This window comes from Oncorhynchus mykiss, chromosome 5 (genome assembly GCF_013265735.2).
Source record: "Oncorhynchus mykiss isolate Arlee chromosome 5, USDA_OmykA_1.1, whole genome shotgun sequence".
Taxonomy (NCBI): Eukaryota; Metazoa; Chordata; class Actinopteri; order Salmoniformes; family Salmonidae; genus Oncorhynchus; species Oncorhynchus mykiss.
In genome coordinates, this window is record NC_048569.1 from 37,510,795 (window position 1) to 37,654,973 (window position 144,179).

Genomic DNA, 144,179 nt, shown 5'->3' on the forward strand with positions numbered 1-144,179 from the left:
AAGGATCGGACCAAGGAGCAGCGAGCTGTGCGTAAATTCTTATTAATTTATAGAATGAAACACTGAACAAACTAACAAAACGAAACGTGAAGCTATACAAACGAGTGCTGACAGGCAACTATACATAGACAAGATCTCACAGCAGAAAGTGGGAAACAGGGCTGCCTAAATATGATCCCCAATCAGAGACAACGATAAACAGCTGTCTCTGATTGAGAACCATATCAGGCCAACATAGAAATACAAAACCCCTAGATTACAACAACCCTAGACATACAAACCCCTAGACATACAACACTAGAGTACCCACCCTAGTCACACCCTGACCTAACCAAAATAAATAGAAAAGAGAGATATCTAAGGTCAGGGCATGACACTCGTCCAGCAATTAAGCAGCCAAATAGAGCTCTAAGTCATAGCTGCCAGGTTAAAATTATTAACTGTTATTTAAAGCTGCAATATGTAACTCTTTGGGCGACCCGACCAAATTCACATAGAAATCTTTATTATAGATCTGTCATTCTCATTGGAAGCAAGTCTAAGATCTGTTCTATTTGCACTATTTTCATGCTTCCCGTTCTTAAGTTTAGTTTTTTCGTCTTTCAATTTTGTGCACCAGCTTCAAAAAGCTGAATATACAATATTTTTGCTTATGGAAAATATATTTCACAGTAGTTTAGATGGTACAATGATTCTCTACACTTGCTCAGTTTATCACATAAACTGAAATTAGACGACCTATTCGAATTTTTGCAACCAGGAAATGGCAGAGCAAGTTCTGCATAGTGCATCTTTAATGCAAGTCTGTCCCTGGAGGCTGATGTAATGTCTCAATCTGAATGACCTTGGCTCTTCTGCACTACAGTGGTGTTCTCTCCCTTACTCTCTCTCTCCCTCTCTCCACATCTCCCTCTCTACCTGAGTTTATGCATAGCAGGAAAAGGATAAAGCTCTGTGATCAGACACAGTGACACAGTCCAGGAAGTGTATCGTCAAGGCACGGCTTATATTTAAACAGAATAAAAACACATGCAGTATTTTTAGGTCATCTCACTGTTGTACTGGAATTGAATGAACATCTATCCAATGCTATGTTGATCTACAGAAATGTAAGCCAATATTGAGAGATTAAACATGTAATGAGAGGTCCGTCTCATTTGTTATGAGAACAGAAAAGCAATATTTGGTTTTTAATACCTCTTACACTGATGGATTTAGGGAGTAATTTCTATTGACATCTTGTAATTGAACAACAGTTGGCTCTGAGAGCAGACTTAAGGTTGAGACATGAATGTCATTTGGCCACTTTTTAGTTGTCCAACTCAATCTTGCAAATCACCTAGATAAAACTGCAACAGCAGTAAGCCTTCACTCCCTCTCTTTCTTTAAGAAAAGAAAATATCAACCATCAACGAATTATTCCAACAATCCAGTATCCAGTTGATCATACTTGACGCAGCATATGGCTGAATAGTGTAAATAATAATAACGTTCTGGGTTAACTACTCAATGAGTATTTGTTTGTTTTCCTTCACACTAATTACATTTACATCTCAGCATGGTTGTGGTGCTGAAATCCACATGTAAATGAGGGGAAATGAAAATGAAGACTATTCCCTGCAGTGAGAGCCACCTCAACAGATGTGTTAATGTCATAGGCAATCTTTACTAAAGGGGTAGAAAAGGTTTATGTATTCCAGGCAAACATTGGGCCCAAGCTCTGATTGAGTTACAGTCACAGTTAATGCAGGGTAATCAGATCAGAGAGAAAGTTGTCCTGGCTGGAGTCCCGTATGGCCCTGGCAATAGCTGTGGAAGAAAATAAGGTCAGTCTCACACCTTCAGTAATATACAGTGCCCACTCACTCACTTGGTGACTCTTGAGAATGCCTCAGTTAGACCCTCATAACTTGTAACGTCCATGTACATCCTTTAACAACAGATAGCAAGCATAACTCAGATCTCCCACAGAGACTCAAGTAAACAGGGTTTGGAAAAGAACACTTTGACTGTTTATTTTCATCCTTTCTTGACATGATTCCCAGCAAACAATATTTGTTATTCAGTGGTATATGTGATCTGGAGTGCCTCTCTAAAGTGAAGGGAACAGCTGCAGAGGATGGATCAACATATTGGCTGCTCTCCACCTTTACCCACCGACAAACTCTCCTCTGAATAAACTGGTTTTAATTGGGCCTTCAAGTGCATAATCTGAAGTCAACATGTACATGAATTCGTTTGATCCATCATCTTCATTTGATTGGAACCGTCCATCAATATGCCTACTGTACCTCATGCTGTCAAAGGGAGAGCAGGGAAGTTGACATACAGTGGGTAGTATAGTTTAGAGAATATAGGCCTATAATGCTGTCAATATTCCACCATAGTCAAGCTAACAATGACAGGCTCATCTGGGGGCTGACTCCCAAGGCTCTGCTGCTGCAGCATTCATCACCACAAACTGTGACACTGCTCTGTCATTATTGCTTATGACACCCATTGCGTTGTGCTTAGGGCTGCAGTTGTGCTGAAGTTGTGTTCAAGAGGAGCATCGTTTGATGAAAGACGAACTGTCTTATATTCAAGCCGAGGGTCTGTTTGAGTGTTTTAATGATTTTATTCCACCAAGAGAAACTTCTTTGAGAAGTGGAAGATTGTCAAGAAAGGGAGTTGGTGTTAAAGCGTCTGTCTCTGATATTGATTCAGCTCCTACAAATCAGCTCTATAACTTGGGAGCCTGATGAGGCATGTCACATCTGTGCTGGAAAGGAAGCACTCTGCCAAACCACCGCAGGCTCATCCTTATACCATTTCTTCTGCTTGGATGTCGAATACTTTGCAGAAAAAGGGAATAGGAAAATAACTTTGGAAAGGAAGTATTTTTATTCAGAGGAGCATCTCTCAACTGGGAAGCAATCTAAAAGAACTACAGAAAAACCTCAAGGCTCTTTCTTACATAATCTTTTTTTTTTTTTACTTGTGTCATGTGGTCCATTTTTTTCCTGACTGTCTGACTGGTGCAGAACTCCACATGAAAAACTTCTCCAAAGAAGACATAAGGAACTTATGTCACTTTCACTTCATGAACATGTTAGCTTATTCTGAGTAATCTTGGTGTCAAAGCAGGGGAACTTTTGTGCAGTTGACTGATGGCCTCTGTGGGATGTACAGCTAATGCGTATGCAAAATATTTCTGGATATTCTCTATACTCATGGCTCAGCATGAGAATTGATACAGTGGTTTAAACTGACTGCCTGTGTGATTTATTGACAGTTTAACAGTAATGGCATAAACAACAACAACAACAACAATGAAAAACATTTCCTTGGTCACTAAAAGCAGAAAGTTGTCCCTATCTCAAAAGTTTTCTGAAGCTGACAGCACCCTCAAGATTTGTTATTTATGAGCACTGTGACAACCTACACAGCGACAACTGGTCCCTCTCCCCATACTCTCCCACACTAAAGAATAAACTGAATGTGCAAGAAAAATACATAAAAACACTCTTGCTGTTGATTCTTTGGTTTTTCAGAATGGACCTGAAAGCTCTGGATTTCATTTTCACTGCATATCTGAGTTGTCAAAGAGGCTCATTGATATGCTGTGTCAATATCATTAGTTATTTTTAGGAAGAAAGGTTTGGTAATAGTACACTTGGAGGTTGGACCAAATACAATGATTTCAAAGTATAAATAAATAAAATCCTAAATATATACAATTATATGCGAAAAATCATTGTGCCTCATTACTCTCAAGCACTCTAGGCAAGTCAAGAGCATACAGAGAATATTAAGTAAGATTTCAGCTTGATACAAACACAGAGTTAGTGACGTCAACAGGATGTTGTCCACAAACTACATTAAGCAGTATTGAGAGGTCTATGTTCCTGGCAAAAAAAGTATTTGTACCTAAAACAGACAACTTGACAATGACTGCGGGTGAAACACCTTGTCACCCCAAAATGTTATTGTTTGGTGACGTTAGGCAGATTTAATGCAGTGTGCCATGGCAGAAGTAACACAACACCCCTGGCATTCTTCCCTGGCAGTATTAGAGCAAGACATCCTGTGGGTTAGGCGCTTAAAGTGGTGATTTAAACTGGTGATGATCACAACATTCACACAGGCAACAACAGAGTTAGAGTTAGAATTCCCTGTGTAAAGCGGGACAATGGTAATGGAAATCATAGCTTTTCATTTACCAAATGTTAATTCTGCTGCTTAATGCTATCATCAATCTAAGGAAAATGAGTTCAAATCATCATCAGGAGGAAATTAATTTGTGTCAACCCCACCGCAATATTACGATTATTGCCCCATAGACATGCGAAAGTGCATTACGATTACATTTTACGACCAGGAATTCATATTGGAAGCATCCATTCAGGGGATCTGCTCTCAGGTTCCTAATACTTTATTCCAGACTGAGGGAGAAATAAAAACCAAAGCAAATAAAATAACAAAATACCAAAGTCTCTTAATGGGGCAATCAGCAGTTACTACATCGATTTTGGTATGTACCCATTGATCTTTGAAGAACATAACTTATAAATGCCTCATGAGCTTAATTTAAAACTAGTTAAATGTAACTAAATGCAATCGAAAATGTAATCTACAGTACCAGTCAAAAGTTTGCACACACCTACTCATTCAGGGTTTTTTCTTTATTTTTACTATTTTCTACATGGTAGAATAATAGTGAAGAGATCCAAACTATAAAATAACACATATGGAATCATGTAGTAACCAAAACAGTGTTAAACAAAATATACTTTATATTTGAGATTATTCAAAGTAGTCACCCTTTGCCTTGATGGTATGCCGTCACTGTAAATAAGAATTTGACTTGCCTAATTAAATAAAGGTAAAACAACAACAAAAAATATGGCTTTTCACACTTTTGGCATTCTCTCAACCAGCTTCATGAGGTAGTAATCCGGAAAACATTTTAATTAACAGGTGTGCCTTGTTAAAAGTTAATGCGTTTGAGCCAGTTGCATTGTGACAAGGTAGGGGTGGTATACAGAAGATAGCCCTATTTAGTAAAATACCAAGTCCATATTATGGCAAGAACAGCTCATATGAGCAAAGAGAAACGACAGTCCATCATTACTTTAAGACATAAAGGTCAGTCAATCCGGAAAATGTAAACTTTGAAAGTTTCTTCAAGTGCATTCGCAAAAACCATCAAGCGCTATGATGTAACTGGCTCTCGACACAGGAAATGAAGACCCAAAGTTACCTCTGCTGCAGAGGATAAGTTCATGAGAGTTACCAGCCTCGGAAATTGATGATTGAATTGCTGCAAAGAAACCAATACCAAAGGACACCAATAAAAAAAAGAGACTTTCTTGGGCCAAGAAACACGCGCAATGGAAATTAGATCGGTGAAAATCTGTCCTTTGGTCTGATGAGTCCAAATTTGAGATTTTTGGTTCCAACCGCCGTGACTTTGTGAGACGCAGAGTAGGTGAACGGATCTCTGCATGTGTGGTTCCCACCGTGAAGCATAGAGGAGGAGGTGTGATGGTGTGGGGTGCTTTGCTGGTGACACTGTCTGTGATTTATTTAAAATTCAAGGCACACTTAACCAACATGGCTACCACAGCATTCTGCAGCGATACACCATCCCATCTGGCTTGCACTTAGTAGGACTATCATTTGTTTTTCAACAGGACAGTGACCTACCACACCTCCAGGCTGTGTAAGGGCTATTCTACCAAGAAGGAGAGTGATGGAGTGCTGCGTCAGATGACCTGGCCTTCACAATCACCCAACCTTAACCCAATTGAGATGGTTTGGTTTGAGTTGGACCTCAGAGTGAAGTAAAAGCAGCCAACAAGTGCTCAGCATATGTGGGAACTCCTTCAAGACTGTTGAAAAAGCATTCCAGGTGAAGCTGGATGAGAGCATGCCAAGAGTGTACAAAGCTGTAATCAAGGCAAAGGATGGCTACTTTGAAGAATCTAAAATCTAAAATACATTTTGATTTGTTTCACATTTTTTTGGTGTGTGGTGTATGATTCCATATTTGTTATTTCATAGTTTTGATGTCTTCACTATCATTCTACAATCTAGAAAATAGTACAAATAAAGAAAAACCATTGAAAGAGTAGGTGTGTCCAAACCTTTGACTGGTGGTGTATGTAATTATTTATCATGAGAGGGCCATAAAAATAAAAGTATAAAAAGTATAAGATTTCACCTTCCTTATAACTGGAAAATACTGTACATATTTGTACTGTATATTTAGTGTTAGAGAAAATGTGCATATTTTCTAATGGTCTCTCTTGATCATACGTCTTCCCCCATCGCTGTTAACGTCTCACAGAGCTCTAGCTTGGCTTCTTGAACTCGTTAGGAACTCGCCTTTCATCTCATTTTAATCAGTACGTGTTTTGTGTTTAGAATCTGTTAATTATTTTAGATGAATGGCTAGAAATCGATCACTGAATGTCCTACAGTGATGAAACCACTGCTTTGTCAATGGCTATGACATAGGATACAGCCAGGAGTTGATGGGCAGTCTGAATATTGAATGAAATGGTAGGAAGGACCTCCCAGCTTCAAGTGATTTAGGATTTCACATCCTACGTCACACAGGCTCAGACAATATACTATTGTATCTGTGGGAACCAGGGCCATCGCTTAATGCCAGCCATTTCGATCTACTATGTCCACAGATCGATTTATAAGAGCAAATGTTGATCGGAAACGGTACCAGAATCACACAAGTCCCCAAAAACAGGGGACTTTACATCTAAGAGTTTTAACTGTTGTATCCTATCAGAACCCCAAAATGTACACTTGTTTTACTCCAATGTCTCTAAACAATGTAAATGTGAACAAACACTGTATAACCTAAATATCACTTTGTTATTGTTTCAACTGCTGATTGGCCCATTAAATCTTCTCAATTAAAACCACTTGGAGATTAGGATTATGTTACAAAATAAATGGGTAGTTTTGCCAGTCAACAAATGACATCAAACACAGCTGTTTTTGGTCATTTATGTTACTTCTATGGCAGTGTTTTTAGAGTACTGTGGTCATTTGTGTTACTTCTATGACAGCGTTGTGAGACTACTGGCAGACCAACTCATGTACTGCCATAGATAAGCCTTGGAAGTTGAGAGTGTGTTACTTGGATAATGGGTAAGATTTCATTCTGATCACATGCATGCTGTCAGAGAAGTGTATACTCTGGAATTGAGGGTCCTCCAGTCAATTACAGAAGCAATCAAAATTCCCAATAGAATCGGCCATGGTAAGCTGTAGCAATGCAGGTCCCATTGATGAGATTTTGGGGGTCTTCTTTCTGCTCTGTTAGTTTTACAGATTGTATTTTTCAAGGAAGGAAAATCTGTTCTAGTTTGTTTGTTTTACAGATCATAATTGTTTGATTTTCTGTTTTCAACAACATCTCATCAACAAGGTATTTTACAGGAATTTCTTCAACCTCCACCGATGGGCTATTTACCAGAACAACAGAGGCTGATTTCCACATGTATTTATTTCTCAAATAGATGTAGACCATTGTTATTCACACCAGAGCATTTGTTGGTAACAACTGACATAAATCTTGTCATCGACAATGTGTGTGTGCTGAACAGTAGAATAACGCACTTACAACCAATACATTCTACCTAAGAATTCTTATAATTTGATTGTGTGTTCTGTATGATCTTATGTAATAAATAAGACATCTTAACGCATGTTCAAACTTTTTTAGTCGAGAACGAGGAATCTTTTCCCCTGTGTTATCTAGCATTTCCAGGAGGAGCTACAGTGCATCTGTAACACTGAGTGCAGACATTTGAGAGGTTGTTAGCTTTAGGCAAAAGACCAACAACATTTCAAGCCATCAAATCCGATCCCTCGTCTCGTGGATCGACTAAGAACCTTTCTACTTATTTTGCCCTGCCGAGGCATAAAGTCTGAAATCTCTTAATGTAGGTTTGCCCCCAGTGGAGAATGATTTATATAACATATGTTCTCTCTGAAACAGCCATAAAACAAACAAATAAGTAGCAAAAAAGGTTTGTTTTAATGGGATTTTGTCTGTCTTTTTAATGTGACTCCAACATCATTTCACTGTGACCTCCATCACACTATTGAAGAAGTTATGACAGTAATGAAATTGATACTGACAAGTTAGGGGATCTTACTTCATTGGTTTACTGTTACAAAGAGGGACAAATCGTTATTTTTCACCTGTGCAGTACAAGCAAAGAAACAAAGGAAAGAAATGTGTTAATATCGACAGACCCTGTCACCCCTGGGTCTATAAAAATGGTCTGAGACCATTAAAGATTTGACAAGAACAAAAGAGGAACCCATGCTGGCTGTTGGCTGAAAGCAGTCTGGACGTCAAACGCTGTATAGATGTCTGACCTTTTAATACCGCTTGTGGACAAAGAATGTGTACACTGTTGAGGAGCACCTTTTGCCCTAAAACCTGCTCTCTCACACGTGCACGTTTACACGCACAGAGACAAAGACACAAACAAACTCATGCAGTGCAGTGCCCACACATTGAAGAAACAACAGGTTATTTTATATGTTATACTAGCAGGGCTAGCAGGACATTAAAAATCTATACATATTTAAAGGTGACGTACTCTTTCACCATATATGCAAGGATGCCTTTGTAAACAAGACACGTACTGTGCAGTGTGGGGGAAAATAGTCTCACTAACTGTGGAATGGTGATCTCAGCAAAGAAATGCTAGCTACCTGTTGTTCAGTATATGAACTGCACACATGTTGATGTTAAGGTCAACAGGTGGGTTCCTATAGACATTTCTAGTAGCCTACTGTTTTGTTCTTCTTCTAAAAAGCTGTGCCTGTCTTTCTTGGTTTGAGAGGATGACTCAGGGTCTGAGCCATCATATATCCATTGTACTGTGAAGGGGTTTGGAATGAGAGGGGCCTGTTATTCAGCTTTCATAAAGCCTGCTGCTGTCAGAGCCCATGCAGTGCCCAGACAGAGGCTCAGGGAGGGGCGCAGGTGCAGCAGAGAGAGACAATCCCCCAGCATCCAGAGGGGAATAGACCTGTCAGCCAAACCAGCACTAAAACAGCCAAAGAAACCGTAGAGAGGCCTCACCACAGGTATCTCATTCAACTATGTAAAGAATCCTATCACATAGCCAACAAACAAGCAGCGCATAAAGATACAGACTTGAGTGATGCATGATTTGTTAAATGATGCTTCATTGAAAACAGATTGAAGAACTTCAAAAGGAAATGGTAGGGTCATTTGGTTTCTTCGATTTCAGACTGACATGCAGCAGAGGCAGTGTGGTAAGTGTGTGAACGTTAGAATGCGCTATCCTTGGTGCTGAAATTGAATTACGGTGCGCGGCTTTGACCTTCCTACCACAGCAGGTGTCCTCCAATAAAATCTAACTGAAGTTCACCTCTTGCAACTCGGGATCAGCCCTTGCACATTTGTGTTATCATATACAAATCTTTAGAAATAAAACTATATTCTTATATAAAACGACATCATGTCTCTATCTCCATGGGTAGGCTATTACACTGTCCATCTATTCATTCGACATACTTGCCGTAATATAAGACACAGTTACCATCATGTTCAAGCATCACTAGTAAAACGAGTCAGTCATCAATGTCAACCTTGAGAGACACTTTTGTGTTCAATTAGATAATTTCGTCTACCTAGAAATGGGAGGTGGAGGAGGTGTCATCACTGGAGGGGAAAGAAAAGCTTGGGGAGCTAGGACTGAGAAAAACAAAATGAGACCGCAGTGTGCAGAGCAGACGGCTCGAGGAGGATCAACCTCAAAGATCCATCTGAAGACGCAGTGGGTCGCCCAGGAAATCCCTTGACAGTTGAATATTTTGACTACTCTAGTTCTTAGTTTTGATGTTATTTCGTTTTTTTTGTCTTGTTTTATTTTAAATGAGAACGTTACAGACGAACATCTCTTCAATAGGCTTCCGGTAGAAGCTTTTGGGGGCTATTAGTTAGGCTACTTACAGTTTTATCGACTGTTCTCCAGAAGTGAAGATAAAGGAAACGGAAAAGGAAAGTGTGAGGAGACGGAAGGCAATACATACCTTGTACAAAACAACGACCTGTAGGATTTAAACAAAAAATATATATGTTCATGTTAATCCTATCAAACAGAAAATAGAAGTCTTCAGTCTAACACATCTGAAATGACATGCATTTCAAAGCCAGCGCAGACTTAAACTGCTCTCGAATTGGATTTGTAGTTGACACGTTTTTTTATATATATCTCGTTGTAGTTTATATTTTTGTATCATTATTTTATTCCCATATATGCGGAACAAAATATCTTGCAATGTGCGGATTAAAATAGTTGGTTTTGATGTAACAAAGATATTTGCTATGTTTATTTGAGACAATAAAATAGATAGAATTACGACCAAAAATAAAGTTTCAGCAATATATCTAGTAGGCCTACTTGTGTCCTTCGGTAATTGTAATGCAAAGTTGATGTGACATATTGGCTACACAAGCACTCTTGATGTATAGGCATTACATGCATTGAAGACAAAAGCAGAGACACCTGCCACTTTGTCCGGGACTTCGCGAGCTTCGATTCCGACACTGTTTTCTCCACAGGCTACACCAAAAAACAATAACGGTCAAGTGACAGAACCTGAACAGAGATCTTTTTTTCCGGTTGCAAAATGTTGTTCTCCAAAGTGGACTATAGCAAAGTTTCGGTCAGCAAACTACAGTGAGCTATATGAAGATCGAGACACAGATTTTCCCTCGCAGAAATGCCAGTGCGAATGCCAGTGCGAACCACAAGGTTCATGTACAAGGGAAATTGCACTATTCCAGATATCCTATCATACCGGACCCCCATTAACCTGCCCGAGGATGAGGTGGAAGGTGAGTCATGATTATTATATCTATTGTTTCATGTCTTGCCTAAATCCATTCTGCATGTGGAGGATCGATACAGCCAGGTCAAGAAAATGACCCTTGCCTTAACGGTGCAATGAGTCACTCGATCTCAACCGTTCAGCACCCTGGAGAGCGCCCTGGAGAGCGCCCCACAGCTACGGGGCTAAATGTTAGCACATCACAATGGTCTCACACAAGAGCAGCAATTACAACTTTAAATGCACGCAGATTGCCCTAGTATGTTCTATCATACTTGTCTTGACTCATTCACTTGTTCAGAGACAACGTACATGTTCCCAGCTGTTAAAATTGCGGCATAAACATATGCTATTTACCAAACGTTTTTATCCAAAGCGACTTACGTGGATACATTTTACTTATGTTGGGGAGACATCAGTTAGCACAACATTTTTGTAATGGTTGTTAATAGTCTGTTTTGATGTAGTTCTACCATCTACAAAGACATTTAAACCAAAGAGAATGTGTGCACAGCGGTCTAAGGCACTGCATCTCAGTGCTACAAACCTTGGTTCGTTTCCAGGCTTTATCACAATTGGCCTTGATTGTGAGTCCCATAGGGCGAGCACAGTTGGCCCAGCGTCGTCCGGGTTTTGCCGTGGTAGTCAGTCATTGTAAATAAGAATTTGTTCTTAACTGGCTTGCCTAGTCAAATAAAGGTTAAATAAAAATTATAAAACAATTTATAAAACAAAAGGTTCTACCTAGAACCTAAAACGGTTATTTGGCTGTCCCCATAGGTCGGAGAAACCGTTTGAAGGTTCCAGGTAGAACCATTTTGGAGATCCCTACATGGAACTCAAAAGAGTTCTACCTGGAAGAAAAAAGGGTTCTTCAATGGGGACACCCGAAGAACCCTTTAGAATACCCCTTTCTAAATATTTTTTTCCTGTAGGCATGCCAATCTGAATGAGTACTATGATGAACTATTATTTATTCCAAGGCTTACAGGCTTGGAAAGTATGCCTTGAATATTGCTAGACAATATTTGTTTGAAATTTGCTTGAATGGTCCTTGTATATCTTTGTAATGAGTGAATTTTAAGGCGTTAACACCAATGACATACAACTTTTAATAGCCTTCTTTGTTTTTATTGCTCTATACAATATATTACATACTTTTGTTCACTTTCTAGCATTCAAAATAATAGATATCTCTAAACCCCCAAAACATGTCACAACTGGAAGAAGCCAATTAGCTTAGCCTAAGTACCTTAAACAATGCATAAACATAATGTTTTGCAATATAAAGAACTTGTATGATGTTTTATCATTGACACACCGTTCAATATAACAAATAAAATAATGTATGATATGTAGGGTTGCACATTTTGGGGAATATTCAGAGGTGGAAACTTTCCTTGGGAATTAACAGGAATATATGGGAATTAATGGAAATATATGCAAATTAATATTAATACCATTTAAATGTAGATGTTTTTTGCATTGGATATATTTAGCATATCATATGGAGACAGAAACATGAACCTTTTACCTTATCATAAGTAGACATAATTGCAAATGATTAAATTCCTCCGATAGAAATGTAAAACATCCCAAAGTCCTTGCTTGGAAGTGTCCTTCACCAGACTGCCAAGAACCTTGCCCTCATCCAGGCCAAGATGGCGAGAAATGGTAGTGATGACACCATAGGCCTTGTTGATCTCTGCACCAGACAGGATGCTCTTGCCAGCATACTTGGTCCAACATGTCTGCTGCGGCGTGTATGGGCTCCAGACAGAAGTCTTCACGCTTTGATGTATTTCAGAACTGCAGTTTCCTCTGCTTGGAGCAACATTGAAGTGGGCAGGGCAGTAGGGATTTATTCTCTTACATCTGCAAGCAGAGTCTTAACATCAGACAGGATGGCATTGTCTCCCTCAAACAGTGCAATGGCTACTGCTATAAGTTTCAGGAGTTTCAGGCTGCTTACCACTCTCTCTCAAAATACATCATCCAGGAGGATGCTCTTGGTGGGGCTGTCCATATCGGCAGACTGTGATATAGCCATTTCTTGGAGAGACTCCTTCCCCTCCAGGAGACTGTCAAACATGATGACAACACCACCCCAACGGGTGTTGCTGGGCAGCTTCAATGTGGTGCACTTATTCTTCTCACTTTGCTTGGTGAGGTAGATTGCTACTATAACTAAATTCCCAATCTGGCCATCAAACCATCACGGTCACCTAATAATCCCCAGTTTACAATTGGCTCATTCATCCCCCTCCTCTCCCCTGTAGCTATTCCCCAGATCGTTGCTGCAAATGAGAACGTGTTCTCAGTCAATTTACCTGGTAAAATAACGGATAAATAAAAAATAAATAAAAAAACTTGATGACCCTTCACATACCTAACCATTTCATTGGCTCTCTTGTAGAGTGTATCCATTGTTTTCAGTGCCATGATGTCCTTAAGGAGCATATTCAATGCATGAGCAGCACAGCCAATGGGTGTGATGTGAAGGTACGACTCCTCCACTTTAGACCAAGCAGCCTTCATGTTCGCAGCATTGTCTGTCACCAGTGCAAATAGCTTCTATGGTCCAAGGTCATTGATGACTGCCTTCAGCTCATGTGCAATGTAGAGACAAGTGTGTCTGTTGTCCCTTGTGTCTGTGCTTTTGTAGAACACTAGTTGAGGGGTGGAGATGATGTAGTTAATTAGCGATGACAGCAATACAGTCTGCTTTCGCTATGATTTGCTTGACCTTCACTTGAACTCTGTTGAACTCTGCATCCAGCAAATTAGTAGATAAAGCATGTTTGGTTGGAGGGGTGTATGCTGAGTGAAGGACATTCAGAAATCTCTTCCAATACGCATTGCATGTGAGCATCAGCGGTGAACCAGTTGCATACACAGTTCGAGCAAGACATTCATCAGCATTTCTCTGACTACGTTACTCCATTGAGTAAAAACAACTTCTGATTCCAGGAGGACCATGAGCTGTTACTATCGATAAGGTGTCTGATTCATCATTTTCACCTCAAATAGAAGTAGAGGGACTTTGTCAGAGGTTGCTTGTTGTGAGCGCTGAGGGAACTTTATGCACTTGGCCAGATGATGCTGCATCTTTGTTGCATTCTTCACATATGATTTGGCACAATATTTGCAAATGTACACAGGTTTTCCTTCTACGTTAGCTGCAGTGAAATGTTCTCAAATGTCTCTTACATGTACACCTGAGAATCAGCTGTACATGTGATGTAAGAGTGCACTGCACATGCTGAGAGTTGCAATTCCATTGAATTGGGGATAGTTTAACCAAAATATATCATAAGACCTAGACGTGTATCCCACAAAAAAGGTGCACTGTTATAAGCTAACTTTTTTGATGAATTTAAGCTAAATTCCCGGGCTAAACTTCACATGGAAAAATTCTTGAAAAATTCCGGAAATTTACCGGAAGGTTCCCAAACCTTTGCAACTCTAAATGATGTGTAACTATTTGTCATTTTAATGTGTTCTTCATGGTTGCAAAGGCAAAGGACCCAAATGCCACCACAATTCAAGAACACCCACATAATGATACTTATAGTGACTCCATACACTCTTGTTTCACAGAAAACTTGTTGGACCCACATCTTCCAAATCTTTGTTATGTCTAGCAGTAAATGGAATAGCTCTCACTCAATATTAATGATTTGATCAATCTTCTGTATCTTGCAAAACATTATTGATTCAGACTGCCTGTGAGTAAGCATGTGTATGTTACAGATATTATATATTTCAACAGCAATCACTCAATTAACTCCATTAATCAGATAAATACATTATTTATTGAAGCCCCTGTCTATTTCCCACTCCAAGTTACAGTATTTCCTTTGGAGGCCACCCAGCATCCACAGAGTGTATCTATCTGCCTACTCTAATAACGTTTCTGAGGTAATTCAATTAAAGTTATGACTTATAATTAATGCATTGGTGCTGCAGGGAAGGGACATATAGAGTAAGACAGATGAGGAGACAGATGATATCACCAAGTGTAACTGTGTAGCAGGATAAAAAACAAATAATTCCACCGGTATTTCCTGAGAGAACGTAAAGTAGCAAAGACGAGCCGACACTCCAGAATATAACCTGTCTTTTCCCGATCTGAATCATAGAGAACAAAGTACTTACAATTCAAATGGAAGAAAAAAAACATTTGGCAATTATTAACTTTTTCACACTTTAAGAAAAGAACAGTCGTTAAAGTACAATCCAGCGTGACGTGACCCTGAAGTAGAGGACATTATGCCTTTCAGTCCGTATGTGTTGCACGGTATGGCATTGGAACTCACAATCTGTGATGACTGCTGATGATGATGTGTGTGACTCACAGCAGCCAATAAGAAGTGAATATATTCATGACATTGGCTGCTTTTCTGAAGGTCATTGATGATTGACAGCAGAATGTGACATGGGGCAGGGAGGAGTGAATGCTACCTGGAAGCACCGGATGATAATGAAAAAAGCTGCATGGTGAATTCTGAAAACAAGTGGCTCATGGTGGATATTTGTGAACTAAATACATAGATATTAAAACAATCAACAGTATAATACAAATCTTTAGTTAGGGATTGATTGACATTGATGCATTATTGTTCTAGTTCTAGTTAGTTTTGTTGACAGAGGTTGCAAACCATAGAGAACCTATGGGTTTGGGTAATATAGAACCTAGTCTTCCACAGTAGATTTGGTCCTGGGTTACGAGATTAATCATATATCACAATTCGGGCCTTTTTTAATTTACTACTCCAGGAAGAATGGGCTGTGTAGTTAAATTAATAGGGGATGTTTTCATTTTAAAAAGACAGATTCTAAAGTTCACATGGTAACAAAATCTCCCTGGCCTTTGATGTCCAGCTGCATCTCAGCAGAGGGATCATTTAAGAGATCCTCTGTCTGGCATTGGGTAAAAAACAAAACTCTGCCTGAATATACAGTGCCTTGCGAAAGTATTTGGCCCCCTTGAACTTTGCGACCTTTTGCCACATTTCAGTGGCAAAAGGTTGCAAAGTTCAAGGGGGCCGAATACTTTCGCAAGGCACTGTAGTAGCATTCTTCCTGTCTGAAAGGGCAGTTTGGTGGTTCTAGCAATGATGAGATACACATACAATACAACACAACACAACTTTATTATTCCCCAAGGGGCAATTCCTTCCGGGCTGACATGGTGCTTCAGACAGGACAAACACACACTGACAGTGTAAAAAATAAATAGAGACACTTATTAAGGCACCAGGTCAGGGTGCATAGTGCAATTTAAGAAACTTAAAGTGAATGGTATTCACAGTTCTTAATTAATTGTAGGGCTAAACTATCTCTAGAATAGTCCATCCGACTTCCTTAATGTTCCTATTAACCATGCGGATGGCCTCGGGCACAAACGAGGCCCTGCATGAAATAGAATGTGTTTTCATACATTTTATGAAAGTTGAGAGTGGAAATTTTGTTGTTGTAACACCCCAATCAAAATCTGTTTAAAGGCTAGTGTTTTTGGAGCAAAGTCAACAAGAAGTAAAATAGAGATGACAGTCAGATCAGATATGGCTGAGTCTTTCACAAAGAATAATGAAATTCCTATTTCTGCTGTTAGTTGGTCGCCCTGGCCCCAGATCTGGCCAAGCTGTCTCGCCCTAAAATTCCATCGTTGCTTTGAGCAACTTATTTGGCATGGAGAATAAACTAGCTGTTGGGGGACTGAGACTCTAATCAAAAGACCAACCATGACGGGGCCCAACTCATAGAATTAGATCGAAACAATAATGCTCAAGATGCCATATGTTGCAGGTGGAGTGCCAGCCAAAGGACAGTGCAGCAGGCAGAGCTCTGCAGCAAATCATTAACTTATTGAGGAAGCCATTTGACTGCTGTTTACTCATTGAGGATCATCCAATGTAACAGGCACAGCGAGCTGTCCAAATTCAGACAGGGGGGTGGAAAAAGGACAGGTTGATTATGAGGGGAAAGGCTTGATAAAATTTGCACAGGAGCCAATTGTCTTTTTTTCCTGAAATAATTGGCTTGTGTTTTTGGCTGGGTGGCTGGCTGGCTGCTGTGACTGATTACACTGTAACACTGCACTGTGCAAGTTCCAATATGAAAACCTGCGTGCTCCTTGAAGATAACACAGCAATGTGTTAATATGATAATTGTGACATTTACATTTTCTCACCAAAGTTACAATTATTATAGTTGTTATATGACAAAAAAACATTTACCAAAATAATGCATTTAAAAATGAAAATACATTTTTAAATATGTAGTGGGGAGGTGCTACTATATTCAACATCAGTGAAAACAAACGGGAATAGGGATTTAAGAGAATGGCACTTTTTTATTATTCTCCCCAATCCCTAGGCCCTACAAACAAGAGTCAACTCCTCAAAATAATCAGGCTGCACAGTTAATTCAAGTGTACCTCGACAACTATTGCATAGTCAGGAAAGTGTTTTTAACTGTCAGTTGTGGCACTTGAACATGTCTGCCGAGCTAGATAAGACTGGTGGTTCGCCCACACAGCACTGACTTCCTTAGAATGAGGACCCAGGTCTCGGTCTCTCCCCACCCCTCTTCCTGTTTGTCAACGCACAACTGACGGAGCCTGCAAACCTTATTCATAGATCACAGCATGTCAGAGAATCCCCCAGACACCAGGCATTGGAGTAGGGCTCAGATCACTTTCCACTTTGTATGCAAAAGCTATCTTCATGCATGGTTACAAATGGGAAGAGGTTGCAGTAAGCACCTCATATAAAGGAGAGGGAGGCTTCCGTCTCTACTATCTGTAAACCTGCAACACGATTAATCTACTATTATATTTGATACAATGTTAACATTTGACAGAGACCCACAAACCTCTAGTCCCCCATCAGCTGATTCCCACACAGTACCAAACACACAGTTGAAACACACTGGACTCTAATAAGGATATAATAGAGTGCATACATACAGGTGTAGGATCTTAATTTGACCAGTATTGTCACAGCAAAATAATCCTGCAGCAACAGGATTTGAATGTTTAGTCCATAATGTTGCTTGATCTGTGGTTAAACTATTAACTGGTCAAAATGAGGCTACATGAAAAGTGTGAAACTGTTAATATAACCATGTGTTAGTGAATTTATGTAAATAACGAAGCTCATCTGCAGGAAAACTCTCAGCAACAAAAGAGTGATCAAATTAAGATCTTCCATCTGTAATAGAAAGAATCATCAGCATTATATTGAGCACGATTTACAAGCTTTTCTAAGTGCTATAGAACAAAATGGCATGGCATTGTTTGAACAAACTATAACACTGTAGTATATAGTGCTGTTCTCATCAAACACTGTTACCCTGATCACTTACTGTATGTAGCTGGGTAATTCCCAGAATGAGGAATCCTATGCCAAATGTTGACATATGGTAAGCAGTAGTGTCCCAATGGACTCACCAGCAGTTTAAATTAGTACCATTGAGGCTTTTCCTCTCATTTGCAGGGTCCCAGAATACTGCGAACTATGAGGTGGTTTCCTCACCTTACCTCACCACCACTGTGAAGAGCTCAGCTCTGCTATATCTCAGCAGACAGCTTGTACTGCAATTCCCATGGCACATCAGAAGAAGCTCAGTCTCTTGTAGTTTCTGTAAACCTGACGAGATAACCCGGGATTAGTCATAACAAAGATGGAATGGAGATTGTGATCATTTGTTGACGCGCTCTAGGCTTACAGTAAGCTATTTGAAGAGGAGGGCTCTTCTCTCTCTCTCTTAGATGCAGCCTCACTGAATGCAGAACCAATGTCACAGTGCGAGTTCAGATGTATTATCATAAAAAGAAAAGCCTGTTGAATGATAGAGAAATCTCATGAAATGGATGAGCAGCCCACTGGGAACACCACGTCATTTCAACATTGATAATTGGGTAATATTTGGTTGAGACGTTATTCAATGAGATTACAACCTATATTCACCCACTCAGAAAGACAGCCAAAAGTTAGTTGAATTACCAATGTGTTGTCACTATCTAAAAGCACAACCAAATTCCAATGGAAAAACAATGTCTGGTTTTTAGGTTAGTTGTAACCCAAATGTCAATCACTGCACTTTCAACAAATTAAAAGCACAGTAAAGTTCAAATGGGAAAACAATGTCAGCTATTTTGTTTGATTATACAACAGATTCTGTTATCACTGTGCTTAATCTAATATCAGAACCAAATGACCTGGATTGCAGTTGAGATTACATGTGATCAATGCCGTTCGAGATTCTGGGATTATTACAGCAATTGTGAAAATCTCTCCAGAGCTGTGATGACCAATGCATGCTGTCTTAAACATGTACACAGCCGTTTTAAGGCCCTTACTCACACACTTTATAAGATTACGTAAGACATTTTAAGTTACAGTAACCTCAAAATGTGGCCATGGATGTGTTACTCATTTTAAGGTTGAATGTTAAATTAGTTTGCAAGATAGCCTTAACTTTATGCTATTTACTGTATTGCAAAAGTAGGATTGAATTGTGTTTGGTTGATAACTCAACCAAATATCAACATTTAAAGGAGATGTATCTACTGCTTGGATAGTTCCATCTGAGTCACTGGCTTAATCCCATTCTTTAACTTTTATTTTAATCTGAAATCAACCAGAGCTTGAAACCCTAGGCCTATTTTTTGTCTATTTTTTTTGTGAATTCTGGGTTGAATTTAGCTGAATAGCTGTGGATGACTGCAATTGCTATATAGGCCTAAACAGCATCATTGATGATATACTGTATGAGTGAGAAAGTATGGTCGGTCACATTTAATTTATTACGTTGAACCTACCCTTTGGAATGACTTTGATAGCAACAGTGAATCTATTTATTTGGGGTGGAGATCGCTCAACAATTATTCTCACAATAGCACATTGGTAATAGACAGTGACAAATAAGCAAGGTTGTTCTTGGATAAAACCCTGGATGGGAGACTAAATGGTAGCTGTAGATATAGTGGCTTGTGAAAGTATTCACCCCCTTGGCATTTTTCCTATTTTTTTGCCTTACAACATGGAATTAAAATAGATTTTTTGGGGAGTTTGTATCATTTGATTTACACAACATGCCTACGACTTTGATGAAGCATTTTTTATTTATTTATTGTGAAACAAACAAGAAATAAGACAAAAAAACAGAAAACTTGAGTGTGCATAACTATTCAGCCCGCAGCAATTACAGCTGCAAGTCTCTTGGGGTGTGTCTCTATATGCTTGGCACATTTAGCCACTGGGATTTTTGCCCATTCTTCAAGGCAAAACTGCTCCAGCTCCTTCAAGTTGGATGGGTTCCGCTGATGTACAGCAATCTTTAAGTCACACCACAGATTCTCAATTGGATTGAAGTCTGGGCTTTGACTAGGCCATTCCAAGACATTTAAATGTTTCCCCTTAAAACACTCAAGTGTTGTTATAGCAATATGCTTAGGGTCATTGTCCTGCTGGAAGGTGAACCTCTGTCCAAGTCTCAAATCTCTTGAAGACTGAAACAGGTTTCCCTCAAGAATTTCCCTGTATTTAGTGCCATCCATCATTCCTTCAATTCTGACTAGTTTCCCAGTCCCTGTCGATAAAAACACCCCCACAGCATGATGCTACCACCACCATGCTTCACCTTGGGGATGGTGTTCTCGGGGTGATGAGAGGTGTTGGGTTTGCACTAGACATAGCATTTTCCTTGATGGCCAAAAAAGCCCTTTTAGTCTCATCTAACCAGAGTACCTTCTTCCATATGTTTGGGGAGACTCCCACATGCCTTTTGGTGAACACCAAACGCGTTTGCTCATTTTTTTCTTTAAGCAATGGCTTTTTTTCTGGCCACTCTTCCGTAAAGCCCAGCTCTGTGGAGTGTACGGCTTAAAGTGGTCCTATGGACAGATACTCCAATCTCAGCTGTGGAGCTTTGCAGCTCCCTCAGTTTTATCTTTGGTCTCTTTGTTGCCTCGCTAATTAATACCCTCCTTGCCTGGTCCGTGAGTTTTGGTGGGTGGCCTTCTCTAGGCAGGTTTGTTGTGGTGACATATTTTTTTAATTTTTTAATAATGGTGCTCCGTGGGATGGTCAAAGTTTCTGATATTTTTAATAACCCAACCCTGAGCTGTAATTCTCTGCAACTTTGTCCCTGACCTGTTTGGAGTGCTCCTTGGTCTTCATGGTGCTGCTTGCTTGGTGGTGCCCCTTGCTTAGTGGTGTTGCAGGCTCTGGGGCCTTTCAGAACAGGTGTATACAGTGGGGCAAAAACGTATTTAGTCAGCCACCAATTGTGCAAGTTCTCCCACTTAAAAAGATGAGAGAGGCCTGTAATTTTCATCATAGGTACACTTCAACTATGACAGAGAACATTTGAAAAAATCCAGAAAATCACATTGTAGGATTTTTCATGAATTTATTTGCAAAGTATGGTGGAAAATAAGTATTTGGTCACCTACAAACATGCAAGATTTCTGGCTCTCACAGACCTGTAACTTCTTCTTTAAGAGGCTCCTCTGTCCTCCACTCGTTACCTGTATTAATGGCACCTGTTTGAACTTGTTATCAGTATAAAATACACCTGTCCACAACCTCAAACAGTCACACTCCAAACTCCACTATGGCCAAGACCAAAGAGCTGTCAAAGGACACCAGAAACAAAATTGTAGACCTGCACCAGGCTGGGAAGACTGAATCTGTAATAGGTAAGCAGCTTGGTTTGAAGAAATCAACTGTGGGAGCAAGTATTAGGAAATGGAAGACATACAAGACCACTGATAATCTCCCTCGATCTGGGGCTCCACGCAAGATCTCACCCCGTGGGGTCAAAATGATCACAAGAACGGTGAGCAAAAATCCCAGAACCACACGGGGGGACCTAGTGAATGACCTGCAGAGAGCTGGGACTAAAGTAACAAAGCCTACCATCAGTAACACAGTACGCCGCCAGGGTCTCAAATCCTGCAGTGCCAGATGTGTCCCCCTGCTTAAGCCAGTGCATGTCCAGGCCCGTCTGAAGTTTGCTAGAGAGCATTTGGATGATCCAGAAGAAGATTGGGAGAATGTCATATGGTCAGATGAAACCAAAATATAACTTTTTGGGAAAAACTCAACTGGAGGGCAAGGAATGCTGAGTTGCATCCAAATAACATCATAGCTACTGTGAAGCATGGGGGTGGAAACATCATGCTTTGGGGCTGTTTTTCTGCAAAGGGACCAGGACGACTGATCTGTGTGAAGGAAAGAATGAATGGGGCCATGTATCTTGAGATTTTGAGTGAAAACCTCCTTTCATCAGTAAGGGCATTGAAGATGAAACGGGGCTGGGTCTTTCAGCATGACAATGATCCCAAACACACCGCCCGGGCAACGAAGGAGTGGCTTCGTAAGAAGCATTTCAAGGTCCTGGAGTGGCCTAGCCATTCTCCAGATCTCAACCCCATAGAAAATCTTTGGAGGGAGTTGAAAGTCCATGTTGCCCAGCAACAGCCCCAAACCATCACTGCTCTAGAGGAGATCTGCATGGAGGAATGGGCCAAAATACCAGCAACAGTGTGTGAAAACCTTGTGAAGACTTACAGAAAACGTTTGACCTCTGTCATTGCCAACAAAGGGTATAAAACAAAGTATTGAGATAAACTTTTGTTATTGACCAAATACTTATTTTCCACCATAATTTGCAAATAAATTCATGAAAAGTCCTACAATGTGATTTTCTGGATTTTTTTTTTTAAGTGTTGAAGTTGAAGTGTACCTATGATGAAAATTACAGGCCTCTCTCATCTTTTTAAGTGGGAGAACTTGCACAATTGGTGGCTGACTAAAGACTTTTTTGCCCCACTGTATGTACTGAGATCATGTGACAGATCATCTCTTTATTTAACTAATTATATGACTTTTGAAGGTAATTGGTTGCACCAGATCTTATTTAGGTAGGTTTCATAGCAAATTGGGTGAATACATATGCACGCACCACTTTTCAATTTAAAAAAAAAATGTTTAAACAAGTTATTTTTTCCATGTCACTTCACCAATTTTGACTATTTTGTGCATGTCCATTACATGAAATCCAAATAAATCTACATTTAAATTACAGGTTGAAATGCAACAAAATAGGAAAAATGCCAAGTGGGGTGAATACTTTTGCAAGGCACTGTAGATCAATTCTCCAGGAGAAGGTGCTGCCCACCCAGCCTATTTTTTTAAATATTTTTTCATAGTGGATTTAAAGTTGAAGATCTGATGTTATTTTAAACGTACAAATAATTCGACATTATCACGTTTCAGGTAAGACCCAAATGCAGACTGTGTTGAAGTAACAATGTTTATTACAGCAACGGGGGCAGGCAAACGACAGGTCAAGGCAGGCAGGAGTCGGTAATCCAGAGTAGTGGGGCAAAGGTACAGGACGTCAGACAGGCTCAGGGTCAGTGCGGGCAGAAAAGGTCAAAACCGGGAAAACCAGGAACAATCAATAAATTAGGAACAGAGGTAAAACGCCTGGTAGTCTTGACGAAACAAAACAAACTGGCAACAGACAAACAGAGAACACAGGTATAAGTACCCAGGGGATAATGGGGAAAATGGGCAACCCCTGAGGGGGTGGAGACAAGCACACGGACAAGTGAAACAAATCAGGGTGTAACAAACATATTCTATATAAAGTATGTTTGTGTTGAAATGTGGTTGCCATGATGAAATGTCACCCTCAAAAACAACAATTGATTACCTTTTACAAATCATATGTATTTTTCACGTAGATTACATGTCACAATACTTGACAAACTATGTTGAAAAATGTTGATTCCACCAGCTTGTGCACAGTGGGAGGTCTCTATAAAAAATATATCTGACACCAGCTTCAGCAAATACAGTGAGATGGCTGTGAATAAAGTAATTTAATCTTTGATAGATGTATGCACAACCAAAGAGGCTTTTAAATATTTGACGACCATATAAAAACCATTATCAGTCAGTTGGCTCCACACAGTCTAGCTATTTTTTTTCCATTTTGGTTTCATTGTCATTAGTCATCGGTTGGGAAAGCATTAGGGACAGTGCAGAATACAGCTATATCGCCCATACAAGAGCTACAAGCCGAGTGAGACAGATGAGCAGAAAAAAACTGTCCTTCTCAGAGAGAGAACCAATGGTCCTGAGGCACTGGGGAAGACTAGAGCTCAGGCTCAGAGGTTATCTTGTTTTTCAAGGGGAACGGCGCAGACAGACCCCTGTCGAGATCCCCTTTCTGGGCTTGCTACACCATAAATGGTTTATTTCTGCTCTATTCAATAAAGAGCAGATTGATCGAGTAGATTTTAATACACATCTAGATTGGAATCTTTTTTTAAGTGACTTCCAGGTGGAAGTAAATGAATTCTACAATAATGGAATGTGGTTTGGTGCGTATTCATAGTGCTGTCACTGCTCAGGAATGTCAGCAATTCCAAAGATCAGACTTGTACTGTGAGCATTAATAATTGTAGACGACATGAGACTTCATGAGACAGTCAATGATCTGCAGCTGTGCAATGACTTTGAAAAAAAATTGACAGGCGCAGGCAGCAAGCTAGACTTTGTCATTTTACGTTCTTGAAGCAACAGACCATGACTTTAACTCAATACCTCTACAGCTTAAGCTAACTTTGGAACTAACTTTGCAAAAAATGACGTTTGAAATTAAATCAGGATATGCCAAGGAACCTAAAAGGCGTTCAAGTGTAACTCTTCTTGGAACAGGACCAATGCGGTGGCCATACCCTTGACATTTAATGAAGAACTAAGACAAATCAAAATTACAAACTCGTTTTCCAAGAAGGTGGTCCTAGTCAAGAATCTATGACCCTCAACCTCTCTCACTCATTAATAACTCATTCCTAATCATATCTGACAAAGAGCCAAGGTCACTCCAAGGTCACTGGCTGGCAAAATCATACCTTTATATTCAGTATTTGTCAATGAACATATCAAGATATGTGTAGATCAGTGGGGCTGTGCTGAAATAGTAAAGAAGTACAAACAAAAATAAGTGATTTATTGCTGCCCACATAACAGTCAGTCACTGGTGACTGTCTCTACAGCCACAACACTCCAAGGGGTGTTGCATTTGTCATTCTGATGGCATCATATCTCAACAGTAAATGACAACAAGAGTTGGCACTATATGAGCTATGAGACAATTGTTCAATCACACCCATTGGTCAGGTGGAAGTAGGACATTGGTTGCTATTATTGTTGTGAGGCAATGAGCAGGGCTGAATGATGTCTGATGGCCAGGGAGATGTGACCCCATCTCTCTGTTAGAGCTCATGGGATGTCAGTCTGACTGATGCAAAGACTTGAAATCCCAAATAGGGTTATGTGAGACTTGTGAGGGAGGAGGAGGAGGGGGGGATCTCTCTTTCAGTGAGATGATGAAGGAAAGACAAAGGTGATAACCTGACAGCAGATCAAACAGAGCCAACAAACAGAGCCACAAAGGAGGGAGATGAAAAATAAACAAACATCAGCCTAGCTGTCTGCTTCCAAGAGAACACACTAAACAATGATTTTATTGTCAAAGGACTGTCAACGCAAGCTATTGAGCCACTCCTTTTATTGTTTTAACCGCCTATCTCTATCATTGTATGTGGTGAAAACCTCATTATTATCACAAACTGTTTATTACAATGAGGCCCTGGTATTTGTATCAACCTTCCTTATACAGCCAAGAGTAGAGAAATCCATAAAACTACTTGGTACACTCGGCTGTCCCCATAGAATAAATCAAATCAAAAATCAAATCAAATTCATTTATATAGCCCTTTGTACATCAGCTGATATCTCAAAGTGCTGTACAGAAACCCAGCCTAAAACCCCAAACAGTAAGCAATGCAGGTGTAGAAGCACGGTGGCTAGGAAAAACTCCCTAGAAAGGCCAAAACCTAGGAAGAAACCTAGAGAGGAACCAGGCTATGTGGGGTGGCCAGTCCTCTTCTGGCTGTGCCAGGTGGAGATTATAATAGAACATGGCCAAAATGTTCAAATGTTCATAAATGACCAGCATGGTCCAATAATAATAAGGCAGAACAGTTGAAACTGGAGCAGCAGCACGGCCAGGTGGACTGGGGACAGCAAGGAGTCATCATGTCAGGTAGTCCTGAGGCATGGTCCTAGGGTTCAGGTCCTCCGAGAGAGAGAAAGAAAGAGAGAAAGAGAGAATTATAGAGAGCATACTTAAATTCACACAGGACACCGAATAGGACAGGAGAAGTACTCCAGATATAACAAACTGACCCTAGCCCCCCGACACATAAACTACTGCAGCACAAATACTGGAGGCTGAGACAGGAGGGGTATAATACGGGTATAATAACCCTTTTTGGTTCCAGGTGGAACTGTTTTTAGTTCCAGGTAGAACTTTTTGGGGTTTCATGTAGAATTCTCTGTGGAAAGGGTTTTACATGGAACCCAAAGGAGTTCTACCTGGAACCAAAAAGGGTTCAGGCTCAGGTGTAACTGTTTTTGGTTCCAGGTAGAACTCTTTAGGGTTTCATGAAGAATTCTCTGTGAAGGGGTTTTACATGGAACCTAAAATACTTCTACCCAGACCCAAAAGGGCTCTACCTGTGTAACAGTTTGCTTCCATCTCTCTCCTCACCACTACCTTGGCTCGAACCAGCAACCCTCTGCATACATCAACAACTGACACCCTCAGCATTGTTACCTATCGCTCCACGAAATCCACGGCCCTTGGAGAGCAAGGGAAAACACTACTTAAAGGCCTCAGAGCGAGTGACGTAACCAATTGAAATGCTATTAGCGCGCACCCCACTAACTAGCTAGCCATTTCACACCGGTTACACCTGGAACCAAAAAGTGTTCTTCAAAGGGTTCTCCTATGGGGACAGTCAAAGAACTGTTTTAGGTTGTAGATAGTACCTTTCTTTCTAAGAGTGTACGGAAAAAGATAACCTTGGCAATGGCATATTACTCTCCATCGTACATAGGATGTGAAAACTGAACAATAGCTATCAAAACAACTTACTCATTGATTTGACTATTATAAAAATCATTAGTCATAGTTTTCCTTTGATGTGCTTTCTGGGAAGCATAACAGTTTGCTATAAAAGCACTCACTGTAATTGTAACGTGTGATTTGTCTTGATCCTGCTGTTGTGTCCCAGAGCAGTAAGGTCAGTCTGACCCTGTCCGCAGAATAGTTGGCGCTCTGCCTATGGTTAGGGAAACACAGACACATTTCTTTTCAGTCCTCAGTACACAAAATAGGTTCTGATATGCCTTTTATCAATTGCAAACATTTAACGGAAGGTTAACACATGAATGCAAGTGCTCAAAGTATTCATCACAACTAAAGTAATGGGAGTCTCGACTAATTTGTTTGCATGCTATTACTATTACTATTACCATTCTCCTGTCAAATGGAACTGAGTTTGTGGTGTCTAATTACTTCATTACATTGTAAATCAGACCCCATGCATGTTTTATAGTGGATGCTGTGGAGGTATTTGATGATTGATCCCACAAGCCAAATCCTTCTGACTTTGTCTCAGCTCACTAAATATAAATGGCCTATGGCCACTCAGTTGCTCATTGTTTCACAGTAAACATACAATTGGGTTACTGTCTAAATAACCTGGATTATGCATTCAGCAGGGGAATATAGAATCCAGTTCCTCGAAACACATGCTCCACTTTGCAGTTAGTCGTTTTCAAACCCGTTGAGTCTTGTTAAATTAAGTAACTGCAATATTTAAAACCTATTTTGCACTAGAAGGCTTATTTGCCAACAAATGTGGATTTAAATTGGCACAAGTTGAGGGAAAACAGCCTATGCACAATTTGCATGGATTGTGTACAGATTTAGTATAGCGTTTTGATTTCATTTGTATACCTCATTTGAGCACAGTATTGTTGAAGTTTGGTGTGCTGAAATCTGATATGAATGTATGCTTCTACACCTTCTACACCATACTTCTATACCTGCATTGCTTGCTGTTTGGGTTTTAGGCTGGGTATCTGTACAGTACTTTGAGATATCAGCTGATGTAAGAAGGGCTTTATAAATACATTTGATTTGATTTGATTTGATGTATTCATAATTGCCTCGCCTGGTTCACCAACTACTTCTCAGATAGAGTTCAGTGTGTCAAATCGGAAGGCATGTTTTCCGGACCTCTGGCAGTCTCTATGGGGGTTAAATTCTCGGGACGATTCGTTTCTCTGTATATATATCAACGATGTCGCTCTTGCTGTTGGAGATTCTCTGATCCACCTCTACACAGACGACACCATTCTGTATACATCTGGCCCTTCTTTGGACACTGTGCCAACAAACCTCCAAACGAGCTTCAATGCCATACAACACTCCTTCCGTGGCCTCCAACTGCTTTGAAATGCTAGTAAAACTAAGTGCATGCTCTTCAACCGAATGCTGCCCGCACCCTCCTGCCCGACGAGCATCACTTCTCTGGACGGTTCTGACCTAGAATATGTGGACAACTACAAATACCTAGGTGTCTGATTAGACTGTAAACTTTTCTTCCAGAGTCACATCAAGCATCTCCAATCCAAAATTAAATCTAGAATCTGCTTCCTATTTCACAACAAAGCCTCCTTCATTCATAATGCCAAACATACCCTCATAAAACGGACTATCCTACCCATACTTGACTTCGGCGATGTCATTTACAAAATAACCTCCAACACTCTACTCAGCAAACTGGATGTACAGTCGTGGCCAAATGTTTTGAGAATGACACAAATATTCATTTTCACAGTCTGCTGTCTCAGTTTGTGTGATGGCATTTACTCCAGAATGTTATGAAGAGTGATCAGATGAATTGCAATTAATTACAAAGTCCTTCTTTGCCATGCAAATGAACTGAATACCAAAAAAAAAAAAATTCCACTGCATTTCAGCCCTGCCACAAAAGGACCAGTTGACATAATGTCAGTGATTCTCTCGTTAACACAGGTGTGAGTGTTGACGAGGACAAGGCTGGAGATCACTCTGTCATGCTGATTGAGTTTGAATAACAGACTGGAAGCTTCAAAGGAGGGTGGTGCTTGGAATCATTGTTCTTCCTCTGTCAATCATGGTTACCTGCAAGGAAACACGCACCATCAGCATTGCTTTGCACAAAAAGGGCTTCACAGGCAGGGATATTGCTGCCAGTAAGATTGCACCTAAACCAACCATTTATTGGATCATCAAGAACTTCAAGGAGAGTTGTGAAGAAGGCTTCAGGGCGCACAAGAAAGTCCAGCGAGCGCCAGGACCGTCTCCTAAAGTTGATTCAGCTGCGGGATCGGGGCACCACCAGTACAGAGCTTGCTCAGGAATGGCAGCAGGCAGGTGTGAGTGCATCTGCATGCACAGTGAGGTGAAGACTTTTGGAGGATGGCCTGGTGTCAAGAAGGGCAGCAAAGAAGCCACTTCTCTCCAGGAAAAACATCAGGGACAGACTGATATTCTGCAAAAGGTACAGGGACTGCTGAGGACTGGGGTAAAGTCATTTTCTCTGATGAATCCCCTTTCCGATTGTTTGGGGCATCCGGAAAAAAGCTCACAAGGTGAGCGCTACCATCAGTCCTGTGTCATACCAACAGTAAAGCATCCTAAGACCATTCAGGTGTGGGGTTGCTTCTCAGCCAAGGGAGTGGGCTCACTCACAATTTTGCCTAAGAACACAGCCATGAATAAAGAATGGTACCAACACATCCTCCGGGAGCAACTACTCCCAACCATCCAGGAACAGTTTGGTGACGAACAATGCCTTTTCCAGCATGATGGAGAACCTTGCCATGAGGCAAAAGTGATAACTAAGTGGCTCTGGGAACAAAACATCGATAGTTTGGGTCCATGGCCAGGAAAGTCCCCAGACCTTAATCCCATTGAGAACTTGTGGTCAATCCTCAAGAGGCTGGTGGACAAACAAAAACCCACAAATTCTGACAAACTCCAAGCATTGACTTTGCAAGAATGGGCTGCCATCAGTCAGGATGTGGCCCAGAAGTTAATTGACAGCATGCCAGGGTGGATTGCAGAGGTCTTGAAAAAGAAGGGTCAACACTGCAAATATTGACTCTTTGCATCAACTTCATGTAATTGTCAATAAAAGCCTTTGACACTTGTGAAAAATATCTAAAGACACTGAAGCAACAAACCTTGTGGAAATTAATATTTGTGTCATTCTCAAAACCTTTCTAACTTTAAGCATCAGCTGTCAGAGCAGCTTAGCGATCACTGTACCTGTACACAGCCAATCTGTAAATAGCACACCCAACTACCTCATCCACATATTATTACTTACCCTCTTGCTCTTTTGCACCCCAGTATATATCTCTACTTGCACAACATCATCTGCACATCTATCACTCCAGTGTTAATGCTAATGTCACAACTTTTGCTGAAGTTGGTTCCTCTCCTTGTTCGGGCGGTGTTCTGTGGTCGACGTCACCGGTCTTCTAGCCATCGCCGATCCATTTTTCATTTTCCATTTGTTTTGTCTTGTTTTCCCACACACCTGATTTTTATTCCCTCATTACGTGTTGTGTATTTAACCCTCTGTTCCCCCCATGTCTTTGTGTGGTATTGTTTGTTGTAAGTGCTTGTGCACATGTTGACTGGTGCGCGTCGGGTTTTGTACCCATGTTGTTATTTTCTTGATGCCGTTGGTTTTGTAATTAAACTGCTCCTGCTATTACCTAGTTCTGCTCTCCTGTGTCTGACTTCCCTGCCACCAGTTACGCACCCCTTACAGCTAAATTGTAATTATTTTGCCTCCACGGTCTATTTATTGCCTACCTCCCTACTCTTCTACATTTGCACACACTGTACATAGATTTTTCTGTTGTGTTATTGACCGTACGTTTGTTTATGTGTAACTCTGTGTTGTTGTTTTTGTCGTACTGCTTTGCTTTATCTTGGCCAGGTTGCAGTTGTAAATGAGAACTTGTTCTCAACTGGCCTACCTGGTTAAATAAAGGTGAAATAAAATAAAATGTAAAATAATTTGCTCACTTTGTACTAGCTGATTCTGGAAGGCCCTCACCTTATTATCTGTTGTGTTTCCCTGTCCTGCTCAGGCTCAGCCTTTATTTGTGGATCTTCTTATGCACACATTTCTCAATAGTGATGTACTGTATCTAGGTAAACTCCAGGTCAAGGATATTTCACACCTGATCTAAACAAACTTATCAAGCCCTTTACCATTTTGATAAGGATTTTGTTTATTTCCTCTAAGATCTGGTATGGAAACTATTCCAAACCCCCTAGCTACTGCTAATAGGCTTGTAGCCTCTCATCATGTGCTAAAGTATTCTGTTTGAAGTGAAAAAGGTACAGTTGGCATCAAATATGCAAAACTTCCTGTCTCTCTGCTGTTTGATGCAAATACACACTCAGAGATTTAAAGCTCTACAAATTCAGCTGAGCAATATAAATATCAGCCAACTAGCTGCAATAAGATATGAACCTAAAGCCACCTTACTCTAAGTCTGAGCCTTATTAACAGTTATCTGTGGGTAGTTTGAAAGGTCAGGACAGCTATGTTGTGTGGTGGGGAAATCTGAACTTCCCATTATCAGTGCATTAGTACATCAGACTAGTCTCAATCCTCCTATCTGAGTTTCGTTCCTTCATTTCTCCACAGAGATCCGTGAAGCCTTCAAGGTGTTTGACCGAGATGGAAACGGATACATCTCAAAGCAGGAGTTGGGGGTGGCTATGCGGTCACTGGGATACATGCCCAATGAGGTGGAGCTGGAGATCATTATCCAAAGGCTGGACATGGATGGTGAATCACAAACACACACAATTTTAAATGCTGTTCACTGAGATCATTCAAGATAAGGCCTTTGCTCCATTACATGTGTAAAAGTGTCTGGCTGACCGACATATTGACTAAATATCCACACTCCTATCCCTGCAGGTGATGGCCAGGTTGACTTCGAGGAATTTGTTGCACTGCTTGGACCTAAACTTATTGCTGCTGGGATGCCTGATAAGTTCCATGGGGCGGACTTTGACTCAGTATTTTGGAAGGTATCTGCTATCACCCCACTCATCTACCTCCTTCTCCTCTTTCTTTATCAGAGCTAATTATGGCTTAATATTTCCTCATTGGAGTGAGATGATTGTCCTGAGGGCTTTCAAAGCTTTTGTGATTATAAACCACAGTCAGTCTAATTAAAATTACCATAAAAAACATGATAGGAGCTAAATAATCATTAAAGAGAGGGCAATTCCACTGTGGTTATGACATCACGTATTATATTCCTAATTGCCGTTGCAAGCTTTCCCCAGAGATTCAAATTTCTATTCAATTTATTAATGAGAGAGAGTCTATTCCAGAGCCATGTTCAAACAATTAAAACAAACACTTTATTAGTTGCTTTATCGTTTAAATTCTTCATCACTGTGATGAATGGATCATTACATTGGATGTCATAATAGTCAGGAGGCTGTTCATGATTTTAAATGTTATAGCAGTACAAACAACACATCTAAAAAAGCTCCAGGCTAATCAAAATGTATGTTTTTCTAAATGAAATGTGTGAAATTTGATATAACATAATCCATTAATGGAAATGTATTCACCACAACTGTGTCGGTGATGGGATGGGATAGAAACCTTTGCACCACCTCCAGTTGTCTTACATAGAAATGCTCCTCTGTGTAACCTTGCTCAAACATTGATATGCAGACAGATACCTGTGCTCAAGTGTTTGTGTCTGGTACTGTGTCCCCCAGTGTGACATGTCGAAGCTGACAGTGGATGAGCTGAAGAGGCTACTGTATGACACCTTCTGTGACCACCTCACCATGAAAGACATTGAGAACATCATCATGACCGAAGAGAGCCACCTGGACAGTCAAGCGTGCCAAGTGGACATTGACAGTAAGAGATTTCAACCACTATCAATAAGTGTGACCGATGTAGGTTGTCCCTTCGTTGTGTTTTGCTCGGCTTACAGTTGACCAAACGATCAGGGTTAGTGTTGATCTTTTAGTCTCTGATAATGACAGGACAAACTTCCATAAAAAAATGCTGTGCTGCTCTTACAGTTGAAGTCAGAAGTTTACATACACCTTAGCCAAATACATTTAAACACAATTTTTTTATATACAAATGCTGACATTTAATCCTAGTAAAAATGCCATGTCTTAGGTCAGTTAGGATCACCACTTTATTTTAAGAATGTGAAATCTCAGAATAATAGTAGAGAGAATGATTCATTTCAATTTTTATTTCTTTCATCACATTCCCAGTGGGTCAGAAGTTTCTACAGACACTCAATTAGTATTTGATAGCATTGCCTTTACATTGTTTAACTTGGGTCAAACATTTCAGGTAGCCTTCCACAAGCTTCCCACAATAAGTTGGGTGAATTTTGGCCCATTCCTCCTGACAGAGCTGGTGTAACTGAGCCAGGTTTGTAGGCCTCCTTGCTCGCACATGCTTTCAGTTCTGCCCACACATTTTCTATAGGATTTAGGTCAGGGCTTTGTGATGGCAACTCCAATACCTTGCCTTTGTTGTCCTTAAGCCATTTTTCCTCAACTCTGGAAGTATGCTTGGGGTCATTGTCCATTTGGAAGATCCATTTGCGACCAAGCTTTAACTTATCTTGAGATGTTGCTTCAATACATCCACATAATATCCTACCTCCTCATGATGCCATCTATTTTGTGAAGGGCACCAGACTCTCTTGCAGCGAAGCACCCCCACAACATGATGCTGCCACGCCCGTGGATGGTGTTCTTCGGCTTGCAAGCCTCCCACGATTTTCTCCAAACATAACGATGGTCATTATGGCCAAACAGTTCTATTTTTGTTTTATCAGACCAGAGGACATTTCTCCAAAAGTTATGATCGTTGTCCCTATGTGCAGTTGCAAACCGTAGTCTGTCTTTTTTATGGCGGTTTTGGAGCAGTGGCTTCTTCGATATAGGACTAGTTTTACTGTGGATATAGATGCTTTGGTACCTGTTTCGTCCAGCATCTTCATAAGGTCCTTTGCTGTTGTTCTGGGATTGATTTGCACTATTCACACCAAAGTATGTTCATCTCTAGGAGACAGAATGCGTCTCCTTCCTGAGCAGTATTACGGCTGCTTGGTCCCATGGTGTTTATACATGCGTACTATTGTTTGTACAGTTGAAAGTGGTACCTTCAGGTGTTTGGAAATTGCTCCCAAGGATGAACCAGACTTGTGGAGGTCTACAATTGTTTTTCTGAGGTCTTGGCTGATTTATTTTGATTTTCCCATGATGTCAAGCAAAGAGGCACGAAGGTATGAAGGTAGTTCTTGAAATAAATTCACAGGTACAATTCCATTTGACTGTTTGGTCATAATGACCATCGTTATGTTTGGAGGAAAATGGGGGAGCCTTGCAAGCCGAAAAACACCATCCCAACCGTGAAGCACGGGGGTGGCAGAATCATGTTGTTGGGGGTGCTTTGCTGCAAAAGGGTCTGGTGCCCTTCACAAAATAGATGGCATCATGATGAGGTAGGAAATTATGTGGATATACTGAAGCAACATCTCAAGACATCAGTTGAAGCTTGGTCGCAAATGGATCTTCCAAATGGACAATGACCCCAAGCATACTTCCAAAGTTGTGGCAAAATGGCTTAAGGTCAACAAAGGCAAGGTATTGGAGTTGCCATCACAAAGCCCTGACCTCCATCCTATAGAAAATGTGGGCAGAACACGTGGGCAGAACGCGTGTGCGAGCAAGGAGGCCTACAAACCTGGCTCAGTTACACCAGCTTTGTGTAAAGGTCGTCGTCGGTGGAAGAAGGTGAGGACCAAGGTGCAGCGTGGTATGTGTCCATATTTATTAAATGAACACGGAAATAGTTCTGGCTGGTGCAGACACACAACAGAAAACAGAAAACAATCACCCACGAAACACAATAGAAAACAGGCTACCTAAATATGGTTCTCAATCAGGGACAACGATTGACAGCTGCCTCTCGGGCTTCCTTGCCAGCCGTGTTCCCTCAAAGCGCTGGCTCCCTTTAGCTACTGCCTCCGCTCTCCTGGCTGCCTCCACCTGTTCCCATGGGAGGCGATCCCTTCCAGCCAGGATCTCCTCCCATGTGTAGCAACCCTTGCCGTCCAGAATGTCCTCCCATGTCCATTCCTCCTTATAGCGCTGCTGCTGCTGCCTGTTACCACGCTGCTTGGTCCTTTGGTGGTGGGTGTTTCTGAAACGGCTGTCGTTGGTGGAAGAAGGTGAGGACCAAGGTGCAGCGTGGTAAGTGTTTATGATTTTTAATAATAATCAAAACTAAACACTGAATAACAATGAAACAACCAAAACAGTTCTGTCTGGTGCAGACACACAAAGACTGAAAACAAACACACACGAAACCCAGGTGGAAATAGGCTACCTAAGTATGATTCTCAATTAGAGACAACTAACGACACCTGCCTCTGATTGAGAACCATACTAGGCCAAATTCAGAAACCAACATAGAAAAACAAACATAGACTGCCCACCCCAACTCACGCCCTGACCATACTAAAACAAAGACAAAACAAAGGAACTAAGGTCAGAATGTGACACTCTGTCAGGAGGAATGGGCCAAAATTCACCCAACTTATTGTGGGAAGCTTGTAGAAGGCTACCCAAATCGTTTGACCCAAGTTAAACAATGTAAAGGCAATGCTACCAAATACTAATTGAGTGTATGTAAACTTCTGACCCACTGATAATGTGATGAAAGAAATAAAAATTGAAATGAATCATTCTCTCTACTATCATTCTGAGATTTCACATTCTTAAAATAAAGTGGTGATCCTAACTGACCTAAGACAGGGCATTTTTACTAGGATTAAATGTCAGCATTTGTATATAAAAAAAGGTGTTTAAATGTATTTGTCTAAGGTGTATGTAAACTTCTGACTTCAACTGTACATATCTGTCTCTGCCGTTTTCTCGCTCTGACGTTCTCTCTATCTATATATCCAGTATATAACTCTCTCTGACCTTCTCTCTATCTTCACAGCCAGCCCAACACAACAGAAGCACACATGTGTGCGGAAGAGCCTGATTTGTGCCTTCGCCTTTGCATTTATCATCAGCGTAATGCTTATTGCAGCTAACCAGATGCTTCGTAGAGGTATGAAGTAGAAAGCCCTGTCTACCAGAAAGAAAGAAAGCTCCACTACCAGAAGGGTTGTTTCCTTTGTTATCCTTTCACACTCAACCCAGTGACTAAGCATAGACAAATTGAACTGATAGATAGGAACCAAAATAACATGTAATTTTTTTCAGATACATATATTTAATGACTATTCTGTCCTGAGATCCATTTAGAGCCAAAACACAGACTGAACACCCTGATACCAAAACTGTCAACTGGACTAATGGATATAGGCCAGGAACCTGAGGGACAAAATGTCTTGTTCACCCTTCACCATTAGTTTCAGATGTTCTGAAGGTTACCACCAAACACACACTGTATCATACACAAAAAGAAAGAACAAATACTAAGAAATTATACAATCTCTTTGATACAACTCACCATAATGTTGCCCTATACCATTCACAAGGTAATTTATTAGCCTTCTATTTCCTATGAGATAAATGAGTAAAGCTGTAGTGTCTGTGCTCTATTGCTAACCATGTTGTCTGAAACATATCGGCATTACTAGTGTATATCATGTGGCATTACAGCCTGCCCTTACAAAGCACGTAGCCAACGGAGTTTGTTTCCCTGCATACATTTGTATTCAACAGCACATAAAGAACATGCACAGTACATACACAACATAACTCTGCAGTACCAACGGCAGTTTCTAAAGAAAGTATCCTACCTGTTGTAGAGAAGGAATTTAGAGTTGTGGAGATATCATTTGGGGAATTTAGAGATGTGGAGATATCATTTGGGGAATTTAGAGATATCCTTTGGGGAATTTCGTAGACACAGATAATAATAGTTATCATCAGCAAACCTGAGATGCATCTGCCAATCTCTATCTCTTGAGTCACTGTTCCGATTGCTGGCTCACCCCAATTCTCCTTCTAAACACACAGCACATGTACATGTAAATAATACCACGTAGTATGATTTGTGTACTTCCTCTGTGGTGTTTACCTTCAAAGTCAGATGTACTTATTGAAATGATTATGCAAATGATAGTTATTATTGCAAAAAAGTACACCGTAGATTAACGTTTTGTGTAAATATTTCTATTCTGTGAATGTGGAGACAGTTTCAAAGGACATTTAAACATGTTTTTTGTTTGGCTTTTGACATGGTCCACCAAAAACAACATGAAGCTATTGTTTAGATTTTTACATGGTTCTATTTTCTTAATGGAAGAAGAGATACTTTATATCAAAGATCAAGATATCAAGAATGCAAACATCTACTTTTTTTTATTTATTAGGGTTCTTATGTATGATTCCCAGGTTTACTGAAACATCATTCTAATACATTTAGTAACCTGCTAATTTCCATGTACTTAAATTTGACATTTTGATCTTTTGTCATATTTCTTTTTTAGAAATCTATGTTTTCTCCTTATCATATATGAAGAATTGAACTCGTTTTAATGAAATGCTATATATATTCTCTTGCTCTTTTTATCACAAGCTGAATCAAGTCTGTATCATACCAGAAAATAGTATATCAAATAATGAAAAAGAACAGGGCTTGCAATAGTCTACCTTGATGAGGGTGACAAAAGGTTGCTCGGTTATCTGTTCATATATGAGAAATAACTATTTGACATTATATGCATTTGCGCAAATGTGAAATAGCCAGTGTAATAGACAATACATACAAAAATAGTAAAGCAATGATATTGTATATGACCGATGTTACATTGCATTAATGAGGAGAATATGTTAATGTACAGTTTGTTGAGAGTGATCTGATGTTTTTTCATATCCCTCAATGTGTTGTCATATGAAGCAGTTGTGTTCTCTATATGTGACTGTGATTTTCATCAAGTCAAACATAGTGCAGCTCTGATACTTTGTGCCAAACGCGGGGGGAAATGCACATATCAATAATTTCAGAATAACATGTTTTAGGGATTGAATATTCTTGATAGAAACATAACTTGCAAACAAATGTATTTCTTATCAGAAACAAATGTCTTGCAAATAAAAACTAACGCAATATACTGTATACTGTATGGACATGGTGTATAGAAATGACCTCTCATGTGAACCTTCAAGTGTCCTCGCACTGTCTGTTGTTGCCTTTGGTTGAACTTTCTAAGGCATTCTTTCAGCATCAGTAATCTCATCCTATGCACTGTAATTGCACATATGTACCTGTCACCACATCAAATATACATTTATAAACATGATGTCTGGATGCATGTTGTCCAATAAACAAACACAAACGTAATAGCCTTGTCAAATGTTGTTTTCATACCTACCGTACGGATACTGTAACTTTTAAGGGAACATACATGAGTATTGTAATGTTTTAAGCTCTAGTGTGTACAAGTCTCCCACGCCGCGCAAGCGTTCACACGCCACATCTATTTCTATGGGCACAAGCACTGTTTATGACACAAACTGTTCACACCCCTCTTGTTGGTGGAGAGAATTTTGCAGGTTCAAAGCTTATTTCCTGAAATTCTACACATTTTGTCATGGGGTGCAAAGAAAACTTTGCCGTTTTTAAAGCAGATTTACTTGCAATTCTATACATTTTGCCATGTCTAATATGTTTTCATGTGTTATTTGAGTGACAAAAAAAATTACAACAATATACATGGGCTAAAAAACAAAATAAAAAAACGTTGTCTGACATGGGCTAGTTGACCTGGACATTTCTGACAAGTTATAAATAGCTCTCTAAGGTATGCCATTGACTAGCATAACAAGAGGAACTGATGATGCACTACCCAATTTTGAAATTGCACCTTGTGCATTCTACTATTACAACTTTCAAGAGTACGTTTAAAGCCGGACTGAGTTCCTGAACAAAAAAAACCCAATATATATATATATATATATATATATATATATATATATATATATATATATATATATATATATTATATTATTGTGATTTTGTGTGGGGGGGGGGGGACCGCGCGCCACCTCTGCCGACCCCTTGCGCCACCCCTTGCGGGTGCGCCCCACAGTTTGGAAACCATGTGTTATGTTGTGAGCCAATAGGTGATATATACATTCATATAAGATGGTCTCAAAATCTACTCAGGGAAGTTACTAGAATGTGACAGAAATTAGGAAATTATACCGAATTGTGTAGCTGCTTTCTAATGAAGTTTGAATATGAATCTTCCAGCTGCTTTCTGTGACAACACCATTAGTGTTGTGGCTGTATCAATAGGGTTTAAACCCAACAGATGGTGGCCCTCCCTTCAGACAGACGTAAGGAGCTCTGGTTCCCTGGGACTCAAATCCCAGCATGTGAAGACAGGACAACTTCTTATACCGAACAGTGGCAGACATCATTAAGAGATAGCGCTGGGTGATATGGACAAAATCCGTATCGCAATAAACTGCCTGAATTGATGCAATAACGATAAATAGTACGATACGTTCATAATAATGTGCACCACCGTAAAAAAAATCCTTTAAACTACTACTACTGGTTTGATGGTTGTATGGGTCCCGTTAACAACCACCCATAGTAGCAAACATATTTCATTTCAAACTTCACATTTCTCTAGTATAGGCTACTTGTTGTAATAAACTACATCAGCAAAATGCCTGCGATAAGTAATCGGTATGGTCGGTGTCGATAGTTTTCAGTTTATCATCCCACTTCTGTTACGAAACATCCCAATGTTCAGTAAACCATACAGTGATGGAAAAGGAGACAGACTGGGTAGGAGACAGACTGGGTAGGAGACAGACTGGGTAGGAGACAGACTTGGTAGGAGACAGACTGGGTAGGAGACAGACTGGGTAGGAGACAGACTGGGTAGGAGACAGACTTGGTAGGAGACAGATTTGGTAGGAGACAGACTTGGTAGGAGACAGACTGGGTAGTAGACAGACTTGGTAGGAGACAGACTGGGTAGGAGACAGACTGGGTAGGAGACAGATTTGGTAGGAGACAGACTGGGTAGGAGACAGACTTGGTAGGAGACAGACTGGGTAGGAGACAGATTTGGTAGGAGACAGACTGGGTAGGAGACAGACTGGGTAGGAGACAGACTGGGTAGGAGACAGACTGGAAATTGGAATGTCAATGTTTTTGGTCCATTTCACTTTCTTTTCAGCCTACCATATTAAATCACATGAGAAGTCATACCAGAGAGGAGAGTGAATAGAAAGTTCTGTTTTAGGTGACTATAATTATGAATCAATTATTCATATGGCAAAATACCAGGAAACCTGTATGAAATTCCTACCCACAGCCTCTAGGGTCTGAACTACAGAAAGGAACTTCTTTCTGCCCTGTTTCCTAACATTATGCAAATTATAAAGACAGTGAATACTCAAGTGTGATTGATAAAGTGACATTATCTGAAGATAAATCAGCAGTAAAACATATGGCTATGCTGTTGTATGAAAATGTATTTTCAAAGGATGGATGGGTGGTATATTAACCTGACAGCCAACCTAGCATTAATATTATATCACCATGAATGTAAAATCAATAGTGTAAAATCAATACACCACAGTAAAGGCAAGGTTCCGTTGGAAACAGATGAAACATAGTTGACAATAATAAGTTACTGTCCCATTGCAAATAAAATCTGTCATTTGATCACGCAGCTCAATTTTCTATGAAACCAAGCAACTAAGCTAAAAATATTCAAATTCCTACACAGTATTCTTCACTTTGTTTATTGTTGTTTCACCAGTTACTGCCCAAAGGGTTCCCAAATCTCTGGTTGTTTACGTGTCAGAATCCTACTTGACGATATTGTGTCTTGACAAGCTGATGACCCGAGAGGCTCTAACATGGAGGCTCTCACTGAATTCTGAGTTTAGTTCCAAACAAGGCATGCCTTCTCTTTACCCCTCTGACAGTGACAGGGCTATGACTCACACACAGGGAAAGCACTCCTTTTCTCCCTCGAGGTCCTCCATCTCACAACACGAGTCTGGCAGACTGTCTATAACATTCCCCTAAGGGGACTTTGGCAGACACTAGTTGCTGGCTTTAACTGGCCAAAGATCTCTCAAAGGACTCTAATGGCGCTAAGGGAGGGCTCCAGAAGTGATGAGACAGAAGGGGATGGATGTGACTGGCAGGACAATTCAGACTTTCAGACAGACTTTGGATCATATTGACGACTGTATGTTTGGTCTCCTGGGAGAAGAACAGAAATGAATTGTTTACTTGATCATTAGGAACTTATTTTTTTGAATGCTGGTAAATAGCCAAGTATACAATAGTATAGTATACCAAGTATACAATAAAGTGAAATTATGTAATGGATCCAAAAAAGGAAATGGTGCCCATACACCACAGTGCTGTTTATAATGGCTTTCTTTCAGCAGTGCAGATATGCAGAAACTAATTCAAATTGAATGATGGTAATCTATGCCTTTATTCCTTTTCCATCTTTTTTATTTTGCATATCTGGTTTCCTGACTCCTTATCACCCTTCCTAGACTGTAACACATACCATCTTAGCAAAGAGAAGAGTCGAAATAAATGATATTCTAGGGGACTACAAAATCTAATAATATCGACATCCCTTTGAAAACATCTAGACAACTTCCCAGGCAATGAAAAAAATAAATCCCTGAGACACATTTTAAGTTTAGCATATTTTTGTGGATAGAGTTAGACTCAACACTTCTGTTTTAAAGATTCATACAACATGTTATTCTCCTGAGATTTGCCAAGCCGTTGAAAGTATTTATACTTGTTCGAAGAGAAACAAAGGTCGGTGCCGTTTCAGATGGGGGAGGATGATTCGTTTTTTTATGAGCACGGGCATATTTATATTACAGCATATTGGATGACTGCCATTCATATTCCATTCACCCAGCTCAATGTAACATCAATAGGTTTAGGCTACTATAAAACACAAAAAAATGTCCTGTACCGATCATGAGTTTGCTACAACCTAGCCTATTATTTAAAGTTTACAATGGAGGTGCACAGGTAAAGAGAATTTTGAGTAATCAAGGTGACAATGACACATTCAATACCACCTTGCACACTCTTGCCTGCATCTATCTGATCTGGGGTGTAACCATTAGTCCAACAGTTGCAAATTTGAGTTTCTATTGGACAAGCATGAAACGTTAAGAAACGTTTTCAACAGAATCGACGGAATGAATACACCCCTAATCACACACAAACAGCTCACTTTCATAGCTGCCACATAAAAACAGCATGATCACTTTACTCATTGTATATATAATTCCTTCTTGCAACTATTTATGTGCTCTCCTCCTCTCTCCTTTTTCCTTCGCTTGTGGACTTCAGTGCACAACGTGTTAGCTGTCTGTGACCAGGCGGAAAAACCTTTCCAGGCGGAAAAACCTAACCGCTACACACAGCCTACATCATTGTCACTTCATAGTCAACTAGAACTATTAGAACTTAGTAAACCCACCACAATCATGCAGTACAGTGTAGAGTCAGAAAACAGTTAAGCAGCTACACCAACGGCCCCAGTTACAATATATTAATAAAACCAAAAGCTTACATTGACTTGGAAGAGTTCCAGTGTTGGATAGCTATAGCTAGCTAGCTAACATAGCATGCCCCTTTGTTTGAGCCGGGTGTTTGAGTAGGCTAAACTAGCTAGCTGCATAAGCAGTTTAGCCGTTAAACCGGTGGGCCCCGGTGGCAATAAATGAATAAAACCAAAAGCTTACCTTGACTTGGAAGTTCCAGTATTGAATAGTCATAGCCAGCTAGCTAACAAATTATCCCTCTCTGTTTGAGGCAGGTGTTTGAGTAGGCTAAACTATTTAGCTGTATTTGCTAGCTAAGTAAATGTGAAAGTAAAAAAACACAACCAAATCTCTCTCTCTCTCTCTGTTGCATTTCCTTAATTTTGGAAATGAATGTTCAAAACTGTTCAACCATTGTCTTTCTCTCTCTTTGAGTCAACTACTCACCACATGTTATGCACTGCAGTGCTAGCTAGCTGTAACTAATGCTTTCAGTACTAGATTCATTCTCTAATCCTTTGATTGGGTGGAGAACATGTCAGTTCATGCTGCAAGAGCTCTGATAGGTTGGAGGACATACTCAGGAAGCTGTCATAACTACTGTGTAAGGCTATGGGGGGTGAGAACCATGAGCCTCCTAGGTTTTGTATTGAAGTCAATGTACCCAGAGGAGGACAGAAGCTTGCTGTCCTCCGGCTAAACATGGTGCTACCCTACAGAGTGCTGCTGAGGCAGAACATTGTGTTTTAATCAATTATTTGGTTAAGTGAATCTGTATTTAGTATAGTTTTATCTAAAAATGTTGTTTCTTTTTGTTTCACTATTTCGATTTTTATGAAATTCATTGAGGAGGATGGTCCTCCCGTTCCTCCTCTAAGGAGCATCCACTGAAGAGAAAGATGAAATGGTTGGACGGTTTTAAAACAGGATCTACGTTTGGAATAGTGCCTGCAGGTACTGAATTACTGAGAGGCAAGAGAACAACTGGGGGTAAAGCCTTGGACTTGTTCCCCAAAAGGTGATGCAGAAGGTTGCTCGTCTCTTAATTAAATGTTTAGACTTTTGGTGCTTGTCTCGGGGAGAGGAGAATGTGCCCAATCTCAATAATGATTCATTCATGCATTTCGGACTACCTACCAATGATGGGTCCAACCAAGCAGCCGCCTACACCACAAATATATGATAAATTATCCCACTTTGTCTTTACCAACTATTATTGCGGCATAATACATTAATCAACCTTTTTTTTCCATTAATTTTCAATCAACCTTTGAATTCCAAACAAGGCAGTGAAATGTTTATTAGATACTTATCAGACAAATATTAATTTCCAATTGTTTTATGTTGTTGTTTTCTTGAACTGCATAATGATCTACATTCTTACCATGATAATTCCATGTGTTGACCCTAATTCCAAGCTATCTACTAGTGGGATATAAGATGAAAAGATTACATTAATGATTAATGACCAATCTGTGAAATGAGGTTTGACCTGGCTGGCATGTGCTGCTCCTCAAACAACTGAATCAACATCAACATCTGTTCCTGGTGCGTATGCTTTCAGCAGACAAGCTGAAGACTTGCTGCTAGGGAACCATTTCTCTTACAACTGTGTGTGTTACAAATCAAAAGTAAAAAAACGGTAGTGTTGATTTGGTGTTTACTCTGCATTTAACCTTAATCCCATACAGTTCTGATTCGATGCTTGAATGACTGGATTGTGAAAAACAAACCGACTCACAGTCACAGCGAATGGACCTCTGCTACTGCCTGGTGCCTAGAGCACAAGTCAATAACGAAACATCTGTAGGGACTTCTGAAGAATAACAAAAACAACACAAGCTGCTTTTAGTAACACCTATGTCAAACGCAATCACTCTCGCCAGAACGTTCAACGTCAACCTGTTGTAAAATAGCCTACTGCGATATTTCCAAGACACAGGCAACTTGTTTAATCATGGATTCAAGGAAGACCGCCTCTATGTGCAACAGAGCTCTATTGGGACTCGGCTTTGTAAGTCTCTCTTGCTGAGTTGAGAGAGAGCTTGTTGATGTGTCACATTTCAGCAGGGAATTGACTCAGTATTCAGTACTGCAACTATTCATTTGTGGAGGTTAAGGTCTTAAAGAGCAGTTATTGTGGTACTGGAGAGCAGTGCAGCTAAAGGGCACAGAGTGTACTGACAATTAAGCAATCAATGCAAGCTGCATATTAATGACATTGAAGTTACTAGTTATAGCTAAACACTGTTGCACTTGGAATTGTGTTTGGGTACAATGACTGTACATGTTGGTGAATAGTTTGAGTACATGCAAAACTACAAGTGTGGATGCAAGTCATCCACAGTAAAATGTAATAACTTTTTGGTAATTACCATCTTGATTATGTGAAGTTATTGTATGCCTGGGAATCTCAGGGCCAGTGACACATATCAAAACTCTCGGTGGCAGTTACGCAGACACAAAGGCTTTGAGACAAGTCATTAAGTGTAGTCCTGCTCCAATATTGGCCTTGCAAGTTTTTATCACAGAGCCCAGAGATGCGAGACAGCCAGCACGGTCATAATAATCATCAGAATATTATTCACACTGCCGGCCAACCAACCAGGGAAGGATCCAGCTGTCCTGTCATCTCCCTCAGGGAGCCTATCTGAAACAAATTGAAAATGTTATTTTAGAGTGTAGCAGTTTCGGTTTCAATCTGTGTCACTGTCACAGGAAAGGCAGACGCTGCCAGCAAAGGGTCCCTGTCACAGGGTGATGGGACATCCTACCAATATCTGGGCTGGACCGCAGCTGCCTGGCACATATGGACAGGCCTCCATTAACACACTGAAGTAATGTCCTGAATACCACTTGTTCTGTTATCCCCTAGTTGTTCTTGCAAGTGAAACAGGGGAAATAACAATATGTCCAGTTAAAACACTATTTTATTACCAGAAGATAGGAAATTTAAAACCATTTTGTTACAAAAGTGGCCAGCCATCCTTGGCGAGGTAATCACTCGTGGACAGACTACGTAAACATAAATGGTATCGTAGATCTGTCATGATACGGGAAGGTTTGATAACGAGCAGCATTAGTTCCCATGCTTTGGACAAATCACAATTTTCTCTTCTTTCGAAAAACATAAGGGGAGGGAACATTTGGCCAATAGACTTGCTTGTAACTCAGAGAGAGGGTGGAGCTCTTTGTTCCGGTTCCGATCCTCGTTCTCTTAATACGGACCCAGAACTTAATCGGAGGTAAAACATTATGCCATCCATTATAAATAAATCATCCCAACATGGACAAACCACTTTCCATTCACATAGAATATGTGGAGGGAAGCAAATTACAAAATACAAAAGTATTTTTTTAAATAAACTCAGCAAAAAAAGAAACATCCCTTCTTCAGAACCCCGTCTTTCAAAGAGAATTTGTAAAAATCCAAATAACTTCACAGATCTTCATTGTAAAGGGTTTAAACACTGTTACCCATGCTTGTTCAATGAACCAATGAACCATAAACAATTAATGAACATGCACTGTAGCATTTCGCTACACTCGCATTAACATCTGCTAACCATGTGTATGTGACAAATAAAATTTGATTTGGAACGGTCTTTAAGACACAGTTATGAAAAATTAGGACACTAAAGAGGCCTTTCTACTGACTCTGAAAAACACCAAAAGAAAGATGTCCAGGGTCTCTGCTCATCTGCGTGAACATGTCTTAGGCATGCTGCGAGGCATGAGGACTGCAGATGTGGCCAGGGCAATAAATTGCAATGCCCATACTGTGAGACGCCTAAGACAGAGCTACAGAGAGACAGGACGTACAGCTGATCGTCCTCGCAGCGGCAGACCACGTGTAACAACACCTGCACAGGATCGGTACATCTGAACATCATACCTGCAGGACAGGTATAGGATTGCAACAACTGCTCGAGTTATACCAGGAACGCACAATCCCTCCACCAGTGCTCAGACTGTCTGCAATAGGCTGAGAGGATGGACTGAGTGCTTGTAGGCATGTTGTAAGGCAGGTCAGACATAACCAGCAACAATGTGGCCTATGGGCACAAACCCACCGTCGCTGTACCAAACAGGACTGACAAAAAGGGCTCTTCACTGACGAGTCGCGGTTTTGTCTCACCAGGGGTGACGGTCGGATTCGCGTTTATCGTCAAAGGAATGAGCGTTACACCGAGGCATGTACACTGGAGCGGGATCGATTTGGAGGTGGTTTGGAGGTGGTCTGGGGCGGTGTGTCACAGCATCACCGGACTGAGCTTGCTGTCATTGCAGGCAATCTCAACTTACAGGGAAGACATCCCCCTCTCTCATGTGGTACCCTTTCTGCAGGCTCATCCTGACATGACCCTAAAGCATGACAATGCCACCAGCCATACTGCTCATTCTGTGTGTGATTTCCTGCAAGACAGGAATGTCAGTGTTCTGCCATGGCCAGCAAAGAGCCCAGATCTCAATGCCATTGAGCATGTCTGGGACCTGTTGAATCGGAGGGTGAGGGCTAGGGTCATTCCCCCCAGAAATGTCCGGGAACTTGCAGGTGCCTTGGTGGAAGAGTGGGGTAACATCCCACAGCAAGAACTGGTAAATCTGGTGCAGTCAATGAGGAGATGCACTGCAGTACTTAATGCAGCTGGTGGCCACACCAGATACTGACTGTTACTTTTGATTTTGACCCCCCTTTGTTCAGGGACACATTATTCCATTTATGTTAGTCACATGTCTGTGGAACTTGTTCTGTTTATGTCTCAGTTGTTGAATCTTGTTATGTTCATACAAATATTTACACGTTAATTTTGCTGAAAATAAAAGCAGTTGACAGTGAGAGGACGTTTCTTTTTTTTGCTGAGTCTATATCACGGTAGCCACTCCTGTTCTGCTGCTTTCCTGAGGCCATCATTTAAAAAGCATTAGAACCTCACATTCTGTACATTTCCAACTCAGAATACATTTTCTTGAATACGAGGACCTACTCAACAAAATCTCTGCATGCACGCAACTGAATTTTAATGTAGTCGTGATGGAGAAAATCAATTAAAATGCGTTACAAATTCACTCCTATCAAGTAAAAGTTTTAGCCCTAATAGCAATTAATGATCCGTTCTTGCATCACCACATCAAACTTTGAGCAAAAAATGATGAACCAGCTAAAGCTCCCATGCAGTCTTAATCATTTTTAAATCACTGTATGTCTAATAAATGACTGTGTGTGTTTATTTCATGAAAATATGTATTTCCCTGAGGCTCCTTTTGCCATTGAAATGCTCAGTCTGATTGTGTGGGCGTGTTGATACAAATGTAAATATATTAACATACACAACCCTGATTGGCGGATAGGATCGTCTTGACTCTGAGCCTACCCTGCTTACCCCTTCAAAGTAGGATGCGTATACAAATAAAAGATGACTGGTCATAGGTCAGAATAATCAGATCAGTTACCAAAAAAATCCACCCCACCTGAACAGGTTGAAATTCCAGTTCTTTTTTTTTTTTTCTTTTTTACAAACAGCTCTTACACGAAAAAGGCATTATCATAATTTTAACAAATTTCAGGTTGTTATTTTGACCTCAGTGTGGAACTGCCATTAACTGCACTGCCCCTTCAACCCCATTCAGTTCTGACTTTGACTTTCCATCCTCCAGGGGGAGGGGGCAGAAGGGAGGGAGGAAGGTCAAGAATGGTGAGGAAATGTGGCGGTATGTCATTCTCTGGTTGATTATCTTCATCCTCCTCATCTTCCTCTTTCAGAACACTGTAGAGAGTAAATAGAGTAAAATTGTTTAAGAAAAGGGGAAAAGTATATTTTCACACTAACTGTATCAAATCTGACTCCATGCAAGCGTAAATAACATTTTAGCATTAACATGCACTGTATGTAAGTACTGACAGCCTTTGACCATTGATTCATACTGTACCTTCCACTGCTTAGGGCGGCTCTCTTCTTCTCTCTTCTGGTGAGCCACTCCTCTATGCTCCGCTCAGGGGACGCTCTGTGCTCCGGGTCCTCTCTGCTCCGTCTTTCATCTAGACATTAGACTACACCTCTTAATATAGATTTCATTAACACAATCACCTTTGGAACTTTGAATTCTGAGTGAAATTAGTGAAGATGATTACTATTAGAGATTTCATTGAACCACCTAAATTAACAGAGTGGCATTGTGTGTTCATAATTGCAATACCAGAGTACTTGCCACCATAATGACAGAAAATTGCACTTCTTAAAAATGTTATCATCGTGCAAGGTGCGACAACAACAGCATTGCCCATAAATTAACACTCTCAATATGAGGACCATGTCCATGGCAGACAGTGCCATCTTGTGGAAACAACTCACCTTCAATCTGCATTCTTAGGTTCTCCATGTCCCTCTCTGACATGTGAGAGAACCTACAGTTGTTGCCAAACACACACTGGCCTGATGCAAAGGACAAAACAAAATAAAGCATTACACACCGATAGTTGTAAGGATCTTTCATTAAAATGTTCATCATATATCTTTGTTGTCTTTACCCGTCTGAAGAAATTTCCTGCAGGGTTTCTTAGTTTGTTCATCATACAGGATGGCTGCTGCATCTGTGATGAAAGAAGAGGTGTCATATTGTCCTCAGCCTGTTACGACAAGTACCTGTCAGATGTCGCCAGAAGATACCAACCCTAACGGAAAACGTACAGTAGCCATAGCAGCCACTTTGGAATGGCAGTGTCAGCCAATTATCTCCTTTGTTGTTCAACGTGATGTGCCATTCAATAATGGCTGCTGTGGCTACTGCTAGCTAGCGTGAAGACGATAAGGGCAGTTTTCCAGGAAAACTGGCTGTAAGTATTTCAATCTTCTCGATGGAGCAGTGTGGATAAAGGTAAAACATTTGGAGTACAGTGGCATATCCCCATCCCTGCATTGAGGTATGTTTTCTGACCACAGTGCAGCTCAGTGTAAACAAGCGTAAGGGTAGGATTGGTATCTTCTGGGAAGTGTCATAACGAAAATGGACTGCAATTTCATTTAGAAAAGGACTCGAACTGAAATGTGTTGGATCACATCATTCTGAATTGAACCCCAACCATCTCTTTATGCTGTTATTTTTGTTTAATCACGTTACATGTCTCCTAATTGGTTACTGTGTCAAACATTTAAGCCCTGATCTGATGATCTGATGTCAAAACAATGTCGGCCCTGCTATTTTTTAAAAATATGTCTACTGAAATGCCAAGTAAATAAAGCCTTCTTAAATCAAGAAGTGCCTGCATTCATTCTTTAAGAGTGCAAGAAAATAATTGTTTCTACATTTAACGTTTACGAAGTGGTGGCCACCATTCTCTTTATTTTTTTCTGCCTGTCTATAGAGTGCCCTTTTTCAAAGAGCACCTTATACCAAGACTCCATTATTAAAAAAAAAAAGTAAATCAGTTTTTAGAGTTACAAATTAATGATATGTACCCACTGGTTCTTAAAAAATACAGCTTATAAATGCCTCATGAGCTTAGTTTAACTGTATTCAGAATACTAAATATATGCTTGTTTTACGCCAATGTTTGTAAACAAAGTAAATGTAAACAAACACTGTATAGTCTAAAAAACATGGTTAAAACAATAATTCTGATATTATCGATGGTCAGGCCCTGTCCTTGCATCCAAAGCTCTGTCTAGGCATTTGGGAGTGATTACATTTCTCCAGCCCCATTCCTCAGTTTTCTACGGAAACAGTGGCTTTGTTAGTCTTTTAACTACTGTTTGGCCCTTTAAGAACACCATGCAGTTTTTTTCTGACCCCCCCAAACCATGTTGGACAAATGGTGCATTCAAGACAACTGGGAACTCCCACCCCAAAAAAAATCTGACTGGGAAAACACTTATTTTTTTACAGTCATCCAACTCAGAAACTCAGGCATCAAAAAATATATATAATAATAATAATAATATTTAACCAGGTAGGCCAGTTGAGAACAAGTTCTCATTTACAACTGCGACCTGGCCAAGATAAAGCAAAGCAGTGCGACAAAAACAGAGTTACACATAAACAAATTACAGTCAATAACACAATAGAAAAATCTATGTTCAGTGTGTGCAAATGTAGACGAGTAGGGAGGTAGGTAATAAATAGGCCATAGAGGCGAAATAATTACAATTTAGCATTAATACTGGAGTGATAGATGTGCAGATAATGATGTGCAAGTAGAGATACTGGGGTGCAAAAGAGCAAGAGGGTAAGTAACAATATGTGGATGAGCTAGTTGGGTGTGCCATTTACAAATTGGTTGTGTACAGGTACAGTGAAGGGTAAGCTGCTCAGACAGTTGATGGTTAAAGTTAGATTGGGAGATATAAGACTCATGCTTCAGAGATTTTTGCAATTTGTTCCAGTCATTGGCAGCAGAGAACTGGAAGGAAAGGCAGCCATCATCCTAGATTTCTGACTTCCCTGACCTGAAAATCACTAACGTAAAGATTTCTCCTAGTCTGAGCTGTTAGTTTTTTTCCTTGTTCTCAGTTGGCTTAAACACATCATGAAACTCTTGGGAAATGAAATGACTTACCCCTGAAATTGTCAAACCAGGCCTTTTTAGATCTGTGGTGTTGAACACCATACAGGTGTTTTTTCCTGTTGTGCATGTTGTCCTGAAAGGACCGGTCACAGTAGTCACAGTAATACCGCTTCCCCATGGTTGAGATGCTGGCCTTCACTTCAGTCAGCTGTAGGTACCCTCACATCTCTGAAACAAAACACACAATGATTTGCAACAATGACCACCACAATATAGGCCTAATCAAAGTGCTAAGACCTTGAGGTGCTTACCATAAATTCCACTTCAACTTACTGAGCTGGTGGGTAGGACAGTTGGTCCTTTAAAACAGAGGGAATTTGAGCCAAAATATCTAAAGCTACTTATTATTAAACAACTTTCCAAACGTGGGTCTGTTTTAGACCCAAGTCCTCTGCTTACCTCATGTCAAAATACAAGTACCGCACAACTTATTCCTTTTTTGTCAACATATGGCGCACCTGCTGGACTTTTATTTTGATATGAGGTAAGTGGAGAAGAAGTGGGTATATAGCAGAACCACGTTTGGAAACTCTTTAATAAATGTTATTTATTTAGACATGTTGACTCAAATTCCCCCGTGTTAATGACCAACCGTCATGACCACCGGCACAGTACGTTTGTGTAAGTAACGCTATATTTAACTTCTGAGGCATATTCATTACGCCGAACCTGTTGCAAAACGTTTCCGAAAGCAAACGGAACGAAACGGGGAGGGACTAACCTTACTTTTTTTTTCAATACAAACGCTCGTGTGGCTCCGTTTGGTTTTTAAACGATAAACGGCTTCCGAAATTAAAACGCCCCAGGCTTCCTACGCTACGGACTGTTTTTGTGCAACTCAATGCCAATACAAAAGGTACCAACGCTGGAGTGTAAACACACCAGCGTTGCTAATAGCAGCTACTACTGGGTATGCAGGCTTTTGCTCCAACCTTACTCTACACAACTGATTATATAGGCTACTAATCCCGCAACCCCCTGCTCATCAGGGATTTGATTAGTTGAAGCAGGGCTGGTGAGAGCTGACTGCAGACCCTCACTCCAGCCAGGAGGGGAGTGGAAGGAACGGAAGCTAACGCAACATTTGTCTTTCAGTGTAAAGAAATAAGCAATACGAACCCTTTTATGTGAGAATTTAAAGACAATCCAAGGGACACTCAGTAAAGGTTTTCAGCCAACGTTACATTTTAGGAAATTGTTTAGCCGTAAAATGTTAAGTTGTTATGATTTCGACGAAATATTATTCGGAGCGAATTAATTTGTCAGCATTTTATCAGCAACACTTAAAATAAGTACATCCGGGTCACGGAATAGCGGACTATTTCAAAATAAAAGTTGTGTTTTAGAACATGCTCCAAGGTAAAATAAATGCCCCCAATGCAAATGCATGACATTCGTTTATAGAGAAAAAAATATTATTTGTGCTGACATAAAAGTGAGATGGGGAGTACTCAAGTAGGCAGGGTCTACAGAATCTAGATATGGTGTCATTTCATGGGGCTCTGAATAATACGGAGTGTTGCTGGACTTTTACTGTGGTCAAACAGCTGAAAATGTGTTGACTGGACACTATATGGTACAAATACAGCACTGTACAGGAAAAAATATTATTTGTGCTGGTGTAAAAGTGGGATGGGGAGTACTCGGTAGTGTCTATAGAATATTTATAGGGTGTCATTTCATGGGGCTTTGAATAATATGGAGTGTTCCTGGCAGTGGCATAGCCAGAAATCCATTGATTGCAGTGCCAGCAAAAATGAAGGTGGGCCAAAATTTGGACACTCATTAAATAATCATAAAAGCATAGCCTACCATATACCGAACTGTAATCGATTGCACACAACAAACCATCTAACATGTGATTTTGCATTACACAACAAATAGTCTTGTAGGCCTATGGAAATCCATGACTCTTGCATTTAACATGTGACTGACACATAATAAACCACAAGCCTATAATTAATAGACTATGAGACTAGAACATAATGCCTTGGTATAACAATAATAATTCTAATGTAACAGAGTTCACCATCTGTCCGAATACAGCCCAGCGGGTGATTTTATTTGGCCTCCCAAGTGTTGTGGTTGTACATAAAATCATGTAAAAACATCAGCTAGTCAACTCCAAGTAATTTACGTTTTGGAAATCTGTTCCAAAGTATTCCCACCCATAATATATACAGTATATGTGATCGTATACAAATGTAAGCAAGGTTTGAAATTATTATGTTTTAGTAAAATAGTATATCTGTTTGGGCTTCTTGTGGTCAATTTTCATTCTACAAATGATTTGTAATTACCATCCGCTCGGCTGAATGTAGTTGATTATCCCTGCTACATAGACTAGAACAGTGGTCACAAACCTCTTTTTAGTCGAGATCCCTTCATGAGTCAAAATGCAAGCCGAGTGCCTTTCCTAAAAATGACAGGCTATTAACATAGATTGGAAATACATTTGTTTCATTCATTTGCCTATTTTCATATATAGTAAGAAAGGTCTGATTTTCTCCATGTCGGCCTATCCCTTATTATAAATAATGTAGTGTCCCTTATATTTCAAAAGTTAAGTCTTAAGCTAGGCTAGATGATAACACTGGTCAGAGGTCAGTTGTAGCCTATTACTTACGAGGCATAAATTGAAATAACTGTTTGTTTGTTTTTTCACTGGACTGATGGTCATGTCTCAGAGGTGGAAGAGAGAATGTGCAAGTCACAAGTGGATAAGTGTTTCATGCTTTTTAAAAGTGCTGAATAAAAACAGCACTGTAGTTCTGGTCATTGTCTCTGAATGTACTGAAACTGTCTTTAAGGACCAGGATTAAATCATGGCAGTCAGTGATTGGTACAGAAGGAGACTGGAGGCCCTTCATGGCGAAATCACTGATACAAAATTACTTGGCAAATTCTACAGACACGGTTTCTTGAAAAAATAGAACATGGAGCTTTGTTTGGCCATTTTACTTGTTTTTCCTAAACAAGTTGGCTAGTGAGTCTTAGCTAGCTAGCTAATATGAATAGCCTACACGTTGTAGCCTAGCTATTGTTTAATGCACATGGATTCAGTGCAAAGTTCACTGGTCACGATGGCAACACCCATCTGTAGCACGCGCTCCAGCAGGTGTATCTCACTGATCATCCCTAAAGCCAATACCTAATTTGGCCGCCTTTCGATCCAGTTCTCTGCTGCCTGTGACTGAAACGAATTACAAAAATCGCTGAAGTTGGAGACTTTTATCTCCCTCACCAACTTCAAACATCTGCTATCTGAGCAGCTAACCGATCGCTGCAGCTGTACATAGTCTATCGGTAAATAGCCCACCCAATTTACCTACCTCATCCCCATACTGTTTATATTTATTTACTTTTCTGCTCTTTTGCACACCAGTATCTCTAGTTAACACCAGTGTTAATCTGCAAAATTGTAATTATTCGCCTACCTCCCCATGCCTTTTGCACACAATGTATATATAGACTCTCTTTTTTCTACTGTGTTATTGACTTGTTAATTGTTTACTCCCTGTGTAACTCTGTGTTGTCTGTTCACAATGCTATGCTTTATCTTGGCCAGGTCGCAGTTGTAAATGAGAACTTGTTCTCAACTAGCCTACCTGGTTAAATAAAGGTGAAATAAAAATAAAAAATAAAAAAAGTGGAAAGTGCAAGATCCCGCACATTATTTTATTATATAATATGTCCTTGAGTGTCCTGAAAGACCTCTGCCAAATAAAATGTATTATTATTGCCAATATACACTGAGTGTACAAAACATAAAGGACATCTGCTCTTTCCATGACATCGACTGACCTGGTGAAAACGATGATCCCTTATTGATGTCTCTTCCTAAATCCATTTCAATCAGTGTAGATGAAGGGGAGGTGACCAGTTAAAGAAGGATTTTTAAGCTTTGAGACAATTGCCTATGCCCCTGGTTCCTGACCTTTTACTGTGGTGAAACAGCTTAAAATGGGGTCCCTGACACTATTTGGTACAAATACAGCACTGCACAGGAAAAACTAGTACTCAGTTGAGTCTGTAGAATCCGTATACAGTGTATTCGGAAAGTACTTGACTTTTTTCACATTTAGTTACATTACAGCCTTATTCTAAAATGTATTAAATTGCTTTTCCCCCCCTTATCAATCTTACACACAATAGCTCAAAATGACAAAGCAAAAACAGGTTTTCAGAAATGTTTGCAAATGTATAAAAATAAATAAAACATTTACATAACTATTCAGTGATTACAGCCTCAAGTTTCTTGGGTATGACACTACAAGCTTGGCACACCTGTGTTTGGGGATTTTCTTCCATTCTTCTCTGCAGATCCTCTCAAGCCCTGTCAGGTTGGATGGGGAGCATTGCTACAACGCTATTTTCAGGTCTCTCCAGAGATGTTAGATCGGGTTCAAGTCGGGGGAAGGGAGGCTGATGGTTGTGCTACAGGAGGACAACAAGTTAAAAACAACCATTATTTTCCATTCAATCCCCTAGTACAGTATAAAACGTGTGAAAACTGTATTTCATCCTCATTTTGTGCTTGTTTAGAACTTTAAAAGAGCCTTCTAATAAGACATTGTCATTTACTGTACCTTGTCAAAGCAGCACCCACCCATGATTTGAAGCTGAATGAAACAAGGTCATAATCTTGTATTTTTCTCACAAATGACAATAGAGCGATATAGGCGATATGATCCATGGATTATGACATTTCCTAGTGAGCACATATTTTATGAGGCAAATAAAATGTTCACACAATTGACAAAACCAGAACACAGGTTCCTCTGACTTTCAGTCCAAAACCCAAGTCAAAGAAGTGAACATTTTGATTGATTGCTATTGTGTAGACCACCAAGGACGGTTTAAGAAAAACGTTAGAAGGCTATGTATAATTGGGGTGATATAAACCTATAGAAACATGATTTTATTATACTGCCTAAAAAATATTTTATTTGTCAGGCCAAGCGATTGACCTGATGCATTTGTTAGCACGTGGCCGGCCATGGGCTGATTTAATGAATGTGTAAAGGCTTGTCCACACCTATTTCATGCAGTGTATTTGGAATGCATTCAGATCACTTCCCCTTTCCACATTTTATTACGTTACAGTCTTACTCTAAAATAGATTTTTTTTAAAAAGTTAAAACTCATCAATCTACACACAATACCCCGCAATGACAAAGCGAAAAAAAGATGCTTGATGAAAACCTGCTCCAGAGCGCTCAGGAACTTAGACTGGGGCGAAGGTTCACCTTCCAACACGACAATGAACCTAAGCACACAGCCAAGACAATGCAGGAGTGGCTTCGGGACAAGTCTCTGAATGTCCTTGAGTGGCCCAGCCAGAGCCCGAATTGCTGGGTGGCATTTCCTGCAGAAACCTCATATCCCCTAAACCAGAGAAACGTGATAATGGATATTTACACACACCTTGGTTGGACTTACCTTGGTTGACTCAGTTTGGGGAATCAACTGTCTTCCAACTTGATCTCGTCAGCGACCATTGGAGAGAGGCCTCGTTGCTTTATCAGGTATGCAACAGGGTCTCAATACAGTGATTTAGTTGTTTATTGGTCAATTTTGTTGTTACTATTACTGTTTGTGTATGTATGCTTATGTGTTGTTAATTGAATAGAACTACATGAGTTAGGTAGGGTCAATTTGAATTGAAGACAGTCAATTCAACGAGTGATTTGATTTACAAAATGGAGAGAAAATCATTGACATATAGCTTTTCCTTATCAGCTTATTTAGAAGTAAATGAAAATACAGTTGAAGTCAGAAGTACATACACTTAGGTTGGAGTCATTAAAACTCATTTTTCAACCACTCCACAAATGTCTTGTTAACAAACTGTAGCCTTGGCAAGTGTTTTAGGACATCTACTGGGTGCCTGACACAAGTCATTTTCCCAAAAATTGTTTATAGACAGATTATTTCACTTATAATTCACTGTATCACAATTCCAGTGGGTCAGAAGTTTACATGCACTAAGTTGACTGTGCCTTTAAACAGCTTGGAAAATTCCAGGAAATTATATCATGGCTTTAGAAGCTTCTGATAGGCTAATTGACATCATTTGAGTCAATTGGAGGTGTACCTGTGGATGTATTACAAGGCCTACCTTCAAACTCAGTACCTCTTGGCTTGACATCATGGCAAAATCAAAAGAAATCAACCAAGATCTCAGAAAAACAATTGTAGACCTCCACAAGTCTGGTTCATCCTTGGGAGCAATTTCCAAACGCCTGAAGGTATCACGTTCATCTGTGCAAACAATAGTACGCAAGTATAAACACCATGAGACCACGTAGCCGTCATACCGCTCAGGAAGGAGACGCATTCTGTCTCCTAAAGATGAATGTACTTTGATGCGAAAAGTGCAACTCAATCCCAGAACAACAGCAAAGGACCTTATGAAGATGCTGGAGGAAACGGGTACAAAATTATCTACATCCATAGTAAAACAAGTCCTATATCGACATAACCTGAAAGGCCACTCCGCAAGGAAGAAGCCACTGCTCCAAAACTGGCATAAAAAAAGCCAGACTACGGTTTGCAACTGCACATGGGGACAAAGATTATACTTTTTAGAGAAATGTCCTCTGGTCTGATGAAACAAAAATAGAACTGTTTGGCCATAATGACCATTGTTATGTTTGGAGGAAAATGGGGGAGGCTTGCAAGCTGAAGAACACCATCCCAACCGTGAAGCACGGGGGTGGCAGCATCATGTTGTGGGGGTGCTTTGCTGCAGGAGGAACTGGTGCACTTCACAAAATAAATGGCATCATGAGGAGGGAAAAATATGTGGATATATTGAAGCAACATCTCAAGACATCAGTCAGGAAGTTAAAGCTTGGTTGCAAATGGGTCTTCTAAATGGACAATGACCCCAAAAATACTTCCAAAAAGGTGGAAATTCAGGAGGGGGGGACTGTCTTCTGTTTGCCTACTAACGAATTGACAAACTCCTCGACCACTTGTTAATTTCCAGGTCTCTTTCCAGTTCCACTATATGGCCTTTTCCCAAACAGGAAAACCTACCTATAGAGAATGATGGAGGCCTCTAGTGGCCAAAAGGCAATATTAGCGTAGGCAGCGCCATTGAGGGCTTCCACCATGCTTCTGCCATTTTAAAATAGTGGGTATTCCTATGGGTTGTAGCCTCAATGGCGCTGCCCATGCTGTCAACCATTCATTTTATAATGGATTTTATAAACACTTAAGGGCTGTGTTTTGTGTAGGCTTACCCTAGTGTGACATTTTGATAACCGTGTAAAACTCTCAAAGGTTACTTATCAATATATTCACCTGTATTTACACGCAAAAAAATGAAATGCTAATTAGCTGCTAATGTGGCTATCATAAAGAACTACAAATACCATGGTGATCGGGACGAATCGAGTCAAAGGTAAGAATCTCTGGATTAACTATCTCATGTTAGCAACTAATAAATTGGCAACATTTCTTTAAATGTACAATTCTGTGACCTGTCTTGTGCAAGTTTTAAATTGACACAATACCTGTTCGCAAAGGTGTCAGCTAGAGAAAGATTTACATGGTTATCAAAACGTCACGCCAGGAAGTTGTGGGAAAAGTACCCAAATCACTCAAGTAAAAGTCACCTAGTAAAATGCTATTTGAGTAAAAGTATTTGGGTTTTAGATATACTTAAGTATCAAAAGTAATTGCTAAAATATACTTGCATATCAAAAGTAAAAGTGTAAATCATTTCACATTCCTTATATTATTAAGCAAACCAGCACTTTTTTTTTCTTTTTTTTTTGTCTACAATTCCCTATTGGGGGAAAAATTAATGGTGGAAAACCGTTTGGAACTATTTCCCTGTTTGACTGCTAGGTTTTATGGGTATCATGACACCTCCACCGTGGCACAAATATAATGGCACAGATATATAGATGAGTCCTCTTTCTTTCTCTCTTGACCTAGGCTACATGTGGAGACGCAGAGACGCCCAACTCAGTGGAAAATGTGCTTCCTTCCAGCAGGCAGCGTTTTTTTTTGCCCACCAAGCAAGTTTCTGTATGGAGGTCAATGAGGGTCGAATTTGGCCAACAACAAAAAATGCATCACTTATTTGCTGCATGAGGTTTATTTGATCTAATAGAAGTTCAGTAATGCTTAAGTTGTTACGAGTGTACTTATATAAGTAACATCCTGGCAACTTGAGAAAAAACACTTAATATCGGAGATGGCTCTGCATATTCATAGTATGAAGCTAGTAGCATAGCGTCTCTCTCGATTGACGTCACCCTCTTGAATATTTAAAATTAGATTACAATAATGAGCTGTATCCACCAATCCAAAGAAAGGATAAGCAACCCGCCGCGCTGCTATGTGGACAACGACTCCCATTGTTAGGCCGGAGATATATTGTATCTTGTCACTATATCCATAATCTTTGCTACAGGTTGGAGTCCTCTCTGTAGCACGTTTGATATCTTTCCATCTTGAGGTACACCGCAGTTTGTTGTACTTATATTTGTTAGACAAGTACGTTTTTTTAAAGACCATGTATTTATCGTCAGTATTTTGTTTTATAATTTCCTTTGGCGCACAAGGATATGACCTAGATGTTTACAATTTAATTTCCCATCATACACTTCGGTTTCCGTTATTCTGACGTTATTTCCCCTTTCTCTAATCACGGTCAGCCAACATGTCGCATGCGAAAGGAGTCTACAGTTTGCTCTTCAGGAGAACATCTACTTTTGCCATTACCATCATGTTCGCAGCAGTGTTTTTTGAAAGAATATTTGACCAAGGAGGAGATGCCATGTTCGAGCAATTGAAGTCTATTGACAGATCTTCTCGTAACCTCATTTAGCCCGACATTGCTTAGGACAACTGCCAATGGTTGGCGTAAAGCCCAAATCAAACAAAGTGTTTTACGCGCTGGAATGATGCCGCGTTCAAAACAACTGGGAACACAGAACTCGAAAATCACCGACTTTAAAAAACAACTGGGAACTCGGAAAAAACGATTTGAATGGTCTTCCAAGTCTGAGTTTTATAACGCGGCCCGAGTTCCCGAGCTGGAATTCCAGTCAGAGTACCCAGTTGTTTTGGACTCTCAGAATTCGGAGGTTCCCAGTTCCGAGTAGTTTTGAACTGGCACTCGAAAGCACTTGTAGTGAAAGAGCGCAGACGGACCGTGGCGTCAAATTAGAAAGTACGTTTCTCGTGTCTGAGCGGATACATTGGGCGAAAATATGTTTTGTACATTTGTTAGTTCTGGAATTGTGACATGTATATTTAGTGTTGATAATACTGTATAACTGTCAGTGCCAATAATATTGTTATAGATTCTCATGACTATTAAGTTGGCATATGCGCAGCAGTGTATGTGAATTGAAGCACTCTAGTATTGTGCGCAAATTTTGATTGCGTATTGCTTATGATTGCTTATTGCTTATGATTGCTTATGTCCTTTTAACTTGTTTGTTCAGCAAAATTCTCTCCATAGTTTGGATACAGCATGAGTCGTTATACGTGTGCTCCAACTTTCAATGTTGTGTTTGGTTCGTAGAAACTCTGGAAACACATCAAATACCAAAACGAGGAGGAATAAAGAAGTGGCCTTATGTTGCGGCAGAAATGAAGCAAACGCCACACTTCAATTTCCATTCCTGAGTCGGTCTTTGTGAACCATCACCTCCATTGACCTGTCACTGCGAAGCTGATTGTTCGCTATCAGAAACTCCATGGCATGGGAGTTTAAAAAAGACTGATCAAAACATGGAAGTGTTTCAACTTGACCTTGTATACTGTGATCTCCTCTCCCTCACCATTTGTAAATGTACAGATACTTTAAAACTGTTAATAAATTCAAAGTAAGCATGCTTTGATTTGTAGAATCAGTTAAGTAGCTAGCTCGCCATCAACTGTACTTGACATTTGTCTCTTGTTAGATATTGCACACTGTTACCCCACCACATCTACTATTTTAGCATTGTAGAAGGCAACAAGATGTCTAGTTAATCACTTTAGTACAGTGCTGTGGAGTTCTGTCGTGGAGATTGTTTTGCATTGCACATCAATAACTTTGGACTGTGGGGCAGTAATATTTGGCCCATTTTTTTTATTTATTAGGATCCCATAACTGGTAATGAGACCTGATTGTGTTGCCATTAGGTATGACTATGGACTTATTGAATAGTGTTATTAATGGATGCTGTGAGAAGTACGCAAACGTCAGAAATAGCACCTATCCACAAGTCAAAGAAAGCGCAAATCCAATACAGGTCAAAGGTCAACAGCACTGGGTTTATCCTTCAGTCAGTCCTAGAAGAAACACAGGCCTATTCCTAATTAGATTTGCTCAACTTCTGTGTCGTCTCTAGCCTCCTTTTGAACAGGTCAAGGTGAGCCTGTGAGAAGACAAAGTGGACACATCCGCTTGTATGAAATTACTCCAATTGCGCATCAGGCAAATGACTTACAGGGTGGAATCCTAAAATAAATGTATCTAGTTGTGCAATACATTTAATAAAGGGTTAAGTAGCATATTGTTCTTAAATGTCTGCATGCTCTTCTCCTTCGGAAAAATAATAGCTTGATTCAAAGGGGGTAGGATACACTTGTCTATTCAGGTAGAATATACCTGTGCTTCCTTGCCAGAAGGAGGCTATTGATTAAGGGAGGACCATAGGAGATTCTCGTATGGGAAAAAGACCATCCTCTTGCCTCAGTCCTCCTCTGTGACCCGGAAATCGATGTGGTCGAGGAATGTGTCAATTCGTTAGAACACTCTGTTTGCCTACTAACTTTTATTTGTTTGGATCACTTTACACATTTTATTTGGGCTTCACCCCTGTAAACATAAGTTGCCTTATGTGGAGGTTCTCCTGTAAATGTAATTTGCCTGATCTCTCCCTCGCCATTTGTAAATGCTGATACTTTAAAACTGTTAATAAATTCAACATAAACATGTTTTGATTTGTAGAATCAGATACGTAGCTAGATAATCATCAACTGTACTTGAGTCTCATTTGGAGGAGCCATTTCATACAAGCGGATGTGTCCACTTTCCGCCGTCTCGCCTTGATTATCTTTTACCTGTTCAAACAGGCAAGAGAGGACACAGGAGTTAGGCAATTCTGTGGAGAAGGACAGTCTCATTTCAAGCAAGTGCATTTCCATCCGCTTTCACTCTCAATTTAACTTTGACCTTTTCAAAAGGAGTTGAGAGGAGGCAGGAGGTGAGCTAATTTAATAAAAGGCCCATCTTCTGAATTGAAACACTCAGCCACTTCTTGGTGAGAGAGGACGGAGGACAGACTTTTGCCAAAATGAGAGAACCCCAAAGGTTATTTACCAGAATATCAGAAGATGGTTGTCGGTAACCGTTCACTCACAAGGCACTGCTGTCTTTGGTTTCCCTCACTGGGAGAATTTATCTATGGTCACAGGTGTGACAGCCAGGTCCTGCTCTGTTGGGTAACACACAGCCTCAGTCCCCAACAACCGGTTGTTCAGTTTTTCAGGGGAAATGGAAAGAGCCTGTGAAGCAACTTTTTGGATGTTAATAAGGTGACACTCAATCTTCTCCACATTTATGGGATTGGTAGAACAGTGCAGAAGAGATCCCCAAACAGTTTTCTTTTCTTCTCGTCAAGACCAGTATGTAATGGGATCTATACTGAAGAAAAATACAAACTAAACTGTTTCAATTATTTTAATAAGTTACAGTTCATATAAGGAAATCAGTCAATGTAAATAAATTAATTTGGGCCTACTCTATGGATTTCACATGACTGGGCAGGGGTGCAGCCATGAAAAAGCCTGGGAGGGCATGGGCCCACCCACTTGCTCTGGTGAACATTCCTGCCGTCAGCATGCCAATTGCAGCTACCACAAAACGTGGCACATCTGTGGCATTGTGTTGTGTGTCACAACTGCATATTTTAGTGACCTTGTATAGTCCCCAGCACAAGGTGCACCTGTGTAATAACCATGCTGTTTAATCAGCTTCTCGATATGCCACACCTGTCATGTGGATGGATTATCGGGGCAGCAGGTAGCCTAGTGGTTAGAGCGTTGGGCCTGTAACCGAAGGTTTGCTGGATTGAATCCCTGAGCTGACATGGCACAATTCTGTCATTCTGCCCCTGAACAAGGATGTTACCCCACTGTTCCCCGGTAAGCTGTCATTGTAAATAAGAATTTGATCTTAACTGACTTGCTTAGTTAAATTGAAAAATCAAGATATCTTGGCAGTGGATGTACATTTTTTATTTATTTTATTTATCCGCTATTTTACCAGGTAAGTTGAGTGAGAACACATTCTCATTTGCAGCAACGACCTGGGGAATAGTTACAGGGGAGAGGAGGGGGATAAATACATTTGTGCTCAAAATTTGAGAAGCCTTTGGTGTGTATGCAAGTTTTTTGGTATATTTTATTTCAGCTCATGAAACATGGGACCAACATTTTACATGTTGCGTTGTATATTAGTTTCAGGCATTTCTTTTACCCAGCTATAGTAGGTAACTCGAGGAAGACAGTGTCCAGCAGATGGAGCAATTCCCTCTTTTTGTAGTCCATTCAGCATCCATCTATTTTTATCCATGTGCTGTTTATGTAAAGCTTTATATCCCACATCTAAGGTCGGTATAACCCAATGATTTATATATGCAATAGTGCCTCCATCTTGGCACTCCCCCTCCATTGTAAAAAATATTTTTGAAGCTATAGAAATATATTTATTAATTTCTACATTTAATTTTAACAAATTATTTAACCAGTCAAGTCAGTTAAGAACAAATGTGTATTTACAGTGATGGCCTTACCGGGGAAGAGTGGGTTAACTGCCTTGTTCAGGGGTAGAACAACATATTTTTACCTTGTCAGCTCAGGGATTTGATCAAGCAACCATTTTGGTTACTGGCTTACCGTGATAACCACTAGGCTACCTGCCGCCCCAGTTACAGACACCTTAATGCATACTTTTAAATTATATTTAGTCAGCTAAACATAAAAATGAAAGTATTATTTATCTTGAGATTACTAATGTTGATGTCGCCACTACAATAAAGAAATACTTGTACATGTAATTTTGTCCTTGAAACATTGCATTGAAATACTGTAGAATTCCATTCATTCCTATGGAGGACTGCTTCTACTGGGGAGTGCCAATATGGCCGACAGGTGGCTTCAAAGCCTCTCAATGGCCAAAGCATAGCATCAGCAATCCATGGTTTATATAAATCATTGGTACAACCCAGATGTTTTGACCCATTTTTCTATAGTATAAACATGTAGTCAGAGCACCTGTATGGACACTAAAATGAATGCTATACAGCCAGATTGCGGATTCTGGTCAAGTATAATCTCTTGGGGTAGAGAGAGATCATGAGCAGTTTTATTGTGGATGTTGTGATTGTGTCCAGAGAATAAATGATGAGTTCAAGAAGACTAGAATGTGGTCCTGACAGACAATGAACTCGACTGTTAGCAGAACAAGTATGTTCGCATGGAAAGATGGAGCCAGTTTTGGTATTGCTTGCAGAGATGAGATAACGTGTGCTTTGGCCTACATGTTGGCGATGATCGCAGCTTTTTCCAGTTTATTGTGGCACATATTGATTGACACCCTTATTTGAGTGGCTCCAAAATGACCATGTGACTGATAGAAAGTTCTTACAAAATATACAAAGGAAATTCCATCTTTGATGAGTCACATCATAACACTTGTCCTGGCTATGATCATGTCTGTTCATTCTGGGTCGCCTGTGCTGGTTTACAATTCTGATATTTCATGATGTCTGTACTTTCCATTCCTGTTTCGGAGAACAGAGAAAATGAAAAGATCATGGTGTAGCGTTGCCTACACAGAAGGTTCCCACCATCCCCTTCATACCACAGTGACTAGACACTCGCAATCATGTAGTCATTCCCATAGAAAAGTCCTGCCATTTGCTTGTGGTGTTATATACAGTACTTTTGGAGCCATGTATTTGACTTGAGACAGTTTTTAGTTGCATAATCAGTCCGTTAGCAATTGCATAATCTGCTTATTAGTAGTAATAATTTGTTATTGGTTAGGATGTTGGAGCCGGGGAGTGTTGTTGCTGGGACAAAGGGAAGTGCAGAAAGTGTCTATGTCCACATATGTTATTGTTGTATATTCATATTTCTAAGAAAGTAGGTAAAGAGCCACAGCTGACTCTCAGTTCCTGGTAAGGTCAGGCAAGATTCTGTGGAACTAGGGCAGTGAGAGACGTGGAGTTTAACATTGAGGTGAGGAGAAATTTGAAGAGAGAAGAAACCTCTGGGAGGGGGGCTAGAGGGGCCCATCCCAACAATACTCCAACTGTAGTCTTATCGCACACACATGTACACATCCCTTCTCATGAAGGTTCTGGAACCCCAATAGGAGGAACATACTTAGTTATTGCCCAGCAACACTGATTGTTTATCCTCGATAGACGAGGAGGTGACTCCTAATCAGAAGGCATAAACAAATGCTTATGTAAAATTGTGTGCTATGCAGCTGCAGCATTCAGTTTGGATGGAATAAATCTAGTCTGAGCTTCCTTTGGTGTCCAACTGGATTTGTACCAGAACTTAGAATCTAACACATGTATGGCCCATATCCAAAGTCATTTTTTTAATACAAAATTTCAGAAAATACAATTCTCAGTGAATGATCCTGTACCATCTTGGCATTCCAAAAATATATTAAGACAACAAATTCAAACCATATTTAGGTAACAACTTATGTTTTTCTGAGACCAAGGTTTCCAATTAGGTCATACTGATGTTTAGGTGTTATCACTCTAGGTTTTCTGCTTTGCTTAGGGCAAAATATTTGCTTTTTTTCCTCAAGTCGTAAATGTTTTTCCATCGATGTAATGGCTACAAGATGTTAATGCTTTCATAGGGTGTCTCTATGCTAACCACTGTCTCCCAAGAGGATTCTGGGACAGGATTGAGTTGGCGGTTGCTTCTCAAGGCCTGGCATTCAGTTACAGACCAAGCTACACGGAGATGTTTAAACAGGCAGTCAAAACGTAATTCTAGTCCCCTTCCCACCACTAGTCCCGATCCCTTTTCCACAGTAAAACTTCTAGAATTAAATACTGATGTATAGACACCTATGCGTGCAGCAATGCACACAGTCATGCCTTGAAAGCCTGTTTGTACACTCAACCATTGGAGCCTCTATAAATGTGTTCATTATGATCTAATGTTCACAACAAGGCAGCTGGTCTGTGAGGACATGTTCCTGCATCATTTCAAGTGATCTGCAAATCTTACTATGTTACTTACTTGCAATGTTACTTATTTACGTTTAATAACTTATTTTCAAGCCCTTGCTGCTCCTAAACGTGTCTTTGCTTTGTCTGTGACTCCTGATAGCAAAGGGAGAGATGTTCCTGTCTAAGCAGGTCACATCATGGATTCAAGACGACCGGTGCCAACAGTCTGGATTCAATTAAACACCATATGATCTTCTGTAGTCTTTACAGCTGCCTCAAAGTCTATCATTCTCCCCCAACAAACTGCACACACACAACTGTAGCACATGTGTCAGACAGCCACAGGGCCCTCTACACAGACCCCAGACTGTTCCACCATCAATACACCACACCTCTTGTTTGTCTGAGGCCCAGTCGTGGCTCCAAAGTTCTGGGCAGTGGGATCGACTTTCCAAATTAAAATATTGATTAGATATGGGAGATGCAAAATCCAGATTTTGGGGTGTTTGGTCTATTCGATATGAACAAATTAGAAAATGAATAAAATAATGAGGGCAAATAATTATTCTGTCTTAGCACTTTTACTAATATATTGATTTGACAATAACGAAAGTGAAGGAATATAAAAAGTTCAAATATAAAGAATACTGCATTGTATAATAACATTTCTCAAGATCAAAAACATCCACCCAAGGGAAAAGATTCCATCGTTAATTTGATTTGGTGCTAAACACAATGAAACATGTGTCCAATCAATTATTTCAAGCATCACAACATGTGCGTCATTGTTTTTCCAGAATTGAGAAACATCCAGACTGGCTGTGCTAATTTGAAGCCTTTGGTGGCATCACTGCAACCTTTGGAGCTGTAGTCTGTATTTTTGAGTCTACATTACCTTCCTTGCTCTTTTTCCGAGGAGGCTTTTTCATTGGGGTCTTATTTTTGGGCTCTCCCTTATCTGAGCTGCTTTCAGAGTTGTTAGAGTCTTGTTTCTCTTGGTATTTGGCTTCTTTAGATGGACTATCTGGCATAGGCTTCTGTGAGCTGTCGGATGTGGGAAGCAAATCCTTTCCAGCTCCAGGCTGGGTGCCCGAGGTCTTTTGGGGCGGGGTGGGCTTCTTTCTCTGGGCCTGGAGGTGAGACAGGCTCTCTTCACAGCTGCCGGCCTCGCTCCTGTTCAGGCTCTGAGTCTTCTCCTTCAGCTGAGCAGTTAAGAGAGAGGCTACCTCAGAGTGTATGTTCGGTTGGTTAACCTCCCTGTTTAGGGATAAGCTGTTCCTCTTCTCTGGGGACTCTTTGGGGATTGCAGCTTTCCGATCAACACGGAAATTGCCCATTCTCCTCAGGACACTCTGCACTGCCCCATTGATGTGCTCTATCTGCAACAGACCTGGTCTGCTTTTATTAGGCTTCTTCTCACCTAGGGAGCTGTCCCCAACTGTACCTGCAGACTCTGGGGCGTTGGGAGCTCGCTGCTTGCTGGCTTTCTTTCTGGTACAAATGTTATCCTCAGCCACAGTCTCTTCCTGACTTATCTGATTCTGATTTGGCCCAGGAGATGCATGGATCCATGAAAGCTTGGGCTTGGTGGAGGGGTCTGGTGGCTGTGGTTTAATCCTCTCAGCAGCTATAGGCTTTCCATTATATTTGACATTGTTTGACCCGCCATTGTTCTCTGGCTCCTTGCTGGACTGCTGTGGTGGCTGAGGGGCAGAGACCCTGAGGCAGAGGGTGCTGGTGGCTGACTCTGTGCCACTGCAGGAGCCCTCACTCTCTGATGACTTCTGGAGTGGCAGCTCACTGGTGTTAACTGAAGCCTGCTCAGTCATATCCCTGTCCTCCGGCAATGTGTCTACCTCAGAGACATCATCATCAGCCAGTACTGTAGTCTCTGTTGTGTTGATTCTGTCCCCTTTCTTTTTGTTCTCTTCTCAGAGGGCGAGAGAAAGGGCGAGAGAGAGGGCGAGAGAAGTTCAAACGTCAATTTTTATTCAATTAAATAAAAGATCATCAGAATCCGTCTCCCCTTCAGCTCTAAAGATGTATAGGAAATAAACACAAATGCTTTGGGAATGTTTTAAGTACTGGATTACCTACTATTAACATTTTCCTGTTCATGCTTACTTTAGAAGCAAGGGCTTTCATTGGATGATACTGCAGCAGATTAGGCAGTGCATTTAGGGCAGATCAGTGAAATGATGATCTATCAAGAACTGTAGTTTACACATCACCCTCTGGATCTTACACCGGATATGACTATGCAGCAGTTGTTTTGACAAAAATCTAGTCATTGCAGAAAATCAGTGAATCATACAAAAACAAAACGTTGTGTGCAGCCAACAACTCATCACTTCATAATGTTCTGTCATTCCAAAATGATCTCTTGTTTTTGGAATGACATTCCCATCATTATCGGAGCTCAATGTGAAAAATGTAACCTTCCTTCACATATTTTGTACAATAATTTGCCTTAACGAATTCCCATCACCTGCAGAAATGAAGGTTCTAGGATAGACAGGTGTCACTGTCACAGAGAGAACAGACAGAGGGGGTTTTAATGCAGCCTTCTTATCATGCAGGAGTGACAGAGAAGATTTAGTCTGGGATACCCACCGTCAGACACAGCACAGACATGTCCGTCCTCTGTGGTCTCTACGGAAGAGAAGGACGCTCTGGATGACCCGGAGGCGGTGGGTTGCTCCACTACAGAGGGGGGCTCAATGAAACTACAGTTGAAAGTATTCTCAGGGTCATGGTGGGACACTGTGGAGAACAGAAACCGAGCAAACACTTAGCCTCTTAACAGTTAGAGCCTACATTCGCTAAAGCTTTGAACTTATTTGTTAACAACAATAATCCTTCACTACATTTTGTCCCTTCAAAGAAATTATGTTACACATGGGACCTTATATTTCCCCCTGACTTCCTGTGTCATACATCAGTCCACCCAGCCCAAACATCCCCCTTCTAGCCCGCTGCCCCTGTTCCAGTAGAGAGAAATTGCAGGTTAAGATCATTTTTGACACTTCCTGTCGGTGGTCTAGAGGGGCCCTCGATGGAATGTAGAGAAATGGGGAGGATGAAGAGGGGGCAAGCAGGACGCTGTTTAAGTATGGTTTTAAATAGACGCTGAGTTCACTGTCACAGCCATTCAGAGAGCAGGCAAAGCAAAAAAACAAGGAGAAGGGATGCTACTTTGATTTAGGAGAGAACTATCTTTGGGTATTGGACTGGTTTATCGTCAATCATGAGAACCCAGTGAAAACGTACGTTAACATTCATTGAGTTTGTGCAGGTAGGACCTACCAACAACGTTGGGTAGCTTCTGCCGTCTCAGTGGGATATGAGGAAGTTTAGAGCTGATTCGTGTGAACCCTCCACATAGTCTTCTTTTGGACCTTTTCTCAGGGCTAAATGCAATCAACAGAGAAACCAAAGAAGATGTGAAGTATACATTTAACTACAGCTAATGTGACAATATATTTATTGTGCCCCAATACAAACAACAATCATTCTTACTCGTTCTGTCTGCAGACGCAGCAGCAACACAGCAAGGAGAGGAGCAGGAGACAGGTGACCAGCACACCTGCTGCCATCACACCCATCCTCTGGTTAGGCTCTGTTCAAAGAGCAGGGGTCATACATCTGTCCAACTTGCCACAGAATAGACTCCTTTTAAAAATAAATACAGTGGGGCAAAAAAGTATTTAGTCAGCCAACAATTGTGCAAGTTCTCCCACTTAAAAAGATGAGAGGCCTGTAATTTTCATCATAGGTACACGTCAACTATGACAGACAAAATGAGAAAAAAAAATACAGAAAATCAGATTGTAGGATTTTTAATGAGTATATTTGCAAATTATGGTGGAAAATAAGTATTTGGTCAATAACAAAAGTTTATCTCAATACTTTGTTATATACCCTTTGTTGGCAATGACAAAGGTCAAACGTTTTCTGTAAGTCTTCACAAGGTTTTCACACACTGTTGCTGGTATTTTGGCCCATTCCTCCATGCAGATCTCCTCTAGAGCAGTGATGTTTTGAGGCTGTTGCTGGGCAACACAGACTTTCAACTCCCTCCAAAGATTTTCTATGGGGTTGAGATCTGGAGACTGGCTAGGCCACTCCAGGACCTTGAAATGCTTCTTACGAAGCCACTCCTTCGTTGCCCGGGCGGTGTGTTTGGGATCATTGTCATGCTGAAAGACCCAGCCACGTTTCATCTTCAATGCCCTTGCTGATGGAAGGAGGTTTTCACTCAAAATCTCACGATACATGGCCCCATTCATTCTTTCCTTTACACGGATCAGTCGTCCTGGTCCCTTTGCAGAAATACAGCCCCAAAGCATGATGTTTCCACCCCCATGCTTCACAGTAGGTATGGTGTTCTTTGGATGCAACTCAGCATTCTTTGTCCTCCAAACACGACAAGTTGAGTTTTGACCAAAAAGTTATATTTTGGTTTTATCTGACCATATGACATTCTCCCAATCTTCTTCTGGATCATCCAAATGCTCTCTAGCAAACTTCAGACGGGCCTGGACATGTACTGGCTTAAGCAGGGGGACACGTCTGGCACTGCAGGATTTGAGTCCCTTGCGGCGTAGTGTGTTACTGATGGTAGGCTTTGTTACTTTGGTCCCAGCTCTCTGCAGGTCATTCACTAGGTCCCCCTGTGTGGTTCTGGGATTTTTGCTCACCGTTCTTGTGATCATTTTGTCCCCACAGGGTGAGATCTTGCGTGGAGCCCCAGATCGAGGGAGATTATCAGTGGTCTTGTCTGTCTTCCATTTCCTAATAATTGCTCCCACAGTTGATTTCTTCAAACCAAGCTGCTTACCTATTGCAGATAGGTAAGCCTGCCTGGTGCAGGTCTACAATTTTGTTTCTGGTGTCCTTTGACAGCTCTTTGGTCTTGGCCATAGTGGAGTTTGGAGTGTGACTGTTTGAGGTTGTGGACATGTGTCTTTTATACTGATAACAAGTTCAAACAGGTGCCATTAATACAGGTAACGAGTGGAGGACAGAGGAGCCTCTTAAAGAAGAAGTTACAGGTCTGTGAGAGCCAGAAATCTTGCTTGTTTGTAGGTGACCAAATACTTATTTTCCACCATAATTTGCAAATAAATTCATGAAAAATCCTACAATGTGATTTTCTGGATTTTTCTTTTCTCATTTTGTCTGTCATAGTTGAAGTGTACCTATGATGAAAATTACAGGCCTCTCTCATATTTTTAAGTGGGAGAACTTGTACAATTGGTGGATGACTAAATACTTTTTTGCCCCACTGTATCTGTCATGTGTGTTTTTATGGCGGATACATATGTTACCAATAAGCTCTCTGGAAAAATAATACATGACACTTTTTTCCCTCGTCACATTACACAAGTGTTTTAGGAAAGGTTCTTACGTAGGTTGCATGCTCCAGTCACTATGTTGCAGTTGTTGTCATGGCAGGAACAGGTCTGGGTACAGTTAAGCCCATACTGACCCGCTGAACAGCTCACATTACAGCTGCATAGGAAAGAGTGTGAAATTTCATTGATGAAATTTTCAAAATTGGTCTTGACACCATCCATATTACTTTCTCTATTTGTTACATTCAATTAGTTTTCTTTTTAAATATTTTCATGTAAAATGCTTTGCACTCACTAGGCACCAGAGAAGCCAGGATTACAGAGACAATTTCCTGTGGCGAAGTGACATATCCCATTGAAGCAGCTGTTGCAGTCATTGACACAGTTCTCTCCATAGGTTCCATTTGGGCACTTGACCTCACATCTGTGAAGACAAATGGTTGAAGATCACGCACAAACTCAGACGGGATGTAATTGCCTTTCTTATCTACATTTGATTAGAGGTGACAAATGTGATCGGAAGCTCATAATCGTATTCCTACCGATCACCCATCCAACCAGGGTTGCAGTGGGGGCATTTTCCGTCGATGCGGTTGCAGAAGTATCCATCTTTACAGGATGAGCAAACGTCCTTGCAGTTTTCACCAAAGAACCCAGGAGCACACATCTGGTCACACCTGGTGCCATTCCAACCGCTTTCACATGCGATGCAATGTCCCTCTGCCACCTTGCAGGGCTGCTGGCCTTTGCAGTGACCACACCTGGAAGAGCAGTAAGACCAAGTCCTGAGTAATATTGTAACAAAAGATGAATAGCATGGACTAACTAAATTCATTACAGTAATATTCATGCTGGAATAGGGTTTCCAAATGGTTGGTTCCCTCTTCCAGAGCCTTTCAGCCAAGGCTAGTTCCGTTGTGGTTAGAAACTGGCTTGTGACTAGAGGTCTTATTGCCAACAGCTTCAGGTGGCCAAACACTTTAGGTGTTTCACAGCTCAAAACAGTTTGCAAACCACATTAGATTTGCCAGCTTCACCACATGGTTACCACAATGGGCACCGTACAGCAGACTGAACGAGGAAAGAGCAAAGCCATGCATGTCTTATCCAGCTAAATAACCTCTGGCTACCAGAGTGGTTTCAAGTAAGTCCGCTTTGTCTAACACAGCTGTCACACACCTGTTTCTGCAATTTTGTCCGTAGAATCCAGCTGGACACGTCTCCCTGCACAACTTCCCTCTGAATCCTGGCTTGCAGGTGCACGATCCATCCGCCGGGTTACAGCGTCCTTGGAGACACTGGCACTTGTGCTCGCAGTGAGTACCCCACAGACGCTCTCGACACTTGCAGCGACCGGTGAGCTGGTCACACGGAGAGGCATTGCAGGCACACTTGGCACCGCAGTTCCTCCCATACCAGCCAGAATGGCAGTGGCACTGGCCAGTTCCCACATCACACATAGAGTTTACTCTGCAGTAACAGTTGTTAGAGCACTGAGGGCCCCAATAGCCTGGGAAGCACATACAAGCGCCTGTCTCCTGGTTGCATTGGCCCTGCTGGCAGTCGCAGGCTCTCTCACAGTTTTGCCCCCAGCGATTAGGGTTACAGGTGCAGGCCCCAGTGACATCATCGCACCTCCCGTTGGGATGGCAATCACACTTACCCTTGCAGTCAGGCCCCCAGAACTTAAACGGACATTCTACAGAGCGGATGTAAGGCAAATATGTATAGACAAAGAGATCATTTGTACACTAAGTTCTCTGGACGTAGACTACTTAGTTCTAAGAAGTAGGCTACCTGGACTGGCTGTATGTGAAAATGACTGCAGTGTTAACAGACTTACACTACCTTTCAAAGGAATTTATGCTTGAAATAAATGGCAAAATTACAATCTGCAATTGCTACTTCCATTTTACCTTATGTATAAATTAATTATATGTACCCATTGATTCTTGAAGAATATAACTTACTAAGGCCTCATGAGCTTAGTTTATTAACTGTCGTACCCCGTCAGAACCCCAAATATACGCTTGTTTTACTCCAATGTTTTTTAAACAAAGTAAATGTTAACAAACATTTTATAGCCTCAAAACATGGTTAAAACTATAATTTTGATATCATGGATGGTCAGTACTTGCATCCATAGCTCTATACATTTGAGCTTTTATTGAAACAGGGACAGGGAGGACACTTTGTTATTGTTTCAACTGCTGATTGCTGCTTTAAGGATTGCTGTGAGGAAGGAACAGGGAACTAACTTACTCATATCACAAGTGGCTCCAAAATAACCATGACGACAGCGGCATTCGTGGGGTCGCACACAAACTTCATTTTCTTTGCAGGTGAAGTTACCCTCACAAATTGCTGAAGAAAAATCATTGGGCAAGTTAGTTCACAACAAATAATTATGCTTTTAGAAATGAAGAGGAAAAATGGTTTGGGAGTCTACTCCCAATGATGAGGTTCAGGTTTGTTGAATGGGATAATGCAGGCTTTCGAGTACTCACGTATTAAGCACTCATCTCCTTGCTGTGCCCAGCCACTACAACATTGGAGCCTGTCAGATCTGGGATGGAGAAAAATAACATTAGTTCATCTGGAAATCATCTGTATTTGATTTATAGAAACAAACATAATTTAACTCCTTTCATCCAAACTAATGTTATGATCACATTTCAGTCATGACAAATAGACGAAGACATTTACATACTGAACATTATCCTAATCACATTCAGATGCAAATCTGTCACAGCATTCAAAATGCAGGGAATTACTGGCACAAAGACTCAATGTAGCATTAGACTAAATGAGCAGAGATCTGAGGAAGATTATCTGTGAATAGAAGGGCTTGGGTATTCAGAAAATCTCAAACTTTTTAACATATCTAAAACAATTGAATGCTTGTTTATCTACCTTTACAGACATGAATCAGGCTACTGTAATAGTTTTGTCCATCAATTTCAAGCATAAAACCTATTTAAAACAGGTACACAATGACTTACTCAGTTTTGCATACATTTCTGCCGCTGGGATTTAGTTCTTGGCTGTAAGTCCAACAACAGAAGACACTTAGAAGCACAATGACTAAGACATATCTTGTTTCCATGTTGTTATGAACAGCATCCCTCCAAGGGCTTTCCAGTGGAAATATGTCAGACTTTTTTCCAAAAAGGAAATCAACTCTTTTCTTGTGTTGTCCAAAAAGTTACCCATCCAGAGGGTGGCGGTATACAGTAGTAAATGAAGTAGCCTACCGGTAGGCTGTTACCCTAAAGTCGGTACTTGAATGACAATTTGCAAATTCGGTATGAAGAGGTTGTAATTCTCCCTGGGACCTCCCCACAGAACCAACCTCACCACAGACTGCAAAAAAACTCCCCACCCCCAGTAAAACAGACTACCCTAAGAAAACATTACCAGTTACAGAGCAGACCTAGCACTTAGCCAATGGCTCCCTCTGTTGTTGACAATAGGAAGCTGTACATCCTCACAGTACACACACACACACTCTCTCTCTACAGATGGACTATCCAAATCAAGGGTTACCGAACAATTTGAGAGAGAGAGAGAACTTGACACAGGGGGCACCCCCCTATCCATATCGAAGGGACAGTAGTGGAGAAGGTGTAAAGTTTTAAGTTCCTCGGCGTACACATCATTGACAACCTGAAATGGTCCACCCACACAGACAGCGTAGTGAAGAATGTGCAACAGCGCCTCTTCAACCTCTGGAGGCTGGAGAAAATTGGCTTGTCACCAAAAACACTCACAAACTTTTACAGATGCACAATCGAGAGCATCCTGTCGGGCTGTATCACCGCCTGGTATGGCAACTGCTCATCCCACAACGGCAAGGCTCTCCAGAGGGTAGTGAGGTCTGCACAACGCATCACAGGGGGCAAACTACCAGCCCTCCAAGACACCTACACCACCCGATGTTACAGGAAGGTCAAAAATATCATCAAGGACAACAACCACCCGAGCCACTGCCTGTTCACCCCGCTATCATCCAGAAGGCGAAGTCAGTACAGGTGCATCAAATCTGGGACCGAGAGACTGAAAAACAGCTTCTATCTCAAGGTCATCAGACTGTTAAACAGCCATCACTAACATTGAGTGGCTGCTGCCAACATACTGACTCAAATCTCTAGCCACTTTAATAATACAAAATTGGATGTAAGAAATGTATCACTAGTCATTTTAAACAATGCCACTTTATATAATGTTTACATACCCTACATTACTCATCTCATATGTATATACTGTACTCTATATCATCTACTGCATCCTGCCTATGCCGTTCGGCCATCACTCAACCATATATTTATATGTACATATTCTTATTAATTACTTTACCCTTGTGTGTGTTTAAGGTAGTTGTTGTGAAATTGTTTGATTACTTGTTAGATATTACTGCATGGTTGGAACTAGAAGCACAAGCATTTCGCTACACTTGTCTTAACATCTGCTAACCATGTGTACAGTGCCTTGCGAAAGTATTCGGCCCCCTTGAATTTTGCAACCTTTTGCCACATTTCAGGCTTCAAACATAAAGATATAAAACTGTATTTTTTTGTGAAGAATGAACAACAAGTGGGACACAATCATGAAGTGGAACAACATTTATTGGATATTTCAAACTTTTTTAACAAATCAAAAACTGAAAAATTGGGCGTGCAAAATTATTCAGCCCCTTTACTTTCAGTGCAGCAAACTCTCTCCAGAAGTTCAGTGAGGATCTCTGAATGATCCAATGTTGACCTAAATGACTAATGATGATAAATACAATCCACCTGTGTGTAATCAAGTCTCCGTATAAATGCACCTGCACTGTGATAGTCTCAGAGGTCCGTTAAAAGCGCAGAGAGCATCATGAAGAACAAGGAACACACCAGGCAGGTCCGAGATACTGTTGTGAAGAAGTTTAAAGCCGGATTTGGATACAAAAAGATTTCCCAAGCTTTAAACATCCCAAGGAGCACTGTGCAAGTGATAATATTGAAATGGAAGGAGTATCAGACCACTGCAAATCTACCAAGATATGGCCGTCCCTCTAAACTTTCAGCTCATACAAGGAGAAGACTGATCAGAGATGCATCCAAGAGGCCCATGATCACTCTGGATGAACTGCAGAGATCTACAGCTGAGGTGGGAGACTCTGTCCATAGGACAACAATCAGTCGAATATTGCACAAATCTGGCCTTTATGGAAGAGTGGCAAGAAGAAAGCCATTTCTTAAAGATATCCATAAAAAGTGGTGTTTAAAGTTTGCCACAAGCCACCTGGGAGACACACCAAACATGTGGAAGAAGGTGCTCTGGTCAGATGAAACCAAAATTGAACTTTTTGGCAACAATGTAAAACGTTATGTTTGGCGTAAAAGCAACACAGCTGAACACACCATCCCCACTGTCAAACATGGTGGTGGCAGCATCATGGTTTGGGCCTGCTTTTCTTCAGCAGGAACAGGGAAGATGGTTAAAATTGATGGGAAGATGGATGGAGCCAAATACAGGACCATTCTGGAAGAAAACCTGATGGAGTCTGCAAAAGACCTGAGACTGGGAAGGAGATTTGTCTTCCAACAAGACAATGATCCAAAAAATAAAGCAAAATCTACAATGGAATGGTTCAAAAATAAACATATCCAGGTGTTAGAATGGCCAAGTCAAAGTCCAGACTTGAATCCAATCGAGAATCTGTGGAAAGAACTGAAAACTGCTGTTCACAAATGCTCTCCATCCAACCTCACTGAGCTCGAGCTGTTTTGCAAGGAGGAATGGGAAAAAATGTCAGTCTCTCGATGTGCAAAACTGATAGAGACATACCCCAAGCGACTTACAGCTGTAATCGCAGCAAAAGGTGGCGCTACAAAGTATTAACTTAAGGGGGCTGAATAACTTTGCACGCCCAATTTTTCCGTTTTTGATTTGTTAAAAAAGTTTGAAATATCCAATAAATGTCGTTCCACTTCATGATTGTGTCCCACTTGTTGTTGATTCTTCACAAAAAAATACAGTTTTATATCTTTATGTTTGAAGCCTGAAATGTGGCAAAAGGTCGCAAAGTTCAAGGGGGCCGAATACTTTCGCAAGGCCAATAACATTTTATTTGATTTGACGTATGACAACTGGTTTGACATTTATTCAGGCCATGTATGCATATGTATTAACTTGGGTGAAGGGTTATCTTTTCAAACAGAAGCTGAATATCAAACCTTTATGACTGCATGGTTGTAAAATTCTGGCTCCCAGACGGTATTAAGGTGTAGGATAAGCTCATTGATTGCTGTATTCCCAGACAGAAGATGCCGCCAGGCAAATACACTAGCACACCTTAACAATAGGCTTAAATTTTCCGCATTGACTGACCTCCATGTCTTAAAGTAATGATGGACTGTCGTTTCACTTTGCTTGTTTGACCTGTTCTTGCCATAATATGGACTTGGTTTTTCACCAAATAGGGCTATCTTTTGTAAACCAACCCTACCTTGTCACGACACAACTGACTGGTTCAAATGCATTAAGAAGGAAAGCAATTCCACAAATTAACTTTTAACAAGGCACACCTGTTAATTTAAATGCATTCCAGGTGACTACCTCATGGTTGGGATAATTCTTTTAATGTATTTATTTCAGCTTTATTTAACCAGGTAGGCAAGTTGAGAACAAGTTCTCATTTACAATTGCGACCTGGCCAAGATAAAACAAAGCAGTTCGACACATACAACAACACAGAGTTACACATGGAGTAAAAAAAACATACAGTCAATAATACAGTAGAAAAGTAAGTCTATATACAATGTGAGCAAATGAGGTGAGATAAGGGAGGTAAAGGCAAAAAAAAGGCCATGGTGGAGAGGTAAATACAATATGGCAAGTACAACACTGGAATGGTAGATTTGCAGTGGAAGAATGTGCAAGGTAGAAATAGAAATAATGGGGAATAAAATAAATAAATAAATAAAAACAGTAGGGGATGGGGTAGTTGTTTGGGCTAAATTATACATGGGCTATGTACAGGTGCAGTAATCTGTGAGCTGCTCTGACAGCTGGTGCTTAAAGCTAGTGAGGGAGATAAGTGTTTCCAGTTTCAGTGATTTTTGTAGTTTGTTCCAGTCATTGGCAGCAGAGAACTGGAAGGAGAGGCGGCCAAATGAGGAATTGGCTTTGGGGGTGACCAGAGAGATATACCTGCTGGAGCGTGTGCTACAGGTGGGTGCTGCTATGGTGACCAGCGAGCTGAGATAAGGGGGGACTTTACCTAGCAGGGTCTTGTAGATGACCTGGAGCCTGTGGGTTTGGCGACGAGTATGAAGAATGCCAAGAGTGTGCAAAGCTGTCATCAAGGCAAAGAGTGGCTACTTTGAAGATTCTCAAATATAAAGCATATTTTAATTTTAACACTTTTTTGGTTACTACATGATTCCATATGTGTTATTTCATAGTTTTGATGTCTTCAATATTATTATACAATGTAGAAAATAGTCTAAATAAAGAAAAACCATTGAATGAGTAGGTGTGTCAAAACTTTTGACTGGTAGTATATATATCCAGACTGGCATTATACTATCGCATCAGGGGCTTAAAACTTCTTCGGGATCAATGGTTCCCCCCAAGTGACGGTTGAGCTAACTTAGGCTAATGTGATTAGCATGAGGTTGTAAGTAACAAGAACATTTCCCAGGACATAGACATACCTGATTTTGGCAAAAAGCTTAAATTCTTGTTAATCTAACTGCATTGTCCAATTTACAAAAGCTATTACAGTGAAAGAATACCATGCTATTTTTTGAAGAGTTATAAACTTGAAAAGTTATTAATAAAACAATTAGGAACATTTGGGCAGTCTTGATACATTTTGAACAGAAATGTAATGGTTCATTGGATCAGTCTAAACTTTGCACATACACCATACCTGCCATCTAGTGGCCAAAATCTAAATTGTGCCTGGGCTGGAATAATACATTAAGGCCTTTCTCTTGCATTTCAAAGATGGTACACATTTTTTTTAAACTGTTGTTTTTTTTCTTTGTATTTTCTTTCACCAGATCTAATGTGTTATATTATCCTACATTAATTTCACATTTCCACAAACTTAAAGGTGTTTCCTTTCAAATGGTATCAATAATATGCATATTCTTGCTTCACTGCCTGAGCTACAGGCAGTTAGATTTGGGTATGTCATTGTAGGCCAATTCTTTTTTTTAAAGGGTCCGGATCCTGTGCAGTCACAAAAACCATAAAGCGCTATGATGAAACTGGCTCTCATGAGGACCCCCACAGAAAAGGAATCCCAGAGTTACCTTTGCTGCAGAGGATAAATTCAATATAGTTAACTGCACGTCAGATTGCAGCCCAAATAATTGCAGACACATCTCAACATCAACTGTTCAGAGGAGACTGGGTGAATCAGGCATTCATGGTTGAATTACTGCAAAGAAACCACTACCAAAGAATGTGTGGGGGTGCTTTGCTGGTGACCCTGTGATTTATTTAGAATTCAAGGCACACTTAACCAACATGGCTACCACAGCATTCTGCAGCTATACGCCATCTCAAGATTTATAATTCAACAACCCAAATGTCACCTTTGATTTGATTGTATTTCTTATGAAGGACATGCTGTCGCCTTATTATTTGCAGAACAGTGGGAAGGGGGAGTTCCTCATAACACCGAGTTCATGCTAAACGCGTCAGAGTAGGCGGTCCTTACCTTATAAACGCTGCGCATGCGCACCAACTGTCAGTCGAACCACGAACTAGAACTGCTATAGCTACGCGCCCTCTAACGCAATATTTTTTATGACTTTAAATACAGCTAACTAATGTCGTACACTAAAGTAATACCAGGTCTAGTCAGGGCAAATTCTGACAACATCAAGAGAATATGCTTGTCTCAGGGGAGATTTCGGTCCACGGTCGCATCTAAGCAACATAAGGAGGTTGAAGGAGGGAAAGAAGAGCAGCAACTTGTTGAGTGCACCGTGGTGAAAGCTGTTCAAGCAGACCTCATCAGCCAAACAAAAAATAACACCGATGCTCAAACACGGAAGATCGCAATCGACTTTGATAATACACACGAAGCGTATAAAAGTAAAGATAACATTGAGCTGCTTAGAAGTCTGTTGGTCTTCAAGCTTTGCACATTCGACTTCCTCGTTGACAAGAACAAGGAGGTAGGGACATTCTTTTGATTAGATTGTTTTTGCTACATTGTGGTTAGTAGTAAATGGTGTGGTTAGTAGAACTATGATACAAGTGATAACATTTCTGACTGTCAAATAGCCATTATTCAAAAACACAAAATGGCATGTTAACAGGGGTCCAGGGAGTCTCGCAGTGAAAAAGCTAAAATTCACTACTTTCATTCAATTGCTTGCTCTGACCACATATTGTAGCTTGCTTTACGCGCGACCCACGTGACTACATAGCGAGCAATACAAGGATGTAGAGAGGCCAAGTACACCTGACTGCAGTGTGCAGTTCTGGGTGGGGCTCATTGTGGACGGAGGCCCACGTTTGACCCCACCCACCGGTGTTTTTTTTTGTCCATTTGAGGTTTGACAGTCACACACTGAATACGAACACACACGTTTGTGCAAGGCGTCGTAAGAAATATTATATAAAGTGGTACCAGCACATATAACACTTTTTGGTTCATGCTATATTTGAGACAAGCTACTGATATTGTTGCAGTGAGCAACATACTTGTTATGTATGTCATGTACTGGTAAAATTGTGTTGACTAATGTTATAACTTTGTAATTATATTATTTAATTGAGCATATATATCAGTTACTACCTGTCCTGATTTATAATGCGATTTACTTTCCTCATGAGAATGGAGACCATATAGGCATACTAACATGTATGAATGTGCTTTGTACACTAAGTTATACCAGCTCCAGTAAAGAGATCAGAGACTCAGGTGACTTCTACGTCATCTTTACTAAACCACATAACACAGTCGCCCTGGGGACTGTTTAAGGGCCTCTGGGTGCTCTTGAGGGGCCACTGGATGCTGATGGTATGTCAGGTGCTTCAGAAACTGTGTTCTGTTGATTATTGTTGCTGTGCAATAGCAACATTGAAAGTGTGTCACATTTCTACAACTGAAGCCACACTTTATGATTGTGAACTCTGGAAGAGAGGAATAATAGTAAAGTAACAAGTTATACAACTTAATTAAATACACTGATGTAACTGAAAAAACAGGGCAAATCAAAAACGTGAACGTCAAATATATTCCAAAAACAAAGAAAGAAATAGTACCTCTGTGCCTCACTGACGCATGACTTTTGATGTGGTTGTTGACCATATATTGTTCAGCCTTATATGTGCAGAAGAGCCAGTGATGAAGTTGACTGCTGCTGCATTTTTTTATTTTGGGAATCTCGCTCTCCAAAAACACACTAACGTGTCTCTATACTAGAGGTCGACCGATTAATCGGAATGGCCGATTAATTAGGGCAGATTTCAAGTTTCCATAACAATCGGAAATCAGTATTTTTGGGCGGCGATTTTTATTTGTATTTTTTTTAATATATTTTTTTTATACCTTTATTTAACTAGGCAAGTCAGTTAAGAACACATTCTTATTTTCAATTACGGCCTAGGAACGGTGGGATAACTGCCTTGTTCAGGGGCAGAACGACAGATTTTCACCTTGTCAGCTCGTGGGATCCAAACTTGCAACCGTACAGTTAACTAGTCCAACGCAATAACGACCTGACTCTCTCTCGTTGCACTCCACAAGGAGACTGACTGCCTGTTACGCGAATGCAGTAAGCCAAGGTAAGTTGCTAGCTAGCATTAAACTTATAAAAAACAATCAATCATAATCACTAATTAACTACACATGGTTGATGATATTACTAGATATTATCTAGCGTGTCCCGCGTTGCATATAATCTGACTGAGCGTACAAGTATCTAAGTATCTGACTGAGCGGTGGTAGGCAGAAGCAGGCGCGTAAACATTCATTCAAACAGCATTTTCGTGCATTTTGCCAGCAGCTCTTAATTGTGCGTCAAGCATTGGGCTGTTTATGACTTCAAGCCTATCAACTCCTGAGATGAGGCTGGTGTAACCGAAGTGAAATGGCTAGCTAGTTAGCGCGCGCTAATAGCATTTCAAACGTCACTCGCTCTGAGCCTTCTAGTAGTTGTTCCCCTTGCTCTGCATGGGTAACGCTGCTTCGAGGGTGGCTGTTGTCGTTGTGTTGCTGGTTCGAGCCCAGTGAGGAGCGAGGAGAGGGACGGAAGCTATACTGTTACACTGGCAATACTATAGTGCCTATAAGAACATCCAATAGTCAAAGGTTAATGAAATACAAATGGTATAGAGGGAAATAGTCCTGTAATTCCTATAATAACTACAACCTAAAACTTCTTACCTGGGAATATTGAAGACTCATGTTAAAAGGAACCACCAGCTTTCATATGTTCTCATGTTCTGAGCAAGGAACTGAAACATTAGCTTTCTTTCATAGCACATATTGCACTTTTACTTTCTTCTCCAACACTTTGCTTTTGCATTATTTAAACCAAATTGAACATGTTTCATTATTTACTTGAGGCTATATATATTGATTTTATTGATGTAGTATATTAAGTTAAAATAAGTGTTCATTCAGTATTGTTGTAATTGTCATTACTACATATACATTTAAAAAATCAGCCGATTTAATTGGCATCGGCTTTTTTGGGCCTCCAATAATCGGTATCGGCATCGCAAAATCATAATTGTAGACCTCCACGAGTCTGGTTCATCCTTGGGAGCAATTTCCAAATGCCTGAAACAATACAAACAAACAATAGTACAAACAATAGTATGCAATTATAAACACCATGGGACCACGCAACCGCCATACCGCTTAGGAAGGAGATGTGTTCTGTCTCCTAGAGATGAACGTACTTTGGTGCGAAAAGTGCAAATCAATCCTAGAACAACAGCAAAAAACCTTGTGGAGATGCTGGAGGTACAAACAGGCACAAAAGTCTCTATATCCATAGTAAAACGAGTCCTATATCGACATAACCTGAAAGGCCGCTCAGCAAGGAAGAAGCCACTGCTCCAAAACTGCCATAAAAAGCCAGACTATGATTTGCAACTGCACATGGAGACAAAGATGGTACTTTTTGGAGAAATGTCCTCTGCTCTGATGAAACAAAAATAGAACTGTTTGGCCATAATGACCATTGTTATGTTAGGAGGAAAATGGGGGAGGCTTGCAAGCCGAAGAACACCATCCCAACCGTGAAGCACGGGGGTGGCAGCATCATGTTGCTTTGCTGCAGGAGGGACTGGTTCACTTCACAAAATAGATGGCATCCTGAGGAGGTAGGAAATTATGTGGATATATTGAAGCAACATCTCAAGACATCAGTCAGGAAATTAAAGCTTGGTCGCAAATGGTTCTTCCAAATGGACAATGACCCCAAGCATACTTCCAAAGTTGTGGCAAAATTGCTTAAGGACAGTAAAGTCAAGGTACTGGAGTGGCCATCGCAAAGCCTTGACCTCAATCCTATAGAAAATGTGTGGGCAGAACTGAAAAAGCGTGTGCGAGCAAGGAGGCCTACAAACCTGACTCAGTTACACCAGCTCTGTCAGGGAGGAATGGTCCAATATTCACCCAACTTATTGTGGGAAGCTTGTGGAAGGCTACCTGAAATGTTTGACCCAAGTTAAACAATTTAAAGGCAATGCTACCAAATACTAATTGTGTATGTCAAATTCTGACCCACTGGGAATGTGATGAAAGAAATAAAAGCTGAAATAAATCTTATTATTATTCTGACATTTAACATTCTTAAAATAAAGTGGTGATCCCAACTGACCCAAGACAGGGTATTTTTACTAGGATTAATTGTTAGTAATTGTGAAAATCTTGTCATCCAGAGTCACATTTATGTATTTTCCAAGCTATAGCTCACAATATTTTAACATACAGCAGGTTTCTAAAGGACCCCCAAAAAAATTGCGATACTGGTATCGTCAATGCCCTACAAATTTTAAGGAACACTACTCGAGCTGGGGAGTTGTGGGTCTAACTCAGTTGATTATTTGCTCTGTCTCAGTTGATGGACCTCAGCAAGAAAGTGTTTGGCAAGCGGCTGTTTGAGAGGCTGATGAAGATGACGTTCTACGGGCAGTTTGTAGCTGGGGAGGACCATAACTCCATCAAGCCTCTGATCCATAAGAACCAGGCTTTTGGCGTGGGGTCAGTCCTGGATTACAGTGTGGAGGAGGACCTGACGCAAGAGGAGGCAGAGAAGAAGGAGATGGAGTAAGTAGTCTCTGTCATCCCTAGTCTATATCTCACAAACCCGGCCTCTATAACTCTAATAAAGAATATAGGGCTCCACACTTCAAACACAAGCTTCAACATTTTAGTTATTGATTAGGAATCATTGATTTATTTATAACTATGTGCTATGGAGTGAGATGCCTATATTACTACCTCAGTGGCTACTATGTAAACATGTTATGCAATTGACCTACGGCAAAATGCCATTGTCAAAATCACCCTATCTTATCCAATACTATTTGGCAAGGTTACGGCATACAGTTCCATATGTTGTACTTTTCTCTGATTTTACTGTAAGTTCTCCCTGCTATGTCTGTCTTTCTCCCTTTGAAACCCACAGCCTTACACATGTTTCATATTCATTAAAACCGGTGTTTACAACATCCCACCATAAAACATTTTTCTTGCGTCACTTTCAGTATCTGACGTTGCCCAGCAATACTCAGACACTATTGGTCAGTTCAGACATACCCCTCTCGCCAGATTTGTTGAGCTGAAGGAGCACATTTATTCCAGTCCCTTTGAGAATGCAGTCACATGAGGTGGATTGAAACAAGCCAGCCTTGTTGGGTAACTTGACGCAGCCTTTCAAAGGAAGCCCAGGGAGTGTTATGTGATGTGTTTTGGAAAGCAGCCCTCTCCTGTTTGGTCAGGGATTTTCTTAGACGGGCTATGCACACATTCAAGCTGAACTAACAATCGGAATACTGAAGCGGGCCCACTGAATGGTTCCAATTAAAGTGTACATTTGAGGAAGGGGCTTGAGTCCAGCAGAAATACATTCAATGTTAACAAATGTTATATTTTGTGTTACAGAAAGATTCAGTGATGCATACCATTTATGCATGCATAGCGCGCATTTCGTCATTAAAAACATGTTGCAGAACACATGTTGTGAACAAAATCCTGCTTTCTCTATCAACTCAACCATAAGGAAATGTCCATATATGACAATATTGGGGTCTACAAATCATTGCAAGTTATGGAACAGATTAGAGAAGGCTGTGTACTAGGTGGCTCAGTATTTTGGGTTACCCATCAGCCAGCTGCCTCCCTCTCCATCTCCCTTGGTTTCTGATGTAAAATAATGATTAGGGAAGGAGTTGCTGCATAGCAATGTCTCAGCAACAGGTCAAAGGTGAGCCAGGGGGTGGGGTGATGGATGGTGGATGGGAATAACAGTGAATGGGTTAGTGATACCATCAAAGACAAACTTGGTAACATTCTGGCCTTGCCTCATAATTGCTGTCAAACTCTTCACATGAGGAGACTAATCTGCACCTTTAGAGCCAAACTTTATGGATGGAATAACGCAAAACATCCTCTCCTCTCGTGTTAATAATTGGATGTACCAAGGTGAAGGATGACTCATATTCACTGGAATTGTTCAGACAAGTAAGGCTTTAACACCCCCTTAACGTGATGATGGTCCGTCCGTACAGGATCAACCTTTTGTGAATTAATCATTGTGGGAGTGTACCAGAGTTCCGGTCAACCTTTTCTTTTTATTAGCATTGGCAAAGGACATGCTTTGAGTTTCAAATGTCAAATTTCCATTGAGATTGTAGAGTTCAGCCTGTGCAATTATTTATCCCCAGATAACATTTAGTGATGTTGCAAAAAGTAGATAGCTACATATCACAATATTTTTTGGGGACAATATTATATACACTGAGTATACAAAACATTTTTCCATGACATAGACTAACCAGGTGAATCCAGGTGAAAGCTATGATCCCTTATTGATGTCACTTGTTAAATCCACTTAAATCAGTGTAGATGAAGGGGAGAAGACGAGTTAAAGAAGGATTTAATGATTTAAGCCTCGAGACAATTCAGACATGGATTGTGTATATGTGCCTTTCAGAGGGTGAATGGGCAAGACAAATATTTAAGTGCCTTTGAACAGGGTTTGGTAGTAGGTGTCCTGACAAATTGAGGCTCTTCTGGGGTCAAAGGGGGTGTAACTCAATATTAGGAAGGTGTTCCTAATGTTTTGTATACTCAGTGTAGGTATTTAACTCCAAGTATCGATTGTGGAAAAATAAATAATACAAATAACATGTGTTACTGTAGGTAGAGCTTGTCGGATCTACTTGCGCCAAAACTCCAATATTTTTCATCCTGTAGCTTGTTCTCCATCTTCTTTTTAAACAGTGAGCCAACATTTTTTCAGCACTTTCATTTCCCTGACTGATCAAAGAGCATGAGAAAACAGGTTTTCTTGTTCCTCTGCAGCAGACATATAGTGAGCCATATGCTAGGGACAGCAAATCACGGTATCGAATGGCAATACATATAGAATTGTGAGAATCGCAATACATATTGTATCGGCACCTAAAGTATCGCGATCGTATCGTGAGGTCCCTGGCAATTCCCAGCCCTAATAACATTGAGCAACGCAGCCACTGAGACAACAAATAGCTCAAGGAGATCAATTCAGTAATGTGCTAATGAGCGCTCAATATCCTTCATTTTATTCAAGCTTGGGTTTTAGAGTGGTGGATCTAGACTGGATTAACCTAGGCCATGTGTGATGCACTGAGGTTTTGAAACAGCCCCCCTTGTGACTCACAGTCAGCACTCTGTTATCAGAAGTCCACAACAGCACAAGGGATCAAATAGCAGGACATTTGTACTTCTACCTAACGTTAGGCCCCCTGTGCTGCCAAGCGTACCATTTATAGCACTGTCAACATATTGGCACACACACTGGATAGGTTGTAAAACGCCGTGCTCAAACTGATATTAACAGCTCCTGCATGGGGAGCCTGTCACACGACGTGATAATCTTTAGCGCATGACCTTCAGTTATGAAATTCAAACTCCTAATGCATTTGAAAACCTCATCTTACACCTTATCTACGTACTTCAACATGATGTCCAACATCTTATATGGTACTAAACACCTGAACACATTTACAGTTATCATTTGCTGTTATAGTAGAGGTGGCAGACCAGCATTGATATTAGACCTAATAGTGTTAATTTGATGTTTCATCTGTTTCAGCTCCTGTGTGTCTGAAGCTGAGAAAGAAAGTCCAGGTGTGTATTTGCTGGCGAAATGTCAAAAGTTGTCATTTACAGTACTTTATGATGGACTTGTTTTTAATGTGTACTTAATTTGTTGCAGTGCCAGCTGGAGAACACTTTGTAATGCAGGAACATGACTACAGTAAATGTTACTACTTGACAGACTTTTTTATTTATTTCTGGTGCATCAAGCAATCTGGTTGGTGGATGTGGGGGGAGTGAAAGCAGCGGGCGTCACGTTGCCAGAATGTCTGTTACTTCAGCCGTGTGTCTGAATGCTAACCTCCTGGGTCTATGCCAGCGGTCATTTAAGGGTTGATATAGGACTCTTATAGCAGGTGACATGAGAGTTTGCATGGTTGAGGCAAGTGGTTTCATCTGGATTTACTCTGGAGGCTAGGAGAGGGGTTAAAAAGGGCAGATATGCATGTTAAGTTAGGGAGAAGCTGAAACCCTGGTTCATGTCATGTGTTGCATGTTTTGGGGCCCTGGACTTAAATGTATGTAACTCTCCCCCCGTGTATTTTTTCTGAGAGGCACTAGATATCTAAACATCTATTTTCTTTGACTTCTTTTGACGAATTGTCCACATTTCCAAAAATGGGATGGTATGCGTATGAGTCAGTGAAAAGAAGCACAGTCCTGCTCATGCATGTGTTTATGCTGATATATGCTAAGACTGATGTCACTGTTGCCACACGTTCTAAAGAAAAAGATCTTCAGGTATCTGTGCCAAATTAGGCCCGCGGTAGATGATTTAGGCGACGGTGGTGTGGGTCATTCCTATTGACACTAGGCTACTCCGGTCCTTTTCTCCCAGTGGCCGGTGTGACTACTCTAGTCTAGAAGAAAGTCTGGTCTCCTAGATAGACGTCTCATGTTGTCTTCTGACTGTAGGCGTTGACCACCGTGAGAAGAAGTACAAGGCCCACCGTCAGTTTGGGGACCGTCGTGGGGGCGTGGTCAGTGCCAGGACCTACTTCTATGCTGACGAGGCCAAGTGTGATGCCCAGATGGAGACCTTCCTGAACTGCATCAAAGCATCAGGCGAGCACACAATAAAAATGCAGTGACTGCATCAATTCATGCTATTTTTCTAAACGTCTTTGAAAGGTCAACCTAACAATCCTTGAAAGGTCAAACTCATTGCAGATGTTCTTCTATCATGCTTCTTATGATCTGTTTATCAATGGTGTTGTTGCTGCACTAAATATTATGTTGCTGCACTAAATATTATGTTGTATCTTCATTATTCCTCTCAGGGGGGGCCTCTGTAGATGGATTTTCTGCCGTTAAGATGACTGCCCTGGGCCGCCCACAGTTTCTGGTGTGTAAGACACTGGCTGTTAGACGCCCCTTTTTAGCCCTTGATTTAACATTGGCAGTGATCGTGACAGTCCAGATTTATTTGTATAAAATGGTGCCCTTTCTGCTTCTCCCCTCTCCAGCTCCAGTTCTCAGAGGTGCTGGTGAAATGGAGGAGGTTCTTCAACCTCCTAGCAGCACAGCAGGGGAAGTCTGGCATGGATGCACTGGAGCAGAAACTGGAACTGGAACAGCTGAAGGTGCGTATCGCCTGGAGCAACACTCACAGTAGAGATGTGACTGCGGTCAAGCAGATTCCCAGCTTAAAAAGCAGATTCCCAGCTACTGAAAAGACTCCCTAGCGCTAACAGACTTTATTTCTGTGACAGCCTGTATGGTTTCTTTGAGACAAAAACACCTGTGGGGGAAAAAATGCTAGTAATTCCTTCTATCCTTAATGTTTCATCAGTATTAGGCTAGTTATTGAAATTATAAAAAAATGTTGTTTCCCGTAGGAGAGTTTGACTAAGCTGGGTGTTGGAAATAAAGACGACATTGAGAACTGGTTTACTGGAGAGAAACTGGGCTCATCAGGGTAAGAGATTAAACTCACCTGGAATGCATCATGAGCACAAAGTCTATCTACTATAAAATGGAAAGGATGTGTGTATAGGACTGGACTTGACTTTGAATCTGCCATTTTCATCATGTTCTCCAGAACAATAGACCTCCTGGACTGGAATAGCTTGATCAACGACAGAACAAAGATCTCAAACTTGCTCGTCATTCCCAACGTTGAGGTGAGCTAGCCACATATTACACATTTACATACATTTACATACATATCCTTACAATATTTAACATGCAGCCAATGCTATCCACCTGAATTTGTTTGTACACAGAAACTCGAAGCACAAGTCCATCCATCCATGCAGAGTGTACATACATTATATGCATGCATACATTAATGCATTTTGTAGTTCAAGTCAAAGTTTACTCTTAATGAAATGTGCGTTTCCGCTGGTCTTCTAGAATGGTCAGCTGGAGCCTCTGTTGAGGAAGTTCACTGTTGAAGAGGAGAAACAGATGAAGAGGATGCTGCAGAGAGTGGATGTTCTGGCAAAGGTAATGCGATTCTAGAGTTCAGTATAGGGCACTGTTGCCAAACATGGTTTTACAATTCAACCGTTGGTTAACGACCGGATATTGACCCAGCTGTTCACATATGAATTGGATCATGGGATGCAGTTAATCTCACATTTTACGAGAAACCTCAGTGAGCAGGCCAGGCCGTACGTTAGTTTATTGGAAATAAACCTTTTGTCAATAGTTTTGTTTGTCAGATTTACTAACTTCAAAAAAGAATAACGCAACTTCAGAAATGTCGTCATTGTTGGGAAAGGTTTCAGCCCCCTCTGTTTGAATTATAATTGCCCTCCTCCAATAGGAGCAAGAGTCTACTTCTATGACGTGTTGTATCCAGAGTCTGTTTGCTCTGAAGTGAGTCTCTATAGATAAAAGTAATAGCTTGGTCCCTAGATATTACGTTATCATGGCTGTACTAAAGGCAACAGTAGATGGCAGTGGCCAAGTGCCTCCAAATGCTCAGCAACAGAAAAGAAGGCATAACATGACCACTGAAATGTTTCAAGTGATCCAGACAAATGGCTTCACTTTTGTGTTGAAGTAAAGCACCATTTGTATCCCAGGAGGTACCTAGGGTTAAAGCTGACTATCAGTGGAGGTTAACACAAGGCTGTTGTTGCTTTTCATATCCCAGCATGCAGTGGACAATGGGGTGAGGCTGATGGTGGACGCTGAGCAGACATACTTTCAGCCGGCCATCAGCAGACTGACCCTGGAGATGCAGAGGATCTTCAACAGAGAGAAGCCCATCATCTTTAATACCTACCAGTGCTACCTCAAGGTGAGTCCTTGACACTGTCCTCAACCCCCCTCCCATCTCTGGTTGTTGTTCATCTTCATGTGGAAACATGTTCCTTGCATTTTTGTCAAGCTCCGGACTGTTGGGACTACATGTACAATCTCATAGATTATGTAGCGTCGGGAGGCCATCTGTCTGTGTATGGACTTGTCATGCCCCTAGGAATAGAGGAAAACAGATTTCATAAGCCCTTTCATAGTTAACCCATAAAAGCCTTCCATATTTAACCTATAAAAGACCAACCTACTATATAAACCTTTTAAACCTGCTATATCCATGTTTATGCTGCATCTTTGTAGTTTTATGATAAGGTGTGTACACATAAATCTGATATGAACATATTAAACAAAAATAACATGACTGTGTTCCTCATTTACCCTTTATAAGAGATGTAATGGACACTCGGGTGATTTGTGTTGTTAACCGTAGCGTTATATAATTGTGTGACCTATTATGACTTCTACAGGAAGCGTATGACAATGTGTCTGTGGACGTGGAGCTGTCCCGGCGTGAGGGCTGGTACTTTGGGGCCAAGCTGGTTCGCGGCGCCTACATGTACCAGGAGAGGAGCAGAGCGGAGGAAATCGGTTATGAGGACCCCATCAACCCAGATTACGAGGCCACCAATAGAATGTACCACAAGTAAGGCCCATAAATGTGCTCCGGTGTGAAGTTGCCCCTAGGTACAGATCTAGGATCAGCTTCCCACCCCCAATTTTAACCTTAACCATTAGTGTGGAAAATGCTAAACTGACCTAAGATCAACTTCACCCTACTCCCAGTGGTGTTCTGTGTGACTTTAGTAACTTGGTATTTACTTGTTTGAATAGGGATATGCATTATGTGATGAAGTCATTATATCAGATCACTGGATTAGCTGAAGTTCATTGTCTCTTCCCTGATCCTCTGAAGGTGTTTAGAGTTTGTGTTGGAGGAGATCGACCACAACAGAAAGGCTAATGTCATGGTGGCGTCACACAACGAGGACACTGTCAAATTCACCCTGGGAAAGTAAGGCCAGCCTCTGGGCTTTATTCAATCAAGAGGCAGTTAGACTCGTTTAGGGTAGGACGTGCATCAGCTAGTGAATTCGCACATACATGTTGTTACACAAAACACCAAAACAATAGTGACACAACTTCATAGAAAGCAAATGTATTATATAAATGCTTATGTCAGTGAGGTGATGTTTATTATTGAGCAGTGTTATGTTTTTGAATATTTGCAACCCGTCTGTGTTGTTTTGGCAGGATGAACGAGATGGGTCTGTCCCCCACTGAGAAAAAGGTCTATTTTGGACAGCTGCTCGGCATGTGTGACCAGATAAGCTTCCCTCTAGGTACAATAATATCAACACGGTACTGTAGATTGTTGCTGTATAGTCAATGGGTTTATTGGAGATTAAGATTTATTGATTGGCATTTTGGTTAGGAATCTTCTGAGAGAAATCTTCAGAGTTCTTGAAGGCAAGCCTCCTTTAGGCCTCCATACCACAGACTCAACTATAGATGACTGCGAAACAAACAACGTCAGGATCTCACTCAGTCACCTTATACCATACCATAGTTCTCCTTACACATTTGGTTGTTATATATAATATTGCTTTCTATTGTTTTGCAAAATTAGTTTAGAAACTAAAACGTTTAGACAAAAATAACTAATGTTTTTTGTGCACGGGTGAAACATATTGCCTGTTGTTGTAGCTTCTCCAGTCACGTAACATGTTTCACACTCCCTCTCCGTCTCTGAGAATAGGCCAGGCTGGATTCCCAGTGTACAAGTACGTCCCCTACGGCCCAGTCAACGAGGTCATCCCCTACCTGTCTCGCCGTGCCCTGGAGAACAGGGGCTTCATGAAGGGATCCCAGAGGGAGCGCAGCCTGTTGTGGAAGGAGCTCAAACGTAGGCTGCTCAACGGACAGATCCTCTACAAGCCTGTGTACTGACTGAGCTGACTGACTGGCACACCAGCACTCTGCCCCTTTAAAACATTCCAGTGTCTTAACTGAACCTGCCCTGGTCACAATGGAGGAACCCAAACTGCCACTTAATTGGAATTTTCACATAGTCATGCACTGATGTCAATGGGAGACTAAAGTGAAAATTTGACTTCCAGTAAGTGGAAGTTAGGGTTTACCCCTCTGGCTTTAGAATGTACTGTAGGTAGGTGTGTCTAGTACTGAGATATTATCCTAATGCCAAGTGTCCCTCTACCTTCCTTTTGCTCTATTTATTGCTGTTGAAAGTGTCCTTATTATATACCATGATCCTTATCCACTGCTTTTGTCATGGTTTAGTGGCTTACAGTGGCTTGCGAAAGTATTCAACCCCTTGGCATTTTTCCTATTTTGTTGCCTTATAACCTGGAATTAAAATACATTTTTTGGGGGTGGGTTTGTATCATTTGATTTACACAACATGCCTACCACTTTGAAGATGCAACATTTTTTTTCTTGTGAAACAAACAAGAAATATGACCAAAAAATGTAACACTTGATCGTGCATAACTATTCACCCCCCCCAAAGTCAATACTTTTTAGAGCCACCTTTTGCAGCAATTAGAGGTTGAAGTCTCTTGGGGTATGTCTCTATAAGCTTGGCACATCTAGCCACTGGGATTTTTGCCCATTCTTCAAGGCAAAACTGCTCCAGCTCCTTCAAGTTGGATGGGTTCCGCTGGTGTACAGCAATCTTTAAGTTACCACAGATTCTCAATTGGATTGAGGTCTGGGCTTTGACTAGGCCATTCCAAGACATTTAAATGTTTCCCTTTAAACCACTAAGTGTTGCTTTATCGGTATGCTTAGGGTCATTGTCCTGCTGGAAGGTGAACCTATGTCCCAGTCTCAAATCTCTTGAAGACTGAAACAGGTTTCCCTTAAGAATTTCCCTGTATTTAGCGCCATCCATTCTTCAATTCTGACCAATTTCCCATTCCTACTGATGGAGAAAAAAAACACATCATGATGCTGCCACCACCATGCTTCACTGTGGGGATGGTGTTCTCGGGGCGATGAGGTGTTGGGTTTGATTCAGACATAGTGTTTTCCTTGATGACCAAAAAGCTAAATTTTAGTCTCATCTAACCAGAGTACCTTATATTTGTTTGTGGAGTCTCCCACGTGCCTTTTGGCGAACACCAAACCTGTTTTCTTATTTTTTTTCTTCAAGCAATGGCTTTTCTGGACACTCTTCTGTAAAGCCCAGCTCCGTGGAGTGTACGGCTTAAAGTGGTCCTATGGACAGATACTCTAATCTCAGCTGTGGAGCTTTGCAGCTCCTTCAGTGTTATCTTTGGTCTCTTTTTTGCCTCTCTGATTAATGCCCTCCTTGCTTGGATTTTTGGTGGGCGGCCCTCTCTTGGCAGGTTTGTTGTGGCGCCATATTCTTTCAATTTTTTTATAATGGATTTAATGGTGCTCCGTGGGATGTTCAAAGTTTTGGATATCTTTTTATAACTCAACCCTGATCTGTACTTCTCTATGACTTTGTCCCTGACCTGTTTGGAGAGCTCCTTGGTCTTCATGGTGCTTGCTTAGTGGTGTTGCAGACTCTGGGGCCTTTCAAAACAGGTGTGTATGTGTATATATATATATATATATATATATATATATATATATATATATATATATATATACTGAGATCATGTGACACTTAGCTTGCACACAGGTGGACTTTATTTAAATTATGTTACTTCTGAAGGTAATTGGTTGCACCAGATCTTATTTAGGGTCTTTATAGCAAAGGGGGTGAATACATATGCATGCACCACTTTTCCATTTTTAATGTGTTTTTTATTTTTTTTTATTTAAAAAAACATTTTTTTTTAAATGCTATTTTGTGTATGTCCATTACATGAAATCCAAATAAAAATCAATTTAGATCACAGGTTGTAATGCAACAAAATAGAAAAAATGCCTAGGGGGTGAATACTTTTGCAAGGCACTGTATTCGGTGGTATTTTTTCTGTAAATAACTTATTGAGTGGTTGTATTAAACTGTATTTGACTATAGATTTTGTCTGGATTTATTTAGGCTCCTCTTTAATGTGTCCATTGTCTTTGTTTCATTTCATGTTCAGAAACAGTTTTGTCAAAATAGAGTTGCCTGTTTAGAGATTCTCTGGTACTTACAGTATGTACATGGTCCTGTGTGGCTCAGTTGGTAGAGCATGGCGCTTGCAACGCCAGGGTTGTGGGTTTGATTCCTACGGAGGACAAGTATGACAAATGTTTCCACTCACAACTGTAAGTTGCTCTGGATAGGAGTGTCTGCCAAATTACGTAAATGTATCATTTTTAGCCAGTAGTTCTGAAAGTAGAGCACACAAGTTAATAGTGGTCCCTGAAAATTGTATACTACATCAGATACAGTGCATTCTCGGACCCCTTTTCCACATTTTGTTACGTTACAGCCTTATTCTATTTCCAAAACGTTTTGGGACACTAAAGTCCATGGAGAATAAGAGCACCTCCTCCCAGCTGCCCGCCGCACTGAGGCTAGGAAACACTGTCATCACTGATTAAATCCACGATAATCGAGAATTTCGATAAGCATTTCTCTACGGCTGGCCATGCATTCCACCTGGCTACCCCAACCCTGGCCAACAGCTCTGCACCCCCCGCAGCAACTGGCCCAAATCAGCTGGGCTAGACGATCTGGACCATCTCTTCCTAAAATTATCCACCACCATTGTTGCAACCCCTATTGCTAGTTTGTTCAACCTCTCTTTCATATCGTCTGAGATTAACCCTAACCAACAATTTTGAATCCCACCGTACCGTTTCCGCTGTGTAATCCAGTTTCCGAGCTGGTCATGGGTGCACCTCAGCAACCTTCAAGGTCTGAAACGATATCATAACCGCCATCAATAAAAGACAGCACTGTGCCCCCATCTTCATCGACCTGGCCAAGGCTTTCGACTGTCAATCACTGTATTCTTATCGGCAGACTCAACAGCCTTGGTTTCTCTAATGACTGCCTCGCCTGGTTCACCAACTACTTCTCAGATAGAGTTCAGTGTGTCAAATCGAAGGGCCTGTTGTCCCGACCTCTGGCAGTCTCTATGGGGGTGCCACAGGGTTCAATTCTCGGGCTGACTCTTTTCTCTGTTTCTATCAATGATGTCGATCTTGCTGCGGGTGATTCTTTGATCCACCTCTACGCATACGACACCATTCTGTATACATCTGGGCCTTCTTTGGACACTGTTAACAAACCTCCAAACGACCTTCAATGCCATACAACGCTCCTTCCGTGGCCTCCAACTGCTCTTAAATGCTAGTAAAACAAAATGCATGCTCTTCAACTGATCGCTGCACGCACCTGCCCGACGAGCATCACTTCTCTGAACGGTTCTGACTTAGAATATGTTTACAACTATAAATACCTAGGTATCTGGCTAGACTATAAACTCTCCTTCCAGAGTCACATCAAGCATCTCCAATCCAAAATGAAATCTAGAATCGGCTTCCTATTTCGCAACAAGGCCTCCTTCACTCATACTGCCAAACATGCCCTCGTAAAACTGACTATCCTACCGATCCTTGACGATCCTTGACAAATTGGCTGCAGTCTATCACAGTACCATCTGTTTTGTCACCAGATCCCCATATACTACCCACCACTGCGACCTGTATGATCTCATTGGCTGGTCCTCGCTACATATTCGTCGCCAAACCCACTGGCTCCAGGTCATCTATAAGTCTTTGCTAGGTAAAGCTCCGCCTTATCTCAGCTCACTGGTCACCATAGCAACACCCACCTGTAGCACGTGCTCCAGCAGCTATATTTCACTGGTCATCCCCAAAGCCAACACCTCCTTTGGCCGCCTTTCCTTCCAGTTCTCTGCTGCCAATGACGGGAACAAATTGCAAAAATCACTGAAGTTGGAGGCTTATATCTCCCTCTCTAACTTTAAGCATCAGCTGTCAGAGCAGCTTACCGATCGCTGCAGCTGTACACATCCCATCTGTAAATAGCCTATCCAACCAACTACCTACCTCATCCCATATTTGTTTTTGTTTTTCTGTTCTTTTTTGCACACTGGTATTTCAAATCAAATCAAATTTATTTATATAGCCCTTCGTACATCAGCTGATATCTCAAAGTGCTGTACAGAAACCCAGCCTAAAACCCCAAACAGCAAGCAATGCAGGTGTAGAAGCACGGTGGCTAGGAAAAACTCCCTAGAAAGGCCAAAACCTAGGAAGAAACCTAGAGAGGAACCAGGCTATGTGGGGTGGCCAGTCCTCTTCTGGCTGTGCCGGGTGGAGATTATAACAGAACATGGCCAAGATGTTCAAATGTTCATAAATGACCAGCATGGTCGAATAATAATAAGGCAGAACAGTTGAAACTGGAGCAGCAGCACAGCCAGGTGGACTGGGGACAGCAAGGAGTCATCATGTCAGGTAGTCCTGGGGCATGGTCCTAGGGCTCAGGTCCTCCGAGAGAGAGAAAGAGAGAAGGAGAGAATTAGAGAACGCACACTTAGATTCACACAGGACACCGAATAGGACAGGAGAAGTACTTCAGATATAACAAACTGACCCTAGCCCCCCGACACATAAACTACTGCAGCATAAATACTGGAGGCTGAGACAGGAGGGGTCAGGAGACACTGTGGCCCACTCCGAGGACACCCCCGGACAGGGCCAAACAGGAAGGATATAACCCCACCCACTTTGCCAAAGCACAGCCCCCACACCACTAGAGGGATATCTTCAACCACCAACTTACCATCCTGAGACAAGGCTGAGTATAGCCCACAAAGACCTCCGCCACGGCACAACCCAAGGGGGGGGGGCGCCAACCCAGACAGGATGACCACATCAGTGACTCAACCCACTCAGGTGACGCACCCCCTCCCGGGACGGCATGAGAGAGCCCCAGTAAAGCCAGTGACTCAGCCCCTGTAATAGGGCTAGAGGCAGAGAATCCCAGTGGAAAGAGGGGAACCGGCCAGGCAGAGACAGCAAGGGCGGTTCGTTGCTCCAGAGCCTTTCCGTTCACCCTCCCACTCCTGGGCCAGACTACACTCAATCATATGACCCACTGAAGAGATGAGTCTTCAGTAGAGACTTAAAGGTTGAGACCGAGTTTGCGTCTCTGACATGGGTAGGCAGACCGTTCCATAAAAATGGAGCTCTATAGGAAAAAGCCCTGCCTCCAGCTGTTTGCTTAAAAATTCTAGGGACAATTAGGAGGCCTGCGTCTTGTGACCGTAGCGTACGTGTAGGTATGTACGGCAGGACCAAATCAGAGAGATAGGTAGGAGCAAGCCCATGTAATGCTTTGTAGGTTAGCAGTAAAACCTTGAAATCAGCCCTTGCTTTGACAGGAAGCCAGTGTAGAGAGGCTAGCACTGGAGTAATATGATCAAGTTTATTTAGTGCTTTATCCGGGTAGCCGGAAAGTAGAGCATTGCAGTCTAACCTGGAAGTGACAAAAGCATGGATTAATTTTTCTGCATCATTTTTGGACAGAAAGTTTCTGATTTTTGCAATGTTACGTAGATGGAAAAATGCTGTCCTTGAAATGGTCTTGATATGTTCTTCAAAAGAGAGATCAGGGTCCAGAGTAACGCCGAGGTCCTTCACAGTTTTATTTGAGACGACTGTACAACCATTAAGATTAATTGTCAGATTCAACAGAAGATCTCTTTGTTTCTTGGGACCTAGAACAAGCATCTCTGTTTTGTCCGAGTTTAAAAGTAGAAAGTTTGCAGCCATCCACTTCCTTATGTCTGAAACACATTCTTCTAGCAAGGGCAATTTTGGGGCTTCACCATGTTTAATTGAAATGTACAGCTGTGTGTCATCCGCATAGCAGTGAAAGTTAACATTATGTTTTCGAATAACATCCCCAAGAGGTAAAATATATAGTGAAAACAATAGTGGTCCTAAAACGGAACCTTGAGGAACACCGAAATTTACAGTTGATTTGTCAGAGGACAAACCATTCACAGAGACAAACTGATATCTTTCCGACAGATAAGATCTAAACCAGGCCAGAACTTGTCCGTGTAGACCAATTTGGGTTTCCAATCTCTCCAAAAGAATGTGGTGATCGATGGTATCAAAAGCAGCACTAAGGTCTAGGAGCACGAGGACAGATGCAGAGCCTCGGTCCGATGCCATTAAAATGTCATTTACCACCTTCACAAGTGCTGTCTCAGTGCTATGATGGGGTCTAAAACCAGACTGAAGCATTTCGTATACATTGTTTGTCTTCAGGAAGGCAGTGAGTTGTTGCGCAACAGCCTTTTCTAAAATTTTTGAGAGGAATGGAAGATTCGATATAGGCCGATAGTTTTTTATATTTTCTGGGTCAAGGTTTGGCTTTTTCAAGAGAGGCTTTATTACTGCCACTTTTAGTGAGTTTGGTACACATCCGGTGGATAGAGAGCCGTTTATTATGTTCAACATAGGAGGGCCAAGCACAGGAAGCAGCTCTTTCAGTAGTTTAGTTGGAATAGGGTCCAGTATGCAGCTTGAAGGTTTAGAGGCCATGATTATTTTCATCATTGTGTCAAGAGATATAGTACTAAAACACTTGAGCGTCTCTCTTGATCCTAGGTCCTGGCAGAGTTGTGCAGACTCAGGACAACTGAGCTTTGAAGGAATACGCAGATTTAAGGAGGAGTCCGTAATTTGCTTTCTAATAATCATAATCTTTTCCTCAAAGAAGTTCATGAATTTATCACTGCTAAAGTGAAAGTCATCCTCTCTTGGGGAATGCTGCTTTTTAGTTAGCTTTGCGACAGTATCAAAAAGGAATTTCGGATTGTTCTTATTTTCCTCAATTAAGTTAGAAAAATAGGATGATCGAGCAGCAGTAAGGGCTCTTCGGTACTGCACAGTACTGTCTTTCCAAGCTAGTCGGAAGACTTCCAGTTTGGTGTGGCGCCATTTCCGTTCCAATTTTCTGGAAGCTTGCTTCAGAGCTCGGGTATTTTCTGTGTACCAAGGAGCTAGTTTCTTATGAGAAATGTTTTTAGTTTTTAGGGGTGCAACTGCATCTAGGGTATTGCGCAAGGTTAAGTTGAGTTCCTCAGTTAGGTGGTTAACTGATTTTTGTCCTCTGGCGTCCTTGGGTAGACAGAGGGAATCTGGAAGGACATCAAGGAATCTTTGTGTTGTCTGTGAATTTATAGCACGACTTTTGATGATCCTTGGTTGGGGTCTGAGCAGATTATTTGTTGCAATTGCAAACGTAATAAAATGGTGGTCTGATAGTCCAGGATTATGAGGAAAAACATTAAGATCCACAACATTTATTCCATGGGACAAAACTAGGTCCAGCGTATGACTGTGACAGTGAGTGGGTCCAGAGACATGTTGGACAAAACCCACTGAGTCGATGATGGCTCCGAAAGCCTTTTGGAGTGGGTCTGTGGACTTTTCCATGTGAATATTAACGTCACCAAAGATTAGAATATTATCCGCTATGACTACAAGGTCCGATAGGAATTCAGGGAACTCAGTGAGGAACGCTGTATATGGCCCAGGAGGCCTGTAAACAGTAGCTATAAAAAGTGATTGAGTAGGATGCATAGATTTCATGACTAGAAGCTCAAAAGACGAAAATGTCATTTTTTTTTTTGTAAATTGAAATTTGCTATCGTAAATGTTAGCAACACCTCCGCCTTTGCGGGATGCACGGGGGATATGGTCACTAGTGTAGCCAGGAGGTGAGGCCTCATTTAACACAGTAAATTCATCAGGCTTAAGCCATGTTTCAGTCAGGCCAATCACATCAAGATTATGATCAGTGATTAGTTCATTGACTATAATTGCCTTTGAAGTAAGGGATCTAACATTAAGTAGCCCTATTTTGAGATGTGAGGTATCATGATCTCTTTTAATAATGACAGGAATGGAGGAGGTCTTTATTCCAGTGAGATTGCTAAGGCGAACACCGCCATGTTTAGTTTTGCCCAACCTAGGTCGAGGCACAGACACGGTCTCAAGGGTGATAGCTGAGCTGACTACACTGACTGTGCTAGTGGCAGACTCCACTATGCTGGCAGGCTGGCTAACAGCCTGCTGCCTGGCCTGCACCCTATTTCATTGTGGAGCTAGAGGAGTTAGAGCCCTGTCTATGTTGGTAGATAAAATGAGAGCACCCCTCCAGCTAGGATGGAGTCCGTCACTCCTCAGCAGGTCAGGCTTGGTCCTGTTTGTGGGTGAGTCCCAGAAAGAGGGCCAATTATCTACAAATTCTATCTTTTGGGAGGGGCAGAAAACAGTTTTCAACCAGCGATTGAGTTGTGAGACTCTGCTGTAGAGCTCATCACTCCCCCTAACTGGGAGGGGGCCAGAGACAATTACTCAATTATTATTTCTACTTGCACATCCTCATCTGTTACTCCAGTGTTAATTGCTAAATTGTAATTACTTCGCCACTATAGCCTATTTATTGCCTTACCTCCTTACTTCATTTGCACACACTGTATACCGATTTTTCTATTGTGTTATTGACTGTATGATTGTTTATCCCATGTGTAACTCTGTGTCGTTGTTTTTGTTGCACTACTTTGCTTTATCTTGGCCAGGTCGCAGTAGTAAATGAGAACCTGTTCTCAACTGGCCTACCTGGTTAAATAAAGTTATTAAAAAATAAAATAAAAAAATTATAAAACTGATTACATTTTTCACATCAATCTACACACAGTACTCCATAATGGCAAAGCAAAAAACAGTTTTTTAGACATGTTTGCCAATTTATACAAAATACACAAATACCTTATTTACATAAGTATTCAGACCCTTTGCTGTGAGACTCGAAATTGAGCTCAGGCACATCCTGTTTCCATTGATCATCCTTGAGATGTTTCTACAACTTGATTGGATTCCATGTGTGGTGAATTCAATTGATTGGACATGATTTTGAAAGACACACACCTGTCTATGTACGGTCCAACAGTTGACAGTGCATGTCAGAGCAAAAACCAAGCCATGAGGTTGAAGGGATTGTCCTTAAAGCTCAGAGACAGGATTGTGTCGAAGCACAGTGGCCTCCATCATAATTAAATGGAATAGGTTTGGAACCACCAGCTGGCTGCCCAGCCAAACTGAACAAGAGGAAGCCACTCCTCAGTAAAAGGCACATGACAGCTCGCTTGGACTTTGCCAAAAGGCACCTAAAAGGACTTTCAGACCATGAGAAACAAGATTCTCTGGTCATGTGATTTGTTCACGTGTTCGTATGTGTCTGAAAACCATGTGTTTTAGGTAGTATGATATAATGACAGAGTCTTATTCAGATGTTCTCCAATTTGCTTAAGGAATAAATCATGCCAATGAGAAAAGTCCTGTGCATGTTATTCCTGAGTTTTGCAATGTTTGTCGCTGATAATAGTTTGAGAGAAGGTCTATCAACATGTTATCTTAATGCAAATAAACTTTTTTTAGAAAGGGAAATGTCTAATCTTTTAGGGTATTGATGAGAAGATGGAGCTCATGCTTTGTCAAATGATAAGCAGTGTTTTGTTGAGTTATAATTTCAGTTCAGTTGTTGTTGCCTCAACTGTCATATCTGTGTGTATCTGAAATCAGATGTTAATGTAGATTATCAAATAATATGCCGTTCAGATACTGTATCACCAAACTATTTAATGTTTGGGATAGGGGGCAGCATTTTCACGTTTGGATGAAAAGCATGCCCAGAGTAAACTGCCTGTTACTCAGTTCCAGTTGCTAATATATGCATATTATTGGTAGATCTGGATAGACAACACTGAAGTTTCTAAAACTGTTTGAATGATGTCTGTGAGTATAACAGAACTCATATGGCAGGCAAAAACCTGAGAAAAATCCAACCAGGAAGTGGGAAATCTGAGGTTTGTAATTTTTCAACTCTTTGCCTATCGAATATACAGTGTTTATGGGGTCAAATTGCACTTCCTAAGGCTTCCACTAGATGTCAACAGTCTTTAGAACCTTTTTTAATGCTTCTACTGTGAAGGAGGGGGGAATGAGAGGGGATTGAGTCCGTGGTCTGTCAGAGTGCCACGAGCTGGTCATGTGCGTTCACGTGAGAGTTAGCTTGAGTTCCATTGCATTTCTGAAGACAAAGGAATTCTCCGGTTTGAAAATTATTGTAGATTTATGTTAAAAACATCCTAAAGATTGATTCTATACTTCGTTTGACATGTTTCTACGAACTGTAATATAATTTTGTTGACTTTTCGTCTGAACTAAGCGATCGCGCATTGAGCATTTGGATTACTGGGCTAAACGTGCAAACAAAAAGGAGGTATTTGGACATAAATTATGGACTTTATCGAACAAATCAAAATGTATTGTGGAACTGGGATTCCTGGGAGTGCATTCCGATGAAGCTCATCAAAGGTAAGTGAATATTTATAATGCTATTTCTGACTTCTGTTGACTCCAACATAGCGGATATCTGTATGGCTTAATTTGTTGTCTGAGCGCTGTACTCAGATTATTGCATGGTTTGCCTTTTCCGTAAAGTTTTTTTGAAATCTGACACAGCGGTTGCATTAAGGAGAAGTATATCTCTAATTCTGTGCATAACACTTGTATCTTATATTGCGACCTGTACGCTCTCGTTGGCTGGCCCTCGCTTCATACTCGTCGCCAAACCCACTGGCTCCATGTCATCTACAAGACCCTGCTAGGTAAAGTCCCCCCTTATCTCAGCTCGCTGGTCACCATAGCATCTCCCACCTGTAGCACACGCTCCAGCAGGTATATCTCTCTAGTCACCCCCAAAACCAATTCTTTCTTTGGCCGCCTCTCTTTCCAGTTCTCTGCTCCCAATGACTGGAACGAACTACAAAAATCTCTGAAACTGGAAACACTTATCTCCCTCACTAGCTTTAAGCACCAACTGTCAGAGCAGCTCACAGATTACTGCACCTGTACATAGCCCACCTATAATTTAGCCCAAACAACTACCTCTTTCCCAACTGTATTTAATTGCTTTATTTATTTTGCTCCTTTGCACTCCATTATTTTTATTTCTACTTTGCACATTCTTCCATTGCAAAACTACCATTCCAGTGTTTTACTTGCTATATTGTATTTACCTTGCCACCATGGCCTTTTTTGCCTTTACCTCCCTTCTCACCTCATTTGCTCACATTGTATATAGACTTGTTTATACTGTATTATTGACTGTATGTTTGTTTTACTCCATGTGTAACTCTGTGTTGTTGTATCTGTCGAACTGCTTTGCTTTATCTTGGCCAGGTCGCAATTGTAAATGAGAACTTGTTCTCAACTTGCCTACCTGGTTAAATAAAGGTAAAATAAAAATAAATAAAAAATATTAAAGTTTATGATGACTATTTCTGTAAATTGATGTGGCTCTGCAAAATCACCGGATGTTTTGGAAGCAAAACATTACTGAACGTAATGCGCCAATGTAAACTGAGATTTTTTTATATAAATATACACTTTATCGAACAAAACATACATGTATTGTGTAACATGAAGTCCTATAAGCGTCATCTGATGAAGATCATCTAAGGTTAGTGATTCATTTGATCTCTATTTATGCTTTTTGTGACTCCTCTCTATGGCTGGAAAATGGCTGTGTGTTTTTGTGACTAGGCTCTGACCTAACATAATCATATGTTGTGCTCTCGCTGTAAAGCCTTTTTGAATTCGGACACAATGGGTAGATTAACAAGAAGTTTATGTTTCATTTGGTGTATTGCACTTGTTAATGTATGAAAGTTACATAGCTCTAAAAAATATTTTTTAAATTCGTGCTCTGCCTTTCCAGCGGAATGTTGTCGAGGGGTTCCGCTAGCCATAAGAAGTTGTTTAATTAATGAAAAGGTGAACAATAAATGAAAAATGAACAAATGAAGGTCTGTATGTAGTTGTTTTCACATTGATGTGTAAAGCATGCAATGTTTTTTTTTGGTTTTCTGTTGCAGGATTCATGTTACCTGTCCCGTGAATGAAAAAAACATTCTGTAATACAGTAACATTAATGTAACAGTTTATCTTCCGTCCCTCTCCTCGAACCAGGGACCCTCTGCACACAGACAACAGTCAACAGTCAACCTCAAAGCATCGTTACCCATCGCTCCACAAAAGCCACGGCCCTTGCAGAGCAAGAGAAACAACTACTTCAAGGTCTCAGAGCGAGTGATGTCACCGATTGAAACGCTATTAGTGCGCACCACCGCTAACTAGCTAGCCATTTCACATTGGTTACATTAACAGCACTGAAGCATTACAGAGGGGTCCAACCTCAGTGTCCAACTTGAGGTGTCCAACCTGATCATCTGGAGTTGGCATAATGAATGAGATAACAATGAGTTACACATACACAGATGTTTCTAGTCTTTCCCTCCTGTTGTCTTTTGTTGATACATGTGTGTACCAGGTGCCTAGCCACTTAGTAGAGATTGTTATGTAAGTTTGAAAGTTAAAATAAGCCTGCTTATGCAACTGGTCAATGGAACCAATTAGTTGGTTAATAGATTAAATCTCCCATAACACATGATTTTCTGACCCTAAATGTTAGCTCATTCCACAAAAATGTCCAGCCTGTTAGGAACATCGAACTTTCTTTTACATGCATTTAGGATGCTCCGGCTAGCCAATAACTATGACAATTAAAAGCAGTCTATAGACTGTGCAAACCATGAGACTGCAAATTATAATTCGCCCAACCATTCACGCAAAAGTGACAATGGTAGGATGCATGTGACATTATCATCTGTGGCTTATGATGCCCCCTTGAGGTCAAAATTAACATAGGATGTCTCACACGGAAATTTACATAACCTAAGACATTCATGCAATTTGGAAAGGACATGATATGATGGCTCCACTTCTAAAAAGGAACATAAGCAGTCATTGCCAATGTTTTGCCAAGTTGTGTTGAAGGAGAAAAAGATACAAAGTTCAAATATTTTCCTATGATTTGAATAGTATCTGATGTTTTATTTCTGTGTTGCTCTCTAGAGTCTAGAGACCTTGGTATCTCTCCATTCCAGAAGTGATTCTAGCCTTCAGACATTGCTGTGATAACAGGCAGGGCAGACACAATCTGTCTCTGGCAAGCAAGCACAGACTGCAGCAGATGGTCGAGACAGTATGCAGAGCTATTGTTCCACTGCTGTGCAACATTACTCAATGTTCCATGGCATTCAAGCATTGTATAATAAACATTGTACTCCAACCAGCGCACCACACATGCACCTACAAAGCTTTATTATAATAGCTTCGGTGGGGTGCATGGGGACATAGAAATGTAAATCAGGTTCAGTTAGATACCATCATAGAGTGACATTTAATGTGCAAGTTCACCCACTGAGAATTTATTGCATGCTCCTGTGGTTCAAATCATTTCTCTATACTGAATCTGTATTCAGTGAAGATTGGGAGTTGGTGGGTTTCAGGGGATGGATATTAAGACAGAATGAGGATGACACACAGGGCCGACAGAGTGAGGGGGTGAAATGGGTTTCCCTCCATGATTTGCAGATGTGCTAGTGTTTCTTACACAACATTGTAGTGTACAGTGCATCATGTATCACAGCTGTGCCAGCGTGGAACATGTTCTCTAGCTTTGTAGTTGGTAAACACACACACACACACATCTATGGTAGATTACAAAGAACAACACAGATGACAGTGAGAGAAAAAAAGTGTTATACAGAGTGTTGGAACACTTTTATTCTTTATTATACAACGAGTGAATAGTGACACAGAACAAAAAGACTGAACGACTGGGTCACGTCCATAGATACAGAACAAAAATGCTGAACGTCTGGGTCGCGTCTCCAACAACCCTAGATTTGTGTCAGGGACTGTATTTTGTGGAAGCATGAAAAAGTATGATTAATTAATCAAAATAATGTTTTTAATGAAAACATATCAATCATTATTTGTTGGAAACCCATTGTATAAAAGTGATAATGCCCTCGAAGCTGGTGTTTGGAAGATATATTGGCACGGTTTGCCGGGCCTCGACATCGTCTCGGGCCAAACAACACCTGTCCCACTATATCCTCCAAACACCCGCTTCGAGGGCATTATCACATAATTATCTCTGGTAACCTTTCTCTGGCTACAGTAGATTACTGTCAGACAGGAAGGAGGAACTGATGTATTTATCTGACAGCTTATTGAGCAGAATGAAAGTGAAGATGAAGGCCTGGCATTCCCTCTGTGTCTCCTACACAATATTCACATGAGCATATTCTTCATTGAGGTCCAACTAGATGTGAATTGTGATGATATAAACATTATACCATGTTGTGACTTTTTGAGAGCAATGCCGCTAGTAGGTTAAATAAAGGTTAAATAAAAAATCTAATAAACATGTGCACCATGCCACCACAGAGTTTCTAATCCCTGAGGAGGAATATCGGGAGACTTCCGGGAACACTTGCGAAACAGACTAGGCCGGGGTTTGGCGTTTGAGAAGTCAATGAGAGAAGTGACCAATTTTTTTGTTCACAACCTGTTATACATTCAAGGCAATGTCTTAAGTAGTTGAAGATGTTATTACTCCAATCTCGGGAAAGTGACAAATTGACACATTTTCGTAAAGAAAACTTTATATCGGAGTAGACGACTGTTAGACCCAACGACGTGTTTCTACGCATGAGCTTTGCCAGCCGACATCGCCATGACATCGGGAGAAGCAATTTTAGGCTAACTTCATACTGTACTGTCTTTGATGGTACAGTCGCAGACAGAACAATGAGACAGATATTTCACCGGATGTAAAATGTCAAGCATCCGCTTGGTGTTTCCAAGGAAGCCCAGTGCCCGGCAGTGGGAGAAGATGAAACGAGACATTCTGGCCGACATTCTGCAAATGTTCTAATCCATGAAACACTTGATCTCAATACAGTTTTCTGTTCCCAAAACTATAATCTGTTACGAACAGAGTGGAGTGACGTTTGTAGACTTTACCTTTTGCCAAAGTCAAAGGAGTGCAACGACTAATTGAGTTATTGCACACACACACATCACAGAGTAGGCGTTCCCTAATGGAAATATGCAAATATATGCTTGAATGCACCAATAGGATCTCGCTAGCTCGTGCTTGGCTCTGCCCACGATGACTCATTTGTTCCCATTTGAAAGGGTGGGACGATCTTGGTTTAGATATAAGAACCTTTGGTACAGTGTTATACATTACAACCACACGATGGCAGTCAAGTCAAACCCAGCAGCTAATGGATTCAGTAGTAAACAAAAGTCACAGGATTTACCATGTTGTGTCCTGAGAGCTGAAGGGAGCTAGAGAGCATTGTAATGTGAGCCAATCCGATCTCTGATCTCTGAGAGGGTGTGACCGACAGGATGTGGAAGTCTCCTTAGCAGCAACAGTCAAAACAAGGCATAATAGAGGGTTTCCTCTCTACTTCTGCCCTTACTTACTCAAACCGAGTGACTATGGGTGTGGCTAGCGAGTGACTGGGGCGAAGCCTACGACCTACACATCTCAAGCAAAGATTATATATTATATTGACAAGATAGAGCAGTCATTGCACTATCAATGGAAATTCATTTCCTAGCCAATGAGAGGGCAAATATTAAGTAGTTTTTAAAAAAGTAGGATGCTTCCACTTCAGTGTATTCGTAACAGCCTAACCATTAAACAACGTATATTAGACCAAATAAGCCAAACTTAGCAAATTATCAATGACATTTTTTGTTGACCAAATTTGAAAATCTCCTTGACCTCAATACACAAATTCCTCACTTATTTTCTTGGACAGATTTTGGGTGGAGTAAATGTAACTGGTGTGAAATGGCTAGCTACTTAGCGGGGTGTGCACTAATAGCGTTTCAATCGGGGACGTCACTTGCTCTGAGACCTTGAAGTAGTTGTTCCCCTTGCCCTGCAAGGGCCGTGGCTTTTGTGGCGCGATGGGTAATGATGCTTTGAGGGTGGCTGTTGTTGATGTGTGCAGAGGGTTCCTGGTTCGGGGCGGGGAGAGGGACGGAAGAAAAAATGTTGCATAAACGCTCTTGCTTCGCTTCTTCCTCTTTTATGTTGTGTTTTTATTTAACCTTTATTTAACTAGGCAAGTCAGTTAAGAAAAAAATCTTATTTACGATGACGGCCTACCAAAAGGCAAAAGGCCTTCTGCAGGGATGGGGCGGGGATTAAAAATAAAAAAATAAAGTAAAATATATAAATATAGGACAAAACACATATCACAACAAGAGCGAAACCACAACACTACATAAAACGAGACCTAAGACAACAACACAACATGGTAGCAACACAACATGACAACAACATGGTAGCAACACATGGCAGCAGCACAACATAGTAGCAACACAAAACATGGTACAATCATTATTGGGCACAGACAACAGCACAAAGGGCAAGAAGGTAGAGACAACAATACATCACGTTAAGCAGCCACAGCTGTCAGTAAGATTGTCCATGATTGAGTCTTTAAACGTAGAGATGGAGATAAAACTGTCCAGTTTTAGTGTTTGCTGCAGCTCGTTCCAGTCGCTAGCTTGCAGCGAACTGAAAAGAGGAGCGACCCAGGGATGTGTGTGCTTTGGGGACCTTTAACAGAATGTGAATGGCAGAACGGGTGTTGTATGTGGAGGATGAGGGCTGCAATAGGTATCTCAAATAGGGGGGAGTGAGGCCTAAGAGAGTTTTATAAATAAGCATCAACCACTGGGTCTTGCGACAGGTGTACACAGATAACCAGTTTATAGAGGAGAATAGTGTGCAGTGATGTGTCCTATAAGGAGCATTGGTGGAAAATCTGATGACCGAATGGTAAAGAACATCTAGTCGCTCGAGAGCACCCTTACCTGCAGATATATAAATTACTTCTCTGTATTCTAGCATGGGTAGGATGGTCATCTGAATCAGGGTTAGTTTGGCAGCTGGGGTGAAAAAGGAGCGATTACGATAGAGGAAACCAGGTCTTGATTTAACCTTAGCCTGCAGCTGGGAAATGTGCTGAGAGAAGGACAGTGTACCGTCTAGCCATACTCCCAAGTACTTGTATGAAGTCACTACCTCAAGCTCTAAGCCCTCAGAGGTAGTAATCACACCTGTGGGGAGAGGGGCATTCTTCTTACCAAACCACATTACCTTTGTTTTGGAGGTGTTCAGAACAAGGTTAAGGGCAGAGAAAGCTTATTGGCGACTAGGAACACTTTGTTGTAGAGCATTTAACACAAAATCCAGGGAGGGGCCAGCTGAGTGTAAGACAGTATCATCTGCATATAAATGGATGAGAGAGATTCCTGCTGTTGTTGAGAAGAGCGCGGGGCCTAGGATCGAGCCTTGGGGTACTCCCTAGTGACAGGCAGTGACAGAGACAGCAGATATTCTGATTTTATACACTGCACTCTTTGAGAGATTTAGTTAGCAAACCAGGCCAAAGAACCCTCAGACACACCAATACTCCTTAGCCGGCCCACAAGAATGGAATGGTCTACTGTATCAAAAGCTTTGGCCAAGTCAATAAAAATAGCAGCACAACATTGCTTAGAATCAATGGCAATGTTGACATAATTTAGGATCTTTAAGATTGCAGTGACACATCCATAACCTGAGCTGAAACCAGATTGCATACTAGAGAGAATACTACATCAAGAAAGCCAGTCAGATGATTATTGACAATTTTTTCCAAAACTTTTGACAAACAGGGCAAAATAGAAATTGGCCTATAACTGTAAGGATCAGCTTGATCACCCCCTTTAAATAAAGGATGCACCGTGGCTGCCTTCCAAGCAATGGGAACCTCCCCAGAAAGGAGAGCCCTGTTAAAAAGGTCAGAGATAGGCTTGGAGATGATAACGGCAGCAACCTTAAAGAAGAAAGGGTCTAAACCATCTGACCCAGGTGTTTTTTGGGGGTCAAGTTTAAGGAGCTACTTTAGCACCTCAGACTCAGTGACCGCCTGCAGGGAGAAACTTTATAGTGGGGCAGGGGAAAAAGGAGGGAGTAGAATAAGAGCTAGTCGCATTAGAAGAGGTGGGAAATTAGGAAATGTTGGACAGGCATGGAGTCAAATAGGAATCCTGATTTAATGAAGTGGTGATTAAAGAGCTCAGCCATGTGCTCCTTATCAGAAAACAACCATATCATCAACATTAAGTGACATGGGCAGCTGTGAGGAGGAGGGTTTATTCTCCAGGTCTTTTACCGTTTTCCAGAACTTCTTGGGGTTAGACCCACAGAGAGAGAACTGCTCCTTAAAGTAACTAACTTTGGCCTTCCGGATAGCCTGAATGCACTTATTTCTCATTTGCCTGAACGAGAGACAAATACATTTTTTGAGGTAGAGTAACTCTGTCAGATAACAGTCGAACCAGGGGCTGAATCTGTTTTTAATTCTCATTTTCTTTATGGGGGCGTTTGTTAAAAATACCACTGAAAATATCAAAAAAGAAGGTCCAAGCGTCTTCGACAGAGGGGATCAAGCTGATTCTATACCAATTTACAGAGGCCAGGTCATGAAGGAAGAATTGCTCATTAAAGTTTTTTAGCAAGCGTCTATGACAAGTCAGGACAGGTAGTTTCACTGAGCAGTCATTACGAACACAGGTGGTAAAACAGTGAATACTAAGGTTATTACAGAAAACACTAGACTGATACCTATCAGGATTATTTGTGAGGATAACATCAATGAGAGTAGCCTTTTCTGGGTGTTTGGAGTCATGCCTTGTGGGATTGGTAATAATCTGAAAAAGATTTATGGAGTCCCATTGCTTGAGGACTTGGTCAGGTGGTTTAAGCATGTCCCGGTGTAGGACACCTAACAAATTCAGACTTAGTAAATGGCCAGGAGAGAGCTTAGGGCAGGTAGGGTACAGGCCAATGCTGATGTTGGACGATAGCACCCAGCAATAGTCAACAAAGAGCTATTTGAAAGTTGAATGCGTAAAACCAGCAAATCAAATTGTTTGGGGACAGACTTGGTGGAGACAACCGAGCATTGAAGGTGTTCCTTGGTAAAGATTGCCACTCCACCACCTTTGGAAGATCTGTCTTGCCGAAAAAGGTTATAACCAGAAAGATTAACATTAGTGTTCAAAACACTTTTTCTTACCCACGTCTCAGTAATGACCAACACATCTGGATAAGAGCTGTGAACCCACAGTTGATAAAATTGAGGTAATAAGCTTCTAGTGTAAATTAACATGCAGAAAACCCAGGCTTTTATGAGAGCAGAAATTAGTGAAGGAGATATCAGATCACAAGTCAGAATTGGGGCTAGCAACAATAGATGGGCCAGGGTGTACATGGACATTTCCAGGTATCATCAGAAGTAATACAATCAATGATTTATGACATTTGAATGTGCATTAGATGGCAAAAAGATCATATTGTACAGCAAATTCATCAGGTAACATGAATACAAAGTCGACGAGAGGTGGTTAGAATAGGATGGGAGAGTCCAAGAGTCCATGTAACCAATAGAGAGTCAGAGTCCTGAGTGTGGGAACGAGCATAGTCGGTCCCACGGTTGGGTAAACAAGCAAGTTCATAATCAACAGAGCATGAAAGGAGAGTCATGAGGCAAATAGCATAAAGCACAAGAAAAAAAATATAACGACTTGGGGCTAGCCATTGTAAGTTCAGAGTCACTCGTCCCAACAGTGCGTGTGTGCTGGAGGCGAGTGAAAGCTTGGGAGAGAGGAGGGAGTGTGGTGGGAGTACCTGTACCAGACAGGGAGAGACTGGCCAGGGCAGACGGTGAACATATCACCAGTTGGAATCCAAGCAGCAGTGGAGCAGGCAATGGAAGCAGGTGTCACACCCACTTGGGAGAAGCTTTTTTCTGGAGGCAGATTCCTTGTAGAAAATCCCAGCTAACTAGCTAACGTAGCTAGCAAGACTCTGTCCAGCTTTTTTTTCACGTTGAAAAGGGGGTTGTTAGCTAGCAATATCTCTTCAGTTTCCACGAATTGTCCTTTACGACGTCCAAACAAAGTTGTTCTGTGGCTGTTGTATTTTGGAGATTGCGAGGAGGATATCTTCTGATGTGATCAAGGCAACAATATTGTTTCTTAATGAGGTAATTTACAACTGAAGTGTCCTGGCTGCATATCAGTTCAAAACAGAGATGTAATCAGGCGGTACTGTATTGTAATGACCTCTGCACAGATGGAGGGGGCTTCCATGGACTCTGCATTTGAGTGGGGGAGGCTGTGAAACTCTCCTGCCATTGTTGGGCTTAAGAGCTTTGACACCTCTCACTTCACACCTCAGTGCTAATTGATCTGATCTGGAGTTTTGATTTGGAGCGGAATCCTGTAAATGTCCTTGTGGTAAAATCCAAGTTTATCTAACTTTAAATCTATCTTTTTGTAAAAACATGCTGAAAAATGTGGGAACCCCATCTGCTCATGATCTTGCTCGCTCTCTCGCTCTCTCGCTCTCTCTGTCTCAAGGAACAATGAAACTGTGTGGGTTACAGAGGAACCTAGTTTATCTGTCCTTTCTGATCTTGTGTTGTTCTCTGGAGACTGCAGAGAGGTAACCTGATAACTTCATGTTCAACAACTGCAGATCTGAGTTGATCTAGATTCGGACATGACAGAGCTAAGAGATAACTTTCAGCTCTCCTGCTAAAAACAAATTAGCCCCGTCTGAGTTAAGACACAGCTACAGAGCCAAGTTCAACAGCACTGCACACACAAATCTGACAGGAGACAGACAGGCTAATTAAAGCCTCTGAAGATTAATTGGGGAAGTGATGTGGAATTAAACTCCACTCTTCATTCTGTACAGAATCAGAATCAGCCAGGAGGTGCAACACAGAACAGGCTTCACAGAGAGAAATGGTGCAGTTAGCTGTGCATCTTGGACTAAGGGGTAGACGTAATATAGTAAAGACAACGTAGGACATTCCAAGTAGTATGAATGTTACATTTCCTATGGTATGTATTTATTTGTGGATGTTCATCAACCATTTCGTATGAGATATTACAAATTACAATTCGTATGGTATGCTACGAATTACAATTCGTACAATATGTTATGAATTTGTGGAACTTAGCATATGTTGCGAATTCCAATTTGTTGAAGCAAACTTTTGCTAGGGGGCTAGGTGGCTAACATTAGCTAGGCTAGGGGCAGGGATTAAGGTTGAGGTTAGGGTTAAGTTTAAAGGGTTGAGGTTAAGGTTAGCTAACATGCTAAGTAGTTGCAAAGTTGTCCGTGATGAGATTCAAATACGCAACCTTTGGATTGCTAGAGGCTGACATTATACACTCACCCATCCACCACAACCAATCACCCTACTTTCATTCTTGCCTTAAGTAATCTTCTGTCTTATGTAACCATACCAAACGTAACATATCATACTCATTTAAGTGTCCTGGATTTAAATGTAATATTTTACGTCTAGTCTATGAGACCAAGCTGAGCTGTGGTCCAAACTATCAACAAGCAAAAGGAAGGTGTTGGAATAAGTCTTGACTATAAATCAATGACCCACTGGCCAGTGCTGAATATACTTTATTACAAACAAAGCAGAAGGCAAACAGTTTGAAAGGATGTTTAAAATGGCTATTAATGCGTTTAAGATACAAACACCATGGGAGTAAACAAAAACTCTAGATAATTTTGTGTCCTACAAACATTTCCTAATTGTCTTGATGGAAATGGCCCAAACCAGATTAGTAAGAACACCATACATCTGATAAACAATTAAACTAATACTAATGATCACGTAAAAGCAATAATGAGGAGATAAATTACTAATTGGTCGAGCGGCTATTAAACTGTCAGGACAATCGGCGATGAGAGTGAAGATGTTCAATGGATTGGTACAATTTCACATTCTCTTCACGCCTTTCTTCAACTTAATGACTTAAACTGCGTGAAGAATTATCACTTGTAAATGATTTTGTTTGGAGCCAAACAAGGCAATACTAAAGCAATTCTACACTCCATTCCATAGCAATTAGGCTGAGCCATAGCACCAAATGGGTCATAAAGTAGAGCTGAATAGGAGTAACTTTGTCTCTTTAATGCCCCCCCTGGCTGTTGAAGGTTTGGATATGTAGCTGGGCCCTATCAAAGCCTCGTGGTGCCTAAATAAATAATTGAACAGGTAAATTATCTGAGGTGTCAATCTTTCCCCGGCAGACATAGTAAAACTGCATCATCAGACATACAGTGCCTTGCGAAAGTATTCGGCCCCCTTGAACTTTGCGACCTTTTGCCACATTTCAGGCTTCAAACATAAAGATATAAAACTGTATTTTTTTGTGAAGAATGAACAACAAGTGGGACACAATCATGAAGTGGAACGACATTTATTGGATATTTCAAACTTTTTTAACAAATCAAAAACTGAAAAATTGGGTGTGCAAAATTATTCAGCCCCCTTAAGTTAATACTTTGTAGCGCCACCTTTTGCTGCGATTACAGCTGTAAGTCGCTTGGGGTATGTCTCTATCAGTTTTGCACATCGAGAGACTGACATTTTTTCCCATTCCTCCTTGCAAAACAGCTCGAGCTCAGTGAGGTTGGATGGAGAGCATTTGTGAACAGTAGTTTTCAGTTCTTTCCACAGATTCTCGATTGGATTCAGGTCTGGACTTTGACTTGGCCATTCTAACACCTGGATATGTTTATTTTTGAACCATTCCATTGTAGATTTTGCTTTATGTTTTGGATCATTGTCTTGTTGGAAGACAAATCTCCGTCCCAGTCTCAGGTCTTTTGCAGACTCCATCAGGTTTTCTTCCAGAATGGTCCTGTATTTGGCTCCATCCATCTTCCCATCAATTTTAACCATCTTCCCTGTCCCTGCTGAAGAAAAGCAGGCCCAAACCATGATGCTGCCACCACCATGTTTGACAGTGGGGATGGTGTGTTCAGTGTGATGAGCTGTGTTGCTTTTACGCCAAACATAACGTTTTGCATTGTTGCCTAAAAGTTCAATTTTGGTTTCATCTGACCAGAGCACCTTCTTCCACATGTTTGGTGTGTCTCCCAGGTGGCTTGTGGCAAACTTTAAACAACACTTTTTATGGATATCTTTAAGAAATGGCTTTCTTCTTGCCACTCTTCCATAAAGGCCAGATTTGTGCAATATACGACTGATTGTTGTCCTATGGACAGAGTCTCCCACCTCAGCTGTAGATCTCTGCAGTTCATCCAGAGTGATCATGGGCCTCTTGGCTGCATCTCTGATCAGTCTTCTCCTTGTATGAGCTGAAAGTTTAGAGGGACGGCCAGGTCTTGGTAGATTTGCAGTGGTCTGATACTCCTTCCATTTCAATATTATCGCTTGCACAGTGCTCCTTGGGATGGTTAAAGCTTGGGAAATCTTTTTGTATCCAAATCTGACTTGATTACACACAGGTGGATTGTATTTATCATCATTAGTCATTTAGGTCAACATTGGATCATTCAGAGATCCTCACTGAACTTCTGGAGAGAGTTTGCTGCACTGAAAGTAAAGGGGCTGAATAATTTAGCACGCCCAATTTTTCAGTTTTTGATTTGTTAAAAAAGTTTGAAATATCCAATAAATGTCGTTCCACTTCATGATTGTGTCCCACTTGTTGTTGATTCTTCACAAAAAAATACAGTTTTATATCTTCATGTTTGAAGCTTGAAATGTGGCAAAAGGTCGCAAAGATCAAGGGGGCCGAATACTTTCGCAAGGCACTGTATGTCAGACACAATGTACTAGGACTGTTACAGGGTAAGGCAACAAAGCCTTCTTTCCCAGTGTTTTAGAGTGTGACTGTTCTATGAATCTGGGTTAATTCTACATAATCTCACCCTGCATCCCATGGTAGACCATTGCAATCAACCCTGGATGAGGCAGAGGCCAATCCAGTAATATTATCCTGAAACAGCTGTTTCCATGAGCTGCTCAGAATCAGAATCCATTTCATACAATTTGGATTAATTAATGTGTCACATTTTTCCGCTGTGCACCGGTAAGAGGGAGATGCTGTTCGTCATCGGGATAATGATGGGACTGAAATTAGATATGCACACCGAAAGCTCTGCCTGTAGGGTTTATGAGGTGAACAGAGTTTCACAATCACAAGCACATACACACTCATGCATGTGCGCACACACATACACACACACACACACACACACACACACACAGACACACACACACACACACACACACACACACACACACACACACACACACACACACACACACACACACACACACACACACACACACACACATACACACATACACACACACACAGTGTCAGAAAGCTGTTTGCTGTTTAAAACTTGTTTTCACACTTGATACACACTTGACACAAGTGAGATCTTTCACTGGATTAATTGGATCTTTGATTAATTTAGGATTTTGGGACTGAATTTAATTGAACATTTACTTTCATTGTAGGACATAGGCTGCATTTACACAGTCTGGTCTATTCTTTTTTTTTGTGACATGTAACTTTTTATTTCGTTTTGGCAAATAGGACATACCATATTTATTTCTATACTACACCAAATTGGGATGGGGCGAAATGCTAGTACCTGGAAATACAATTTAAAGTTTGGTACGGATAGTCCTCCTGTCTTTCCCTCTTTGTAAATGTGATCATTTGTCCGGGATACTCTGTCATATACATTTTTTAAACGTCACAATGAATTTTGTCCCAATAGCCAGAAAGGGGAGCCATAGGAAGCATTGAACTACAAAAATACAGCTGTGCAAATACAGTGCCTTGCGAAAGTATTCGGGCCCCTTGAACTTTGCGACCTTTTGCCACATTTCAGGCTTCAAACATAAAGATATAAAACTGTATTTTTTTGTGAAGAATCAACAACAAGTGGGACACAATCATGAAGTGGAACGACATTTATTGGATATTTCAAACTTTTTTAACAAATCAAAAACTGAAAAATTGGGCGTGCAAAATTATTCAGCCCCTTTACTTTCAGTGCAGCAAACTCTCTCCAGAAGTTCAGTGAGGATCTCTGAATGATCCAATGTTGACCTAAATGACTAATGATGATAAATACAATCCACCTGTGTGTAATCAAGTCTCCGTATAAATGCACCTGCACTGTGATAGTCTCAGAGGTCCGTTAAAAGCGCAGAGAGCATCATGAAGAACAAGGAACACACCAGGCAGGTCCGAGATACTGTTGTGAAGAAGTTTAAAGCTGGATTTGGATACAAAAAGCTTTAAACATCCCAAGGAGCACTGTGCAAGCGATAATATTGAAATGGAAGGAGTAACAGACCACTGCAAATCTACCAAGACCTGGCCGTCCCTCTAAACTTTCAGCTCATACAAGGAGAAGACTGATCAGAGATGCAGCCAAGAGGCCCATGATCACTCTGGATGAACTGCAGAGATCTACAGCTGAGGTGGGAGACTCTGTCCATAGGACAACAATCAGTCGAATATTGCACAAATCTGGCCTTTATGGAAGAGTGGCAAGAAGAAAGCCATTTCTTAAAGATATCCATAAAAAGTGACGTTTAAAGTTTGCCACAAGCCACCTGGGAGACACACCAAACATGTGGAAGAAGGTGCTCTGGTCAGATGAAACCAAAATTGAACTTTTAGGCAACAATGCAAAACGTTATGTTTGGCGTAAAAGCAACACAGCTCATCACACTGAACACACCATCCCCACTGTCAAACATGGTGGTGGCAGCATCATGGTTTGGGCCTGCTTTTCTTCAGCAGGGACAGGGAAGATGGTTAAAATTGATGGGAAGATGGATGGAGCCAAATACAGGACCATTCTGGAAGAAAACCTGATGGAGTCTGCAAAAGACCTGAGACTGGGACGGAGATTTGTCTTCCAACAAGACAATGATCCAAAACATAAAGCAAAATCTACAATGGAATGGTTCAAAAATAAACATATCCAGGTGTTAGAATGGCCAAGTAAAAGTCCAGACCTGAATCCAATCGAGAATCTGTGGAAAGAACTGAAAACTGCTGTTCACAAATGCTCTCCATCCAACCTCACTGAGCTCGAGCTGTTTTGCAAGGAGGAATGGGAAAAAATTTCAGTCTCTCGATGTGCAAAACTGATAGAGACATACCCCAAGCGACTTACAGCTGTAATCGCAGCAAAAGGTGGCGCTACAAAGTATTAATTTAAGGGGGCTGAATAATTTTGCACGCCCAATTTTTCAGTTTTTGATTTGTTAAAAAAGTTTGAAATATCCAATAAATGTTGTTCCACTTCATGATTGTGTCCCACTTGTTGTTGATTCTTCACAAAAATATACAGTTTTATATCTTTATGTTTGAAGCCTGAAATGTGGCAAAAGGTCGCAAAGTTCAAGGGGGCCGAATACTTTCGCAAGGCACTGTATATTAATTCTGACAATAGTTATTCTGCTGGTTAAAGCAACTGGGATATTATTCCATCTACTGAGTCAGATTGAATTGATTTGAGCGCTCTGTTGAAGTTTCTGGCAATGGTTTTATCTAAGGAAGGAAATATATCTACTCCCAAATATTTAAAATGGGAAACGATTGGGATTCCATAAATAGAGATGAAGTCCTCCATCAGGGATAGATGCATTTTTTAATTTGAGATTAAGCTGAATTTATCAATGATCTTCAATGCGTTTGGGAGTGATTGAGATATAGTAAAATATCATCTGCGTATAATGAAAAAAATTATCAGTAGATTTGAGAGAAATTGGTGATATTTCCGATCGTCGAATTGCCTGGGCCAGGGGGTTCCATGGATAATAAGAATAGCAAAGGTGAAAATGGATCACCTTGTCTACAGCTTTTATTTGTCACATGCACTGAAAACACCAGGTGTAATCGACCTTAGCGGGAAATGCTTACTTACAAGCCCTTAACCAAAAATGCAGTTCAAGAAATAGAGTTAAGAAAATATTTACTAAATAAAATAAAGTAAAAAACAAATTAAAAAGTAACGAGGATATATACAGGGGGTACAGGTTAGTCGAAGTAATTTGTACATGTAGGCTGGGGTAAAGTGACTATGCATAGATAATAAACAGTGAGTAGCAGCAGTGTAAATTAAAAGGTGGGGGGTGTCAATGTAAATAGTCCGGATGGCCATTTGATTAATTGTTCAGCAGTCTAATGGCTTTGGGGTAGAAGCTGTTAAGGAGCCTTTTGGATCTTGACTTGGCGCTCCGGTACCGCTTGCCATGTGGTAGCAGAGAGAACAGTCTATGACTTGGGTGACTGGAGTCTTTGACAATTTTTTGGATGGTTTCCCAAGGGGTTACACAGCATAGCTGACCTAAGCTGTAAATATAGAATAAGGAGCTGGCTGGTAATGTTTATCACATTTGTACCCTCTCTTGTATTTCTATTAGCGACGTTGAGTTTAGTGCTAACTGACCATTATACCAGTAAAGAAAGTGGGAGGACCCGGTGTACAACTGAGCAAGAGGACAAGTACATTAGAGTGTCTAGTTTGAGAAACAGATGCCTCACAAGTCCTCAACTGGCAACTTCACTAAAAAGTACCCGCAAAACACCAGTCTCAACGTCTACAGTGAAGAGGCGACTCCGGGATGCTGGGCTTCTAGGCAGAGTTGCAAAGAAAAAGTCATATCTCCGACTGGTAAATAAAAATAAAAGATTAAGATGGGCAAAAGAACATAGACACTGGACCGAGAAACTCTGCCAAGAAGGCCAGCATCCCGGAGTCGCCTCTTCACTGTTGACGTTGAGACTAGTGTTTTGTGGGTACTATTTAATGAAGCTGCCAGTTGAGGACTTGTGAGGCGTCTGTTTCGCAATCTGGACACTCTAATGTACTTGTCCTCTTGCTCAGTTGTGCACCTGGGCCTCCCACTTTCGTTTCTGGTATAATGGTCAGTTAGCACTAAACTCAACACATCCTCCACCGGAACCCAGCCTCTCTCCTCTGGACGATACTCCTCCCACTCCACAAGGTACTGAAGGCCCCTCGCCCGACGCCTCAAATCCAGTATAGAGCGAACGGAATACGCAGAGGAACCTCCCGCTCCTCAGACTTCTGGGGAGGGCCAGCCGCCACTGGCATGAGGAGCGACACATGGAACGAGGGGTTAATACGGTAATCGGGGGGAAGTTGTAACCTGTAACTAACCTTGTTCAGTCTCCTCAGGACTTTAAATGGCCCCACAAACCGCTGCCCCAACTTCCGGGAGGGCAGGCGGAGGGGCAGGGTTCAGGTCGAGAGCCAGACCCGGTCCCCCGGTGCAAACACCGGGGCTTCACTGCGGTGACGGTCTGCGCTGGCTTTCTGGCGCAGCACGGCCCGCTGAAGGTGAACATGAGCGGCGTCCCATGTCGCCTCCGTGCACCTGAACCAGTCGTCTACCGCAGGAGCCTCGATCTGACTCTGATGCCAAGGCGCCAGAACCGGCTGGTACCCCATTACGCATTGGAATGGGGAGAGGTTAGTGGAGGAGTGGCGGAGCGAGTTCTGGGCCATCTCTGCCCAGGGCACGAACACCGCCCGTTCCCCCGGCCGGTCCTGGCAATAAAACCTCAGAAACCTACCCACATTCTGGTTCACTCGCTCCACCTGCCCATTACTCTCGAGGTGAAAACCTAAGGTAAGGCTGATCGAGACCCCCAGACGTTCCATAAACGCGCACCAGACCCTCGAAGTGAACTGGGGACCACAATCAGACAGTATATCCTCAGGCACCCCGTAGTGCCAGAAGACGTTCGTAAACAAGGCCTCCGCAGTCTGTAGGGCCGTAGGGAAACCGGGCAGAGGGAGGAGACGGCAGGGTTTAGAAAAACGGTCCACAATGACCAGGATCGTGGTGTTTCCCTTTGAGGGAGGAAGATTGGTAAGGAAATCCACTGACAGGTGCGACCAAGCCCGTTGTGGAACGGGTAAGGGTTGTAACTTACCTCTGGGCAGGTGCCTAGGAGCCTTACACTGGGCGCACACGAGCAGGAGGAAACATAAACCCTCACGTCCTTAACCAAAGTGGGCCACCAGTACTTCCCACTAAGACAGTGCACCGTCCGACCGATGCCTGGATGACCAGGGTTAGGGTTAGGGTTTGTCGAGATCAGTGTGGAAGAACTTGACTAGCCTGCACAGAGCCCTGACCTCAACCCTATCTTTAGGATGATTTGGAACGCCGATTGTGAGCCAGGCCTAATCGCCCAACACCCGTGCCTACCTCACTAATGCTCTTGTGACTGAATGGAAACAAGTCCCCGCAGCAATGTTCCAACATCTAGTAGAAAGCCTTATCAGAAGAGTGGAGGCTGTTATTGCAGCAAAAGGGGGACCAACTCCATATTAATGTCCATGATTTTGAAATGAGATGTCTGACGAGCAGGTGTCCACCTACTTTTGTCATGTAGTGTATTATCCCATTTCACTACCTTTTCAAGCTTTTTTAAATAAAAAAAAGCAAGCTTTGCTTTTATACTTAAAAGACCACCAGGCTTGATTGACCTGTTTTGTCTTGTAGTAATGTGGTGCATGCATGTATTTCCTTAAACCTTTATTTTAGCAATACATGTCATTGAAAAAAATGTATCATAATAACACTGGTGGTGGTGTGTTGGACACATTCCTGATTTCTGTAACTGTTAGCTTACCTGTGTAATATTGACATAAGCTCAAAAACATGGTCCTGTTTTATCAATTGCTGTGCTGATCAATGAACAGTTCATTACCTCTGTCAAAATCAAATGTTAAAGTTATGTTTGCACTTGATTTTGTTTTTGCAACAATGATGGTGACGCAACAATAATACACATTTACCATAGGCCTATATCTAAAAATACATACAGCCAAATGACATATATACTTTATACCGGTATGCATCATTTTAATAGCAGGACACTGTTATGTCCATTATCGCTCTGAAGAGTATGAATTATGCTCTTTGAAAAGGCTTATGGCGCTGGGCTTGAACAAAACAACTGCATAACCTTGTGGATCGTCAAGAGCAATTATTACCTCCTGATACAAACGACAAACTGCTGAGAAACACCTGCAAAATGCAAAGTTAGTAGAGTACAAAATGCTTAAGAGAAACGACAGACATGTTTACAAATCTGAAATTGGATAGGTGCTCTAAACCTTTGAAAACAAACCTTTAGCTACAAATGTCCTAAGTAATGCTGGCTACCACCCGGTTACTTAACCGTGCACCTTAGAGGCTGCTTCCCTATGTACTGTAGACATAGAACACTGGTCACTTTAATAATGGAACACTGGTCACTTTAATAATGGAACACTGGTCACTTTAATAATGTTTGCATTGTACACAGCTGTCCAACTCCAATCAAAGAGCACACGTGTCCTCATTTATAAATTGAAGTATAAATATGAAAACAGGAGGGAGAACGCACAGATTTGGAACAGACCATACATTTTAAGCATTGATAGTATGCAAAGTACCAAGTTTACTGCGTGCACTTGAATTGGCATAAGTCGTTTGTCAGTTCCACATGTCAGTTCTGACATGTCATGTCAGTTCCAGCTTGCATTTCTCCATCACAGGCGCATTCCCACAATCTGCCACTCTGCCATGAAGCACTGTGTCCCTAGACAGTACTGTAGGGATGGCGTGCATCTCACGGATGAGGCCACTGACCTCTTCCTTGAGAGTATGGGAGCTGGTGTCTCCTCCGTTCTAACAAGACACACTCAGTAGTACAAACCACCACACTCACTGCCACATGCCTTCCACTCCACAAACCCAAAGGCTCCTAAGAGCCACCTAATACATGAAACTAAGTGTTAGTGTATGTGTGTTAGTAGGGGGCTGTCAAAACTATAAACAAAATCATTTTCCAAATGTATCCTCCAGGAGGCTAACCCACAATCGTCAGATATACAGGCGGTACCTCTAGCCATTACAGTACAAACCCTGCAGTTAAAACGGATTTTGACAGAACATTTAAATGAACAGTATTGAAGCGTTCGTTCCAAAACTATTTTGTTTGTTTATTTCTCTTGCTTGGTTAAAATACAATAGTCTAAAACAGTTGATTTGTTAATAACAGACAAATTTAATCACGTAGCTAACCAAGTTAGCAAGAATGTAATTTTCTATTGACTGCGCACAGCATGGCACACAATTTAAGCAAGCAGAGAGGCTGTTAGATTAATCTGGTTCTATGGCCCGTCACATTGTTGGGCGAAAGCGGGGATGGAAGGCAGATAAAATGTTTTTAGCAAAAGCAATCACTTTTGCACGTGAAAACACAGAATCCTGCTCATTACTAGAAATGCTTAATTATGTCACTTTTGTTTTGAGACGACTTCGCTGTCGGACAGAGTGGGAACCTGGATCACATCTGGGCTGTCGGACAGAGTGGGCACCTGGATCACATCTGGGCTGTCGGACAGAGTGGGCACCTGGATCACATCTGGGCTGTCGGACAGAGTGGGCACCTGGATCACATCTGGGCTGTCGGACAGAGTGGGCACCTGGATCACATCTGGGCTGTCGGACAGAGTGGGCACCTGGATCACATCTGGGCTGTCGGACAGAGTGGGCACCTGGATCACATCTGGGCTGTCGGACAGAGTGGGCACCTGGATCACATCTGGGCTGTCGGACAGAGTGGGCACCTGGATTACATCTGGGCTGTCGGACAGAGTGGGAACCTGGATCACATCTGGGCTGTCGGACAGAGTGGGAACCTGGATCACATCTGGGCTGTCGGACAGAGTGGGCACCTGGATCACATCTGGGCTGTCGGACAGAGTGGGCACCTGGATCACATCTGGGCTGTCGGACAGAGTGGGCACCTGGATCACATCTGGGCTGTCGGACAGAGTGGGCACCTGGATCACATCTGGGCTGTCGGACAGAGTGGGCACCTGGATCACATCTGGGCTGTCGGACAGAGTGGGCACCTGGATCACATCTGGGCTGTCGGACAGAGTGGGCACCTGGATTACATCTGGGCTGTCGGACAGAGTGGGAACCTGGATCACATCTGGGCTGTCGGACAGAGTGGGAACCTGGATCACATCTGGGCTGTCGGACAGAGTGGGCACCTGGATCACATCTGGGCTGTCGGACAGAGTGGGAACCTGGATCACATCTGGGCTGTCGGACAGAGTGGGCACCTGGATCAAATCTGGGCTGTCGGACAGAGTGGGCACCTGGATCACATCTGGGCTGTTGGACAGAGTGGGCACCTGGATCACATCTGGGAGGCAGCCCGGTTCCAAATCGAATATGATCAACTTTCAGCCGGTGTTAAACACACCTACATCAAATCAAATTTTATTTGTCACATACACATGGTTAGCAGATGTTAATGCGAGTGTAGCGAAATGCTTGTGATCCGGGCGCCCGGATGAGATTAATCGAACCCCCTCAATGATTCTGATGTTGTTTTACCTGGGTGCACCTAGCTGCAGCACCCACAACCCCTGACTACTTTTTACTTGTTGAAGGCAACTTCAGATTTTCTAGGAACTCCCTGAAAAGTATCTTGACACTGTGTTACTCAGTTAGCACAAATGTGGTTTATAATCATGTCAAGGCAGGAGAAGGAGCGTATGACGGTAGAAGCTAGAATGTATTCTACATGTTTGAAACGGCGATGCTGTTCGTCGAATGTGGTGAGTCTAATGGGAGAATGCATTTGCACACTTGCAGTGCACAACTGAACTGAGGGTCTGTTTACATGTGCGTTTGGGGTTCAAACATTGACTAAAGCTATATGCGGTTCATAACTAGCTAACTAGTTTCTTAACAAAGCAATTTTTGTTTTCTTGGCCATGGTTGTGTTGTAGTCTTGGTTGTTTTTATTTGAGGAAATGTAACATGATAAATATGTATAAATCCTCTGGTTGGTTAGTTGGTTCTCAGCCAGTCTCAGCTGGCTAGCAATCTTGCTGCCAATTTAGTGACGCTAGTTAGCTAACAGCAAACTGATAATATTGAAATGTCCATGTTAGATATGCTTAGCTAGCCAGTCTAATAACGATAACTAACTTACTTTTGTACATTGCACTGGTCCGTACAATTGACCTTATTTTAGTGCCCAAAAAACGTAATACTTCCAGATCAACTGAAATATCAGTACCATTGTAAAGCACAATTTCTCCCCTTTCCAGATAAATCCACGACGAGACCTTCATGATGCCTGTCTCTGCATGATTGAAGAAGGCAATGAGCACTGCCGGGTATTTTTTTAAATGGAGAGTGGGGAAGCAAAACCTACTGCGTGATAGTGAAGGGATATGAGATATGTCGTGAGATATGTCGTGTGGGGAAACAGCGTTTTTCACCCGATCTGTCCAACGTATCACCTCTAAAATGTAAATAAAACACTATAAAGAGTTGATATAATGTGTCATTGCATACCTATTTGAAGGTTTGTGTCGAATTTGAATCTGGTTTTTAGGGCGGTTATCTTCAGAAGTAAACAGCGGCTTTTGAGAGTCACGGTGGTTTGCAGTGATGACACAAAAAAATGTATGCATTCAGTTGCACAATTGACTAGGTATCCCCCCTTACCCTGACCCCTTTCTTGTTTTCAATGTGCGAGAGAAGGGCTGCCCCTGGTGAGTTGCTCAATGCATGCCGTACGTTACGCAGTGACACGTTACACCGCGCCAGAGGTGTCCGTTTTTTCATATTTTCTCGAATACTATTAGTCCATTACTATGTCAATCAACGCTGAATCGAAACTTAGTTCACACCCCGGATTTTGATGCAACACAGTCACTACAGCCCCATTTAGTTTTCATTGCAGCCTCGTTTGAGTGCTGCGGTTGTGCAAATTTGTACGGAATGGGGTTAGTCACCGTTACAGATCAATAACATTTGTGGGGTGATTCAATTGTGTATTGTTGTGTTTTGTTGTAGATGGTACAGAATCTGATTCCACCAACATACGCCTCCAACCCCTAGCTCCGGAACCAGCTCATTCTTCTCTCTGCAGATTCTCAAGACACAATACAAAGACTACAAAATTGCCCTGCAAAGGGCTACTATTGACAAGAATAACCTGTCAAAGTCAATGGGCAGGGGGAGGTTTACAGACAGTTATTTGAGAAGAGGAAGGTGTTTTTGGTTGTGCAGGGTTGTGCTTAGACAGTAAATGCATTGTTGTGTATGAGAGCGATTAAGGTGCCATTTCTCCTCAATCTCCCACATACAACAATTCATACTTTGTAAGAACTGCCTTCCTCAGACTTGTTATACCTTCTTTAGCCCCCCAGCCCATTCACTTTGTTGACTGATCGTTCCTCTCAAAAGCATCTCACAATATCCCCTCATTGTCCCGAAACAATACGCTAGCCGGTCCCATTCGGTTGATACCTTTACTAACAAAGGTGTTTTGCCCTATGTCCCTTTCACAAAAAGTGTAAAATGCTAACACCACGACCATGTCTTTCCAGGAGATGTGCAGTACCTGCAAATATTTTGCTAGAGGCCCAAACAGTTGGTGGTTAAGAAGCCATACACCACTTTTGGCAGAGTCTTATCCAGCTGGCCTTTCACCGCACACAGGACAAGCCCACCGCCATAAGCACAAAGAGTCTCAGCTTCCCCAACCCACCATGCTGAACACCATTGTCAGTGTATCGAAGCCGGATAAAGGACTATAGCTGTGTTTACAAAGGAAGCCCAATTCTGACATTTATTTTCACTAATTGTTTTTTTGAACAATCAGATCAGTTCTGAAAAAGATCTGATGTGATTAAGACCAATTAGTAGAAAAAAGATCAGAATTGGGCTGCCTGTGTAAAAGCAGCCAGTTTGGCTCAGCATAAGACCATGTAGAACAGGGATCTCCAACCCTGTTCCTGGATACCTACCCTCCTGTAGGTTTTCGCTCCAACCTCAGTTGTAATTAAGCTGGTTAATCTTATCAACCAGCTAATTATTAGAATTAGGTGGGCTAGATTAGGGTTGGAGTGAAAATCTACAGGATGGTAGCTCTCCAGGAACAGGGTTGGAGAGCCCTGATGTAGAACCACCATCAAATAAATATGGATATTTTCCATCAATCTTTGAAATTTGTCTGCCCTTATTGATTCACAGAAGATATTTATATAAACTGTACATGGCTCTGTAGCATCAAACAGATACTAGACATTCAGATATCCAAAGAATGTTTGTTTATTTCTCAAAAACTATAATACAGGGGAGTGTACTCTATTTAATGCTAACTCAAGAGAACTGGGTATTCAACAAGAATGATATATGGTAAAATTAACATGCAAAAAAAGTGTATGAACGGTGTAGCACAGTTCAGTGTGTCTGAGTGTGTCTCATATGTAGAGACACACACGTGCAGAGAACTGTAGCTTCAGATTGTTACACCAGATAATGTGATTTACCCAAAGATTTGCCGACATCTTGTCTATTTCAAGTCTTCTTTCATTGATCGAGACAGGTTGGTGTCGACCCCAAAGTGCTGCATGTCATGATGACATGACCAACATATTGTTGGATTACTTTATGGAGCTAAAAAAAGTATTTATTTTTTATAACGGAGCATTTTCTAAATGCAAGCTGACCCACTGCAACTGGACAGAGACATTTTATGAGACTCTTGTACCCCAGAATCGAGGATGAAGATGGCATCGTTAAGGTTGGTCAAATTTGCTGTGCTAAACAGTACTTATCTTGTAACTCCCAGTAATGTATACACAAAATCTTTGCTTAAATCACATTATCTGGTGTAACAATCTGTAGCTAAGAGAACTGGCGATAGGCAGATGATGGGAGAGGTGGTCATGATGAAATTGCCATTCCAATGAAACATACAGCATGTTCAGGGAATACTTGTAAAGTTGTGGGAGGAGTGTTGTCATGATCAAACTGACGTTCAGCTCCTCATGAGTCATCCGCTTGAAATCGGGCATAATGTCTAATCGCTCGATAGGGATACAGTTCACGGGATAAGCTTTTGCTACACATACAGGCAAAGGAATTCTATTTCTGTATCTAGAATCCATTCCAGGGAGAATCCCAGGCAACACACGGTATCGTCTCTAAGACAAAAAAACGAAGCGATTCAACTTTATTGTACAGTTTGAACATGAGGTTGAACCGTGCCAGCATAACATCAACATTAGAGTAGACTAGTTGAACATGCATACAGTACAAGTGCACAGGCAGAGAGATTACATTTACAATAATATCTAGCCTAACAGAAAGAGATATGGCATAACCCTCAACCTTTGCACAGGGACCAGACTGTACAAATTAGCCTAGGTAGGTAATCAGACAGTATCTACATACAGCCATGTCTATCAGGCATGCTTTGGAAAAATATATTTTTTTATAGTAAAACCAGCTGCAGTTTTAGAGATTTACAAGAGTAAACTGTTGTATTATTGTTTATCCTCACTGTTTTCTAGTAAACATAGCCTTCTAGCTTGCTGGATATGCAAAACTTGTTATTTACATCTGTTTGGAATCCTATCTTGCATCATGCCTATAATTTTGTGAGATTCAAATGCATGCACAGACATAATCATAACAATGTCAACCTTCATCAATTCTGTTACATAGCTAGCTAGTAAAATGATTTACAGTTGCTGATGTTACACATTTGCTAACAAGTTACAAATGTAAGGCATGGAGCATAACAAGTTAGCGCCAAGTCTAGGTCCAAGAGGCTTCTAAACAGCTTCCACCCGGAAGCCATAAGACTCCTGAACATCCAATCAAATGGCTACCCAGAGTATTTGCATTGACCCCCCTTCTACGCTGCTGCTACTCTCCGTTATTATCTATGCATAGTCACTTTAATAACTCTACCTACATGTACATATTACCTCAATGACCTCGACTAACCGGTGCCCCCCGCACATTGACTCTGTACCGGTATCCTCTGTTTATGACCTCGCTACTGTTATTTTACTGCTGCTCTTTAATTATTTATTTTAATTTTTCACTTATCTATTTCATACTTAACACTTATTTTTCTGAAAACTGCATTGTTGGTTAATGGCTTGTAAGTAAACATTTCACGGTCTACTTGCACATGACAAATACTTTGATTTGATTTGTTCATTTATCAAAACCCATCTCTTCCACACCAGCTACTGCACCCATAATTCCACTTGTGAAAATAGCTAAAATATTTCTGACATACCCCTGTACCTATATGTTACCGCCAATGCTAAGATGTACCATTACATTAGGTTTATTAAAATAGAACCCCAGAGCTGTTACAGTGCCATCAGAAAGTATTCATACCCCTTGACTTATTACACATTTTGTGTTACAGCCTGAATTCTAAATGGATTACATTTATTTCATTTTCTCACCCATTTACACACACAATACCCCATAACAAAGTTTATTTTTTATTGAAATGAAATACAGAAATATCTTATTTACATAAGTATTCAACCCCCTAAGTCAATACATGTTAGAATCACATTTGGCAGTGATAAGAACTTTGCACACCTGGATTGTACAATATTTCAACATTATTCTTTAAAAAATTATTCAAGCTCTGCCAAGTTGGTTGTTGATCATCGCTAGACAGCGATTGAATCCTTACCCAAGATTTTCAAGCCAATACTTTAACTAAGCCACTCAAGAACATTCAATGCCATCTTGGTAAGCAATTTCAGTGTATATTTGGCCTTATGTTTTAAGTTATTGTCCTGTTGAAAAGTGAATTAATCTCCCATTGTATGTTGGATCGCAGACTGAACCAGATGTTGCCTGTGCTTAGCTCTCTTCCATTTTTTTATATCGTAAAAAAAACTCCCTTGCAAATTACAAGCATACCCATAACATCATGCAGCCACCACTATGCTTGAAAATATGAAGAGTGATCCTCAGTGATGTGTTGGATTTGCCCCAAACATAAGGCTTTGTATTTCTTTGCAGTTTTACTTTAGTGCCTTATTACAAGCCGGATGCATGTTGTGGAATATTTGTATTCTTTACAGGATTCCGTCTTTTAACTAAGTCAATTAGGTTAGTATAAAGCCCCACAGTGGTGCTGTCATAATACTCATAAAACCTAGCAGTCAAACAGGGAAATGGTTCCAATAGTTTTTTCCCCATGGGGGATTTTAGAAACACTTAAAATAAGTATCACAAGTTTAGAAAGGGGTAGGCAGTCGCAGATTTAGAACTACTGAATTTAATAAAACTGGACGAAACCCAAGGTGCAAAATAAAGTATTCAGGAAGACAAGGAGAGAGCGAGAGAGAGAGTGAGAGCGAGAATTGGAGCCAAGTGTGTGTAATGATGACAAGACAAGTCCGGGGTTGATGAGTGAAGAGCCGGGCCAGCAGCAGGTTTGGCAGCAGCGAGAAGGCCGGCGACGCCGAATGCCTGAGCTTGACTAAAGGGGGAGCCAAAGTGAAGGCTGGTGTGACTGTACAAACCCCATCTGCCGAGAACGGTCCAGGACGTCACGCGCCAGAACCCAGTACTCCTCTTCGGGACCGTACCCCTCCAAGTTGACCAGGAACTGAAGAGACGCCCACGATGCCCACGAGTCCAACAGGCCGCCGGACAGAGTACGCTGGGGCCCCCTCGACGTCCAAGTAATTGATGGGGAGCTGTAATCTGTACGTCACCTCATTGACTCTCCTCAGGACTTTGAATGGCCCCACAAACCGCGGGCTCAGCTTCCGGCAGGCCAGGTGGAGGTGCAGGTCCTTTGTAGAAAGCCATACCCGGTCACTGGGGTGAAAGACTGAGGCCACACTGCAGTGACGATCGGCCTGCTCCTTCTGCCGGAGGACGACGCGCTGGAGACAGGTGTGCGCTGTGTGTTCCATACCTCCTCGGAGTGTCGGAACCAATCATCCACTTCAAGAGCCTCGATCTGACTCCGGTGCCAGGGTCGGCTGATAGCCTAGAACACACAAAGGGTGTGAGGTTAGTGGAGGAGTGACGGAGGGAGTTGTGTGTATTTTGCCCAAGGAAGAAACGCAGCCCACTCCCCCGGCCGTTCCTGGCAGTAACTAAGAAGGTACCTACCCTGTTCCTGATTTACCCTTTATACAGTGGGGAGAACAAGTATTTGATACACTGACAATTTTGCAGGTTTTCCTACTTACAAAGCATGTAGAGGTCTGTAATTTTTATCATAGGTACACTTCAACTGTGAGAGACGGAATCTAAAACAAAAATCCAGAAAATCACATTGTATGATTTTTAAGTAACTAATTTGCATTTGATTGCATGACTTTAGTATTTGATCACCTACCAACCAGTAGGAATTCTGGCTCTCACAGACCTGTTCGTTTTTCTTTAAGAAGCCCTCCTGTTCTCCACTCATTACCTGTATTAACTGCACCTGTTTGAACTCGTTACCTGTATAAAAGACACCTGTCCACACACTCAATCAAACAGACTCCAACCTCTCCACAATGGCCAAGACCAGAGAGTTGTGTAAGGACATAAGGGATAAAATTGTAGACCTGCACAAGGCTGGAATGGGCTACAGGACAATAGGCAAGCAGCTTGGTGAGAAGGCAACAACTGTTAGCGCAATTATTAGAAAATGGAAGAAGTTCAAGATGACGGTCAATCACCCTCGGTCTGGGGCTCCATGCAAGATCTCACCTCGTGGGGCATCAATGATCATGAGGAAGGTGAGGGATCAGCCCAGAACTATACGGCAGGACCTGGTCAATGACCTGAAGAGAGCTGGGACCACAGTCTCAAAGAAAACCATTAGTAGCACACTACGCCGTCATGGATTAAAATCCTGCAGCGCACGCAAGGTCCCCCTGCTCAAGCCAGCGCATGTCCAGGCCCGTCTGAAGTTTGCCAATGACCATCTGGATGATCCAGAGGAGGAATGGGAGAAGGTCATGTGGTCTGATGAGACAAAAATAGAGCTTTTTGGTCTAAACTCCACTCGCCGTATTTGGAGGAAGAAGGATGAGTACAACCCCAAGAACACCATCCCAACCATGAAGCATGGAGGTGGAAACATCATTCTGTGGGAATGCTTTTCTGCAAAGGGGACTGGACGACTACACCGTATTGATGGGAGGATGGATGGGGCCATGTATCACGAGATCTTGGTCAACAACCTCCTTCCCTCAGTAGGAGCATTGAAGATGGGTCGTGGCTGGGTCTTCCAGCATGACAACAACCCAAAACACACAGCCAGGAAAACTAAGGAGTGGCTCCGTAAGAAGCATCTCAAGGTCCTGGAGTGGCCTAGCCAGTCTCCAGACCTGAACCCAATAGAAAATCTTTGGAGGGACGAAAGTCCGTATTGCCCAGCGACAGCCCCGAAACCTGAAGGATCTGGAGAAGGTCTGTATGGAGGAGTGGGCCAAAATCCCTGCTGCAGTGTGTGCAAACCTGGTCAAGAACTACAGGAAACGTATGATCTCTGTAATTGCAAACAAAGGTTTCTGCACCAAATATTAAGTTCTGCTTTTCTGATATATCAAATACTTATGTAATGCAATAAAATGCAAATTAATTACTTAAAAATCATACAATGTGATTTTCTGGATTCTTGTTTTAGATTCTGTCTCTCACAGTTGAATAAATGATAAAAATTACAGACCTCTACATGCTTTGTAAGTAGGGAAACCTGCAAAATTGGCAGTGTATCAAATACTTGTTCTCCCCACTGTACCTGCCCATTTGATTGGGGACGGTACCCAGAGGTGAGGCTGACCGTGACCCCCAGTTTTCCATGAAGACCTTCCAGACAACGGAGGTGAACTGAGGACCACGGTCAGACACGATGTCATCCGGGATCCCGCAGGGCCAGATGATGTGAGAGAAGAGAGCCTCCCCTCCAGAGCACCGAGATCACCAAGGCCACCTTGTCCCTCTCCGAGGCCATCCCGGCATGACGGGCAAGGTGGAGTTCACACTGCAGGGGAAACCCCCTACAGTGAGCTGGGGTGCCGTCAAACCATTCCGGGAGGGGCAGGTGGACTTTGCTGATCGGACTGGGTGATGTAGATGGTGATGGGGTGGTTAGAACGACCATGGAAAGCTGGTAAGGTGGTGGCATAGCATGCAGCTGGCGTACGTGCCAGAGCACCTCATCCATGGCAGTCCCAAGGTGCTCCAGGCACAAGTCGTGGTATAGGAGCTTTGCTCCTATAGTGGAGAGGTCGGGATGTCCTGCTGCTTCCTGTTCTCTTGGGTCGGTCATTCTGTCGCAAGTGTAGAGAGGAGTAGGCAGGAGGCAGTCGCAGGTTTAGAAATACTGAATTTATTAAAGCGCCATATATAAAAGCAGGATGAAACCCAATGTGCAAAATAATAAAGTAGTCAGGAAATAGTAAGCAAGATTCCTCTCAGGAAAACAAGCAACATTTACAATGACAACTGTAAGAGGGAGTATATATGCACTGATAGAGTGGGGATTGGAACCAGATGTGTGTAATGATGACGAGGTAAGTCCGGGGTTGATGAGTGAAGGGCGTTTGCCAGCAGCAGGTTCGGCAGCAGCTAGAAGTCCGGCGACGCCGAACTCCTGAGCTGGACAGGAGGGGGAGCCAAAGCAAAGGCTGTTGTGACGATAAGGGCTGTGTTTTGTGTATGCTTACACTGGTGTGATGTTTTGGTGACCATGTAAATCTCTCTCGGACAAGGTGACATTTATACATTTATTGTGTGTAGGTCAGTGGCAAACAAATCTGAATGTAATCTATTTTAAATTCAGGATGTAACACAACAAAATGTAGAGAAAGACAAGGAGTGTGAATACTTTCTGATTGCATATGTGTTATTTCATAGTTTTGATGTCTTCACTATTATACTACTATGTAGAAAATAATTAAAATAAAGAAAAATCCTTGAATGAGTAGTTGTGCCCGAACATTTGACTGGTACTGAATATATAATTTTAGTTTTTACATAAAGGTTGACAGTTGAGGCTAGGCATATTATAAGAGAAAATAGAATAACACTTTAGAACATTAGCCTTAGTGCAGTCGCAAAAACCATATGATGAAACTGGCTCTCATGAGGACTGACACAGGAATTGAAGACCCAGAGTTACCTCTGCTGAAGAGGATAAGTTCATTAGAGTTACCAGCCTCAGAAATGAAATCCCAAATAAATGCTTCACAGAGTTCAAGTAACAGACACATCTCAACATCAACTTTTCACAGGAGACTGTGTATATCAGGGCTTCATGATCGAATTGCTGCAAAGAAACCACTACCAAAGGACACCAATATTAAGAAGAGACTTGCTTAGGCCAAGAAATAAAAGCAATGGACATTAGACCGGTGGAAATTTGTTGTTTGGTCTGGAGTCCAAATTGGAGATTTTGGTTCCAATCACCGTGTCTTTGTGAGATGTGGTGTGGGTGAATGCATGATATCCGCATGTTTATTTCCCTACCGTAAAGCATGGAGGAGAAGGTATTATGGTGTGGGGTGCTTTGCTGGTGAAACTGTCTGTGATTAACCAGCACGGCTACCACAACATTCTGCAGCGATACGCCATCCCATCTGGTTGGTGCTTAGTGGGACTATCATTTTTTAACAGGACAATGAACCAACACACCTCCAATCTCAAATATAACCTATATTTGGATTTGTTTAACACTTTTTTGGTTACTGCATGATTCCATATGTGTTATTTCATAGTTTTTGTGTCTTCACTATTATTCTACAATGTATAAAATAGTACAAATAAAGATAAACCCTTGAATGAGTAGGTGTTCTAAAACTTTTGACCGGTAGTGAACATAATCACATACAATAATAACAAAGTAAACACATTTCTTTATCTTATATAGAGTCCAATTATTCTCCATTTGTTAATTTACTTTTGCTTTGTATTCACAAAAACGATTCTTTATTCCCCCTATATGTAAACAAATAAAAATGTATTTTGGGATTGGCATAGTTATTATTGTAGTTCCCTTGAGAAAGAGAGAAAACAAGTGAGTGAGAGACAGAGAGAATGGGGTGGCTGGAGTTACTGGGGGTAAAGAGTTGAAATGGCGCCACCCGGACTCCCCCCAGCCTCTTCAGGTCAGCTCAAGGAGCCTACAGACTTTCATCCCTGTGGAGGCTGCCGTGATAAACTTGAACCCTGAGCTCCACCCAGGCACCAGCACAGGGAAGTTACAACAGATCAATAGTCTTGATTAATTAACTTCTAATGAGCTCCTGTGTGTGTGGAGGCCCGGGGAGCCAGGATACGTCCTCTACTCTTAGCCCAGCTGCACTGGCCAATGGTGACATGTATCTCACATCCCCAACCCAAGACACACTATCAAGACATATCAATCAGATTCTGTAGTGTATCTCTAAGCCTGGCAAGGCCTTTCCTTATTGCTGTTGTTCACAAGTCTCATCTTGTTTTCATCTTGTTTTCCTAATACATTTTATTCTCGGATTTTGAATAATTTGACTAATAAGTGTACAACATTTTAAGAACATCTTCCTAATATTGAGTTACCATGATACTGGCCCATGTTGACTCCAATGCTTCCCACAGTTGTGTCAATTTGTCTGGATGTCCTTTGAGTGGTGGACCATTCTTGATACACATGGGAAAATGTTGAGCATGAAAAACCCAGCAGCATTGCAGTTCTTGACCCAAACTGGTGCGCCTGGCACCTACTACCATACCCCGTTCAAAGGCACTTCAATATTTTGTCTTGCCCATTCACCCTCTGAATGGCACTCATACACAGTCCATGTCTCAATTGACTCAAGGCTTAAAAATCCTTCTTTAACCTGTCTCCTCCCCTTCATCTACACTGATTGAAGTGGATTTAACACATGACATCAATAAGGGATCATAGCTTTCACCTGGATTCATCTGGTCAGTCTATGTCATGGAAAGAGTTTTGAACACTCAGAGTAGATAAAACAATGAGAGAAAAACATGGTTTGTCAGGGGGTATTGTTTGTGTTGTTTTTTTGTTGTTAAGTACATTATACTTGAGATGAATGAAAAGTTGAGTAGAGAACTTGATTGGGAACAAAAAGGGCCAAGTTGGCAGCACCACCATGTATGGTATGTGGACCTACAACTAGGTCAGCTCAGAAGAATAAATTGTCTTGAAGTAAACATTTGAAAACATTATGCCATCCATCATCGGCTGACCTGTAATCGATCATGGGACAACCTCGGTCTTAAGCAGGATTAAACACAAAAACAAAGGCTTTCTTCAGTACCACTTTATCAAAAGTAAACTTTGCACTTTAGGAGTTGTATCATTTCTGCTAGAGTCAGCAAAGAGGGGTGAATGGGTGTGCTCTCCTTCTCAAGTCTGAATTTGGGCCATTAATAATTCCGAGAGATTCCAAAAACAGGGAGAGAAATGTTTGGCCTTTAAATATACTCAGCACACAATGACAGAACATTGTGTTTGCCCTTTTTATATTTATATTTTTCAGGCAGAGCAGTCAACACCCCTAGTACACTCTGTAGTATAAATGTATGTAAGCCTTATGCAATGCCCTTGAATGTTTACCAGACCAGTAGCAAGGGTGTGAAGATGACAATGAGTCTCTTCTTTTCTACAACAGAACAGACAAGGAAATACTGCCCTGTGTGATGATAAAACACCACTCAGTATACCTGTCAGAGGCATTCTGGGGAGATGAAGCAGGCAGCAATTACATTTGGATTAAGCAGATTAATGTGCATCGAGGCCCTCCGGGACACACATCAATTTGCCAAAGCAGGAGAAGGCTTTACAGCACGAGCAGAAGGGATTGCACTGATTTTAGCATGTCTAACCACCTGGAATTGGAGGAGGGATTACATGAATATCAATTACAGATGGGATCAAATGTTCCTGCTGTATGAAGACTCTCTCACCAGACAAGCTGCTGCTGCTGGTGAGACAGTCAGACTCTGCTGACAGAACACTGACACATTATTTGGAGATGTATATGTGTGCCGTTATTAAAATGGCCTGGCTAATTTGTCTTGGATAAAGGCAGTGGGGTTAGTTTCACATAAGCTCTTTACCAGGCAGTGAGTGGTTTACTGTAGGGGCACCTGTTTGTTGTTCAGAATATTTTTTCTTCCTATATGGTTTAAAATGTCATTATTCTCTGTGTTCTGCAGACATTGGCTTCCACAAACACTATTTTCCCCCGGTTGTGTATATTAGCACCAGGAGCTTAGCCTTGACTTTCGCCCTGTGGAATATTAATACGACAGGGGCTTGTTTACACATCACTGGGCTCCATTTCACAGAGAGCAACACCGAGACTGTGTTTCTATGTAACACTTAGAACCGAGGGGTGAACGGCATCATTTCCAGATCTCACAATAGCTGTCAGACCTTTGAGACCGCTTGTTCGCAAAACAACGGCAGTCACGTTCCAGTTTGCAAGGTGCAGTCATCCCTATATAACACAAAATATAGGATGACATAAATAATATGGGGGTGTTGGGGTGTAGGATGCCTCAGGCACAGGTTGGTGAAGGCACAAAGAGGTGGATCTATTGTCTGTGGCCTTCTCCCTTCTTCACATGTCGTTGCAGGTCTGCTTGCTTTGGATGGTGTGAATTCTGAGGAATGTCAGATTGGTGGTGAGACGTGACTACTTCAAATCAAATCAAATTGTATTCGTCACATATCCGTGCTTAGCAGATGTTATTGCGGGTGTAGTGAAATGCTTGTGTTTCTGGCTCTTACTGTGCAGTATTTTCTAACAGTAATATCTAACAATTTCTCAACAATACACGCAAATCTAAAGTAAAGGAATGGAATTGAGAATATATACATATTTGGGCGAGCAATGTAAGAGTGGCATAGACTAAGATACAGTAGAATTGGATAGAATACAGTATATACACATGAGATGAGTAATGCAAAATATGTAAACATTGTTAAAGTGACTAGTGTTCCATTATTAAAGTGGCCAGTGATTCCAAGTGAATGTATATAGGGCAGCAGCCTCTAATGTGCTAGTGATGGCTATTTAACAGTATTTAACAGACTGAGGCCATGAGATAGAAGCTTTTTTCAGTCTCTCGGTCCCAGCTTTTATGCACCTGTACTGACCTCGCCTTCTGGATGATAGCGGGGTGAACAGGCAGTGGCTCGAGTGGTTGTTGTCCTTGATGATCCTTTTGGCCTTCCTGTGACATCGGGTGCTGTAGGTGTCCTGGAGGGCAGGTAGTTTGATGCTTTGGGCAAACCACACCACCCTCTGGGGAGCCCTTGGTTGCGGGCGGCGCGGTTGCCGTACCAGGCGGTGATACAGCCCGACAGGATGCTCTCAATTGTGCATCTGTAAAAGTTTGTGAGGGTTGTAGGTGCCAATACATTTTTTTCAGCCTCCTGAGGTTGAGGAGGCGCTGTTGGGGCCTTCTTCACCACACTGTCTGTGTGGGTGGACCATTTCAGTTTGTCAGTGATGTGTACGCCGAGGAACTTGAAGCTTATTATAATCATAAGGCTGAAATGCATTTTATCACCAAATGTCATGTGGATTGAATGTAGGCCCATTCATTTATAACACACAGAGCAAATTCCATGAATGCAAAGCTAAGTGGCCCAGATTTGAATTAGGCAAAGTTATGATTTGATTTAGTTTGATTGTGCATCTGTATCATCCTATATTACAACTGCAGAAACTCGGGTCTTGACCACCCCAAAGAGCCAGCTATTTGAATAAGTAGATGAGACTGAAAATGTGAAATCCAAGCTGCTGTTGATCTATGAACATAATGATCCAGAAGCAAGCATTTCCCTCTCTTCCTCCTCATTCGTCTTCTATCTGCATCACCAGCAGAGAAGAAACCTGAGGATGTAATTGTTCATCAAGGCCTCCCGGATGGCGCAGTGGTCTAGGTCACTGCATCGCTCTGGGTTCAAGCCTCTGTCGCAGCCGGCCACGACCGTGAGGTCCATAGGGCGATGCACAATTGGTCTAGTGTCGTCCGGTTTAGGGAGGGTTTGGCTGGTAGGGATATCCTTGTCTCATCGCGCCCTAGTGACCCTATATGATTGCAGTTGTTGTCTAACATTCAGATAAATTGCAAAGGGATGGTGTTCTCTGACAAGGTACCAGCATATTGCATCACCATAAATAATACTCTACTGTATAATGATATGAAGACATGTGTAAAACACACTACTGTGGAAGAGATTAGTCATAAGTCTTCATACAGTATTATATATGGTGATGCAATATGCTGGTACCTTGTCAGAGAACACCATCCCCCTGCAATTTATCTTAATGTAGGAAAGGTCAGTCAACACATATAGACAATGCACCTTGACAAAGATAATGTACCCAGGTGCCCAGGTACAGTCGCAAAGCTACCCCTAATTTACCAAAGTTCACTGGAATCTCTTTTGGTAATTAACAGAAAATCTATGGCAATCTCTCGTAACTTTGGAAATGTATACTTGAGTATCTTTTTAAAAATGTATTCACATATAGTATAAATGTATTATATCTGTGTCCATATTGTCCATGAGTGTCTAGCAGATAGACCACATGGTTCAAGAGAAAATATCCTAATAAATGAAAAAAGAATCTAAGCATTATTTTCTATTTACTCTGCAACTCTTCCAACTATTAACTTTTCTTCACAACTGCCACCAGTTTCACACCAAAACATTGAAAACAAAATACATTTTGGCATAACATGATGAAGTCCTTATATTAAACACAAATAGATTTCACTAAGTTGATTGTTTATATTTAGGGTAATGTTTTACAGCTTTCTCATTCAGATTTTTATTTAAAATCTTTATCTTATTGAATTATGCCACATATTTTACATGTGATAAGGCCACACAGAGGGCCAGAGATAGTTACAGACACCTGTAATAATCTGTAGTATCCAAAAGGGCCACTAGATGTCTTGTGATTGATTATATAAAATCCTTAAAATATACCAACATTCTGGTAGTTTATTGGTAAACATCGAAAGTTTCCGGTAATATGCACTCCCCTTGCAACCCTCCACTAAGCCATACATATGTCCCTTCTATATTAGGGTTGAGAAGTAACTGAACTTTACATAACCTTGGCTGTTCTAGCCCTTGTAGAAAGAACTCACTGGAAACACATCACTGACATATTGTCATTGTCATGTACACATTTTGAGTAGCAATCAGAACAAAATGTTTTATTTTGCTTTGTGGCTGAGGATAATTCACGAGGGTAATTATGTTGAACCACTGCTGTATAAACGTGGCAATTTGAGGTTGACGCATCTCTCTGAGCTTCTCTTTTCATTACATTTGAAGTTTAATTAGAAATGCACTCCTGTATAATAGGTCATTTCCATGTAAAAGGACCCATGAGAACCAACATGTGAAGTTCATAGAAACATCTCAAATTGGGTGTCAAATGAAAGCTCAGAGTCTCTATGTTTGAGAAATGCAGGCATCACAGTAAGCACAAACCAGTTAGGTCACCTGCTAATGTCCTCTCTTCCACTTGCTTATGTTCAGCTGATAATGGTTTTCTTTCTCTTTCTGTTGTCTGGTGATCAAAGCAAGACTAAAAACTCGGGACAATGCTCCAACATTTTTAACAGATTTTGGAAAACGTAGTCACATAAAAAAACGGAGGGAGATTTTACAAAAACTCTGTTACCAAACTTTGCATCTGCACAGTTCTTTCAGTAAATGTGTTTTGGTAAAAATGTCTGTGTCAATTGTTAAAGGAAGTCCTTTGTGGACAGAGTTGGTTTGTTAAACTTTGAAATCAATGGGTTTTGTTTGGCATACATTTTAAGTGAAAAATGTGAGTCTCAGGGCAAATCTGTTACAGTGGAATTGCCCTCTTCCTTCTTATCTTCCATTGGAGACAGAAATAGGTTCTTACCGGTCACTTCATGAATGATTCTGGATCTTGAGCTACTGTAGGTTTTGTTCATAACATAATAAGAGTCATTTAGCAGATGCTTTATCCAAAGTAACTTACAGTCATACATTTTATGTATGGGTGGTCCCAGGAATCAAACCCACTACCATGGCATTGCAAATGCCATGCTCTACAAACTGAGCTCCAGAGGACCACAATGAGGGGGATCAATCCAGGTATCTGCACAAGGAATTTTCAGCGTATTTAAAGAGTATAATTGCTCATAGATGACTAATAAGGTGCTGGAAGGATTGCATAATAAAAGTCTGTGACTTGACTACTAGTTATCAGTCCTTTTGCTGAATGTTTTGTGTCTACGAGTCTCCTGCATGGATGTCTGATGCTAATGCCAAACTGGTGAAAAGAGCAGATGTGACCATCTTTGACTCTCTGTCATTGGCAGATGGCAAGCTTTCTCCTGTTTGGACATGGGCCCATCAGTGTCTTCCACCCATATTGGAAGTCCCACAATGTCAAACACGAATGTGTTCTTTCCTGCCTGATGTATGCACAGAAGTAATTCATGACTGTACACAAAATGTCTGCTCTGGTGAGCTATGCGCTGCTGATGAGCTTAGGAATTATTAATTCATGTTCCTATTGACTTTTTCATCCCCAGATAAGAAGCTTTGGGTTTCTGCTCCCGAACACTGTCTTAAGAATATTAGAATGTGGTGCTGGAGGGTCCATCATATGGCTCTTGCTCAAGTTTACTGTACAGAAAATTGCCTGTCCTTAGAGACCTTTGCTGCAGCTGCTCACAGCTCTTTCTAACAGTAGCAAGATGGTACTACAATCTTAGAAAAAAAGGGATATCTAGAATCTAAAATCCTTGTTGCTTCCAGGTAGAACCCTTTTTAGTTCCTAGTCGAACCGTTTTTGGGTTCCATGTTAAACCCTTTCCACAAAGGGTTCTACATGGAACCCAACATGGTTATACCTGGAACAACAACAAAAAAGACTTCTCCAATGGGGACAGCCAAAGAAACCTTTCAGAAGCCCTTTTTTCCTAAGAGCGTAGGATGATTTGTGGTTCTAAATAAAATGTTGTTTTTGGAACCTTCTCTTACAGTACATGTCTGTGCCTATTTCCTGATAGTATTGCTGAAGCTGCACCCCAATGCATCTTGGGGAAATGCAAAGTGTTTTTGGAGATGTCTTCAAATAGACCAGGAAAGCTTTCTGAAAGTAGAATGAATAACACTACAAACAGTGTGTCATAGGCACTTCAGAAAGTCTGAATCACAAAGCCCTTTCTGTTTCACCCGCTCCCCTAACGGTTGAAACACCCACAGTAGTTTGCATTGCTCAATCACAGGCTCCGTATATAATTGGGAGTGAGTGGGAGACGGGTCGAGTTCTGGAGATGCTGTGGATAGATCGTACATAAAGAAAACTTGTTTTTGTGACGCAGAGAATACTCAGCTAGACATACAAGCTGAGTCAAAATCCATGAAGTCTGCATGCCTGAGGGCAAAACTTGTAACAATTATATTACCTTCCTTGTGTCAATGTGTAATTTCATGCAGTTTGCTGAAAAATATGACTTTTCTGAGACAAACACGGTAAACAGAGCTTTTCTACTACAAACCAACCAATTTAGAAAAATATAGAACTGTCTGTGCCTCCAAGCTCACAGTAAGCCTAATATCAAAGGACAGTGCATAGAACATTGATATAAGATACAGTAAGTGTGGAATATTTTTTTAGCATGTTTCTGAACATAGCAACATCAACAGCATAAATGTATGCATTTTAAAAGAGGTGTGAATAAAGTGTTTGTCTTTTGATAAATACCTGCAGCCAGACATGATTGTTTATTATATGTCTGTAAGTAAATAAGTGCATGTTACAATAGCTGACAATCATATATCAGAAAGGCTGGCTTCGTTGTGACAATTCCATAAGCAGATGAGGGAAAATACCTCATTTATGACCGCATCATTAATTCCTGCCTCAGAAAAATTGACCTGGCAAAAGCTGTTCACTAATGCACAACACAAGTGTGGACCATGTGTCACAGGGATGGGACAAATACAGTACAGACAAAAACTAGAGTGAGCAGTTAAAAAATAATAAGCTAATAATTACTTCATATAAACTTCTGTTTGCAAGAGGCAGCAGAGCATGTTACATTTATTGTGCTTGCTGTCTAGTTGCAGTGTGAATGAATGCTTTACAGCCTAGTTATAGCTGTACTGTATGGCAAATTTGATACACTGATTGCTCCAGTTAAAATGTATTGGTTGATATG

The 144,179-nt window shown here is 41.3% G+C and overlaps 4 protein-coding genes, 2 long non-coding RNA genes and 1 other non-coding gene across 12 annotated transcripts; 4 read left to right on the plus strand and 3 right to left on the minus strand.

Moving 5' to 3' along the window:
- Positions 1 to 9,750: 9,750 nt before the first annotated feature.
- On the plus strand, positions 9,751 to 38,275 carry LOC110523748 (calcium-binding protein 7). The gene is made up of 5 exons (XM_021602716.2): positions 9,751 to 10,894; positions 31,550 to 31,693; positions 31,829 to 31,941; positions 32,650 to 32,797; positions 35,918 to 38,275. Exons 1-5 carry the CDS (start codon positions 10,780 to 10,782, stop codon positions 36,040 to 36,042), a joined length of 645 nt encoding a protein of 214 aa, XP_021458391.1. The 5' UTR covers positions 9,751 to 10,779; the 3' UTR covers positions 36,043 to 38,275.
- Positions 16,025 to 18,699, minus strand: LOC118964587. Its single transcript, XR_005051729.1, has 3 exons — positions 18,622 to 18,699; positions 18,259 to 18,542; positions 16,025 to 18,104 (listed from the first exon to the last, which is right to left on the minus strand). It is a non-coding gene; the product is annotated as an uncharacterized LOC118964587 (long non-coding RNA).
- A 9,221-nt stretch (positions 38,276 to 47,496) lies between the features above and the next one.
- On the minus strand, positions 47,497 to 52,367 carry zmat5 (zinc finger, matrin-type 5). 4 transcript variants are annotated; one of them, XM_021602717.2, is made up of 6 exons: positions 52,178 to 52,367; positions 51,050 to 51,226; positions 49,025 to 49,087; positions 48,849 to 48,929; positions 48,427 to 48,535; positions 47,497 to 48,263 (listed from the first exon to the last, which is right to left on the minus strand). In XM_021602717.2, exons 2-6 carry the CDS (start codon positions 51,174 to 51,176, stop codon positions 48,113 to 48,115), a joined length of 531 nt encoding a protein of 176 aa, XP_021458392.2. In that variant the 5' UTR covers positions 51,177 to 51,226; positions 52,178 to 52,367; the 3' UTR covers positions 47,497 to 48,112. The 4 variants fall into 4 exon arrangements, with proteins under 4 accessions (XP_021458392.2, XP_021458399.2, XP_021458393.2 ...); XM_021602724.2 differs by lacking the exon at positions 52,178 to 52,367 and adding an exon at positions 52,026 to 52,151; XM_021602718.2 differs by lacking the exon at positions 52,178 to 52,367 and adding an exon at positions 51,780 to 52,125.
- Positions 52,368 to 58,219: 5,852 nt separating this feature from the next.
- Positions 58,220 to 62,011, plus strand: LOC110523751. 2 transcript variants are annotated; one of them, XR_005051730.1, is made up of 3 exons: positions 58,220 to 58,469; positions 59,009 to 60,251; positions 60,609 to 62,011. It is a non-coding gene; the product is annotated as an uncharacterized LOC110523751 (long non-coding RNA). The 2 variants fall into 2 exon arrangements; XR_002473485.2 differs by lacking the exon at positions 58,220 to 58,469 and having other exon boundaries at positions 58,924 to 60,251.
- A 3,457-nt stretch (positions 62,012 to 65,468) lies between these two features.
- LOC110523752 (scavenger receptor class F member 2) lies at positions 65,469 to 75,016 on the minus strand. Its single transcript, XM_021602725.2, has 11 exons — positions 74,642 to 75,016; positions 74,147 to 74,205; positions 73,902 to 74,003; positions 72,819 to 73,338; positions 72,182 to 72,400; positions 71,935 to 72,063; positions 71,693 to 71,796; positions 69,802 to 69,901; positions 69,589 to 69,692; positions 68,896 to 69,045; positions 65,469 to 68,209 (listed from the first exon to the last, which is right to left on the minus strand). Exons 1-11 carry the CDS (start codon positions 74,743 to 74,745, stop codon positions 67,107 to 67,109), a joined length of 2,694 nt encoding a protein of 897 aa, XP_021458400.2. The 5' UTR covers positions 74,746 to 75,016; the 3' UTR covers positions 65,469 to 67,106.
- A 5,362-nt stretch (positions 75,017 to 80,378) lies between these two features.
- Positions 80,379 to 93,631, plus strand: LOC110523753 (proline dehydrogenase 1, mitochondrial). 2 transcript variants are annotated; one of them, XM_021602726.2, is made up of 15 exons: positions 80,379 to 80,818; positions 84,725 to 84,933; positions 87,965 to 87,999; positions 88,088 to 88,129; positions 88,885 to 89,034; positions 89,250 to 89,314; positions 89,436 to 89,552; positions 89,808 to 89,887; positions 90,011 to 90,092; positions 90,325 to 90,417; positions 91,073 to 91,219; positions 91,704 to 91,879; positions 92,150 to 92,248; positions 92,488 to 92,576; positions 92,993 to 93,631. In XM_021602726.2, exons 1-15 carry the CDS (start codon positions 80,468 to 80,470, stop codon positions 93,181 to 93,183), a joined length of 1,926 nt encoding a protein of 641 aa, XP_021458401.1. In that variant the 5' UTR covers positions 80,379 to 80,467; the 3' UTR covers positions 93,184 to 93,631. The 2 variants fall into 2 exon arrangements, with proteins under 2 accessions (XP_021458401.1, XP_021458402.1); XM_021602727.2 differs by lacking the exon at positions 88,088 to 88,129.
- Positions 93,632 to 95,382: 1,751 nt separating this feature from the next.
- Positions 95,383 to 95,456, plus strand: trnaa-ugc. Its single transcript has one exon. It is a non-coding gene; the product is annotated as a tRNA-Ala (tRNA).
- Positions 95,457 to 144,179: the final 48,723 nt, after the last annotated feature.

Excerpts from the sequence above, each read along its gene's own strand:
- LOC110523748 (XM_021602716.2), top strand. The coding sequence starts at position 10,780 with ATGCCAGTGCGAATGCCAGTGCGAACCACAAGGTTCATGTACAAGGGA. Across the intron at positions 31,694-31,828 it reads CCAAAGGCTGGACATGGATG|GTGATGGCCAGGTTGACTTC; the intron begins GTGAATCACAAA and ends CTATCCCTGCAG. Across the intron at positions 31,942-32,649 it reads TTGACTCAGTATTTTGGAAG|TGTGACATGTCGAAGCTGAC; the intron begins GTATCTGCTATC and ends TGTGTCCCCCAG.
- zmat5 (XM_021602717.2), bottom strand. The coding sequence starts at position 51,176 with ATGGGGAAGCGGTATTACTGTGACTACTGTGACCGGTCCTTTCAGGAC. Across the intron at positions 48,930-49,024 it reads CAGGAAATTTCTTCAGACGG|GCCAGTGTGTGTTTGGCAAC; the intron begins GTAAAGACAACA and ends CCTTTGCATCAG. Across the intron at positions 48,264-48,426 it reads GCCGCCCTAAGCAGTGGAAG|TGTTCTGAAAGAGGAAGATG; the intron begins GTACAGTATGAA and ends TACTCTCTACAG.
- LOC110523752 (XM_021602725.2), bottom strand. The coding sequence starts at position 74,745 with ATGGAAACAAGATATGTCTTAGTCATTGTGCTTCTAAGTGTCTTCTGT. Across the intron at positions 72,064-72,181 it reads CCTGGTTGGATGGGTGATCG|ATGTGAGGTCAAGTGCCCAA; the intron begins GTAGGAATACGA and ends TTGTCTTCACAG. Across the intron at positions 68,210-68,895 it reads TGTCTGTGCTGTGTCTGACG|AGAACAAAAAGAAAGGGGAC; the intron begins GTGGGTATCCCA and ends CCCTCTGAGAAG.
- LOC110523753 (XM_021602726.2), top strand. The coding sequence starts at position 80,468 with ATGTCGTACACTAAAGTAATACCAGGTCTAGTCAGGGCAAATTCTGAC. Across the intron at positions 84,934-87,964 it reads GCAGAGAAGAAGGAGATGGA|CTCCTGTGTGTCTGAAGCTG; the intron begins GTAAGTAGTCTC and ends CATCTGTTTCAG. Across the intron at positions 89,888-90,010 it reads GAGAAACTGGGCTCATCAGG|AACAATAGACCTCCTGGACT; the intron begins GTAAGAGATTAA and ends CATGTTCTCCAG.